This window comes from Rhinoderma darwinii, chromosome 10 (genome assembly GCF_050947455.1).
Source record: "Rhinoderma darwinii isolate aRhiDar2 chromosome 10, aRhiDar2.hap1, whole genome shotgun sequence".
Taxonomy (NCBI): Eukaryota; Metazoa; Chordata; class Amphibia; order Anura; family Rhinodermatidae; genus Rhinoderma; species Rhinoderma darwinii.
The window spans coordinates 30,563,484-30,707,662 of NC_134696.1; the positions used below are offsets into that span (position 1 = coordinate 30,563,484).

The 144,179-nt window shown below is 43.8% G+C and overlaps 4 protein-coding genes across 8 annotated transcripts in view; 2 read left to right on the plus strand and 2 right to left on the minus strand.

Moving 5' to 3' along the window:
* The window catches only part of PANK4 (pantothenate kinase 4 (inactive)), a 37,433-nt gene extending 25,346 nt beyond the window's left edge, over positions 1-12,087 (minus strand). Inside the window, exons 1-6 of one of the 2 annotated variants that reach the window (XM_075839663.1) lie at positions 11,955-12,087; positions 4,625-4,707; positions 3,378-3,586; positions 2,154-2,337; positions 1,261-1,353; positions 310-463 (exon numbers count right to left, since the gene is read on the minus strand). In XM_075839663.1, the coding sequence (XP_075695778.1) occupies positions 310-463; positions 1,261-1,353; positions 2,154-2,337; positions 3,378-3,586; positions 4,625-4,707; positions 11,955-12,072 (841 nt within the window). In that variant the 5' untranslated portion in view covers positions 12,073-12,087. Of the gene's footprint in view, positions 1-309; positions 464-1,260; positions 1,354-2,153; positions 2,338-3,377; positions 3,587-4,624; positions 4,708-11,622; positions 11,676-11,954 lie in introns of those variants that run through there. The other variant, XM_075839664.1, reaches the window with a different exon arrangement.
* Positions 12,088-15,259: 3,172 nt separating this feature from the next.
* Positions 15,260-16,989, minus strand: HES5 (hes family bHLH transcription factor 5). Its single transcript, XM_075840960.1, has 3 exons — positions 16,911-16,989; positions 16,625-16,790; positions 15,260-16,515 (listed from the first exon to the last, which is right to left on the minus strand). Exons 1-3 carry the CDS (start codon positions 16,962-16,964, stop codon positions 16,280-16,282), a joined length of 456 nt encoding a protein of 151 aa, XP_075697075.1. The 5' UTR covers positions 16,965-16,989; the 3' UTR covers positions 15,260-16,279.
* Positions 16,990-60,460: 43,471 nt separating this feature from the next.
* Positions 60,461-62,301, plus strand: LOC142662736 (transcription factor HES-5-like). Its single transcript, XM_075840961.1, has 3 exons — positions 60,461-60,552; positions 60,663-60,843; positions 61,207-62,301. The coding sequence occupies exons 1-3, from the start codon at positions 60,493-60,495 to the stop codon at positions 61,440-61,442; spliced, it is 477 nt and encodes a 158-aa protein (XP_075697076.1). The 5' UTR covers positions 60,461-60,492; the 3' UTR covers positions 61,443-62,301.
* A 17,895-nt stretch (positions 62,302-80,196) lies between these two features.
* On the plus strand, positions 80,197-119,496 carry TNFRSF14 (TNF receptor superfamily member 14). 4 transcript variants are annotated; one of them, XM_075839667.1, is made up of 8 exons: positions 80,211-80,374; positions 85,811-85,895; positions 89,028-89,156; positions 92,924-93,070; positions 103,829-103,919; positions 105,431-105,591; positions 113,685-113,772; positions 119,308-119,496. In XM_075839667.1, exons 1-7 carry the CDS (start codon positions 80,330-80,332, stop codon positions 113,738-113,740), a joined length of 714 nt encoding a protein of 237 aa, XP_075695782.1. In that variant the 5' UTR covers positions 80,211-80,329; the 3' UTR covers positions 113,741-113,772; positions 119,308-119,496. The 4 variants fall into 4 exon arrangements, with proteins under 4 accessions (XP_075695783.1, XP_075695780.1, XP_075695782.1 ...); XM_075839665.1 differs by lacking the exon at positions 119,308-119,496 and having other exon boundaries at positions 80,210-80,374; positions 113,451-113,794; XM_075839666.1 differs by lacking the exon at positions 119,308-119,496 and having other exon boundaries at positions 113,685-113,794.
* The last annotated feature ends 24,683 nt before the right edge of the window (positions 119,497-144,179 follow it).

The window sequence follows — 144,179 nt, forward strand, 5'->3', positions numbered from 1 at the left end:
AAAACTTGATATGGGGGGGGGGGGGTTTAAAACCACCGGTACCTACACAACGTCTTGAAATAAGGGACTATAACGCTCAGATAGCGCATGGAGCGGAGTTGCAACGCACAGAGTTGGGTCGCGGGTCAAAGATGGCAGAGTCTCTTAGTCATCAGTGGGAATCCCACTGGTAGGAAACCAAGCTAGAATTGATGACACATCTAATGGATATGCGATCAATGTTTACAGGGGATCCCCAGAAGTGATGTTATTGCCCAGAGAACGTGTTTTCTAGACATGCCATCACTGGGCTATATTGAGGGTTATTACCTTTATCTACTGTGGCAGACTTGCCGAAGCTGCTGGCAATCAGATTCCCCGTTAATCCTAGGATTTGGAAAGCGCCTCCATATATATCTTTCACCAGCATGTCTACATTTGTGTGTTGTCCTTTGGCAGCCAGCTGTAACAACTCATCAAACTTCTGTAAAAGACAAACATATTTAGACCTAGAAATAAAAAGAGTAAAAATTCAAGAAAGTCCTGTAGATAATGAAGGCCTTGTTCACAGCTACGTTGAAAGCTCCGTTAGGGGCCTCCATTGAAGATCTAGGCGAGAATACCGGAAACAATAGCGCAGTTTCCAGTAATACCAGAGACACCCCGACAGAACACTTTAAAGTCAATGGGTTCTGTCGGCCGCCGGTTTTTCCCTTGTTCTGCTGCTCAGACAGAGCAGGACGGCGGAATGCTGAACGCTGGTGTGAACAGAGCCTTAGCGTTGCCATCCATTCATTTTTCCTGCTGAAGACTACAGGGGAGGATACTACAAAATTTCATTTTTGTAATTTGCACAAGTAACATTTTCCTGTATGATCCCGTATCTCACACTAGGGTCTCCTCAGTCTGAACGGACTGCTTAAAGGGAAAAGCAGATTGTAATTAACAGCACAGCAGATATTATAGGGTCAATTTGTCAGCACTGATTGGACAATGACCGAGTTTTTAAGGTCACTCCTCATCGACAAGGAGAATTTCAAAACACCCAGTTGTCAATTTATTCATACATTTCCAGGAGGAACAACTGAGGGACAGTCCAACACTAAGAAAAGTTGCACCAGAATAGTTATTTTATGGGGAATGCAAATGTTTACTAAAAACAGGAAAGTCCAGCCAGCTGACGGGTCCTTTTTAAATACAAGGCTCTTATCCAAATTACACTTCCATTTAAGAAACAGCTTTGTATTGCTTAACGGACTAAAGAGAAGCTCGGATTCTGACCTTTGTCTTTGTAAGCAACGCTCCGAGCCCCCAGAATGTGCCCCCTCCTATAGAGCTTCCTCCAATGCGCTCAAACTTGTCTTCAGTCTCTACCTGCCAAAGAATACAAGGATTGCACAGAATGGATTTGTTTGTAGCGTTGGTTAAATATTAAGCAGGTCATGTCATGTATTAAGATATTGATCAATCACAAGGAAAGAGTATAAATTAATCTAAGAAAAAAACAACACATCTACAAAACAAAAATGGACATCACGCGTAACCAGTGACCTAGAAAAAAGCAGATTTTCTTTATAATTCCGTCTACTACATTAACGGGGGATTACGGAGGCGAATTCATCAGTCACATTAAATGCCTTTTTTTTTCCAATAAAAGCTTTTCACAGGCAGAAATAAACACGGTATATACAGACGTGTAATTCTATTAGCACTGAGCATCGCTGAAGTGGTCTCCAACCTGTGGCCTCCCGCTGTTACACAACTACAACTTCTAGCCCTCCGTGACCGCCTGCCGCTGGAGAACTACTGGATGACACCGCTAGTTAAGAGATTTTAATGGGATGTTTCAGTACATACATTAAAGGCATATCGCTAGGAAATGCCATCAATGTCCAATAGGTGGGGGTCCAATTTCTGTCGCAAGAACAAAGTGGCAGTGGTGATAGTAAAGCGCGTAGCTACTTTGCGTCCTGTCGGCACCGCACGGCCGGTTCACTCAGTCAATGGCAAACCAGAAGAAAAAAAAAAAGCGAGCTGACCGGAAACAGACACTGGCAATATACTATTAAGTTCTTTAGGGGGGGTCAAACCCTTTGACTGGTGCTTCTTTTTATTATTATTTTAGAGGAATTCTTAGATTATTGCACAAAAATATATATTATATTAAAACTTACCTTAACTATAGATACTCCAGAGCCTATGTTTACTAGTAAATATGGGAAAATATTAGGATGAGTGGTTTGAAATCGATACTCGGGATCTGAATGCTTCACGTAAACAAACGCCTCATGAGGAATATTCTTCAGAACAAAATTACAGCCCTTTATCAGACAGGTCATTTCATCCTCCTTGTCAACTCTAGAAAAAAAAAAACAAAAAAAAAAAACACAGAAAAATTTATTAGAACAAGTGAAACACTGTGCAGAACACTACTGGTGCGTGGCAAAAACATTGTAAAAGATAAGTAGTTACATTGGCACAGCATAAAAAAATAAAAATGTTAAAAGGGGTTGTCAGGCCACAGAGAACACCATTCATGTGGAAGGCAGTTCCCGACAGCCCTGGTAAATAGCTGGCTTATAGGAGGGGGTCCTGAGCAGCGCGGGGGAAGCCTCCCGCCATGATGCCCATATAGGACCCCTACCAACGGCGAAACGCGTGGGGTGTCAGCCCCACTCCTGCCCTCACAGGATTCGGCCTTTAATTTCACCAGCATGGTGTGGTACCTGCATCTTTTCCTATCTTGCATACGGTCTTTATTTATTTGCATTCTATATTTGACATTGGATTTTCAGCCATTCAAATGCAGGTTTTTCCAGGTGTCCTTTCTTTTAAGACCTCATGCACACGGCCATGCCCGGAATCACGGTCCGCGATTATGGGCATGGCCGGCGACAGCCATCCGCATTTGTGGCCCGTGCTCGGTCCATAAAAAGCAAAAGATAAGACATGTCCCATCTTTTGCGGAGGCTTTCGACGGCCCGCAATTATGGACAAATTCTACGGTCGTGTGCATGAGGCCTAAGGGACATTTCTCCTGTTTAAATTCTAATAGGGTAATAGTGGGGGGTCCATTTGGCATCTATTCAGGCCAGTGACATGTGCGCTCTTTTTTTTTTTCTTCGATTTTAATTGTTTTTAGAGGTTTTTTCCCTTTTGAGTACGGCTGTGCTCATGGTTTGTACTTTTTCATGTATATTGGAATAAAGTAACAAATTGTTGTGGATGTGCGACTCTAGTAGCATTGGTCTTTCCTCTTCTTTTTGTACGATGCCCACATAGAGGGTATCGAGAAATGATGTCTTCATTAGACAACACCTTTAATTGTTTCACCCGGATACAGGCCGCGGTCAAGCTTAAAACTCCTATAATGTTGCTCATCCCGCAGGACGACTTACTTTAATCCCAATTTTTTTTCGATTAGGTCTTTAAATTTGTAGGCTCCCCCTCCAGTTGCCTTGATAACCTTCGTCTCGGTATTGACCAGGTGATCTTTGATGAAGTCCAGACAAGTTTCTATATACGTGTTTTCAAATTTGATGAAATGCAGTCGTGCCGTGATCTCTTCTTGTTCTGATATTTCATATAACAATGCTCGGGCGGCATCCTGAACAAAGAAAGAAAAACAACATTAATATGACAGGGGAATATCTCTGGAATACAGAAGGTGATGGAGAATGCTACCATTTTTTTTCTCAAGGCTTCTCATGGGACAAAAATACTTTTGTGTCCCTCCATATAACATTGGAGCGACTCCGATGCATGGACCAATAGCAGCTTATGGGCACAGTATAACAGATTAGTATAACAAGCGCCTTGTGTATGAGCCTTAAAGGAGAATTCCCATCTAATAAAGTTATGGCAGATCACAAGGATTATCCATCACTTTATGCTCGGTGGTGGTCCAACCTCTGGACCGTCACCGATCCTGAGAACGAAGGGCTCGCAGAGCTGGTTTAGCGCCGCGTCCCCTTCTAAGTTTTCCCTGCACATCGACACGCCAACAGCTGGCCTAACGTGGTATTGTGGTCTAGTTTCTTTTGTGTTTTCATTTTTGCATTGTGGTGTTCCCCAAGTTGCCATAATAATCATCATTGAAAACACAATTTTTTTAGAGACATAATAATATGTCAATGGAAATTCCTAATTTCCCATTCATTTTCCTGGAAAATCTGGCTGTTGTGGGCTTTGTTATTGAGGAAGAAAAAAAAAAACCACAAAAAAGCCGCACAAAAATGTAGCCAAGTCTCCAATGCAATGTTTCCCAACAGCGGACCCCTGGAAATCATAGGAAATTGGTCAGGGGTCCACAAAGAGACAGCAGCAGCAAGAGCGGTCACTTTTACAGCAGAGATGGCAAAATGGTTTCAGGATGCTCCGAGATGTTTAGCTCGGGCGCAGGCAAAGCGGTCAACAAATCTGGGACAGAATAATAAGGAATAATGCAAACTTGAGTTAATTGGTCCAGTAGGAAGGAGAGAATGTAAAATAAAAAAAACCTTTTTAGGACCTTTTTTTTATATGTAAGCTTTGGTTGCTAAGGGATCCCCGTAAGCACCAACAAAGGTCATTTTTGGGGGTTTCGGGTGGAGTAATAAAATCAATTGAACATCTATTTGGTTTCGGTTCGTTGCAGTATAGTTACCTTTCCGGTGTGATCGAATGACCGGACTTTGGCTACCTTATGCTGCACAGTAGAGTAATAGGCCAACTTTGTTAGGGAGCCACCTGGGGAGGAAAAGCGGAGATAAATGAAAATAAACCACACCAGCAGTTCGCACAATTATACGTAACAAACAAAACCTTTCCACTTCCACATGAACGTAAAAAGGCCCCAAAAGTAAGTGACCCGGCAGGAAAGTGACTGACGTAGGAATTGGGAGAGTCCCGTTTCCCATGCTCAATGGAGAGGTGGCGGCACATGGGTGCTCTCTCTCTCCATTGTAACCACGTAGTGCACTCCCGGCTGCTAAACCCTATTGATAATAGGACAAATTGGAAAAACAGAAAACATCACAAACAAAGCTGCTTTTTTTTCCACATAAACAGCATCGCATCTGTCCTTGTATTGCATCACAGCTCCATTGAAGTGAATGGGGATGAGATGCAATACCACACACAGCCTGTGCACTACTGTGGCCCTCTTTTAGCAAGAAAGTAGCCAGGTTTTTGTAATAATCTACAACCCATTTAAAGGAAGCAAGGCTGCAGAGTTTGCTTGAGTAGACGAAACTGGGATAACGGCCTGAAGAAGGGGGACGATCTCTCCTGAAGAGCATCTTCGCTTATCTGCGCCAGGAAGGAAGGCGATAACCATTTTGGGGACTTTGGGTTTTGTCCTAGTTGTCCTAAAACTCAAGCCACAGGTCATCACAGCTAGGCAGATCTTCAGGGGTCAAAAACCGTCATGTAAATGAAACATTACTAGTTCTGCCAGCTGCTGTTAGCGGGGGAGGTATAACTCCCCTAGACTTGGGACTGTAGGCTCTATAAGCGAAGTATTATAGGGCACGGTTTGGGGCTATGTGATCACTATATAACTATATGGCTACCACTTTGCATTGTCTCATATGAAAGTTTTAACACTGGTGTGAACAGAACCTAAATTATTCATATGTACTGACTTATTTAGGGAGAAATTATTTTTAGATAAAATCTTTGCATCTTGTAAAAAAAAAACAAAATCCAAAAAATGCACATATAGGAACTAGAGCAAACATACAACCAGATTAGAAGCTTGAGCTGTTTGCAGTTTCATTCACCCCTAACCTAAAATCCTGGAGCAGAGCCTTTCCACACTAGAAATATTTCCCTTCTAACCCAGCAAACAAAGTTTACCACATCAGTGCCAAAGAAAAGTTGCGTCCCAGATTCTGCGGACTGGTATAGACGCGGTACAGCCAGCAGGAAGAAACCGGTCATTGATGACTATTATAGAATAAAGTGGTGGCGCATCACCTAGTGAGAAGGTCAAGACCACCGTCACCGATCTAGATTTGTTTAGGGTTCGGACATGCGTAGCAGCCGCTTTGCTGACAGTAAGGCTGGGTTCACACGAGCATGTTCGGTCCGTAAAGGACGGAACATATTTCGGCCGCAAGTCCCGGACCGAACACACTGCAGGGAGCCGGGCTCCTAACATCATATTTATGTACGATGCTAGGAGTCCCTGCCTCTCCGTGGAACTACTGTCCTGTACTGAAAACATGATTACAGTACGGGACAGTTGTCCTGCAGCGAGGCAGGGACTCCTAGCGTCGTAAATAACTATGATGCTAGGAGCCCGGCTCCCTGCAGTGTGTTCGGTCCGGGACTTGCGGCCGAAACACGTTCCGTCCTTTAGGGACCGAACATGCTCGTGTGAACCCAGCCTTATGTTCAATATATTCACTTCCAAATGAAGTCTCACATCGCTTCATATTCAAACCCTAGTATCCAATATATGTGCATTTTTTTTTCTCAAAATGTGTTACATTTGATAGAAAATCGTTTACTCTGGATACCCTCATTGTACGTGAAGCATCCCTGAGGATTTTTTTCTTTATTCCCCTTTAGGCCTTATTTACACGAGCGTAAAAATCCCGCACGTCCCAATGCAAGTCAAAGGGGCCATTCAGATATGCAGCGTGTGTCCACTGCGTGTAACCGCATGTCCTATACTTGAGCGCTTTTTGCGCATCACGCACCCATTGAAGTCAATGGGTGCGTGAAAATCACGGACAGCACAGGGAAGCACATCCGTGTGCGGTGCGTGATTCGCGCAACAGTTGCTCAAGAAATGATGGGAAAAAGTCAAAACCGTGTGACATAAGGATGGCATACGCGTGAAAATAACGCAGACACGCACCAAACACTGATGACACACGGAACGGCAACACGCGCAAAACGCACACGTTCGTGTAAATAAGGCCTTAGGATAAATTCCATAGTAATCAATCTGAGAACACGGAGCTGCACCCTCCAACCTTCACACCCGGGAGGATGGAGCTCAGCGTGATCAGATTGATAAAGGGGAATAAAGAAAAAATTCTATGGGATGTTTCACGCTGGTGTCGGGGGTAAATGATTTCCATTCAAAAAAATATGTTGCACACGTTTGAATATCTTGGATCCTAGTACGTAGAACAATGCAGGAGCCGCACACAGTGACGTCACTATGACAGCTGCTGCCAGGAGAGATGGAGATTGATACGGTCATTGACAGCACTTAGTTCAATGCATCCAGCACTGGGTGACAGCACTGTGCTGCCGAATGCATAAAGCATAACCTGGTTACCAGTTGCCATAGTAACTGCTTCATCCAGCTCTGTAATCAGCCTATTGTCAGGGACCCGTCTGACAAAATGTGGGATTGTCAAAGCGGACAACTTCTTAAGGCCGGGTTTACACGAGCGTGTGCGTTTTGCGCACGCAAAAAATGCGGCGTTTTGCGTGCGCAAAAGGCACTTAACAGCTCCGTGTGTCATGATCATATGGTGGGCAGCTGCGTGCTTTTCGTGCAGCCGCCATCATTATGACACTCCGTTTGGATGTTTGTAAACAGAAAAGCACGTTGTGGTTTTCCGTTTTCAATCATAGTTTTTACTGCTGTTGCGCGAATCACGCGCGTCCCACGGAAGTGCTTCCGTGTGCTGCGCATGATTTTCACGCACCCAATGACTTCAATGGGTGTGTGATGCGCGAACAACCCAGAAATATAGGACATGTCGTGAGTTTTTCGCAGCGGACAACTCGACGGACTGTCTGCACGGCCCCATAGACTAACATAGGTCCGTGCGACGTGCGTGAAAATCACACGCGTTGCACGGACGTATATCACGCTCGTGTAAACGAGCCCTAACAGTCGGGTTGTTTTTGTTTGTTTTTTTACATTTTGCGCCTCTGGTAGCCGGGACAGGTTTCACTCTTTTGACCTGTACAAATAAAACCTGAATTATAAAATGAAAAATGTAAACTAACCCCACATACACACGTATCATTTCTGAAATAGACACCAGACATTGTCAAAACACCATACAGCACTTTATACACACTGGCGCCTTCATGCAAAATGCATTAAAAATATATATATATATCATGTTTCTGACCAAAGAAGAAAATGATGAACAGCCACTTATGTCCAAATCAACATGAAAGTGTCTTCATACAATCACCAGATCTGAAGAGACCAAACTCTGGTTTTAAACTGGTAAAATAACGGACAAGCTATGAGGATTACGATCAGATTATTGCAGTTGTCTTAGGCTGGGTTCACACGACCTATTTTCAGACGTATACGAGGTGTATTATGCCTCGTTTTACTCTGAAAATAGGGCTACAATACGTCGGCAAACATCTGCCCATTCATTTGAATGGGTTTGCCGACGTACTGTGCAGACGACCTGTCATTTACGCGTCGTCGTTTGACAGCTGTCAAAACGACAACGCGTCAAATGACTGCCTTGTCAAAGAAGTGCAGGACACTTATATACATTATATGCGGGACACTTGTATACATTATATGCGGGACACTTGTATACATTATATGCGGGGCACTTATATACATTATATGCGGGACACTTGTATACATTATATGCGGGACACTTGTATACATTATATGCGGGACACTTGTATACATTATATGCGGGACACTTATATACATTATATGCGAGACACTTATATACATTATATGCGAGACACTTATATACATTATATGCGGGACACTTATATACATTATATGCAGGACACTTATATACATTATATGCAGGACACTTATATACATTATATGCGGGACACTTATATACATTATATGCGGGACACTTATATACATTATATGCGAGACACTTATATACATTATATGCGGGACACTTATATACATTATATGCGGGACACTTATATACATTATATGCGGGACACTTATATACATTATATGCGAGACACTTATATACATTATATGCGAGACACTTATATACATTATATGCAGGACACTTATATACATTATATGCAGGACACTTATATACATTATATGCAGGACACTTATATACATTATATGCAGGACACTTATATACATTATATGCAGGACACTTATATACATTATATGCAGGACACTTATATACATTATATGCAGGACACTTATATACATTATATGCAGGACACTTATATACATTATATGCAGGACACTTATATACATTATATGCAGGACACTTATATACATTATATGCAGGACACTTATATACATTATATGCAGGACACTTATATACATTATATGCAGGACACTTATATACATTATATGCAGGACACTTATATACATTATATGCAGGACACTTATATACATTATATGCAGGACACTTATATACATTATATGCAGGACACTTATATACATTATATGCGGGACACTTATATACATTATATGCGGGACACTTATATACATTATATGCGGGACACTTATATACATTATATGCGGGACACTTATATACATTATATGCGGGACACTTATATACATTATATGCGGGACACTTATATACATTATATGCAGGACACTTATATACATTATATGCGGGACACTTATATACATTATATGCGGGACACTTATATACATTATATGCGGGACACTTATATACATTATATGCGGGACACTTATATACATTATATGCGGGACACTTATATACATTATATGCGGGACACTTATATACATTATATGCGGGACACTTATATACATTATATGCGGGACACTTATATACATTATATGCAGGACACTTATATACATTATATGCGGGACACTTATATACATTATATGCGGGACACTTATATACATTATATGCAGGACACTTATATACATTATATGCAGGACACTTCTTTGGACATAATTTGAGCAGTTTTTCATTGAATTCAATGAAAAACAGCTCTAAATTACGGCCGTCAATGACGCCTCGATTAAATGCGAGGACGAGCAATTACGTCTGAAATTACGGAGCTGTTTTCTCCTGAAAACAGCTCCGTAATTTCAGACGTAAATGCAGTTTACGTATGCTGTCAATTGTATCCACGTCCAAAGGAGACAGATACAATTCAGTTATATTGTGACTTTATTCTTTGGGTGGCCATGGGCCCCCCTGTATACTCGGGTGGGCAGCCACCCTAGACGGACCCATGGAGATCCACTATTGCTAACAGGGCGTGAACCACCCTCAAGTTGTCCTGTGCTGATTGGTCAGCATCAGAGGCAGGGAGGCTAGCTCCACCCCGTTGGCTAACTACAGAAAATTTGCTTATAAGGAGCCGACACAACAGCAGTGGGCCATAAGGGTATGTGCACACGGTGAGAGGCTTTTACGTCTGAAAAGACAGACTGTTTTCAGGAGAAAACAGCTGCCTCGTTTCAGACGTAAATGCTCCTCCTCGCATTTTGCGAGGCTTCTCTGACAGCCGTAAATTTTGAGCTGTGCTTCATTGAGTTCAATGAAGAACGGCTCAAATTACGTCTGAAAGAAGTGTCCTGCATATAATGTATATAAGTGTCCTGCATATAATGTATATAAGTGTCCTGCATATAATGTATATAAGTGTCCTGCATATAATGTATATAAGTGTCCCGCATATAATGTATATAAGTGTCCCGCATATAATGTATATAAGTGTCCCGCATATAATGTATATAAGTGTCCCGCATATAATGTATATAAGTGTCCCGCATATAATGTATAGAAGTGTCCCGCATATAATGTATAGAAGTGTCCCGCATATAATGTATAGAAGTGTCCTGCATATAATGTATATAAGTGTCCTGCGTATAATGTATATAAGTGTCCCGCATATAATGTATATAAGTGTCCTGCATATAATGTATATAAGTGTCCTGCATATAATGTATATAAGTGTCCCGCATATAATGTATATAAGTGTCCCGCATATAATGTATATAAGTGTCCTGCACTTCTTTTGACGAGGCTGTATTTTTACGCGTCGTCGTTTGACAGCTGTCAAACGACGACGCGTAAATGACAGGTCGTCTGCACAGTACGTCGGCAAACCCATTCAAATGAATGGGCAGATGTTTGCCGACTTATTGTAGCCCTATTTTCAGACGTAAAACGAGGCATAAAAAGCCTCGTTTACGTCTGAAAATAGGTCGTGTGAACCCAGCCTAACTCTGGAACAGGAGGGTTCAGGTAAAAAAATAAAAACAGCACTGGAATCAGGGTTATTCCGGTCAGTTAACCTTATATGACCCGGTGACAGGTTCTCTTTAAGGCATCTGATGTAGATATTTGTCAGGAATATTCCCGACGTATACGTCCAATTCGTGCAACTGTATGCTATACAGTTGCGTATGTTACTGATAGACCTCCATGGGGAGGGGGGGGGTATACCATGCTCTTAAGGGGTTTACATCTTAGTAGCAATCTGCTCTATACTGGACAGCATCCAAAATTATCTGGCAGCAGCGCACAGTCAATAAGTTCCATTAATATTTAATGTTCCATACATGACAACGATTGCACATCTATATAAATTACTTATTATATACTGGAGCATTAGATGCATATAACAAAGGGGGGGGGGGGGGATACATCATTGATTGCTGCAAACCTGTAACCCGCCCCTCTACTTCTATTATATAACCATAACACATAGACTGTGGAAACTGTACAGCAGGTTGTTTACTTTCTACTTCGCGTCCCTGAAGGAGCATCATGGGAAACGTAGTCCTTCCTGCGACGATACAGCCGTACTAACCATTCCCCATGTCTCAATTTAAACTACAACTTCCAGAAACCTCAGTAGCCGTGAAGACTTCAGGGAGATGTAGTTCGAAGTCTATGAAGGGGCTAGGTGATTATAAGCTGAAAGAAACTACACTTCCCAGAAGGCTATTCGGCGACTGGCAGCTTAGTGTAGCGGGGCTAAGTTGGCACAACTGGCAGGCTGATGGTATCTATTGGTGACTGCTGGGCAGCGCTGCGTGGTCGCTAGGGCACTGATGGTGCGGCACTTACCGATGTCAATGGCGAACCGCTTAGCGTTCTCCAGGTTGCGGAATATCTCGTCAGGTGGAAGGGTTATGCTCTTATCCATGCTGGCTCCACTCTTCCCTCTGCCTCCGCTTGCCGCCATATTGGATATCCCGCTAAGCTTTGCGCATACATTTGAATACGTTCTGCATAAATTATGATAATGAGGCGAGGACTGTATATAACAGTGCATTGTGTGAGGAGGCTCCGCAGTGGTCACTCAGGTCTGTTTATAGACTGTACATTAAATACATGCAGACAAGAGCCAAACTCCGCACACATTATTAACCCTTTTATGACATTACTCAATTTGGTATTAACTTTTTCAGTCTAAAAGTTTACAGGACAAGTATTTTTTTTCCATTAATTTTTTTCAATAAATTTGAAAAAGCAACATCATTATGTATTACCTAGGACAGACCTGTTCTCCCTCTTGGTGCTGGATACAGGAAGTAGTTAATTTACAGCATCCTTTTTTATACAACTATGGATTTATAATTTAGTCACAGAGTCGCTCAAGCTTCTTAGAAATGCATAGCACCTGCTCTTCTCTCTGTGGCTTCTACTATTTGCCTTTACACTAAATTCAATGCAATATCTGATCTACGGGTGTGATGAAAAATCAGGTAATGCTAGGGCTACACCACGACTTTGGCCGCGACACAGGTCGGACGGCCAGCGATCGCGGTCTTGTGCTGCCTGCAGGTAATGAAAGTAAATGTGGTCAATGTGACCCACAGGTTGTCGCGACACCACAGTCGCAACTGCCCCCTTGTTTATAGGCGGCGGAATCTTCAGGAAGCGGAACTGAAAACCCTGCCGCTGAAAAAATAGAAGTGACTTGACACTTCTGGACAACCCTATTTTTAAAAAGAGGCAGGCACAGCAGTCAGCGGGGCAGTCTTCTCTACCCCTGACCATTAGCTGTTATTGCCAGGGGAAGCCATGGACAGCCACACATTATTCAAATAAATGGCCATCCATGTAATGCATGGACATGCTGGGTCCGCCAGACAAGGCGCATAAAGGGGGGGTCTCCTGTTATTATGGCATAACATCAGGGGTTCTTGTGAGACAGTCCCTATAATTTATAATAACCCGGATAACCCCTTTATGAAAACTATCACTTCATATTCCCTAGTCCAGTGGTTCCCAAACTTTCTGAAGCCGGGATCCACTTTTGGCCGAGACTTTTGTTTCAGACCCCCCCATCGTACTGACGTATGTCAGCATTATTCGAAGTTTGATGCCGGTACATTGCGCCGTTAAAAAATAAGTCCCTGCAACATTGAAAACAACGATAATTGTGGGGGCCGGGTAGGGGACAGGCTCAAGGTATCCTGCTGATGTGCGTCGCTGAGGGCCGACTATGGCCACTGATGGTGGGTCCCGCCCGTCCATGAGTGGCCATCAGAGACGTAGCTAGGGGTTTAGCAAAGGAGGGTGAAAAACATCTGAGTGGGACCCCCACACAGTATAATGACCCCTTAGTGGCCCCCACACAGTAGAATGCCCCCATAGCTGCCCACACATTACAATGCCCTCATAATTGCCCCCATAGCTGCCCCCACACAGTATAATGCTCTCCTAGTTGTCCCCACACCGTATAATGCCCCTACAGCTGCCCCCATTCAGTATATTGGCCCATATATTTCCTCCTCCCCATACCCAGTATAATGCCCCCATAGTGCCTAATAGAAAAATAATAAAATAAATACCTATCCCAGTTCCCACGACGAGTGGAGGAGATCCTTCTCTGGCCTGTGCTATGGGTGACTCGGCGCAGACAGGCGTGATGACGTCACTACATCGCTCCTGTCTGCGATGAGCCGTTCACGGCTTATCTCATAGTGAATGATGGAGAACGGAGCAGTCAACTCCTTGCTTCAGCGTTGAATTCAACTGTATCTGCGTCCTGAGGACGCAGATACAGTGGGAACCGGGACATCGGGAGTTGTGACTCACAGTTTGGGAGACCCTACCCTACTCTAAGGACAACCTATTTTTATGCAGCAGGTCCCCTAAAGGTGAGCTAATTGCCGGGGTATCACTTGGCTGTTGTCGACAGAGGAAGCTGCAGGCATGTCACAACATGAAGGAACAATGTGATTATATGTCACCCATTGGAGTCAAGGGGTGATTATGTAATACATGGTCACATCGTCCTCCAGAGCTGTCTACACTGACTAATGGAGGGGATTCCAAACAGGGGACCCCCTTTTTGATATCTGGGGATCGTTGTGGGTCCAGACATTTTGTGGATATGCCATAGACTTCTAAGGCGGGTGTACCTCTTTGGCTCTGAAGTGGAACTTCGCTTTACTTTATTGGGTATATTGGAAAGTTTCACAACTAGCAATTCCATAAAGCTAATTCACTATCTGTAGGGCTTCCTTTACACGTGGAAAATTTACAATAATTATCCTGCAGAACTATAGGAAATTCCGCACTGCGGGAGTATCAGCAGAATTCATGTGCTGTTCTCACCCAGGTTATTAATGGAGTTATTCTAATATTAACATTGTGGAAATGTTAGCGAAGAAATTCTCTAACTATTAGAGTATGTTCACACATAGCAAAAACATTGCTGAATTTCTGATTGGATTTTCTGTGCGGAAATTCAGCAGCGTTTTCTCAAGAGAAATGGACATGCTGCAGATTGAGAGTCCGCACCGCAGATCAGTTCCCACGCTTCTTTTCTGCAGATTTTTTACCCAGCGTGTGAATGGGATTTGTTCAAATCTCATCCACTTTGCTGCAGAAATTCTGTACAGAAAATCTGGCCGGAAATTCTGAAGTGTTTACTCTACATGTGAACTGTTCCTGATGTTGCTACAAATGTGGAGCTTTAGGGCCTGTCTACACGTTGTGGAATTGCTGCATATTTTTAATCTGGAATTGCGGACGGAAAATACGCAGTAGAATAAAGTAGCAGCAAAGTGGGTGAGATTTAACAAATCTCATCCACACGCTGCAGAACAATTCCCGACCAGAAAATGACCTGCGGTGCGTATTTTTTGTACCGCAGCATGTCAATTCCTGCTGAGTTTTTTAGAGGAGAGGTCACCATCTCCCAACATTGTGAAAAATCCGCACCATTTTCTGCAGTAAAATACGCAGGAAATGGTGCAGATTTTTCCCCAGCGGAAATCCTGCTAGTTTCTGTGGAATTGCGGCAGAAATTTTCTGCCGCAATTCCGTTCCGTGTGGACAAGCCCTTACAGCTCAAGTTTATGTGCAAAAGAATACATATTAATGTAAAAAATAAGTTCACACCAGACGTGATAGAATACAGTTTAGGGAACATTTTATTTTTCCGTTTTTTTGCAATATTCCTTTAGTCTTTTGAGACCATTAATTCACAGTTTCTGTGTACGCTTAATACATAAACATCCCAAAGGATGGAAAAAACAATTCAATACAAGTAACTACATTTTGCAGTTACCATACAAAAATATTTTGTACGGTGTCTTTTTTAAAACAAAAAGTATATTTTTCTATGTAAACAGCGGAGTATTCCTTATAATCTCTGAGAAATACTTCATTACTGCCTACAACGTCATCCTTATAAAAGATACAACATTCTCAGGATGCCCTGGAGACCTCTCCATGTCACATGCTGATTATACAACCCATTTGGGTACACAATATCACCTCAATAGCTTTCGTCTTGGAGAATACAACATGGATATTTAAACACTTAAAACAAAGTTACGGACAGAATAATAAGGCAATCTGTGACTTCAGACGTCTTGAGGAACTAGAAGTACCAGCGTTTCATAGTAGCAAAATGCTAGAAAGCCGCAATTTGCCTGGTAAACAAAATCTTTTGTTAAACAAATACATTCAGAACTTCATAGAAGTAGTAAATTACAGAACATTTTTTGATTGTCCTATTAGGAATACTAAGGCCACATTTCTAGAAATCTTACAGAACCCTTCATGGCAAAAAGACCTAAGAATGTAAATCACTCTCAATATCCTTCTTTCTAACACAATAACTTCTTAGAAGATACATATTGTAGGTTGAGCAATTCTAGTAACTCCGTAACCCGGCGTCTGCTGCTCTGTATGGTTATGTAATAACCCCTTACACGTTGCAAGGCAACATAATGTCCTCAATGCATAAAAATTTTAGGACTTTTTGAAGGTATCCTTGGGATAATACGACCTTCTTCAGGATTAGTCTCTTTTGGATGCTGAAGACCTTTTCTGTTGTATCCAAACATACTTGTGTAGAACACCGTTCCTTACCGGCAGGTCCATTACTTATCTCATATGTTCCTTTCTCATTTATAAAGTCCTCTGGTTTACCAAGGCCTCCAGATCTTAACTGGACCACTTGCTAAGGTGGCTTTTTTCGAGTCGCAAGGATAGGGAAAGGCAGGAATATTCTGAGGAACCTTCAAGTGGTTGAGCAATTGGTTTTGGGTCTCCCTACTGTTTGGATAATGACATAGGAACTGGAGAGCTTCTTTAACGCACCAGGAGTAGCCTTGGTTGTAATCCTGCTGTAGACGTTCAACAGGGATGTTCTCTGGTTGATCTGGAAGGAAACCATAATACAAGAAATCAGTTGTCTGCACGAATTTGGACTTTAGAGCAATATCATAGTCTTAGACCTCACATTACATAATAACTATGGACCAACTTACTTTTTTGCTGTTGCAAGTAGCTGACGGCCATCTCCAATATATCCGCCTTCTCCAGCTTGACATTGGGCTGTTGCTTGTGGAACTCTTTTTCGAGTAGACCTTTGAGTTGCTCGATGCTGCTATTAATCCGGTCTCGGCGCATCTTCTCCACAACGGGTTTTCTTAGCTAAAAATAAAAAGAATACAAAATATGAGTCAACCAATTCATACATTGGACTATCAAAAATTAAATATTAGGAAAAAATGGGCGTAAGACTAGGCAAATGTGGACAGGTATTAAACTTACTTTGTTTTTTTCCTTTGTGGAGAGGATATCCATAGCCACGTTGGTGGGTGCCATGCTTAGAAGTGTGTAAGGAGCTGTTGAGCTAGAAGTGATCTGAGATGTGGAGTCAGGTCTCCTCTATTTATACCCCTGAGCTTGCATACAAAAGCATGAGTCCCATACTTGTCAGACTTTCCCACACTCACATAGCCAATACATGCATTCAGCAGGACAATAGAGGAGGCATCTATTACAGCATGGTAAATTGACTGTGAATTGCCTGAGGATAATACCCTGCTCCCAGCAGAGCAGGTGGAGAGGGGGTTATACAATAGGGACAAGCTTTAGAATGAGGTGGGAGAACGTGGGAAAGGGTTTCCCATCGCTGTAATCATACTGGTTCCCGATGAGAACACGGACACAGCAGTATGCTGCTCTTTTTGAAGTGTGCCAGTCACACATGTGAGAACAGATGTTGTAGAGCTGGGCACACATCCTGGATAAAGTGCCCATATTGCAAAAACACCAAGATAAACCTCATCACTAACAAAATATTCAGTGTAAAGGTAGAGAGCGTTTAATGTATTTGATCTGTTCTCTTGCGTGAAGTTTCTTTTTATAATCTATTCAGTCGTTTCAGAATTATATCTGTCTGGGAGACAATCTATATGGTCACCATTATAGATATTACTATTATAGTTATTATTTATTTCATTATTATTAGTTTTTTCTTTTATAGCGCTATTAATTCCAGGGCACTGTACATAGGAAATACAGAAAGTATAAATATATAACATAAGGCCCTGTTCACACAGAGTTTTTTTGAGGCGGAAAATGCGACAAAAAATGTCCGAAAACACCTCCCATTGAGTTCAATAGGCGGCGGACGCATTTTTTTCCTGCGAGCGGTAAAACCGTCTCGTGGGAAAAAGAAGCGACATGCCCTGTTTTCGGGCGTTTTTGCCCGCTGCGCTCAATCGTCACGGCAAACGGGGTGCAGGCAGATCAAGATCTGCCTCAAAATTCCGAATTTTCTGCCTGCAAAAAAAACTCTGTGTGAACAGGGCCTAAAACTAACAAGTACAATTAACAAGAGCTTGATGAGTGACAAACTGGTACAGAAGTAGTGAAGGGTTTACAATCTACGACGAGTGAATTGTAAGGAGTTGTCACCCAACGTTCCCAAACTCCGGAATGACAGATCGGCCTAGTGATGCTTCTCCAGCTCTATATAATTGTATAACTAGGTAGACTACACTTCTACTGATGGACAATATTTTAGCAATGAATTTCACTTTCCTGCTGTCGTCCTGCTCTGTTGAAGGGTCACTCGATTTGCAAGACTTCTAGCATGTCAGGGACACGTCACAAGGCTGAGACTAAAGGCGGCTGCACTCTGCTGAGTACTGTGCCACTACGGGAAGCTGAATATATGACAGTACGCCGATCTCAGTATCTGGACCACCACAGATTACATCTCATGACCTCTACGATCTGTCAGAAGTTGCACAAAATGAATTTGAGAATCAGGTCAGGAGATAGAAGTGACCCATAGAAATGAATACGAAAACTACAGTCGTGTGCATGGGGCCTAACTAGAGTGTGAGTATCCACTGGTCCATCAGATCTAATAATCCGGCATGAGTCCAATCCTACTGACTGTACTTGAATGGATCATACATTCTTGGTAATGGAGGTAACAGAGTTTAAGGCATCTAGAAAAATTGCTAGAAACTAATAACCCGACCAAGCAAGATCAGAGTCCATCCGAATCAAACATTTATAACTCCTAATAATTTTGTCAACTCAGCATTATTATTAGCAATCTACAATATCTGGTGAATACGTAGAATTTAGCAGATAGAATGAGGTTCGAACTACCACCGTAAACACCTATGGATCATGTAAATTGAAAGAATAGCTTCAGACCAATATGCAGAAATGACAAATATATGACAATACGTGAGGACGATGATGACGGTGGATCTTATTCCAAAAATAATGACATAATAAAGAAATTAGATCACAGTACAGAGCAATGAAGAATCGCTTTGAACAGCGAGATAGCACCATGTAGCCTAAATATCTTGAATATAACATAGGCGTTGTTAAGCAGGATAGATATAGATATATATATGTATATATACACCGTGTTCCAAATTATTATGCACATTGGATTTAAGTCTCATAAACATTTAATTATTAGTTTTTCAATTAAACTCATGGATGGTATTGTGTCTTAGGGCTCTTTGGATCATTGTAATCAATCTCAGACACCTGTGATAATTAGTTTTCCAGGTGTGCCCAATCAAAGGAAAACTACTTAAGGCTGGGTTCACACGACCACATTAATGTCCGTAATGGACGGACGTATTTCGGCCGGAAGTCCCGGACCGAACTCCGTGCAGGGAGCCTGGCTCCTAGCATCATACTTATGTACGATGCTTGGAGTCCCTGCCTCGCTGCAGGACAACTGTCCCGTACTGTAATCATGTTTTCAGTACGGGACAGTTGTCCGGCAGCGAGGCAGGGACTCCTAGCATCGTACATCAGTATGATGCTAGGAGCCCGGCTCCCTGCACTGTGTTCGGTCCGGTACTTGCGGCCGAAATACGTCCGTCAATTACGGACGTAATTAGTGTGTGTGCACATACCCTAAGAAGGACGTTCCACATTATTAAGCAGGCCACAGGGTTCAAGCAATATGGGAAAGAAAAAGGATCTCTCTGCTGCCGAAAAGCGTGAAATAGTGCATCACCTTGGACAAGGTAGGAAAACATTGGATATTTCAAGAAAACTTAAGCGTGATCATCGTACTATGAAAAGATTTGTGGCTGATTCAGAGCACAGACGGGTTCGTTCAGATAAAGGCATAATGAGGAAGGTTGCTACCAGACAAATTAATAGGATTAGGAGAGCAGCTGCTAAAATGCCATTGCAAAGCAGCAAACAGGTATTTGAAGCCGCTGGTGCCTCTGGAGTCCTGCGAACCTCAGGTGTAGGATCCTCCAGAGGTTTGCAAGTGTGCATAAAGCTATTATTCGGCCACAACAAAACAATGCTCACAAGCAGAAACAGTTGCAGTGGGCTCAGAAATACATGAAGACTAATTTTCAAACCGTGTTGTTTACTGATGAGTGCTGTGCAACCCTGGATGGTCCAGATGGATGGAGTAGTGGATGGTTGGTGAATGGCCACCATGTCCCAACAAGGCTGCGACGTCAGCAAGTTGGTGGCGGTGTCATGTTTTGGGCTGGAATCATGGGGAGAGAGCTGGTAGGCCCCTTTAGGGTCCCTGACGGTGTGAAAATAACCTCTGCAAAGTACGTAGAGTTTATGACCGACCACTTTCTTCCGTGGTACAAAAAGAAGAACCGTGCCTTCCGTAGCAAAATTATCTTCAGGCATGTCAATGCACCATCTCATGCTGCAAAGAATAACTCTGTGTCATTGGCTGCTATGGGCATAAAAGGAGAAAAACTCATGGTGTGGCCCCCATGTTCCCCTGACCTCAACCCTATTGAGAACCTTTGGAGCATCCTCAAGCAAAATATCTATGAGGGTGGGAGGCAGTTCACATCAAAACAGAAGCTCTGGGAGGCTATTCTGACATCCTGCAAAGATATTCAAGCAGAAACTGTCCAAATACTCACAAATTCAATGGATGCAAGAATTGTGAAGGTGATATCAGGGAAGGGGTCCTATGTTAACATGTAACTTGGCCTGCTAAGTTTTTTTTGATTGAAAGAGCTTTTGATTTCTGTAAATATGACCTCCTGATGCTGCAAATTCAACAAATTACCCTTTTAGTTCTCTTTACAACCTTTACAATGTTTTGATCTCTGTTGTGCATAATAATTTGAAACAGTGCATTTGTTATCATTAGGGGATTTGTTCAATAAAATTCACATTATACTCCAACGGTTGATGGCTTGAAGATTATACTGACTGTCATTTGCATCGACTATTTAGGAAAATCAGCGAAAAATAACATTTGCATAATAATTTGGAATGCGCCGTGTATATACATATATATATATATATATATATATATATATATTAGATTATTATCCGCAGATCCCACAGATATGAGGAGATCAGTCAACAATCTAATTGTATAGGAGTCGCCTGATGACCGCTGTGGTGGGGAACCAGAATCATACATGTCAGACACTTTGATTCCCCAGGACATAATCGCCACCAGAGGTGTCTGGCAGCCACTTATCCCACTCAACCGATAGCAGTAAACAGGCACGGATAATCCAAGCATACATGATAATCCTGATAAGGGAGAGAGCTGTTAGGCAGTTTTTCACATCCGAGTTGCATCCGTGCGGGTCCTGTTTTCACGGGTCCCTCATAGACTGGAGTCTATCGAGGGATCCGTGAAAACGGAAGAAAATAGGACATGTTCTATTTTGCAACGGACCCTTCACACAGTCTAATGAAACAACGGCCGTGTGAACAGCCCCATTGAAATACATGCGTCCGTATGACGGTTCTTGTATTAACGGACAGATACCTGGGTCCTCTTTTTTGTTTTAACGGTCATCACACGGACGTGTACCATGGTCGTGTGAATTCGGCCTTAGGCTGAATGATCTGAAGTGTACAGCTAGCTAAAGACATAGTGGGAGATGTATCATGACTGCGCCGGTCCTCCATAAAAAACAACGTCTCTTAATAACTTTGTCGCATCTTTGGCTGTCCATGCAAAACTAAATTAAATCTTTGCCAGCCAGGAGCTGGCATAGATTTCCGCTATAATTTATGCCCGTTTCTTGCATAAAGTGTAGTAAATGCATCGGGCCGTGAGTAGCCTTGCCCCTTTTTGCGGAGTTCCGCCAAGTGGTGAGAGCAGGGGAGACAGGCCAAAACTCAAAATTTTTGTGACTGTTGGGCCATTTGCAACATTTCTATGCCAGAAAACTGGCAGAGGAACATTGTTAACTTTCGTCCATAGTTTGTAAGGCTGAAAAATAAAAAAAAATACAGGTCCATCCAGTTGAACCTAGTATTCTGAAACGTTGATCCAACGGAAGACAAAAACCCCATGGGGCAAAAGCCAATTTTCCTTACTTCAGGCAAAAACTTCCTTCCCGACTTACTCATTATACTCGAAAAAGACATCCAGGCCGCTTTTGAACACTTTTGAGGCCCTTTCTCATGGGCCAATAAACGGGTGAACACTCGTTTATCGGCTGATCGCATCTTTTATGTGGACAGAAAATCAGTCGCTTGTCGGTAGCGCATTTTCCCATGTAAACAGAAATGTATGGGGACAAACAATCGTAGTAATGATTGTTCGCTTCCATACTTGCGATAATTGCGCCATGTTAGGGTATGTTCACACGCAGTGACCAGAAACCTCTGAAAATACGGAGCTGTTCCTGATTTTCAGATGTTTTTTTTAACAACTCGCGTTTTTCGCAGCGTTTTTTTATGGCCGTTTTTGGAGCTGTTTTTCAATGGAGTCAATGAAAAACGCATCCAAAAACGTCCCAAGAAGTGTCCTGCACTTCTTTTGACGAGCCGTCCTTTTACGCCCTGTATTTTGACAGCGACGCGTAAAATAAAGGTTTGTGGGAACAGAACATCGTAATTCCCATTGAAAGCAATGGGCAGATGTTTGTAGGCGTATTAGGGGCGTTTTTTCAGGCGTAATTCGAGGCATAAAACGCCCGAATTACGTCTGAAACCACTGCATGTGAACATACCCTAAGGGTATGTTCACACGAGGGCGTCCGTTACGGCTGAAATTACGGGGATGTTTCAGCCTGAAAACATCCCCGTAATTTCAGCCGTACCGGCATGTGCAGGCGCTTGAACGCCGCGTCAATTACGGCCGTAATTAGCGCTGCTATTCATTGGAGTCAATGAATAACGGCTCCAATTACGGCCAAAGAAGTGACAGGTCACTTCTTTGACGCGGGCGTCTATTTACGCGCCGTCATTTGACAGCGGCGCGTAAATTTACGCCTCGTGTGAACAGACAAACGTCTGCCCATTGCTTTCAATGGGCAGATGTTTGTCAGCGCTATTGAGGCGCTATTTTCAGACGTAATTCGGGGCAAAAACGCCCGAATTACGTCCGTAAATAGGCCGTGTGAACATACCCTTAGTGTACCAAACGAGCGCCGGTCAACATGCTACATTACTACAATACTACATTACTATAATAACACTAACAATACTACATTACTCTAATATTACATTACTTTAAGAATACTACATTACTATAACAAAACTACATTACTATAATAATAGTGCTAGGTTTAAACTTAACGGAAATTTGCGAGTTTACTCCACATGCTTATTTCAACAATCCAGTTTAACAGTTTAATTATTGCTAAATGGAGGCCGGCAGCTCAGTTGGCAGCGTTTGGCAGACACACAAATGTCAAGATTAGGCAGCCACTTTTTAGATTGTGCCACAGAGCCCTCTATAGATATGACGACAGTGCCCTCTGTAGATAATGCGATAGTGCCCTCTGTTGATACTGCCACAGTGTCCTCTGTAGATAATGCCACACACCCACCCGTAGATAATTCTACAGTGGCCTCTGTATATAATTGCACAGTGGCCTCTGTAGATAATTGCAGTGCCCTCTGTAGATGCTGCCACCGTGCCCTCTGTAGATGCTGCCACAGTGCCCTCTGTAGAGGCCACACACACACACACACACACACCTCTTGTAGATCGTGCCACACACACACCCAGTAGATAGCTCCATTGGGGCTCCCTCTAGAAGTGGAATCCCCAGCCAGAGCGTTGCCGACGCTTTGGCCGGGGATTCCTCTGCTGGAGCAGCCCCTGACATCACTGTCCATACATATATTGCCAGAGATGTCAGGGGCAACCCCAGAGCTGGAGTCCCGGGCAGAGTGCTATTAGCGCTCCTACTGGGATTCCAGCTGTGTTCCCGACAATCACTGTCCAGCTCTGGGGAAGCCCTAGACATCGCTGTCCGTATGTGGACAGCAATGGATTCCACAGAGTGCCGGAGCAGAGCCTATACTAGCGCTCTGCCCGGGACTCCGGCTCTGGGGAAGCCCCTGACAGCGCGTGTCCATATATGGACATCGATGTCAGGGGGATTCCAGAGAGTCCCGGAGCAAAGCCTATACTAGCGGCTCTGTGTCCCGCGGGCCGCAGATGACCACCTCAGGGGCCGCATGTGGCCCGCAGGCCGCGTGCTCGAGACCCCTGCTCTAGACGTAGAGGATGTCCCCTTGTTATAGTTACGGTCCTGGGTATAGATAGATTACAACCGAGATCTCTGTATTGACCTCTGATGTATTTATACATAGTTATTAGGTCACCCTTTAGCCGTCTTTTTCTAAAACTAAACAATCCTTATTTTGATTCTGTACCTTGTCCTGGACATCTGCCGCAATAAATGTATTGAATCACAGGGCTTATAGATGACTATATACCTTAGACAGCTGTCCGCTCGCTCCCTCACCTCACCTAGTAACAGGATGCTCGGAGCAGCAGTGTGGATGTTTACTTCCGCAGGGAGATATGATCAGCGGTTTTTAAGCACACATGCTGACACTTATCGTGAAGCTAAGAAAGGATTTGCGTGTTAAAATCCAACATGCCCAAACCTTGCTTCCCCTTACAGCATGACAATTCTGTTAAATCAGGCAGGACCGACCTAACAGAAGCCTCAAGGGATTATATTTACTGGAGTTTAGTTCGGGAGGGAAAGTGACCGAGCTGTGATATAAACTTATGGACAAACTATAGTCATTAGGGAGACGGAAACAAAGGGTGGAAGATTTCCGTTTCTCTGACTAATTTGCATACCACGGTACATCAAACGGGCCCTTGTGCGTTCCTCTTCACACAATGGCGTTACGAAGCTAATTAACACTCAAGGACTTTCCAACATCATAAGACATGCTAAGCACACGTCATTGTGGGAACCCTTCAAGAACACTTATACCTACTATTAGGCTCATAGACAGAAGAAGCCAACGTGGAGACCCAGGGAACAGTTTTCTGAAAATCTAAGAATGATGCTTCATATTTATTGTAAGTTTTTTTGTACAGTCCATTTCGCTACTGCATAAAACTATCCCGGAGGCCTATGAATGCTGTGGACTGAAATAACGGACATCGTCAAACACGGCGCAGTGATGTGACTTAAAGGGACGCTAAACTTTAAACCTATCACACGTTAATTTGCTGTGCAATCGAAAGCGCTCTGTTGTCCCCTGTAATCAGCCATCTGTAGTATTCTTCAATGGAATTATTGAAAGAAAATCCAGAAAAATGTCTGTCCCTACTATAATTTCACATATCTCCAGTTCTGAGAACCTTTAGGGCCGATTCAGACAAACGTTGTTCACGCCCGGACAGAACACGGACTGAACTCTGACACATTAAAGTCAATAGGCCAATTCACATGTCCAATTCTGTGCCGAGAAAATTGCAGCATGAACTAAATTGGTCCGATTCTCGCACTAGATTCAAAAAAATGTTTTTATTTTAAAAATCGGACAGCACGCTGACAACATCCCACTGTGGTTCATTTTTCACAGATGGGTTGCCTGGAAACCCTAAAAAAAAAAAAAAAGCTGCGCTGAGGCACTTGGTTTATGATCGCCTTTTCTCGGAAAGCCTATGTAACTGTGTACGGACTCAATAGAAAGTCTATGACTATGTCTTTTCTTTCCGAAAAAAGCTGATCAGAAAAGAAGCGGCTCAGCGCTCAACCGAGTGGTCCTGCCACTTCGTTCTAGCAATTGGTGGTGGTCTCAGTGCTCGGACCCCCACCGATCAAAACTTCTGACATGTCAGAGGTTTGTTGAACGTTTAGTTATCCTTTAAGTATGGTGCTTTTTATTTTGTGAAACCATTTGAAATTATCCCGACGAACATATGGCCAGATGTATGAAACGGTGAGCCTATACAGTTGCATAGCCTTCCATCCACTCACATTAAAACAAACCTCCACTTGTATTAAAAAGCACACTGAAGGATCCTCATATATGCGGGCCAAGCGTATGATAGGTCTTGTTTTGGCATAGGTTTGCCCACTTTAGTTTATGGGCACGAGCCTAAACCATACACCTTAGATTTGGTGCTCCTTTATTCTGATATACCCAGCCTTCTGACAGTTCATCAGGATTTGGGACAAAAACAGTGTTACTTGTTCTTTTTTTTTTTTTTTTTTCATTCGACTTGAGATCGTTAAAGCACATTAACAAGCTGCCTGTTATATACCGGTAGCTCATGCTACTCTTTTACATGCAGAACAATATAATTTGTTAAACGCAGCAACTTGGCTGAAAAGGAACCGAACATGTTCCTCCGGTTCGTAGATGTGTCCTGATAAAAAAAAAAAAAAGATATTTCCAGCACAGAGTACATAATGGGGCTGATGGGGCACAATGACGAGATGGAGAAAGGGACCTTTTCAGTTATTTTAGCCATTCTTACAAGTACTTAAAAACAACCCTTTTCACCTCTTCAGCAGCTCATTCTGATGTCAAGGGGCACTGCATTCCCAGGTCCTAGCTGAATGTGACAATACTGCCCGATCAATGTATTCCTTGGGAAAAGAGGTATCCAGATGGCCTATGGGCACAGGAATTGCTGGTGGACACAATAGCAAGTTAAACATCATCAGTAATTTGCTTCTTGTACGACACACTTCTTTTGTCCTCTATTCTGAAAGTTACAAATAGACGGAAAACTGTGGGAGACTCTGAGAAAATTCACATCCCATTGAAAGCTCCAGTTTCTCAGAGTACGGGCGGCCAATGACTGAACTATTCTCAGCAAATCTCATTTGTAATTGTGTGCAGCCCAATTAACAATGCACATGGAAGTTAATAGAACGGGGAAACTGCAGATCAAGAGAGAAGTGGATGTGGAGCGAGACCTCTCCGTGTTGTTTAACCCAGCAGTAAAAGTTGCCTTCATCAGGGGCGAAACTTACCAAAAAAAGGCAAACTCAGCACATGCCTAGAACAAAGAAATATAAGACAATACTTAGAGACTAAGGCCGAATTCACACGAGCGTTGCGCATCTCGGACGTGAAAAACATCCGGAGGTGCATCCGTGCTTTTCCCTGCGGGATGCGTTATCACTCGTCCCCCATAGACTAGAGTCTATGGAGGGATGGATGAAGCACACAAAAAATAGGCCATGTCCTATTTTCTCACAGACCATTCACACGGTTCGTTGAAACAACGGCCGTATGAACAGCCCCATTGAATTACATAGGTCCGTGTGATGGCCGTTGTTTTAACGGCCATCACACGGACGTATTGCACGTTTGTGTGAATAAGGCCTAAGGGTATGTTCACACACACTGTTTTTAAGCATTTTTCGGGGCGTAAACGGAAGCTGTACGCCTCCAAACATCTGCCCATTAATTTCAATGGTAAAGTCTTAAAAGGGGTTTTCCATCTTGGACAAAATGTTTGATAGATGCGGGTCCCACCTCTGGGATGCGCACCTATCTCTAGAACAGGGCCCCCTAGACCCCGTTCTACCTTGCTCGGCTCCTGCTACCTCTCGGCCACTTCCTTATTAGGTGGTCGAGAGTCACAAAAACAACCGAGCTCATAAGCTACGCTGTTTCTGTAACTTCCATAGTAGTGAATGGGCGTTATGGAAACAGCATAGCACGGCGAACTACACTGTTTTTGTAGCTCCCTAGTTCCGGATACAGTGTAGCTTGCTGTGCTACACTGTTTCCATAACTCCCATTCACTTCCATGGAAGTTACGGAAACAGCGTAGCTGAGCTGTTTCCATAACTACTGACCACCTAATCAGGAAGTGGAAGATAAACCGTTCTAGAGATAGGTGGGAGTCCCAGAACTGGGATTGGCATGTTGGATTTCAATATGTCAGATGCTTTGTGCTCCTGCAGGTGAAAAGCTGCTGCCAGAAGTTTCTCTCCTTTCCCTATTGAAATAGTTCTAATCTGATTGGTTGCTACTGGCAACATCACTGTTTTTATTTGCTCCCTAATAGGTTTTTCTTACCTCCAGTTACAAGTGCGGCCACCAATACCTATATATACGCCTCTCGCCAGAAGTATAAAAGTGAAGGAAGGTGACGCAGCCAAGAGAGTGGGCAGTCCAGTCACCTCCGCAACCATAGGACACCTGAAGTCTCTCGTGCCAACAAACTTTGCAGGAGAGGCTTCAGATGTCGTACGGTTCACTTGGGGAGCGTATCGCCAACTCTCTCAGCTGCATCGCCTGCCGTCACTTTTAGGCCAGATTCACACAGGCAGTTTTGGTGCTGTTTTTTTTAGCCAAAGCCAGAAGTGGATAGAAAAGGAAAGAAAGGTATAAAGAATAGACTGATCCATCTCCTTTTTTTTTTGTGTACACTCTGGTGTTTGGCTCAAAAAAACTGAGACAAAAACTGCACCTATATTGCCATATATATACACGTGGTCTACAACCTGTGGTTCTCCAGCTGTTGAGGAACTACAACTCCCAGCATGTCAGGGCATGCTGAGAGTTGTAGCTCCGCAAGAGCTAGAGAGCCAAACCAAAGCCTTATACTTTCTACTTCCTTTTTGTAGTTCTTTTGTCTTATTTTTGTTGTTCTTTTTGCCCTTTTTGTATTTTAGCCCAATATAAACAAACAGATGGCTTGTATCCTTCTCTAATCCTCCTACAACACAAATCCAAATGGGAATGTAAAATAACATTAAAATGATTTGATTAGGCAGTCATTGCTTACAGCAACAGGTAAGCTGAAAACACCCACGGGGGGCCGACCATCAATTTTCTAGTCCCTGGGAAAGAGAAGCTGAAGGTTTATTAGCGCATGAGAACAGATAGCCAGATGGTCTTTGTGGGATAAGATTTCCCCTCCATTCATTCAAATCAAACAGCAGCACTAATGCGAGTACTAGTAGCAAGACACACTTCTATTGTGTGAGGGGAAGATGTCATCAAATGCTGGGAGGGGGGACTGTGGGAAAGAAGAGGACGCTCAAACGTCCACAGTCTGGTGCTAATAACTTTGTTGTCAGGCTGCTATTATTTCTATGCACCATGAACTCCCAGGCTTTCTTTGAGGGTCCTTGTATTGTGAAGCACATGGGCATTGCGGGTTGGGGAGGACTTTCTCATGGCTTTTTATTTACCAGCAGAGGAGGAGAGAACGGTCAATGCTCCTCTCATCAGCTGCAAATAGCACATGAATGGCTCCGTCCTGGACCCTTATTACTGTCACATGGATGTATTTTTGGAAAAGGATCACATAGTTGTTAAGTGGTAGGGGAAACATTACAAAGAGTCTTTTTACAAATCTATAATATATATATATTCTTCCAAATTGTGGGGGGTCCATATATTTGTAATGTTGGTTATACAGCACCTTAGTTATTCCAATTACACTAAAATACCGCTGTACAAATGATTTACATGTACGTCATTTTTTGGAGCAAACTAAAGTAAAAGAGATGATACATATCTCGTATAGTAAACGCTTGCCATTCACAAAAATAAATCTGTTGGGGGAGGGGGGCAAGTTGATAATTATGGGCCTTTTGTTAAATTCCATATTTACAAGAAATTGTCTTTGCAATTATTATTTTTCATTGGTACAATGCATCTACAAATAACAAGAACACCTTTGCAAATAGTCTTAAAGGGAACCTGTCATCTATATCATGCTGCACTCGCTGCATTATGTAGTGACGGACTTGCGGATTTCAGCCGGCTGCCACTTATTTGCTTATGTGAATCCTTTTCTGAGAACTTACATTCAGAGCCCTGGCAGCGCCGCCAGAGAGGAGTCCAGCGCATTCATGAGCTGCCACTAGATCCGCCCACTCTCCCCTGATTGACAGATGTCTCCCTATGCACAATAAAAGGCCGGGTTTCCACGTAGCGTAAACGATGCAGAAATTTGTGCAATGGAATACTGTGCAGAAATTCTGCAGCATTTACATGAGATTCAGAAGATCTCATGCCCACTCTTCATTACAGCACTGCCTATAACATGACACTATATTACTATTACATAGTTAGTACGGTTGAAAAAAGACACATGTCCATGTTCAACCAAGGGATGGGAAAAGGAAAGGGAAAAATTTCTACACATTGAGGCCTCATGCGCACGGCCGTGCCCGTAATCATAGCCGCATTTTCGTGCCGTGTTCTCATACAAAACAAACAGTAGGACATGCTCCATAATTCCCGGCATGGACACCTATCCGTAGCGGTACGGAAAGGTGTCTGCGGCCAATAGAACCGGGCGAGTCCGTAATTGCGAACCGTATTACGGTCCGCAATTACGGAGATTTTTTACGGTTGTGTGCATGAGGCCTGACATAGGAGCTGGTATTTTTTTATTCTTGGAAATTATCTAAGCCTTTTTTAAAGCCATCTCCTGTCCCTGCTGTGACGGCTCCTGCTGCAGACTATTCCATAGATTCACAGTTCTCACGGTAAAGAAGGCTTGTCTCCCGTGCAGATTGAACCTTTTTTTCTCCAGACGGAGGGAGTGCCCCCTTGTTTTTAGAGGGGGTTTTACATGGAACAGGATTTCACCATATTTTTTGTGCCATTAATATATTTATATAAGTTAAAGGCTAAATAGGTTTAATTCTTTTAATCTTTCCTCATAACTTAGATTCTCCATTCCCCTTATTAGCTTCGTTACTCTTCTTTGTATTTTTTCTAACTCCAGGGCATCCCTTCTATGAACTGGAGCCCAGAACTGAACTGCATATTCTAGATGAGGCCTCACTAATGCCTTGTAAAGTGGTAATTTTACATCCCTGTCCCGCGAGTCCATGTTTCTTAATACACGACAATATCTTGCTGGCCTTTGAAGCAGCTGATTGACATTGCATGCTGTTATTTAGTCTATGATCTACAAGTACACCCAGATCCTTCTCAACAAGTGACTCCCCCAGTATAGCTCCCGCTAGCACATATGATATGATATATGGTATCGGACCGCGGTATCTGGTATCCGCCCCGATGGCCTTAGGGAATTTCGGGCGAAAAAGCGCAAACTGTGGTGCAGTTTTTCGCCCGGAATGTCCGCTGCGAAAAACTGCTGAGCAGGCCTCCTGGGATGACATTTCATCCCAGGACACTGCTGCAGCCAATCACAGGGCGGTCACATGGGATGAAGAGTCATCCCAGAAAGCCGGCCCTCTAACGTCATCCAGCCGGCCTGGGATGATGTTTCATCCCATGTGACCACCTTTTGTCCCAGTTCCAACTGCATCTACATCCTTAGGATGCAGGTACAGTTGAATTGAAAGCTGGAGCAAGAGTGACGGCTCCTTGCCCCAGCATTCACTCTGCCGTGAGCGGCTCGGCGCAGGCAGGCACAATATTGTGACGTCATCGCTCCCGTCTGCGCCGAGTCACTCATTGCACAGACCGGAGGAGAATGATCCTTCACGCGTCATGAGAACGGGGATAGGTAAGTAATTATGTTATTATTTTTTATTAGGCACATATGGGGGCATTATACTGGGTATCGGAGGGGGGCTAATATGGTGGCAGCTATGGGAGCATTTTACTGTATGGGACAGCTAAGGGGGGCCTTATACTGTATGGGAGGCCTTATACTGTATGGGGGGCATTATACTGTTGGGGCAGCATTATACTATGGGGAGCATTATACTGTGTAGGGGTAGCTATGGGGAGCATTATACTATGGGGCAAAATAGTGTGTGGGGTCAACTATTGGCAGCATTATACTATGGGGGCATTATACTGTGAGGGGCAGCTATGGGGGCATTATACTGTGTGGGGGAAGCTATGGGGGCATTATACTGTGGGGGCATCCGTGGGCATAGGCGCGGGCAGGGGTCTGGTGGTGTTGGGGAGGGGTAGGGGAGCCCAAGCTGAATTCTTGCACCAGGGCCCATGAGTCTCTAGCTACGTCCCTGCTGCTATTTGTTGTGGATTTTACCTCCCATTGCATTCAATGGGGAAAACCCACAACAAATAAGCAGCATTTACGCAAATACAATTGACTTGCTGCGGAATAAAATTCTGCACCGCAGGTCAATCTCTGAACATTTTTTCCGCTCAGTATTTACGCAGAATGTGGATGAGACTTGTTTTATCTCATCCACTTTGCTGCTAGAGTATTATAATACAGGTATACCGCGTATTTATGCAATGTGTGAACTGACTCTAACCACCGCCCCCCTCCCCACCCCGCCGTTCCCTGGAAAAAAAAATTCTTATATCAAACTGGTCCTCGGTGCAAAAAACGTTGGGGACCACTGCTCTACACCATGTTCCAAATTATTATGCACATTGGATTTAAGTGTCATAAACATTTAATTACTAGTTTTTCAATTAAACTCATGGATGGTATTGTGTCTTAGGGCTCTTTGGATCATTGTAATCCATCTCAGAAACCTGTGATAATTAGTTTGCCAGGTGTGCCCAATCAAAGGAAAACTACTTAAGAAGGACGTTCCACATTATTAAGCAGGCCACAGGTTTCAAGCAATATGGGAAAGAAAAAGGATCTCTCTGCTGCCGAAAAGCGTGAAATAGTGCAATACCTTGGACAAGGTATGAAAACATTGGATATTTCAAGAAAACTTAGGCGTGATCATCGTACTGTGAAAAGATTTGTGGCTGATTCAGAGCACAGACGGGTTCGTTCAGATAAAGGCATAATGAGGAAGGTTTCTGCCAGACAAATTAATAGGATTAGGAGAGCAGCTGCTAAAATGCCATTGCAAAGCAGCAAACAGGTATTTGAAGCCGCTGGTGCCTCTGGAGTCCCGCGAACCTCAAGGTGTAGGATCCTCCAGAGGTTTGCAAGTGTGCATAAAGCTATTATTCGGCCACCCCTAAACAATGCTCACAAGCAGAAACGGTTGCAGTGGGCTCAGAAATACATGAAGACTAATTTTCAAACCGTGTTGTTTACTGATGAGTGCCGTGCAACCCTGGATGATCCAGATGGATGGAGTAGTGGATGGTTGGTGAATGGCCACCATGTCCCAACAAGGCTGCGACGTCAGCAAGTAGGAGGCGGAGTCATGTTTTGGGCTGAAATCATGGGGAGAGAGCTGGTAGGCCCCTTTAGGGTCCCTGACGGTGTGAAAATGACCTCTGCAAAGTACGTAGAGTTTCTGACTGACCACTTTCTTCCGTGGTACAAAAAGAAGAACCGTGCCTTCCGTAGCAAAATTATCTTCATGCATGACAATGCACCATGTCATGCTGCAAAAAATACCTCTGTGTCATTGGCTGCTATGGGCATAAAAGGAGAGAAACTCATGGTGTGGCCCCCATGTTCCCCTGACCTCAACCCTATTGAGAACCTTTGGAGCATCCTCAAGCAAACTATCTATGAGGGTGGGAGGCAGTTCACATCAAAACAGAAGCTCTGGGAGGCTATTCTGACATCCTGCAAAGATATTCAAGCAGAAACTGTCCAAATACTCACAAATTCAATGGATGCAAGAATTGTGAAGGTGATATCAAAGAAGGGGTCCTATGTCAACATGTAACTTGACCTGCTAAATTTTTTTTTTGATTGAAAGAGCTTTTGATTTCTGTAAATATGTCCTCCTGATGCTGCAAATTCAACAAATTACCATTTTAGTTCTCTTTACAACCTTTAAAATGTTTTGATCTCTGTTGTGCATAATAATTTGAAACAGTGCATTTTGAGTTTTTTACTTCTAAAAAAAAACTATCATCATTAGGAGATTTGTTCAATAAAATTTGAATTATACTCCAACGGTGGATGGCTTGAAGATTATACTGACTGTCATTTGCATCGGCTATTTAGGAAAATCAGCGAAAAATAACATTTGCATAATAATTTGGAACGCGGTGTATATCATTAGTAAATAAGTTGAATAATAGTGGTCCCAGCACGGAACCCTGGGGTACACCACTTATTACCGGGGACCATCCAGAGTAGGAATCATTGACCACAACTCTCTGGATACGGTTCTTGAGCCAATTCTCAATTCAATTACAAACTCTACTTTCTAAACCTATAGTCCTTAATTTACCCATTAGACGTCTATGAGGGACAGTGTCAAATGCCTTTGCAAAGTCCAAAAACACTATATCCACAGCGGCCCCTCTGTCTAGGCTTCTGCTCACCTCTTCATAAAAACAAAATCAGGTTGGTTTGACAACTTCTGTCCTTAGTAAAACCGTGCTGGCTGTCACTTATAATACTATTTATTATCACATAATCCTGTATATAGTCCCTCAATAGCCACTCAAACATATTTCCCACAATGGATGTTAAGCTTACTTGTCTATAATTACCCAGGGAAGACCTAGAGCCCTTTTTAAAATAGGCACATTTGCCCTGCGCCAGTCCCTACAGAATCTCTAAATATTATGAAGAGGGGGACAGAAATAACTGAACTAAGCTCCTTAAGAACTCTAGGGTGTAACCCATCTGTTCCTGGTCCCTGTGTACATTTATATTTATTTAACTTAGCTTGGACCATATCTACATTCAGCCAATTCAGTATATCAACTGATATATTAACAGCACTTGCACCGGCTACATCAGCTGCTCTTTCTTCTGTTGTATATACAGAGCTAAAGAACCCATTTAGTAACTCTGCCTTCTCTTGATCCCCTGTGACCAACACTTCATTACCACTATTTAGGGGTCCTACATGTTCAGACCATGGCTTTTTTTGCATTTACATACTTGAAAGATTTTATTAAGCTCTTTATAATTTACAAAGGCTACAGCTGTACCCTCGGATTTGTATATTTTAAATGCCCTTTTTTTTGTCATATATTGCCCTATTACCAAATATATATATATATATATATATATATATATATATATATATATATACACACATACACACACACTAATCCAGTAGTATGACAACTCTCCAAATACATTGAAAAGTCAACACAGTTTGACAAACCAACGATGGGAAAAAGTTTAACGAAGTAAGGCTGGATTCACACGAGCGTGTGCTTTTCGGTTTACATTCATCCTTTTGACAGCTGTTGCGCGAATCACGCTGTTAGCACGGAAGTGCTTCCGTGTCATGACATGCGTGATTTTCACGCACCCATTGACTTGAATGGGTGCGTGATGCGCGAAAAACGCTCCAAGAACGGACATGTCGTGACTTTTTTTCAGCGGACTCACTCGGAGTAAAAATCACGCACATGTCTGCACGGCCCCATAGACTAATATAGGTCCATGCGACACGCGTGCAAATCACGCGCGTTGCACGGACGTATATCCCGTTCGTCTGAATAAGCCCTAAAGTGGTTGCCTTTCACAGCCAAACAGATTGCTTATTTTACTTTCAAAAGGGCCTCTGAGAAATGAGAGCTTGAATTTAATTGGTTGCTATGCCCAAGTTTTCTGCTTTTCCTTTGCACCACAATGTCTAGGAGCGTTATTCTAGTTTATTATGGCTCCTGAGCACAAAAACACACACATATATATATATATATATATATATATACATATACACACACACACACACACACTATAGGCCTCATGCACACCTTCGTTGCCCGTCATACGGCCGCTAATGACGGATCCGTGAAACACGGACCGCACACATATGACTCCCATGTACAGTCCGTTATTTGAACTGACCAAATGAATGGAAAGGCTGAGACCGCTCCGTCAAAAACGCACAGGAGTAGGACCTGTTCTATTTTTGTTGGAACGGCCACACGGTTCCGTTAAAACAACAGAAGTGTGCATGGCCCCATAGAAATTAATGTGTCAGTGTGTTATCCGTTAAAAAAAAATAAAATAAAAAGATAGCACCATTAAGAAAATAACTAAAATGGGCATGAGGCCTAAAAGGTACATAACTGGACTAAAAGATGAATAGTAGCTGAGATATAAAACAATGAAAAATTGTAGAAATTAAATAAAAAATAAAATCAGCAAAAAATATGCTACTCTGAGATATCCTCTTCTGATAAGTTAGTAAAAATTAGTCATCTATTTCATAGGCCCTATTCACATGACAGGGAAACTCGGCCTTGTGGTGGCCGTTTATTTATCAGCACACAGAAGCAGTAAGAACAATAGACCCCAAATGGTAAACCGGGCTGTCAAAAAATAAAACATGCCCTATTTTGGGCCATTCTCCCGGCCGCATGGCTCCCATAGAAGTCTATGGGGCTGTGTAATGCACGGCTGTCACTTAGATGTGATCCGAGTGACGGCCGTGCTTTCTGCCGCTCTCTTCTCCTCCTCACAGTGTGAAGTGCAAGATTTTTTTTGCTCCCTGTAGCAGCGGAATCCCTAATCCCCAGCCACAGCGTTGCCGAAGATGTGGCCGGGGATTCTGCTCCAGGATAAGTCCCTGACTTCACTGTCCATATATCGACAGATGTCAGGGACTTCTCTTGGCGCGGTCTCTACAGTGGCGCTATCTACAGGAAGGGGGGGGTGCCATCTACAGGGGTGCTATGTACAAGGGGACACTGTGGCACTATCTACAGAGGGCAGTGTGTGGCATTAATCTACAGAGGAAAGTGTGTGGCAAAAATTGACAAATTAAATTCATCCGTTTTTAAAACAGACAGGGAAAAAAAACGTATGCAAAACGGGTCAAAATCGTCCGTTAAAAACGGAAACAAAACAGATGCAAAGAAGCTGAGAGAAACGGTTGTCTTTATCGGCCAACACTCGGACCCTGTCATGTGAATAGAGCCTTAGGTTCTATTCACATGACAGGGTCCGAGTCTCGGCCGATAAAAATGTCAGTTTTGGTCAGTTCCTCCTTGGCCGTTTTGCAATACAGGTGCATTTACATTTCTGATATTTTTACACTTCCCTAATATTTTATGTGAAGAACCTAAACCAGCGGTATTTTAACAAATGTTATTCACCTTGGAAATCCAGCTCCTATACAGCAGGCAATACTTTCCATAAAAGGGTTAAACTGGAGTGCAACTAAAGCTAGTGGCGCATGAATAGCTGACGTGTGCCGGACAAAAGGCAGACGTCTTCAATAATGTGTGACGATCTGGGAAAGATGTGACCCCCAGCTAGAACAACCTGGTGCCGGATGTAAAGAATGAATTAATGTGCGGTTTGAAGTGACATATTTATGAAGTTTGTCTTTGTATGTTGCGGCAGCTTAGTGAACAAAAAGATCAATAATATTAGTAGTGAATAAATCCGTTTTATGTCGGCAGATCCCAACATGGTAAGGGCTCATTCACACGCTGCGGAATTGCCACGTTTTTTTCTGTCCGGAATTTTGGATGGAAAAAAAGCGCAGCAGAATACAGTAGCAGGGTAATGGATGAGATTTAACAAATGCAAAAAAATTCCAAGCAGAAATTTTTCGGACTGCAGCATGTCAAATCCTGCTACGGAAAGTGTCCAGAATTGCTGCGTTTTGCAGAGGAGATTTCTCCATCTCCTAACATTGTGGAAGACGCAGCAAAATACGCACCATTTTCTACTGCAAAAAAACGCAGGAAATTGTGCGTTTTTTACGCAGCTGAAAGAATGCATTTTTCAACGGAATTGCTGCAGAAATTTTCTGCAGCAATTCCGTTGTGTGTGGGCAAACGCTAAGGGCTAATGCACACAGCGAAGCCATGTGCTCGGAGCATGTACGGCGGCATGTGGAATTCCTGCGACTCTATGGTGCCTCCATACCGCCACATATGATGGATATGTTCTCCACAAAGCAGAGCTGCCAGGGAAATATATCTCCATTAGTGTGTTAGGCTGGATTCCCACGTACTATAAATTCTGCAGCATTCACAGTAGCAGCAAAGTCAATGAGATTTAGAAAATTTTTGCTGCGTGTTCTGTGTGGAGATGCTGCGTGTTTGGCCCATTGACTGCAATGGGGAGCAGAAATTCTGCAACAGATTTACGTTGTTGCAGTTTTTACAGCGTTTAAGCAGTAAAAAACGCTGGAAATATGCGCCAAGCGGAGAAACCCAATGGATTGTTAGAACCCGCCGCAAAAAAAGCAACAACTGCTATTTGTTGCGGGATTTACCTCGCCATTGAATTCAACAAAGAGGTAGCGTTTACGTAAATACAACGAACAAGGTGCGGAATAAAACGCTGCACCACAGGTCAATTTCTGAGTGTTTTTTCCACTCTGTATTTATGCAGCGTGTGGATGGGATTTGTTTTACCTCATCCACTTTGCTGCTACTGTATTTGCTGTGGATTTTCCGCAATTAATTCCTTTGTGGAAAATGCGCAGGATTTATGCTACGTGTCAACTGGCCCTTATGGTGCAGTCACACGCGGCAGATTTTGTTGCTGAAATTTCTGCGACTGAAAATCATTTCCATTCATCTGAAGGGAATTTGCAGAAATCGATGCACCTGCTGCAGAAACAGCCACAGTCACATGAATGGATGGAACTGATTTTTAGTGGCAGAATTTTTGGCAACAAAATTTGGCACGTGAGACTGGCCCCTGAGGCCATGTTCACACATTGCAATTTGTTGCAGATTTTGATTCATATTTTTGAGCCAAAGCCAGAAGTGCTTCCAAAAGGAATGGGAAATATAAAGGAAGAAGTTAAACTTCTCTTTCCTCCTGGATCCACTTCTGGCTTTGACTCAGAAATCTGCATCAAAATTGTCACCAAATCGCAATGTGTGAACATAACCTAAAGGCACTTTTACACTGGGCAATTATCAGGTAGACAAGTGTTCATAGAACGCTCATTGCCGGTAAGTGCCCTGTGTAAAGAGGGAAACGTTATCAGTAGATGAACGAGCAAAGCAGATGAACAAGCAAACGCTCGATCATCTGCTGATCGTATGGTTTTAAAAAACGGAAATATTATCGTGGTCGGCAGCCGTTCTCCCTGTGTAAACCCACATGATCATAATGTATGGAGACGGAGTAGCGACCGCTCGGCCCCATGCATAGCTCCTTGTGACACTGGCATCGGCCAGTGTAATAGGGCCTTTAGGCTCTTTTCTAACTGCTGCCAGTCTCCACTCAGATTTCATTGGTTCCTGATGGTAATAGTGTAGTCTGCAGCAGTGTTCTTGGCATACAAAAAACAACAACAAAAGAACAGAAACCCAATGAATTGTTACGATTGGTTTCAAAATGGATCTGTTAAAAGCGGTCACAGGTCCATGAATAACAGAAGCCATGATGCTAATGTAAACAGAGCCGAATACGGCATCCGATGGGCGTTCTACACCCATCTGACATTCCATGAGGAGCAATTGCAATTACTGTAGATGGTATCCTACTCTACCGGCTAGAAGAGCATGATACCACCGTTGCTTTTTGGTGCTGACCGCAGCACCATGGACCAAGCATATTCACTCATCAATTAGGATCCCGATATGTAACGGGAAACTTGAAAGGGACCTGTCATGTATTTTTTTATTTTTTTAAAACCACAGGTCTCCCCTTATTCCTGGCGTCCACTCTATTCCAGCACTGTAAAAAAAAATGTTGGCCCTCTTGTTGTCCCGCTAAGGCCCTTGCTCCACTTGGGGCCTAATATGCTAATTATGAGTAAAGGTACAGAGAGGAGGAGACCTCCTGCCTCGCTAGGACGCTATCCAATCAAAGCGAACAGCTTCACTTCATAGCAATGCATAAAACGGTCTTCTTCATCACGGTGTTGGCTGGTTATTGCCATAGATGCCATTCTGCAATAGGCAGGACAGACACATTATGCATTATAAGGGTAAGTTCACACGCAGTGACCAGAAATGTCTGAAAATACGGCGCCGTTTTCAGGCGAAAACAGCTCCTGATTTTCAGACGTTTTTTTAACAACTCGCGTTTTTTACGGCCGTTTTTGGAGCGGTTTTTCAATGGAGTCAATGAAAAACACCTCCAAAAACGTCCCAAGAAGTGACATGCACTTTTTTTGACGAGCCGTCATTTTACGCGCCGTATATTGACAGCGACACGTAAAATAAAGGCTTGTGGGAACAGAACATCGTAATTCCCAATGGGCAGATGTTTGTAGGCGTATTAGGGGCGTTTTTTCAGGCGTAATTCCAGGCCTAAAACGCCCGAATTACGTGTGAAACCACTGCGTGTGAACATACTCTCACTGTTCGTAGTTCCACGGGCTGATCAGGATGCCATCATAGACCTATTTACATTACACATATCTGCCCTAATATAATATTACAATCGATTAAAACATGTATTTCAAATTCCCTGCAAAACCATCAGGTGAAATTCTGCATGTTATTATCAGCGCTCCTAACAGATAAAAGTAGATTTTCCAACATAATTCTAACGTCTATGGCCACGGTCCGTCGTTCGGTCGTTAACCTCGACGGCCGTGGCCATGGACATCTTACCTCGCTGCAGCATCGTCCTCCTGTGAGGTGCCGGAACTCACTTCCGGACCTTGAGTGTCTCCGGCGGGCGCGCGCTTGCGTGTGCACGGCCTTAAAGGGCCAGTGCGCGCATTTGTGCAGGAAGTCTGCAATATAGCCCAGGAAGCCCTAGGCTATAAAAAGGGCTCTGTCCTCTTGCGCTTTGCCAGAGCGTTGTTTGTTACCCATCGTTTGTTGTGCTTATGGTCTCCCAGTGTCTTCCAGTTTCCCAGTGTACCTTGCCCCAGTATCGCGTATCCTGTTTCCGTGCTACCTAGTTCTAGTGCCGTGCTGTGCTATTGCCGTGCTGTGCTACAGTCTACGCTTGATCTGCTACGCCTCACCTGACTACTTCCCGCCGCCTGGTCCTGGACGTGCCTGCCTCGCAACTGCCTACGATTGCCTCAGGTACCCTCGCTGAACTATTTGAATTCTGTACTTACCTGTTTGGCCAGCTGCCATCCCACTACGCGGTACGGCCCAGTGGGTCCACACCCCGCATCGTGACAATAATGCCATTAATGGTATAATTAGATTATTAGTAGCAGCAGTAATAACATAATAATAGAATTATTTGGAGTCTCATTAAAAAATGATATAATCTGGAATTTATTAACCTGTAAAAGGATAAAGCCAATCACAGCCCAAAGGACCAGAGGACTTTTCTTGGCCTTCCTGCTCTCCTCTTTATTTAAACCTTAAATAGAACCGGTCACCTGCCCAAAAAACCGCAGCCGACATCTCAGTTAGGGCTTGTCCACACTTGACGGAATTACTGCGTATTGCGGATGTAAAATACGAAGCGGAATACAGTAGCAGCATAGTGGGTGACATTTTGTTCTATTGTAAGTGGGTGAGGTTCTGTTGTAAGGCAAATACCATCGTGCTCCCGACGAAAACCATTCACTTTAATGGGTCGGGTTTCCATCAGGGTGTCCGTTGTTTTACCGGAAACAATACCGCAGCATGCTGCGCTATGGTTTCCGGTATTTTCCCCCGGCTTTGTGACGGAGGCCCATAACAGATCCTCCAATGCAGATGTGAACCAGGCATTCAAATGTTAGACTTGGTTTACCCCTCCATTCGTTTTATCCATCAGGCTTTGGCTCTATTCACATCTGCGTCAGAGGCCTCCGTCGCAGATTCGTCCGAGATTACCAGAAATAATAGCGCAGCATGCTGCACTATCCTCTCTGGTAAAACCACGGACACCCCAATGGAAAGCCGATGGAACATTAAAGTCAATGGGTTCCGTTGGCTGGTAGTGTTGTCCGTGGTGCAACGGAACCGTTGCTTCAGATATTCACTTGTTCTTCTCCTCTGACGGAGCAGAACAACGGGGTGACCAGACGCAAGTGTGAACCCAGCATTCCGTTGCTTTTTGATGGTCCGAATAGCGTAGCATGCTGCAGTATTGTAGCCACAAAAACAAAAAACAACGGATATCTAAAGAAAACATAACTGACCCACTATAAGGCCCCATGCACACGGCCGTGCCCGTAATCACGATTATGGGAGCACAGACCGTAAAAAGCAAAAGATAGGATATGTCCTATCTTTTGCCGTACACCTCTACGGACCGGACACCTTCCCGTAAAACGGGAAGGTGTCCATGAACAATAGAAGTGAATGTGTCCGTAAATTGCGGTCCGCAATTACGGACGATTTTTACCGTCGTGTGCATGGGGCCTAAGCCAATAGAGAAAAAACAGATTGCCATAACTGATGATGACAGATCAGTCATGTCATTCATGGCTCCTGTACAAACGGATATTATGACCCGAATGTGAACAAAGCCAGAATCTTAGCGTATGTTGTTTTTTTGGAGGGGTTTAATGCTTTTTTTTACCCCCTTTTAATTACTGTAAGCAAAATCTAAATAAAAACTATAACTCTTGCCAAGTATTAGAAGCAGGGGGTGACAGGCCTTGATCAATGCCGCAGTCAGCGCACAGTTGCCTCCAGATGGCCTGCCTGTGTTCTGTGATATCCAGAGGATACAAAACAAAGTTAAATACCATTGCTAATTCAGCATGTAGCCCGGCACACTTCTTTTGTTCTCTGGATGAATGAATTGAATAGAGCAAAAGTGTGGGAAACTCTGAGCAACTTGGAACTCACAGAATCAGAGGCTTGTAACCAAATCCTGTCACGGGTTTAACATCTGCCTCAGAGCGAGCGGGAAAGTGTCCGGCAATAAAAAGGAGGGAAAGTGACATCTGTCAGGACGGAAGGTGCTTCTGTCCAGGCCAGAGGTTTCATTATCTCCGTGTAAAAGAAACCGTATATAGTAAAACCTTTTATAATGTATCTGCTACAAGACATGCAAATCTATGGCACTTTATTATATATTAACTGTAGATACTCAAAGCTACTAATTCCACACAATATTTAAAGAGCTCTAGTTACGGACGCTTTATTAGGCCTCATGCACACGGCCGTGCCCGTAATCACGGCCCGCGATTGCGAGCACGGCCGCCAACTGCCGCAGACTACATTTTCGTGCCGTCCCGTAAAAATCAAAAGTAGGACATGCTCCATAATTCCCAGCATGGTTTTACAGCACGGATACCCTTCTGTGGCGATACGGAAAGGTGTCCGCAGGCAATAGGGCGGGTCCGTAATTGTGGACCGTATTGCGGTCCGCAATTACGGAGTTTTTTTTTACGGTCGTGTGCATGGGGCCTCAGAGTTTTAAAGATACAAAGAAAAAGAATTTTGCCTTATACAGTCACAAACTACGTAAATGGTATATAAAAACACACTAATGAAGGGTATGTTAGGCCTTGAAAAAACGCCTGAAAAAACGGAAGCAGAACGCCTCCAAACATCTGCCAATTGATTTCAATGGGAAATACGGCGTTCTGTTCTGTTTTTTTATGCCTCGTTTTCAAAATAGGGCACGTAAAAAGACGCCCGCGAATAAAAAGTGCATGTCACTTCTTGGGACGTTTTTGGAGCCATTTTTCATTGACTCTATTGAAAAACAGCGAGTGGCTTAAAAAAGTCTGAAAATCAGGAGCTGTTTTCCCTTGAAAACCGCTCCGTATTTTCAGACGTTTTTGATTGTGTGTGCGCATACCTTAATAGTAACTGCGGTACCAACAAGTTGTTTCATAACAGAGCCATGACGCCTATGCAGAATACATTTTCAAACAGATAACGGCGAATCCCAACGAATCTCGATGACTTTAATGGGGTTCGCCAACAGGGTTCCAGTTTATTTAAAGGAATGAATAGCGCTGCAGACTGTACTATTCTTAGGCTGGTCATACACTTTAGATAGCTGTCGGCAAAACGATTGATCGGCCAAGAGCTAATCCTAACTAACAACTTCCCCGTAAACACTCGGCTCAGCTAAGTATGCATGTGTTTTCAATAGAAAGAAGAACGCTAATCTTCTTAAGGACAAAACGATCAGGCATGTTGAAATTAAACAGCCCGATCCTTCTCTCCCCCGACAGCTGACATCGGGGAAGAGTCGGGACACCAGGTTCGGCCTGACATACATCAAATATGTAAGGCAAAAGTGAACAGAGCATTATAAAACTACTAGATGTATAGTTGTAATGAGGTTTAACCCCTTTCCCAACATTTGACATATGCCTACATCATAGTCGGGTAGGGGAAGTATGGAGCGGGCTCACGGGGCTGTGCCTGCTCCATACAATGTGGGTGTTGGCTGTATATTACCCTATCTTTGTGCTCCTATTAAGCCCTGCCTCCAGGCTCAATATAAGCCTGTCAGATAGATGATCTACTGCAATACATTAGTATTGTAGTCTGTAGTACAAGCAATCCAACGATCGCTGGTTCAGGTCCCATAGGGGGACTAATAAAAAAGAAAACTTAAAAATCGGTTAAATAAAGTTGATTTTTCTGTACAAAAAGATAAAAAAAATATGCGCCGTAAAAAAAAAAAAAGGAAAAACACCAGAATCTCTTTTTTGGTCACCTCATCTCCCACAAAAAACTGAATAAAAAGTGATCAAAACCTCGCATGTGGGTACCAAAATTGTACCATTAAAAACTACAGCTTATCCCTAAAAAAAAAGATCTCATACCGCTTAAATCTACGGAAAAATTATTTCTTTTTCACAGTTTTTTACTTGTAAAAATAGTAAAATACAGAGAAAAAAAAATAAAAACCTAAAATTTGGTATTGCCATAATCTTATTGACCTGCAGAATAAAATTAACATGTTGTTTTAATTGCACAGTGAATTCCGTAAAAGCGAAGTGCAAAAAACAATGAAGGAATCAGTTTTTTTCATTTTCTACCCCACAAATATTTTTTCCCCCGTTTCCTAGTAAATTATATGGTACAATAAATGGTTCCATAAAAACTACAGCTTTTCCCACAAAAATTAAGCCCTCATAGGACTATATCGACAGAAAAATAAAAAAAGTTATGGCTTTTAGAAGGTGGGGAGAAAAAAAATGAAATTGAAAATCTGAAAAATGGCTGCGGCGGGAAGGGGTTAAATAGAAGATCACAGGTCTTCCCTAATTTATTATCCTTAAGTCTCCTTCTTCTTGTCTTCTAAAATTCCACATTATGCGGGTGCTACTATATAGACACTACTAAGCAGATATTGCCATATAGGCACAAAAGAAACAAACAAAAGAAAATGCATGCAATTTTTTCCCATTAAATGGGTCCAAAGGGAGAAAGTGCCACAAAAATGCCATTGATGTAGCAATACCATAGAGCAGCGGACTTCAACCTGTGGCTGTACTACTTCCAGAATGCCGACTGCCAAAGGCTGATGTGGGTCTCACACTACTTGACCTCTAATATTATGGGGGCACTGGAAGCCAATCAGCTGATCACCCTGAGCCTGACTTCTCAAGCTGGTTATGAAAAATGTAGCATTACATGGCAGCCAGTCAAATTAATGGTCGTTCATGATGGTCTGAGTCCACCAGAGCCGCTCTCCTCAAGCGCTGGACCCCATGCCATGAAGTTCAAATGCTCTAGCAGGGCATATAGACTGGGGAGTTATTATTGTATATAGATGATAATTACTACCTTGCCTTCACATTAGGAGGGGTTGTCTCATGACTGGCATTTATGGCATAATCACAGAATAAGCCATACATTTCTAGGACCCGCAACTATCTCGAGAACGGAGGTCTCCGACCCCATCCCTGCCTAGTGAGGCAGCAGCCGGCCACCGCATCCAGGCAGTGAATCATTACAGAGGTTATCAGGATTCCGGAAATAATCGCTGAGCTACGCTGTTTATGTAACTCCTATAGAAGTGAATGGGAGTTACGGAAACACCGAAGGACAGCAAGCTTGGCTGTTTCCCTAATCCCGATCACCTCTTCACTGATTGCCCGTGTGGATGCAGAGGCCAGCGGGGACGGGGGAACCCCCCTTCTCGAAATCGGAACGGGTCCCAGATGGGAGTATGCCATAAATGTCGGTCGTGAGACAACCCCTTTAATAGTTCATATCTACTAGTCATATGAGACCAACATACTTATTGTCTACTAATTATATTGTACTACTGTACCTGAAACCTTTAACAGATTGTAACCTTTTGTATCCTAGCACAAGCCATTATTCTTACCATCCTCGGAGCCCAACCAACCGGCCTGTAAGCGGAGTTCATGACCCATCTCATGTTTGTCGTATCAATATCAAACTTAGCTTTCAGCCTGTCACTCCTGATGTCTGTTTATCCATTTTCCCATTGAACCATTCTGCCCATTGATATGTCCTATTTGGCTAATAAGGTGAAATATTTCCCCTTTTTTTTGCTTTCCCACACTATTCCACTATGATCTATCCCCTCCCTGCTATAATAGAAGTGTGCCGACCAACAAAACCCATTAGCAATGGTGCTTGACTTTGTCTTTGTGTTTGGTGGGAATGCTGGGCGTCAATAAGCCATCTGGGATGCCGAGATCACAGCCAATGCTCTAAAATTCTGACCGTTGTTTAGCCTTTGAAGGTTTAGGACTTTCCACAATTCTTTCTTTGCCACAATTTTACCTTAACAATAAAACATCTGCCCAAAATCTAACCAGTATGAGATTTGTCATTTTCCTTTGAGTAGAAAGCTTAGAATTTGTGATTTTGTTCCGTCTTTTATCTAAAAAGTGGATTCTATTTCATTTTGACTTTTATGGCAAAATTGAAAAGATGCTTTTTGGACTCTTCTTACGTGTAATACGTCAGTGCGAGGCGCGTGATTATCACGCGCCTCGCATGGACCTATGTTAGTCTATGGGGCCGTTCAGACAGTCCGTGATTTTCACGCAGCGTGAGTCCGCTGCGTAAAACTCACGACATGTCCTATATTTGTGCGTTGTTCGTGCATCACGCACCCATTGAAGTCAATGGGTGCGTGAAAGTCACGCGCAGCACTTCCGTGGGACGCGCGTAATTCGTGCAACAGCAGTAAAAATTATGATTGAAAACAGAAAAGCACCACGTACTTTTCTGTTTACAAACATACAGAGTGTCATAATGATGGCGGCTGCGCGAAAATCACGCAACCACGCATCATACGCTGCTGACACACGGAGCTGTTGTGGCCCTTTTGCGCGTGCAAAACGCCGCATTTTTTGCGAGCGCAAAAAGCACGCGCTCGTGGAAATCCAGCCTAAAGGTTTTGGTTTGTATTTTATGCTTTTTTTTTTTTTTTTTGTAGATTTCAGTTGTGTAATTATATATGCAGTTAATTAGGCATTTATAACCTATCTGAAAATTGCGCTGTGTTCATGAGGGCACAGCAGTCGTGCCGCCGTGTGATAACCCGCGGGTGGGCAGCTGTGATTAACAGCCGCCACCCTGTACCAATGGCCGGGATCAGAGAAAACTCTGATCCTTGCAGTTTAACCCTTGTGATGTCGCGATCAATAGCAAAGGCAGAATCACTGGTTGGGTGTTTCCTACCTTGCTGGTTTTAGGGTAGGGCCACAAGGAGCGGCCACAACGCGGCTAACAACCGCGCCGGCACCATGTTCAGTGCGGCTGTCAGCCTGTTAGTGGCCGCATGTTAACGCGGGTAAACCGTTCCTTTATCTGCAAAATCGTGCATCCGTGAATTAATACACTCTTTATGGCTGCACAATTTTGCAAATTACAACAACTTACCCCCTATTCATTCTCTATGGCAGCGCCGGAAAAAGCCGAACACTGAACTCGGCTATCTCCAGCACTCCCATAGAGAATGGAGCGGCAGTGCGCATGCGCATGTAACCGGAATACCTCTTAACGAGGTATTTGTCAGCGCTCCTACATAGTGCCAGCACGGTTGTTAGCCGCGTTGCGACAGTGTCAGGGCCGCTCCGTGTGCCGTACCCTTAAGGGACAGCTCTAAACCTAACAAGGCCCCCTGAGATTATCCCGGTTTGGGTACAGTCTCAAGTAGAAGCATCCGCAAATCACGGAGGCATGTGGTGGGAAGTGCTTTCAAACAGATTGTTATTGACCACACAATTTTGCAGGTAAAACAATAGCTTTACCCACAAAACTGTGAGGCCACTAACATTCAATCTTAATGGCTGCGCATTAAAAATGATGTTAAAACCGGTATGTGTCTTTAATGACTTCTTTTTTTACATGCTTTTACGTTAGCGTTTTTTGAAATCCTGTGTAAGATAAATGAAATAAAGCTGGTGCTACCTACAAGTGTAACTGAACTTTTAAAAAAAACTTTTGACACGTTAGTGACAGGTCATAAGTTTTGATCGGTTGGGGTCCGAGCACTGAGACCCCACCGATCGCTAAAACTAAGTGGCAGAAGCACTCGGGTGACCACTGTGCCGCTTAATTTCCAATAGTCTTTTCTCGGATCGTTGTACGGGCTCAATTGACGTACACATAGACTTTCTGAGGCGTAGCTAGGTTCTCCTGCTCCTGGGGCAAACATACAGTTTGATGCCCCCCCCCCCCCCCTCAAACACTTTCCCGACATCTCCTTCCCCCTCACCAGGTTTGCTTTCTCTACCAATCAATGCGGTGTAACTTTTTTTTCACTTTTTTTTTTTTATGTAACTGAAGCATAAAGCCATTTGTACATTTTAGAAGCAGTATAGTTCTATGTGCGGTCCTTGTTTCACGGATCCGTGATATGCAGCCGTATAAATGGCAACGGATGCGTGCTTGAGGCCTTAGGCCTCATGCCCATTTCAGTTTTTTTGTAAGGGTGCTAACCGTTGTTTGAACTGATAGCACCCTGACACATCCATTTCAATGGGGCCATGCACACTTCCGTTGTTTTAACGGAACCGTGCGGCCGTTCTCAAAAATAGGGCAGGTCCTACTCCTGCCCGTTTTTTGACGGACCAGTCTCGGCCTTTGCATTGATTTGGTCCGTGAAGCAACGGACTGCACACGGAGGCCATCCGTGTGCGGTCGATGATTCACGGAACGTCATTAGCATCCATTCAGCGGCCGACGGAAGTGTGCATGAGGCCATACAGTCAAATACTTCCTCCCCACTAAAACAATTTATATAGAGTCCCCTCACCCCGCACATAATATTTACAGTCAAGTCCCCCCTCCCACTCAAAAAAAACTATTTATAAAGAATCCCCCCCACATACATAACACTGACAGCTCCCCTTACTTGCGCACACATACAGCTGTACTTATCAGTCCAGAGCTCCGTGGTGGGATCTTCATGTTGTCAGCGGTCACACGTTGCAGGCAGGCGGAGAGCTGTGTGGAAGAGGCTACCGCCATCCTCCCTGCTGGTCTGCTAGGTAAATAGCTGGGGCCGAACACTCCAATGGTGTTCTCCCCACAGGCAGAGTGTATGGCCGGCTGCGTTATAGAACGCCACTTGTGATGTATAAAGCAGTCGCCCGGAGCATACACGCTCTGCCTGTGCCGGAAAACATAGTGCGTTACATTACACAGCTCCCGCTCCTGTCCCCTGCGCTGCCCCAGCTTTTAAATAAATTTAAGAGCAATGGGTGGCCATGGCCCTAAATGTCTATGGGGGTACCGGCATGGAGGGCACATGCCTCCACTCCCCTGGTTGGCGACCCCCCCTTCCTTCCATTGTAGTTGCGTCTGGGGCCATGCGTCCACTCCCCTGGTCGGCGCCCCCCTTCCTTCCCTTGTAGTTGCGCCCGGGGCACATGCCCCGCCTGCCCCCCTAGCTACGCCCCTGAGGAACGCCGAACAGAAATGAAGCGGCGCAGCGCTCACCTTTGCGCTTCTGCAGTTTCCTTTTAGCGATCGTTGGGTTAGCCAGTGCTCGGACCAACAATCAAAACTTCTGACAGGTCACTATGACAGGTCAACAGTTTTAAAGTTTAACTACCCTTCAACATTATTTTAATGCATAGTTTCCAGAAATTTGGATTGGGAATACTTCCCCCAAAGAGTCTTACCAGTGGCCTTGAGGCATATTTCTACAAGAAACTGTAAAGGATCTGCCAGGCACTACGTCTGTGGATACTCCCAGGATTAATCAATCGACACCTGAGGCCGGACCTCTTAGACTGACTCCGGCTCCCACCAATCAGGGTGGCAGGCTCAGGAGTGGGAGAGCCTATCGCGGCCTGGTCAGTCAGAGTTAGCTCCGCCCCCTGTCCATTTATACCTGCCGTTTTCTCTCCCTCATTGCTTGTGATTCTTCCTGGTTTCCTGGCCCCGCTACAGCCTTGCTCCAGCCTGCTACTGCCGTGCTTCAGCCTTGCTACAGCTTCCTCTTATCCTGCTTCGCTCTGACCCCGGCTTGCTTCCTGCTCCTTGCTCTGCGTTCGTAGTCTTCGTGTCATCCTGGTTCTGACTGGCTCGTTGACCACTCTGGTTTCCTCACAGTGTTCCGTGGGCTGCTGCCCCTTCCCTTGCTTGTTCCCTGTTTGTATTCCCTTGCACTTAGTCAGCGTAGGGACCGCCGCCCAGTTGTACCCCGTCGCCTTGGGCGGGTCGTTGCAAGTAGGCAGGGACAGGGCGGTGGGTAGATTAGGGCTCACTTTCCCCTTCCCCTTCTTCCTGCCATAACATAATCACAAGCCTTTACCTAGTCTACCCTTTCTCCTACTCTATCATGGACCCCCTTGAGACCCTGACCCAGCAGATGCAGGGCCTCTCCCTACAGGTCCAGGCCCTGGCTCAGAGGGTCAACCAGCCTGACGCTGCCATAGTAGTGCCCCTCGCCTCACCTCTAGAACCTGACCTCAAGTTACCTGACCGGTTCTCAGGGGACCGTAAGACCTTTCTCTCCTTTCGGGAGAGTTGCAGACTTTACTTCCTTCTAAAACCTCACTCCTCAGGTTCCGAGAACCAGCGGGTGGGAATCATTATATCCCGACTCCAGGAAGGGCCCAAGAGTGGGCCTTCTCCTTGGCTCCTGACGCCCCTGAACTTTCCTCCGTAGATCGTTTTTTCTCTGCCCTCGGACTCATTTACGACGAGACTGACAGGACTGCCTTGGCCGAGAGTCAGCTGGTGACCTTACGTCAGGGTAGGAGACCGGTTGAGGAATACTGTTCTGACTTTAGAAAGTGGTGCGTAGTATCTCGGTGGAATGACCCTGCCCTAAGGTGCCAGTTTAGGTTAGGCTTATCCAACGCCCTGAAGGATCTGCTTGTTAGCTACCCCTCTTCTGACTCCCTAGACCAGGTTATGGCCTTAGCAGTACGACTTGACCGACGTCTCAGGGAACGACAGCTTGAACGTTTCAGTGTTTTCCCCTCTGACCTCCCTGCGATTCCCCCCGAGGTCCTGTCTCCTCGCTCTTCCACGGAAGACTCGGAGGTACCTATGCAACTCGGGGCCTCCGTGTCCACCCGACAACGTAGAGAGTTCCGCAGGAAGAATGGTCTCTGCTTCTATTGTGGGGATGACAAGCATCAACTGAACACCTGTCCCAGGCGCAAGAATAAGCAGCCGGAAAACTTCCGCGCCTAAGTGATCATCGGGGAGGTCACTTGGGCGCACAGGTATTTCCCGTTAATATGAAATGCAATAAAATTTTGCTTCCCTTTCAGGCCTCGTTTGGTGGTCGGTCTGCCACCGGCAGTGCCTTCGTGGATTCAGGCTCATCTGCTAATATCATGTCTGTGGAATTTGCTATGTCTCTAAAGATGCCTTTTATTGATTTGCCTAATCCTGTCCCGGTAGTGGGTATCGACTCCACTCCTCTTGCTAATGGTTACTTTACTCAGCATACTCCTGTTTTTGAACTCCTTGTTGGCTCCATGCATTTGGAGCAGTGCTCTGTACTGTTGATGCAGGGATTATCGTCCGATCTGGTATTAGGTCTTCCCTGGTTGCAGTTGCATAATCCCACGTTTGATTGGAATACTGGGGATCTCACCAAATGGGGTAGTGAATGCCTGACGTCATGTCTTTCGGTTGACTCTATTTCTCCCCGTGAGGAGGTAAACACGCTACCTGAGTTTGTTCAGGACTTCGCTGATGTTTTCTCTAAGGAGGCCTCCGAGGTGTTGCCCCCTCATAGAGATTACGACTGCGCTATCGAATTGGTACCAGGTGCTAAGCTTCCTAAGGGTAGGATATTTAATCTTTCATGTCCTGAACGTGAAGCCATGAGGGAATATATCCAAGAATGCCTGGCCAAGGGTTACATTCGCCCCTCTACTTCTCCTGTAGGTGCTGGCTTCTTCTTCGTGGGGAAGAAGGATGGTGGTCTTAGGCCGTGCATTGACTATCGTAACTTGAATAAGGTCACTACAAGAAAAATTCCCAGGTAATCTCTCAGAATTTCATTAATAAAATTCTGGAAGACAGCAGGGGCCCAATGGTTCTCTAAGTTTGATCTACGGGGGGCGTATAACCTTATCCGCATCAAAGAGGGGGATGAGTGGAAGACTGCGTTCAACACGCCCGAAGGTCATTTCGAAAACCTGGTCATGCCCTTTGGGTTGTGTAATGCCCCTGCTGTCTTCCAGAATTTTATTAATGAAATTCTGAGAGATTACCTGGGAATTTTTCTTGTAGTGTACCTTAATGACATACTGGTGTTTTCCAAGGACTGGTCCTCCCACGTGGAGCATGTCAGGAAGGTGCTCCAGGTCCTCCGGGAAAATAATCTGTTTGCAAAAAACGAAAAATGTGTGTTTGGGGTACAGGAGATACCCTTTTTGGGTCAAATCCTCACTCCTCATGAATTCCGCATGGACCCTGCCAAGGTTCAGGCTGTGGCGGAATGGGTCCAACCTGCCTCCCTGAAGGCGCTACAGTGTTTTTTGGGGTTCGCTAACTATTACAGGAGATTTATTGCCAACTTCTCGGTCGTCGCTAAGCCTCTTACGGACCTCACTCGCAAGGGTGCTGATGTCCTCCACTGGCCTCCTGAGGCCGTCCAGGCTTTTGAGACCCTCAAGAAGTTTTTTATCTCGGCCCCAGTGCTGGTTCAGCCCAACCAAAGGGAGCCATTTATCGTGGAGGTTGACGCGTCCGAGGTGGGAGTGGGGGCTGTCTTGTGCCAGGGTACCAGGTCCCTCACCCATCTCCGCCCCTGTGCTTACTTCTCCAGGAAGTTTTCGCCCACGGAGAGTAACTATGATATTGGCAACCGCGAACTTTTAGCCATTAAATGGGCTTTTGAAGAGTGGCGTCACTTCCTGGAGGGGGCCAGACACCAGGTAACGGTCCTTACCGACCACAAGAATCTGGTTTTCCTAGAATCTGCCCGGAGGCTTAATCCTAGACAAGCTCGATGGGCGCTATTTTTTACCAGATTTAACTTTTTGGTTACCTATAGGGCTGGGTCCAAAAATATTAAGGCTGATGCACTGTCACATAGTTTCATGGCCAATCCTCCTTCGGAGAAGGATCCTGCTTGTATTTTACCCCCCGGTATAATCGTTTCTGCCACTGATTCTGATTTAGTCTCTGATATTGCGGCTGATCAAGGTTCAGCTCCCGGGAACCTCCCTGTGGACAAGCTGTTTGTCCCCCTGCAATACCGGCTAAGGGTACTTAAGGAAAACCATGACTCCGCACTATCTGGTCATCCTGGCATCTTGGGTACCAAACACCTCATTACCAGAAACTATTGGTGGCCTGGGTTGCCTAAAGACGTTAGGGCTTACGTCGCCGCTTGTGAGGTTTGTGCTAGGTCTAAGACCCCTAGGTCCCGACCTGCGGGCTTACTACGTTCTTTGCCCATTCTCCAGAGACCTTGGACCCATATCTCCATGGATTTTATCACCGATTTGCCTCCATCTCAAGGCAAGTCGGTGGTGTGGGTGGTAGTAGACCGCTTCAGCAAGATGTGCCACTTTGTGCCCCTTAAGAAACTACCTAACGCCAAGACGTTAGCTTCTTTGTTTGTTAAACACATTCTGCGTCTCCATGGGGTCCCAGTCAATATCGTTTCTGACAGAGGGGTACAATTTGTTTCTTTATTTTGGAGAGCCTTTTGTAAAAAGTTGGAGATTGATCTGTCCTTCTCCTCCGCCTTCCATCCCGAAACCAATGGCCAAACGGAGAGGACTAATCAATCCCTGGAACAATATTTAAGGTGTTTCATCTCTGACTGTCAATTTAATTGGGTCTCATTCATTCCCCTCGCCGAATTTTCCCTGAATAACCGGGTCAGTAACTCGTCAGGGGTCTCCCCGTTTTTCTGTAATTTCGGGTTTAATCCACGGTTCTCCTCCGTTTCTCCTGGTAGTTCCAATAATCCCGAGGTAGAGGTCGTTCATCGGGAACTGTGCACAGTCTGGGCCCAGGTTCAGAAGAACCTAGAGGCGTCCCAGAGCGTACAAAAAATTCAGGCTGATAGAAGACGTTCTGCTAACCCCCGGTTTGTCGTCGGGGATCTGGTGTGGTTGTCGTCTAGGAACTTGCGCCTTAAGGTCCCGTCCAGGAAGTTTGCTCCCCGATTTATTGGGCCTTATAAGGTCATTGAAGTCCTCAACCCTGTATCCTTCCGTCTGGAGTTGCCCCCATCCTTTCGCATACACGACGTCTTTCATGCCTCCCTCCTTAAACGCTGCTCCCCATCCTGGTCCCCCTCGAGGAAACCTCCTGTCCCCATTCTCACCCCTGAGGGGGTGGAATTCGAGGTGGCCAAGATTGTGGACAGTAGGATGATCCAGGGCTCCCTCTAGTACCTGGTCCATTGGAGAGGATACGGGCCGGAGGAGAGGACTTGGGTACCTGCTCGAGATGTTCACGCTGGGGTATTGGTCAGGAGGTTCCACCTTCTCTTCCCCACTAAACCAGGTCCTCTTAGTAAGGGTCCGGTGGCCCCTCATAAAAGGGGGGGTACTGTAAAGGATCTGCCAGGCACTACGTCTGTGGATACTCCCAGGATTAATCAATCGACACCTGAGGCCGGACCTCTTAGACTGACTCCGGCTCCCACCAATCAGGGTGGCAGGCTCAGGAGTGGGAGAGCCTATCGCGGCCTGGTCAGTCAGAGTTAGCTCCGCCCCCTGTCCATTTATACCTGCCGTTTTCTCTTCCTCATTGCTTGTGATTCTTCCTGGTTTCCTGGCCCCGCTACAGCCTTGCTCCAGCCTGCTACTGCCGTGCTTCAGCCTTGCTACAGCTTCCGCTTATCCTGCTTCGCTCTGACCCCGGCTTGCTTCCTGCTCCTTGCTCTGCGTTCGTAGTCTTCGTGTCATCCTGGTTCTGACTGGCTCGTTGACCACTCTGGTTTCCTCACGGTGTTCCGTGGGCTGCTGCCTCTTCCCTTGCTTGTTCCCTGTTTGTATTCCCTTGCACTTAGTCAGGGTAGGGACCGCCGCCCAGTTGTACCCCGTCGCCTAGGGCGGGTCGTTGCAACTAGGCAGGGACAGGGCGGTGGGTAGATTAGGGCTCACTTTCCCCTTCCCCTTCTTCCTGCCATAACAGAAACATTGAACAAATAACTGAAAATACACTTTAAAGTGGTGTTCTCATCTCGAACATTTATGGCTTATCCACTGGATCATACCTCACCTCTAGGACCCGCACCTATCTCTAGAACAGGGTCCCCGTCCTACGTTCTCCCACTGTTGCTGCTCTCCAGCCATTGAGTTACGAGGTGGCCAGGGGTACGGGAACGGACGAGCTTGCTGAGCTACACAGTTTCCGTAACTGCAATAGAAGTGAATGGTAGTTACGGAAACAGTGGAGCACAGCGAGCTACTGTTCCTGGAACTCGGAAGCTATAAAAAAAGAATGGTAGCTCGCTGTGCTACGCTATTTTTGTAAATCCCATTCACTTTTATGGCAGTTACAGAAACAGCGTAGCTCAGCTGCTTCCGTACGCTTAGCCATCTGGTAAGGCCCCATGCACACGAACGTAAAAAAGGCCGTAATTACGGCACGTTTTTACGGGCCCATGGACTTCTATTGGCCACGGGTACCTCCCCGTATGCTTACGGGAAGGTGCACGTGCCGTTGAAAAATATAGAACATGTCCTATTTCAGGCCGTAATAACGGCACGGGCAGGCCCATAGAAGTCTATGGGGCTCCCGTAATTACAGGTGAAAAAGACGTTCATACTTATCCAGAACTCCCTGCTTCGTCCTCCAGTCTAGCCTCCTGGGATAACGTTTCAGCCCATGTGACCGCTGCAGCCAATCGCAGGCCAATCACAGGCTGCAGCGGTCTCATGGCCTGCCGCGATATCCACGGAGGTCGGGCTGGATGTCGAAAGAGGGACGCGTCACCAAGAAAACGGCCGGGTAAGTATGAATTTCTTTTACTTTTACTGCGGAAAGGGCTGTCCCTTCTCTCTATCCTGCACTGATAGAGAGAAGGGCTGCCGATTTAGTGCAGTGCAATTTTGCAGCGAAAACGTGCCCGTAAATACGGGTGGAATACTGGTGACACCGGACCCATATTTACGGGCACGGGTCCGTGAATACTGGTGCAATAAGGACCCGTATTTACGGGAGGAAAAAAAATACGTTCGTGTGCATGAGGCCTAACTCCGTGACTATAGGGAGGCGACAGTGGGAGAAGTTAGAACGGGGGTCAGGGGGCCCTGTTCTAGCAATAGGTGTGGGTCCCAGAGGTGGGACCCACATCTATTGGGCATTTATAGCATATCCAGTGAAGATGCCATAAATATTAGAGATGGGAAAACCCCTTTAAGAGTCCTTTTACACAGAAAGACAGATTGCTAAAAAGAGCTATATTAGCAAGTCACTAACATTCCCAAGACTTGCATACATATTATATATGATGATAATAATAGGGTGTTTTTTCGTAACTGCAAACGTTCGTACAATAGCTGCTTATATACATGATCGGATGTACTGCTGACAAATGGGACACTTTGCCGACAAACCATTTTTAAGCGAGCATAAAAAGGGCGATCAACGCCAAACGAGCATTGATCGCTGATCATTCGCTCGATGCACATGTTTACATTGGACAATGATCGGGAATGATCGTTTGATCAAATAATTAAAGGCTCTTTAATCTCATTAATACTGTTCAGACTCTCATGTATCAGAAGTCATAGATTTTGCCCGATCGTGAACAGGAATTTTAGACATATAATTACATATACATGACTGTAGTCAAACAAAGGGAACAAAGACTTGACAGACTGGAATGATTGTGAATAGAGATTATCAATATAGATTTTGAATGAGCGTTGTCTACAACCTCCAGGCATTCGGAGAATCAATGACCACCATCTGAGGTGCACAAGATCTGCTCCCCAGAAGAAAAAAAGGGATAGTTGTTCTGTGGACCATATTGCCGTTACACACAGAATGAGCTAATCTTTGGTTTCTAAGAGGCCGTCTGAGAAGTAGTGACAGACACTTTCCCACAAGTTTACAAAAAGAGCTGAAAACCCACAGCTGCTTCACCGCACAAAAGACCTGATCTTATAACAAAAGTGAGGAGAGGAGAATAGACTTGTGTGCTTAAGTCCTACCTGGGTTTAGTTACATGTAAGTAAAAGACAATAAGTGTGTTTAGTGTGCTGCTCTGGTAGACAAAAGGGTTATGTTCATATGACATTTTACTACAGTGACAGCCCTGCATCACCCAAAACCTGTATCCTAGTATTTCAAGAGGATCGGTCACCAGACGGACCTCTTCATAGGAGGCCATTCCCTAATACAGTGGTCTTCAACCTTTTGCAGGTCACGAGCCACTTTCAAATATGACAGATGGTGTTGAGGCACACTGAATAAGGAAAATAAAGAATCCTATTAATCATTTGGCCTAGTGATATGACTTTTACCCTAGTCTTAAAGAGAACCTGTCACTAGATAATGTAAGTAGAACTGGTCTACTGACGTAAATAGCACTGTCTCCCTGATTCCAGTGTGGTTTTTCTTTTTATCCTGGTCGTCCCCCCCCCCCCCCCCCCCCCATATTTCAGAGATTTGGCCCACTGGCTTGTTGGCTCCCTCTTTTCTGATTTACTGTAGTTAGCCAACAGGGCGTGAACCACCCTCAAGCTGCCTTGCGCGGATTGGTCGTCAGAGCTGTGAAGCTAGTTCCACCCCTTTGGCTAACTAGTAAATTAGCATATAGGGAGCCTATACAACAGTGGGCTGTATCTCTGAAACAAGGGGTTCCAGAAAAAAACAAACCACAAAAATCAAGCAAACCACAAAACAGCACTGAAATCAGGGAGGCAGCGTTATTCAATTCAGTTAACTAGTTCAACTTATGTGACCTGGTGACAGAGGCTCTTCAACTGGCAGTTATATGGTTTTGACCCGAATAGCAAGTTTTAGTAATGCTATGTTATCCCTGGTGCCACTAGTGCACAATAAAGTGGGAGAGCCACATGCAGGCGGCCAAAAAAATCACATGTGGCTACCAAGCCACTTGGTGGGGAATACTGCCCTAATAGTAGTAAGATAGTGGATACAATAGCAAATGCCGAATTGTAACTCAAATTGGCAATTATGGGGCAGACGGGAAACATGCCCCATATGTAAAACAATTGAAGTCGACAGGCCCACATGTCCAGCTCATGTACAGCCAAGGTGTTGGTAAGCTGGTCACATGATCTCTCTCTGCGAACCAATAAGATGGACACACTGTTTTACATAAAAATTGCACTTCTCGAAAGTTGCTCGATTGGGAGTTTAGGAGGTCACTCGCTGGGGTGTTAGTACACCAACTAGCTTAGTGCTAATAGGGTATCTAACAGTCCGTAATACAGTCCGCATTTACGGACCCGTACGGTTCTACTAGGCGCGGACACCTTTCCGTAACGCTACGGATAGGTGTCCGTGCCGTAGAACCGTGCCAGGAATTATGGGGCATGTCCTACTTTTCGTATTTTACGGGCCGTGCTCCCATACTTTGTATGGGAGCACGGCCTGGAAAAGCAGCCCGCGGCAGTCGGTCGTGCCCGCAATCGCGGGCAGTGATTACGGGCACGGCCGTGTGCATGGGGCCTAACAATGCAGACAGAAATATACAAATGTTTGTATGTGAAGAGATATCCAATAACAGTCTGCACCAACCAGATAACTATCAAAAATATAGCCATACTGACCCATAGAGTACTGGAGCAAAATAAAGGCGTCCACCCCATCGCCTATCTTTTGCTCCAGTACTCTATGGGTCAGTATGGCTATATTTTTGATAGTTGTTATCTGGTTGGTGCAGACTGTTATTGGATATCTCTTCACATACAAACATTTGTACATTTCAGTCTGCATTGTTATGACACTTTATTTTCTGATCCATGTATATGCTTTTTTCATCACTTCATATGTATAAGCTTGTGATGTAGGGTGTCTGTGGACCTTTTTATAGATTAGGTCAGATTTATTAATAAAGATTACGTTTTAATCTTGATACCTTCTAATTGCTTATTGCATCTTTTTTCGTCTTTGGTTCGTTCACATAGTCTGGATGCAGGCTATACAATAATTATCTTTCATGATCAACCCCCTAACAAAACTATTTGGTGGGTGATCACTACTATATTTGTCTTTTTGGTTACATATCTGATCAGTCTATCCATTTCATATATATGTATCTTACATACATATCTATAGCTCTCTCATATCTATCCATCTTTTTAATATCTATCTCTTTGTTTCCATCTAATATCTTCCTATCTATCCATCTATTTCATATGCATCTATTCCAGATCTATCAATCCATCCATTTCATCTTAATCAATCTACTTCCTATAGATAGATTACCTCTCTCTCTCTCTCTCTCTCTCGTGTCGGACTGAAGTCCCTTGGGCCCCACAGAGTTGTTTATTCTGAGGGCCCACACTTCATCAATATAAAACATGTATAGGTCCACTTTTTATTTCATCATAGGCCACATCATCAATAAGGTCTAATAGGTCATTTGTAAATCCCAGAAAAAAATTACCCCATTTGGAGTCAATAACTTGCCACAAGGGTCTATCTCCTGCTAGACCTTTTAAGGCCCATTATTGTGTTAGAGCCTGGGCCCATCGGAGGATCCTCTGATTCTCTGGTGGGCAAGTCCGACCCTATCAATCCATCTATTTCATATCTATCAGTCTCTCTAATATCTATCCAACTATTTCATATCTATCAATCTCTCTCATATCTCTCTCTCGCTCTCTCTCTCTCTCTCTATCTATCCATCCATTACATATCTATCTATCCATCTATTTAATCTTATCAATGTCATATATATGTATTACATACGTATATCGCTCTCTCTCATATCGATCTATCCATCTATTTAATGTTATTATCAATTTCATATATATATTACATACGTATCTATCTCATATCTATCCATCTATTTTATATCTATTGATTTATCCATCTCTTATCTATTGCTTTGTTTCCATCTAATATCTTCCTATCCATCCATCCAGCGTACATAATTCTAATTGTCTCTCTCCTACCTATCTATCTGTTCGGTTTACATGGTAGCTCTCAACGAGTGTGTCTGCACGTGTGTCACCAGAGATTAGAGTATTACTCCACTCATAGCTGTCTGTTGTGATTAGCAACTTCCCGCCAAAAAAACAAGATGCAGAGAAATTCATGAATTGTTACGAATTGCTAAGTGTGTGTTGGCAGAATGCTATTGATCTGGGGCATTAGTCAGTAGGCCAGCACTCGTAAAGGAAGCTTTTTCCCCAGCACAGGTCACGTCATTCCCAGCACACTATATCCCCTCTCACACACTCCCCACCTGCTCCTCTGAGACTAGCTTATTATGCCCAAGCCATTCACTGTCAATGCAGCATGACATAATGGATGCCTCCTCTATTGTCCCTCCACCTCCCATGATTGGCTGCAGAGTGTGGGAAACTATAACAAACCTCAGACTCACGTCTCTTTATCCAGGCCGAGGAGTATAAATAGGAGGCAAAGCCGCACTTAGCCAGCACACTTCATCCAAGGATCTACACAAGTCCCTGATCATCTCTGAAAGATGGCACCTAGCACTGGATTTCTGGAGCAGCATAAGGTCCCCCAAAAGGAAAAAAATAAGGTATGAACCATGATGATGTTACTTCATCTGTCAATAAATGTCCCATAACTATAAAATGCAGATGATATAAGGTGACATATGTAGTAATGAGCTGTATCCTTCTTCAACAGCTGAGAAAACCCGTTGTGGAGAAGATGCGCAGAGACCGGATTAATAGCAGCATCGAGCAACTCAAAGGTCTACTCGAAAAAGAGTTCCACAAGCAACAGCCCAATGTCAAGCTGGAGAAGGCGGATATATTGGAGATGGCCGTCACCTATCTCAAGCAACAGACTTCGCCTCCAACCAATAGTGAGTATCTCTTTTTTTGCATTAGGTTTATCCTTTTATTACATGTCATGGATGTACAAATAGTTTGACTTCTCCAAAAAATAGCTATGTGACCTTTGGTGAAGGACTATATGTTCCACCCTGTTGAAAAAAAAGTTATATGTTGTGGTTTGTAGAGAAATAGACGTGGCCTCAGCCTACTTTGATGTTACACAAAATGAGCTAATCTTTGGTCTCGGAGGTAATCTGAGAACTGGGCGTTTAGGACACACTGGGTATTGTAGTTCCACAACTGGGCAGATCTTAAAAGTTACAATGCAAAAAGATGAGTTTTTTGGGAGTTCCAGTCAAATATCTAAAATTTTTTCTTCTTTCTTTCTCCAGTACATCAAAATAATGGTCCACAAATGGAGTTCAGTGATGGCTACAACAGATGCTTCAATGAAGTCTTCAGCTTCCTCTCCCTAAACCAAAAGACAACTGAACTCAGGCTTTTGAACCATTTCAAGTTGAATGAAGATGCCACTATGTCCTCCTCGTCTTCTTCTCCTGCCAGATACTGTCACATCAAGCAATCAGATCTGAGTACCAACAGCAACGCACTCTGGAGACCATGGTAGATGGACTCTTTACTCTTGGACCCAGAGGACTTAGAAGCATATTCAGTCATTGTCCTCTTGCTCTGTAGGAAACATTTTCCTCAATCTCAATTACTAGGAGGTTGATAGATCTTCTCTTTAAGAATGGAGTGGGACTTTAAAAACTCGAAATTTGAGTCGGCAATCTAAACTCTGTTCATCTGTATTGTATATTGCAATATTTGTAGTGCATCGTATGTTAAGATCTTGTCCACAAACTGTGGTAGAGTGGAATTTCAGCATGAAATCTATGTATTCATTATTACAATTTTTAGTATATTGGCAAATGGCTTTTATCATTCCAGCTGTTGCCATACTACATGTCCCATCATGCTACTTGCAGTCTAGTGACAACTGGAATGGTCATAGTTGCCCTCTCCTGGCATAAATGCAAAGATTTTTGTATGTAAATGTTTAGTTCTATCTATTTCTAGATTAAGTTTGTATGAGAAAATTCTCAAGATTTTGATGTAAAAGCTTATAGCTTTAAATGTAAAAACACATAACCGCCAACTAGGGGACGCAAAGCTCCATGTGCAACTGACCCGTCTAATCTGACGCAGTCCGTTCTAGGACATTATAGTAAAGGACGGTCAGTTTGCTATGTTTACTGGGCGGTGTCCGGACATGGGTTATGTATTATGTATGTGGAATATTTCTACTGCTTGTTATTTTGATAAAATAGTTTATGCTTTATGATAAAGGTGAAGTGATGACAATGTATTTCATTTTGAAAGCCATAATTGTCTCTTGTAATTGCAAAGTGTTTTGCTTCTAAAGTAGACTTTGGAATTATGTTCTTGTATGCATATTATATATGCGCTTTATGTGTCTTTATTTGTTGAGAATTAAATATATTTTTACATAGAAGAATGTTTTTCATTTTTTTTTTCATAATTTTATTAACCATCTGCAAGTGGTTTTATACATGTAAAGTACTATGTAATAAGTGCTTTATAATAGTTTATTATAAATAAAAACCTGAATATAGAAAGTATACTTCAGGACAACTATACACTTAGGGATTGTCCACATGTAACGGAATTGCTGTGTATTTTCAGTCCGGAATTGCGGATGGAAAATACGCAGCAGAATACAGTAGCAGCAAAATGGGTGAAAATTAAGAAATCTCATCCACACGCTGCGTAAAATCTCCAACCAGGAATTGACCTGCGGTGCATATTTTTTATACCGCAGTAGGTCAATTCCTGCTGAGGAAAGTGGACTGAATTGTCACCATCTCCCAACATTGAGAAAAATGCCGCAAATTCCGCACCATTTTCTGCAGTTAAAACCGCAGGAAATGGTGCGGGTTTTCCGCAGCGGAATTTCTGCTATTTTCTGCGGAATTTCTGCAGAAAGTAAGAACTAGTCTTACCGGAAATCCTGTTTCCTCGAGTCCCCCATGACGGTACACTAAGAGGATGATCCCTTGACCTCTGCAGGGACAGGAACTAAGAAAGGTCAAGAGGGCCCCACCCTCAGCCTCCCACCAGTGTGTACCATATCACTACACCGGAAGGAACTAGCTAATCCTAAGGCTGGATTCACACGAGCACATTACGTCCGTAATGGACGGAACTTATTTCGGCCGCAAGTCCCGGACCGAACACACTGCAGGGAGCCGGGCTCCTAGCATCATAGTTATGTACGACCCTAGGAGTCCCTGCCTCTCCGTGGAACTGCTGACCTGTACTGAAAACCGGATTACAGTACGGGACAGTTGTCCGGCAGCGAGTCCTAGCATCGTAAACATACATGAATCAGCTGAAAACCACAACAAATCCGCACATAAAACTTCAATAAAAATGGGTTATGATTAACATACATGTTCTTAGCTAGACAAAATAGTTATGTTTGGACAAGATTAATTTAATGTGTATGTCCTGCTTTCTGGGTGCTTTGGTGTCCCCAGACAGCTTCTGGCCCGCAATTTAGTGACAGACCCCTGTACAATGTTAGGCCTCATTCACATCACATTTATTCCCTACTTTTCGCGGAAAGCTCCTGGCAGACACTCTAAATGTGTACATAGGGCTCGATTAGCCCGACAGAAGCCAAAAGAGTGTCTAAAGTATAAACACGCCCACTTGGGCATTAAGAAACTAATTAGCATAAAGCTAAAAATCGCTCATAAAGTGGTAAAAATAGATCGTTATTCTAAATAAAAAGCATTACTGTCACCTACATTACAGCGCCCATCTCCTTATGTAAGAGATAGGGCACTTATAATGTGGTGACAGAGTCTCTTTAAAGGAGGTCGCCGTGAAGTGGCAAGTGGGCTTATACAATTTGATCAAAATATTAACAAAGACCCTCCTGTTCATGTTTACTGATTAATATTGCGGATGTGCGGTCCTTTGTTGCTCCTCTTGCACTTTCAGTAATAGATTTTTACTAATATAATAGCCATAAAAGATGATCCCATACAACTCAATGAGTAGGAGGCGTCATCGCTAACTCATACTGCCACCTGCTGGCTGCATTAATAATGTCTCTTCCAAGATAGATGAAAACGTGATGAAGTGAAATGTGGTGGTGTCTTAGCTAACCGACTGCTTTATTTTATGGGTAGCCGCTCGGTTCAGGCCCCTCGTTGGGTCATTCTGACCACTTAAATCCTCCAGAGTCTGCTGTAGGCACCAGTCAATGCAAGTCCATCTAACTCACATCGAGGTGCTCATAGACTTGCATTGAAAGACTGACTTCTCATCCCTACAGCAGACACTAGATTCAGGGACTCAAAATGGATATCACATGATCACACAGAGGCCCGGAATGGAGCGGCTATCCCTAACATAAAGCACCTGGTAATGGGGAAGGAAATCACCAGAGCGCTTCTTTAAGATTAGTGGTAATCAGACCACTAGGGATCTATTAGATAAATGGCCAAATGAATTCCCACTTTAAATCCTCAGGCACACGACAGTGTGTGCCGGCCGAGTCCCGTCAGTGATCCGAGGAAAGATAGGACATGTTCTATCTTTACTCGGATCGGAGACTCGGACCATTTTTTACGGACCCGATTCACCCGCTAAAGTGAATGGGTCCGTGAAGACTATCGGGTGCCACCATCAATCACGGCCCGAGTGGCAAACGGTCGTGTGCATGAGGCATTACGGCCGTGCCTTGTATACTAATTAAAGGGGTTGTCCGAGATTTATTTTTTCAGTAAATTTATGCACATATTTACAGTTGAATAATATACTTACCCGTGCAATCTTGCTTCTGTTCTCCGCTCTGGCTGCTCTTTTCTTCGGATCACATGACTTCCGACGTCACTTTTTCAGACTCCTCCACTGTCGTGTCGTACCCCGATCACATGGTCTCCCCCCAGAGAGACCTCGGATGAGATACGACACGTCACTGGTGACGTGTCGTTTCTGCGGGTGCTGGTTGCTTAGTGCCCGCCCAGCCTATGTAGCTTTTCACTGTGAGCGCGCCTGTGCGTGTTCACAGTGAAAAAGGACGGCACCTGCGTAGGACTAGCCCAGTCTACGAGGTACAGCGGCAGCATCGGCACTTTTAGTTCTTACGCTGCCAAAGCCTACACATAGTAGGCTTTGATAAGGGATTATCTAACACGCAGCACACGGGCCGCATGCAGCCCTTGAGGCTGTTATCTGCGGCGCGCGGGACACTGTTGCTCCCTAGGACCGAGCAGGCCCAAGGAGGAGCCGCACTACGCTAGTATAGGCTCTGCTCCGATGTCAGGCGATTCCACAGAGTCCCGGAGCAGAGCCTATAATAGTATACTGTATAAGATCTTCTGGGGTCCTGTATCTAAGCCTACATTGTTAGGCTTAGATACAGGGTCTAACAAACAGTGTCACACATGCAGCCTGTATGTAAGCCTAACACAATGTAGGCTTAGATACAGGACCCCAGATGACATTCTTTTTATTCCTGTATAAGATTAGGGTTTTGGGGCCCTGTATCTAAACCTAACATGTGGTATTCTTAGATACATGGTCCATGTGTGACACAGTCTGCTTGGGTAATGTATCTAAGGCTAGCTTGTGGTAGGCTTAGATACGTGGTCTAACAGACAGTATCACACATTTATTTATTTTTTTAGTTTTTATTATGTGTTTTATTACAGGTTGGGTCCTCGGTACTACATCAGGTTCAAGGACTACTTCAATGACACCTTTTTTATTTTGAATAAAATCGTGGTGTGTGTTATTTTATTTCATTACAATATTTTTTCTATGTCCTTCTCATTTATTTCAAAATGTATTACTAGTGCATTATTAATGGCCACTGTCTAACAGCGTCCATTAGTAAGGCTTCATGCACACGAGCGTGTGTAATTTCCACGCGTGAAAAACTTGCGTCAATCCCGTCCGTGTGTGTGCGTTATGCATCAGTGTGCTTTTCGATTGTCATGCGTTATTCACGCACTCACAAAGCCAGCCTGTTTTTTTCCACTGAATTGATGCGTAAATCACGCACCAAACATGCGTGTGTGGTGCGTGGTTTTCACGCACGCATTGACTTCAATGTGAGTGTAGGTGCATGATAACGCACCAATAGAGGACAAGCAACATGGGTCGCGACATGGGTCGCGTGTGTTGTGCGTTTTTTCTACGCACAGAACATGGACGTGATTCACGCTTGTGTAAATCGTGCCTAAGGCCCCATTCACACGAGGGTGAATCTCGTCCGTGTGCGCCTCGCACGGACCTATGTTAGTCTATGGGGCCGCGCAGACTGTCCGTGAGTTTCACGCAGCGTGTCCGCTGCGTAAAACTCACGACATATCCGTTATTTGTGCGTTGTTCGCGCATCACGCACCCATTGAAGTCAATGGGTGCGTGCAAATCACGCGCAGCACACGGAAGCACTTCCGTGTGACGCGCGTGATTCGCGCAACAGCAGTGAAAAGTATGAATGAAAACCATAAAAAAAGTGTCATAATGATAGCGGCTGCACGAAAATCTCGCAGCCGCGCACCATATGCTGATGACACACGGAGCTGTTATGTACCTTTTGCGCACAAAACGCCGCGTGTTTTGCCCTCGCAAAAGGCACACGCTGGTGTAAATCCGGCCTCAGACAGTGTGCAGTAATCTGTAATTGGAGCAGGGAAGGACCATGTGACCATAGAGGGGCGTGGCAGTATGCAAATAGCTGAGGTGCTTTGGAGGAAGGGGGGAGATGCAACTGTCTCCTCAGATGCAGCAGGGGATCATGGGTATAGTGGGTTACAAGACAGGAAACAGCCAGCAAGGGATGTAAACAAACAGAAAAAACAGCAGTGACGATGGAAATCAAACAGAAACTGGTTAGAAGTTTAATAGGGGGTATTAGGGAAGGCAAATCAAGGCTGGGGGACACTTTTTAGAAAAAAAAAAATTCCTGGACAACTCCTTTAATGTGCCCCCCTTAGATGCTGCTGTCAATAGTGTCCGCAGCATCTACAGTGTTTCATCGGGGGTCGATGTTTACCATGGTCTAAGGCCCAGTTCACACAGTGTTTTTTTTAACGTGGATTTTGATGTGAAAACCGTATCGGAATCAGCAGCAAAAAATTTCCGAAACTGCCTCCCAATGATTTCAATGGGAGGCGGAGGCATTGTTTTTCCGCTGCATTTTTTGGCCGCTCGCGGTAAAAAAAAAGCATTATGCTCTTTCTTGCCACGGTTCCGCCTCTGACCTCCCATTGAAATCAATGGGAGGCAGAGAAATGGTTTTTCACAGCCAAAATCGTGGCAAGAATTTGCAGGCAGGTCAAAAGATTTTTCTGCCTGAAAAAAAAGTGTGTGTGAACAGGGCCTTACAAAGGCCCCCAGGTCTGCCATCGATAATTGCCTGCGGTACCAATGAAAAATCTCCTCCTGCAGAAACGTGTTGCCATTTGGCTATATCGGCAGAAAAAAACCCGTTATGGCACGTTAGCACTTAAAATGTAAATAAACTATAAATACTTTTTTTTTTTCATTCCCCTGAAAAGATAAAAGCTATTTAATAATGTCAATGTACCCCAAATGGTGCCCCTGAAAAATACAACTCATCCTGCAAAACACAATCCCTCATAAAGCTAAAGCGACAGAAAGAAAAAAAAGTTATAGCTCTTGGATTGTGAAGACGAAACAAAATGATCTGTTCATTAAGAGGTTAAATAAAGAAGTACAAAATATAACAGTACAAAAAAAATACTGCAAGTGCAAAATATAATAAGACTTTAATTTTTACTATTCTTGTTTCAGTTTGAAGAAAAATGGTGCTAGACATAAAAGTCTCTGAGCTGCAGAATAGTCTGCGGATGCAGAGCACCACACCTGTTATACGTTTCCTGTTGTTACTATCTGCAGACTTGTTTACCGTTTAAAGAGGCTCTGTCACCACATTATAAGTGGCCTATCTTGTACATGATGTGATCAGCGCTGTAATGTAGGTGACAGCAGTGCTTTTTTATTTAGAAAAACGATAATTTTTGACGGAGTTATGACCTATTTTCGTTTTATGCTGAGTTTCTTAATGGACAACTGGGCGTGTTTTACTATATGAACAAGTGGGCGTTGCACAGAGGAGTGTATGACGCTGACCAATCAGTGACCATTCAGCGTCATACACTTCTCTCCATTCATTTACACTGCAGATAGCGATAATGCTATATCGCTATGTGCAGACACATAAACGCACTATAACGTTACTGCAGTGTCCTGACAATGAATATACATTACCTCCAGCCAGGACGTGATGTGTATTCAGACTCCTGACACTTCGCTAACACAATTCCGACACTACAGCACAGGAAGAGTAATCTCGCGAGAGCCAGTGTTCGTACCCCCACCAATCAAAACTTCTGACACGTCACTATGACATGTTAGAAGTTTGTTGAACGTTTAGTCCCCCTTTAAACTTCTAAAGACGAGAATACCAGTAACACTGGAAGTACTCTCTAAACATCTGAAATGCCAGAACATAAACAGGTGTAAGCTGCTGGTCTTGCATATGGCACACAGATCATTCATTGGATCATATCCTTCACAACATGCAAAGCCCATGTACACTTTAGGATTATCATATATTAGGGAGTTCAGATTTCAAGCTGCTTGGAACATTCTAAAATACTGAATTTCACAACAATTTTCTTAACGAAGCATATAATGTGTGTGCTCTGTTTTATGCTGCTTGGCTTCCTAGGACAGGTCACGTGTTAAGCCTCTCAGATTTAAAACTGACTAAGGGTACGTTCACACGCAGTGTTTTCAGACGTAATTCGGGCGTTTTACGCCTGAAAAAACGCCCCTAATACGCCTACAAACATCTGTCTATTGCTTTCAATGGGTTTTACAGTGTTCTGTTCCCACGAGCCTTCATTTTACGCGTCGCTGTCAAAATACGGCGTGTAAAAAGACGCCCGCGAAAAAGGAGTGCATGTTACTTCTTGGGACGTTTTTGGAGGCGTTTTTCATTGACTCCATTGAAAAACAGCTCCAAAAACGGCCTTAAAATACGCCGCGAAAAAGGCGAGTTGCTACAAAAACGTCTGAAAATCAGGAGCTGTTTTCGCCTGAAAACAGCTCTGTATTTTCAGATGTTTTTGGTCACTGCGTGTGAACATACCCTTATACTCAGGATTAAGGCTCATGACAGTTTTCTGATTAATATCTGACAAGTGTAAGTTCACGAATACGATATTAAACCTTGGTGTATTTGGTGAGCTGTATTACCTGAAAGTCCTCTTTGTCAAGTCACAGTTTTGTGCACGTAACACAATAGACGTAATAAAACTTAGGCTCCCCAAGTTTAAAGATATTCACCTTGACATGATCGAGGTCACATCTGGTTACAACTTTGCCATTTCAGATTCCTGCCGGGAGCCTCATTACTGGCTGATGACATCACTATCTAGTCTCTACCATCCCTTGGACACAGGGAAATTATACCTTATCCCCTTCCTAACCACAAATTAATATTACCTAACATCCCACTAATCACCAGGGAAAGTTACCTACTTTACCCCTCGACTACTGGGCACCAGGGTATAGAACTACTTCTCATTAGACACCAGGGCATACAGATGTAGCCATCTTTATCTTGACTCAACGCATTAAATACAGTGGTAAGAAACTTTAAAGGGTAACTAAATGTTTGACAAAGTTCTGACATGTCAGAAGTTTGGATTGGTGGGGGTCTGAGCACTGAGACCTCCACCAATCACTAAAACGAAGCGGCAGAAGCGCTCGTGTGAGCGCTCAGCCGCTTTGTGTCCGTTTGGCTTCTTCCAGAAATCAATGTATCGGAGTACGGACTCCATAGAAAGGTCTTTGAGCCCGTACGCCGGAGAAAGCCGAACAGCAACTAAGCGCTCACACGAGCGCTTCTGCCGCTTCGTTTTAGTGATTGGTGGGGGTCTCAGTGGTCGGACCCCCACCAATCAAAACTTCTGATATGTCACTATGACATGTCAGAAGTTTGTCAAACGTTTAGCTACCCTTTAACTCTACTTTTTCAATGGCTTTGTTGTGTGATATCACGCTGCAGCACATTATCAGAACCAAGATAAACTTGGCTACATCTGTATAATCTCCCCACCCATTGGAAACCAAGGCATATAAGGCTATATGTCACTACTGATGTTTTAATTCTAGACATAGCTATATTACTACACATGTGGCTGTGACGGTGGTTGGGGCATATAACTTTTACGGTCAGTTCATAAATACTGTGGATTCTCTGCAACGGATTTCATTGCGGAAAATCCGCAGCATAACACCGAAGCAGCAGAGTGGATGAGATTTGAACAATTCTCATCCACACGCTGCGTAAATGAGAAGCGGAAAAAACGCTCAGAAATTGACCTGCGGTTGGGTTTTTTTAATTCAGCATGTCAATTTTATTTGTGTAATCACTGCTTTTTGTTGCAGGTTTTCCCCATTGAATTCAATGGGGAGGTAAGACCCACAACAAATAGCAGATGTTACAATTTTTGCGGCGATAAAGCTGCGATTCCTTCGTACAAAATCACGGATATGCTGTTTGCTTTTACGCAGCGTATCCACCCAATGTGAATATAGTCTTATTATCCAAGGGTATTGGCGCTCATTCATAACCCTAAATCATCAATACCCATACTCGAAAACCTAAAAAGGGGTTGTCCAGGCACAAACAACTGATGACCTGTCCACAGGATAAGTCAACAGTATATGATTGGTGGGGGTCCGATACCCGGACCGATCAGCTGCCGGATGTTATGCAGTATTCTGAGCCAGAAGCAGATGGCTCCGACCACTGCATAGCGGCCATGCTGCAGAACACCAACTCTGCTCCTATTCACTTGAATAGGAGAAGAGATCAAGTACTGCAGCTCGGCTGCTATTCCGTGACAGTAGCCATCTGCTTTCAGCATAGACATACGGTGCCGAGGTGACAGGCCCCACCACATAGGTCATCAGTTGCCGGTGCTTGGACAACCCCTTTAAGATTATCTTGCTACAGTGGCACGTATCAAGGCATAGGATATATTAGGCAGCAAGTGAACAGTACTTATAAACATATGTCTCAACAGGAAAATGGTTATAAGGGCTAGGTCACCAGCATGTGCGGATTTAGACCTCCCTTTGTCAGAATAGAAACTCCAAAAATAATTATGAAAAACACTAGGAACAGAAGGAGTCATGCACTATTGTAATAAAGTTTGCCAATGGCATAGAAAAATAAGTTTTATTTGGACAATGCAGAATACATAGAGTTAAAAAAAGACTACAAATCTGAAGACTGTACACCTCCCAAGTGGTGAAGATGAACCTAAAGGAACCACTCCTTATGTTGGCAGTTACAGGAAGAAAAAGCTTATCTGACAGATGATGAAATACCAGCTAGGACTAGGGCAGAAAATACAGTGAAGTAGCACTAGGCATAAGAGCCAAGGTATGTAAATTTAAGTAAATTACATCGTACATACAGCCAGAGTCACAGAGCTATTGAAGGTAAACATTGTGAGTGGATTTCAAACAGAGCAAAAGGTGCTCACAGAGAATCCCCACAGAGCAGACAGATCTTCACAGAGTTTTATCGCCACAGGAAAGTTGAGGGCTGGGGGCGTCCCTGCTCTGCCGTGTGAGATCGATATTAGTATCGATCTCACACGTTTAACCCCTCAGATGCGGTGCTCAATAGCGAGCACCGCATCTGAGTTGTTTTGGAGAGAGGGAGGGAGCTCCCTCTCTCCCCCACCGACACCCGGCGATACGATTGCCGAGTGTCTGTGTCTCTAATAGCAGCCGGGGGTCTAATAAAGGCCCCCAGGCTGCCTAGAGTGAATGCCTGCTAGATCATGCCTCTGGCATGACCTAGCAGATGCCTGTCCGTGTTAAACGGCCAGGCAGTAATACACTGCAATACAAAAGTATTGCAGTGTATTATAAATGCGATCGCAGAATCACATATTATAGTCCCCTAATGGGACTAGTAAAAAAGTGAAAAAAAAGTTTAATAAAGTTAATTTTAAAAAAAATGTGAAAAAAAATGAAAAACCCAGCTTTTCCCCTTACAAACTGCTTTACTTTTTAAAAGTTACACATATTTGGTAAAAAAAGTAGATTTTCACCTTCACAAACTAATTCAAATAAATTTAGAAAAAAAACTGTGGGTTCAAAATGCTAATTATACCCCTAGATAAATTCCCTGAGGGGTGTAGTTTCCAAAATGAGGTCACTTTTGGGGGTCTTTATTGTTTTGGCCCCACAAGACCTCTTCAAACCTGACATGGTACCTAAAATATATGCTAAAAAAAAGGAGGCCCCAAAATCCACTAGGTGCTCCTTTGCTTCTGAGGCCGGTGTTTCAGTTCATGACCGCACTAGGGCCACATGTGGGGTATTTCTAAAAACTGCAGAAACTGGGCAATAAATAATAAGTTACATTTCTCGGGTAAAACCTCCTGTGGTATAGAAAAAAATGTATTACAAATGAATTTTGTAAAAAAAAAATGAAATTTGTAACTTTCACCTCTACTTTGCTTTAATTCCTGTGAAACGCCTAAAGGGTTAATACACTTTCTGAATGCTGTTTTGAATACTTTGAGGGGTGCAGTTTTCAAAATGGGGTGATTTATGGGGACTTTCTAATATATAAGGCCCTCAATGCCACTTCAGAACTGAATTGGTCCTTGTAAAAATCGCCTTTTGAAATTTTCTTGAAAATATGAGAAATCGCTGCTAAAGATCTAAGCCTTGTAACGTCCTAAAAAAATAAAAGAATGTTCAAAAAACGACGCCAACATAAAGTAGACACATGGGGGATGTTAACTAGTAACTATTTTGTGTGGTATTACTATCTGTTTTACAAGCAGATACATTTAAATTGAGAAAAATGCTAATTTTTGCAAATTTTCTCCAAATCTTGGTGTTTTTTACAAATAAATATTGAATTTATCAACCAAATTTTTCACTAACATAAAGTACAATATGTCACGAGAAAACAATCTCAGAATCGCTTGGATAGGTAAAAGCATTCCGGAGTTATTACCACATAAAGTGACACATGTCAGATTTGAAAAATCGGCTTCGTCCTGAAGGCCAAAACAGGCTCAGTCCTGAAGGGGTTAAGGTCCAAAATAGGCTGGTCATTAAGGGGTTAAAGGGGTTGTCCAGGAAAACTTCTAACCAGTTTCTGTTTGATTTCCATAGTCACTGCTGCTTTTTCTGTTTGTTTACATCCCTTGCTGTTTGTTTACATCCCTTGCTGTTTGTTTACATCCCTTGCTGTTTGTTTACATCCCTTGCTGTTTGTTTACATCCCTTGAAATACCAGCTAGGACTAGGGCAGAAAATACAGTGAAGTAGCACTAGGCATAAGAGCCATACAAAATCTGACAGAAAAAAAACTCCATATGCCTCTATATCAAATCAGAGAAATACAGTGGCCATATGGGACCTTTTTGTTGCCCTGTTGTATTGCTGTTAGGGTATGTTCACACGCTTAGCAAAATACGTCTGAAATTACGGAGCTGTTTTCGCCTAAAAACAGCTCCTGATTTTCAGACGTTTAACAACTTGCGTTTTTCGCGGCGTACTTTACGGATGTTATTGGAGCGTTTTTTTCCAATGGAGTCAATGAAAAACGCCTCCAAAAACGTCCCAAGGAGTGACATGCACTTCTTTGATGCGGGCGTCTTTTTACACGCCGTCTTTTGATAACAACACGTAAAATTACACCTCGTGGGCGGCATTTTCGACCGTTTTTCAACGCAGTTTCCGCGTAAAACAACTCAGTGTGAACTGGCCCTAAGCCGGACGTCACACACTTTGAGGTTGATTTGTGCGATTTTTATGTAAGAAATACGGGGCTTGCCGTGGATATGCTTTTACTGTACATGCACAGACGCTTCTGTACTCAATATGTGTAGAATTTGCGTGGCGGGTCTCACCGCAAAATCTGCCGTGGAACAATTTGTGCCGTCGGCAGGAACATTCCTCCTCCCATTGACCTCAATGGGAGGTTTAGAGCAGAACGCTTCTTTTTCCCGCTACCTGAAGTAAATCAGCTAGTGGGAAAAAGAAGCGTCCGACACCCATTGAAATTAATGGGAGGCAATTTTCCTCCGTGTGCACATACCCTATGGGTATGTTCACACGCAAACGTAAAATACGTCTGAAATTACGGAGCTGTTTTCAGGCGAAAACAGCTCCTGAATTTCAGACGTTTTTGTAAGTGCAGGCGTTTTTCGCGGCGTCCATTACGGACGTAATTGGAGCTGTTTTTCAATGGAGTCAATGAAAAACGGCTCCAATTACGTCCCAAGAAGTGACATGCACTTCTTTGAGGCGGGCGTCTTTTTACAAAAGCCCGTCTGCACAGAACACCGTAAGGGGGGATTCAGACGAGCGCGATTTGCGCGCGTGCAGGCCGCGTATTTTCTGCGCATCACGCACAGCACTATAGAAGTCAATGAGGCAGTTCAAACAGTGCGTGATTCTTGCGCAGCGTTTGTTCGCTGCGTACTATACGCGACCGGTTCAAAAACTCTGCGTATTTCACGCATCACGCACCCATTGAAGTCAATGGGTGCGTGAAAATCACGCGCACCACACGGAAGCACTTCCATGGGACGAGCGTGATTCGCGCAACAGCAGTGAAAAGGATGAATGAAAACCGAAAAGCACCACGTGCTTTTCTGTTTCCGAACATCCAAACGGAGTGTCTTTGCGATGAGCGAAGCCGGACAAGCGTACCGAACTTCACCGGGTTCGGCCAAACTCGTTTTGGCCGATCCCGGCAAAAAAATTATCGGTACGCGACGTCAGGAGATAGTCACTGTCCATGGTGCTGAAAGAGTTAAACTGTTTCAGCACCATGGACAGTGACTTGCGATCCCAAAATACATTAACCTGTAAAAAAAAACCGAAGTTCTAACTTACCGATTACTCCTGTCTCCTTCCTGCAGTCCGACCTCCCGGGATGACACTTCAGTTCAAGTGACAGCTCCAGCCAATCACAGGCCAAGCACAGGCTGCAGCCAATCACAGGCTGCAGCGGTCACTTGGACTGCTGCGTCATCCAGGGAGGTGGGGCCCGATGTCAAGAGAGGCGCGTCACCAAGGACGCGTCACCAAGGACGCGTCACCAAGGACGCGTCACCAAGGCAACGGCCGGGAAGTTCTCGGTAAGTAGGAACTTTATCTTTTTTTTTTACAGGGTTTTCGCTGTTGTGTTCGGCATTCACTGTCGAGGGTGCTGAAAGATTTAGCTCTTTCAGCACCTTGGACAGTGACGGGCGTTGACAAGCCTCATCTCTATGATGCCGGCTGCGCGAAAATCACGCAGCCGCGCATCAGACACGCATGACACACGCAGCTGTCAAATGGTTTTTGCGCTCGCAAAACGCTGCGTTGTTTGCGCGCGCAAAAACGCAACGTTCGTGTGAATCTCCCCTAAGACCCATTTTCGGCCCTAATTCCAGGCGAAAAACGCCTTAACTACGTCTGTAAATAGGGCGTGTGAACATACCCTAATATTTGAACTTGGTTTTGACAGCTTTATTTGATCTTACTCCCTCCAGAGTCAGAATTTGGATATATATTATACAGAAGTTGTATCCAATTCTGATTCCACCCTATGTTGCACTATTTTGTAGGGGATCGCTTAAAAGGAATTTGGGGTGAAAAAAGTAAAGAGCAGCTGCAATTTGGATTTCACAAACAGCTTAGGCTGGGTTCACATTGTGCGTTATTGTTGCATTTTCAAACGCTGCCCAAAAAAAAAAAATCATCTTGAAAAACACATGTGTTTTCTTTACTTACGGTGTTTCAACTATAAGCCTATGACGATCAACTTTAAAATCAGATTACAGCTGAAACATTTACAAAAGGCATGCGTTTTGTCAGATGCGTCTCTTTCGGCAGCATTTGTAAATGCACAATGAAAGCGCAGCCTTAGGCCCTCTTCACATCATGTTAAAGAGTCTCTGTCACCACATTATAAGTGCCCTATCTCCTACATAAGGAGATCGGCGCTATAATGTAGGTGACAGTAATGCTTTTTATTTAGAAAAACGATCTATTTTTACCACTTTATGAGCGATTTTAGCTTTATGCTAATGAGTTTCTTAATGCCCAAGTGGGCGTGTTTTTACTTTAGACCAAGTCGGCGTTGTACAGAGGAGTGCATGACGCTGACCAATCAGCATCATACACTTCTCTCCATTCATTTACACTGCACTAGCGATATAGTTATATCGCTATGTGCAGCTTCCTACACAAACACTAACATTACTGCAGTGTCCTGATAATGAATACACATGAAATCCAGCCTGGACGTCATGTGTACTCAGAATCCTGACACTTCTGACTCTTTTTTGTGAGATTCCAGCAACGGATACGAAATCTCGCGAGATTACGATGTAACCTGTAATTTCAAACGAGATTACGCTTGCCTTGCTGGAATCTCACAGAAAAGATTCAGAAGTGTCAGGATTCTGAATACACATCACGTCCTGGCTGGTAGTGATGTATATTCATTATCAGGACACTGCAGTAATGTTAGTGTATGTGTATGTGGCTGCACATAACGATATAACTATATCGCTAGTGCTGTGTAAATGAATGGAGAGAAGTGTATGATGCTTATTGGTCACTGATTGGTCAGCGTCATACACTCCTCTGTACAATGCCCACTTGGTCTAAAGTAAAACACGCCCACTTGGGCATTAAGAAACTCATTAGCATAAAGCTAAAAATCGCTCATAAAGTGGTAAAAATAGATTGTTTTTCTAAATAAAAAGCATTACGGTCACCTACATTATTGCGCCGATCTCCTTATATAGGAGATGGGGCACTTATAATGTGGTGACAGAGCCACATTAACTGCCTCCCATCAGACTCCGACGTGTACCTCTGATGGAAGGCTACAACATATTGCCTGAACAGATGAGACCCCCTCACAGAGGCTCCTGACGTCACTGTCCATACAGGCTTTCTGAGGACGGCGGTACTTCCTGCGGCACTGTGAAGGAAGCACCAGTGACATAACTGTCCATATATGGACAGCTATGTCACCGGAGCCTCCAGACGTACACGGCTTAACGTATACCTGTGACCAGGGGCGTAACTAGGAAAGACTGGGCCCCATAGAAAACTTTTGACTGGGGCCCCCCCTACGCTGGGTATCACACAACACCCCCCTGTAGATAGTGCCTCCGTATAGATTCAACCACACAGCGCCCCCCTATAGATAGCACCATACACAGCCCCCTGTAGATAACGCCATACAGCCCCCCTGTAGATAACGCCATACAGCCCCCCTGTAGATAACGCCATACAGCCCCCCTGTAGATAACGCCATACAGCCCCCCTGTAGATAACGCCATACAGCCCCTCTGTAGATAACACCATACAGAACCCCCCTGTAGATAACGCCATACAGAACCCCCTGTAGATAACGGCATACAGAAACCCCCCCCCATAGATAATGCCATACAGACCCCCCCTGTAGATAACACCATACAGAAAACCCCCCAAAGATAACGCCATACAGCCCCCCCTGTAGATAACGCCATACAGACCCCCCTGTAGATAACGCCATATAGACCCCCCCTGTAGATAACGCCATACAGACCCCCCCAAAAAAAACGGCCTATAGTTTGTCCTACAAAAGAGATGTATCCCCACAGGATAGGGGATACATGTGTGATCGCTGGCAGCGATAAGGAGAACGGGGGACCGAAAGTCCCCCCAAGTTCTCCATGACTAACCTCGGACCAGTGCACAATTAATTTCTATGGAGCTGCAGACAGACCCCGGAAGTATGAGGTTTGTCATGGAGAACTTCGGGGGACTTTTGGTCCCCCGTTCTCCTTATCGCTGGGCGTCCCAGCGATCACACATGTATCCCCTATCCTGTGGATAGTCTTTTGTAGGAACAACCCCTTCAGTGGTGTCGCGCTGTAGCAGCCATAGCGGCTGTTAGCGGTGCCTCCGGCCATGGGAGGGGGGGCCCGTGCCGGCGGGTGGCACTGGCCCCCTCATGCTGCGGGTCCCGTAGCAGCCGTTACGGCTGCTATAGCGAAAGTTACACCTCTGCCTGTGACGGATGCTATACAGTGGTATCTGTCCCCATAGGCCCTCATGCTAAAAAAAAAGTATGCAGCACAGTATAAATATTTTGCAGAATCCTTCAGAATAAAATAGCATGGTTTACTACACTATTCCATCCTTCAAAGAAAAGGTATACTAACGCAAACCAGCCCGATGAAGTCCGAAAGGACGCTCTATAGGCCTACGACAGGCTAATGGAGCACAGCGGACACGTTTATCATGTACGTCAGGGACTATGAAACGGTTATTAGTCATTTTGTGTTTTTTACAGGTGAAACACATTTTTAAACCAGGGCTGGCGTCAGCACCCAGCGAATCCCGGGCAAGTGCCGGGACCCACTACCCTTCGGGGGGCCCGCCCTGGCCACCGGGTGTTGATGCTGCTGTCATGACTCCTCCAGAAGTGGAATCCCCGGCCAGAGTGTGGCAGACAGGATTCTGCTTCTAGAGGGAGCCCCTGTCTAGCAGGCGGCCTAACTACCTGTGGGGCTGTGTGGCACTACCTGGGAGGAGGGGCTGTGTGGCACCACCTGGGAGGGGGGCTGTGTGGCACTACCTGGGAGGAGGGGGGCTGTGTGGCACTACCTGGGAGGAGGGGGGCTGTGTGGCACTACCTGGGAGGGGGAGGGCTGTGAGGCACTACCTGGGAGGGGGGGCTGTGTGGCACTACCTGGGAGGAGGGGGGCTGTGTGGCACTACCTGGGTGGGGGAGGGCTGTGTGGCACTACCTGGGAGGGGGAGGGCTGTGAGGCACTACCTGGGAGGGGGAGGGCTGTGAGGCACTACCTGGGAGGGGGAGGGCTGTGAGGCACTACCTTGGGAGGGGGAGGGCTGTGAGGCACTACCTGGGAGGGGGAGGGCTGTGAGGCACTACCTGGGAGGGGGAGGGCTGTGAGGCACTACCTGGGAGGGGGAGGGCTGTGAGGCACTACCTGGGAGGGGGGCTGTGTGGCACTACCTGGGAGGGGGGAGGGCTGTGTGGCACTACCTGGGAGGGGGAGGGCTGTGTGGCACTACCTGGGAGGGGGAGGGCTGTGTGGCACTACCTGGGAGGGGGGAGGGCTGTGTGGCACTACCTGGGAGGGGGGAGGGGGGAGGGCTGTGTGGCACTACCTGGGAGGGGGGAGGGCTGTGTGGCACTACCTGGGAGGGGGGAGGGCTGTGTGGCACTACCTGGGAGGGGGAGGGCTGTGTGGCACTACCTGGGAGGGGGAGGGCTGTGTGGCACTACCTGGGAGGGGGAGGGCTGTGTGGCACTACCTGGGAGGGGGAGGGCTGTGTGGCACTACCTGGGAGGGGGGAGGGCTGTGTGGCACTACCTGGGAGGGGGGAGGGCTGTGTGGCACTACCTGGGAGGGGGGAGGGCTGTGTGGCACTACCTGGGAGGGGGAGGGCTGTGTGGCACTACCTGGGAGGGGGAGGGCTGTGTGGCACTACCTGGGAGGGCTGTGTGGCACTACCTGGGAGGGGGAGGGCCGTGTGGCACTACCTGGGAGGGGGAGGGCTGTGTGGCACTACCTGGGAGGGGGGGGCGCGTTTTTTCCACAGATCTTGGCATAAGACGCATTTGAACCATCATGTGAGATCACAGACTAGGGCTATGTTCACACAGAGTTTTTTGCAGGAGGAAAATTCTGCCTCACAATTCCGTTTCCGCATCAAAAAACGTGTAAAAAAACCTCTGTGTGAACAGGGCCATCAATGGGAGGCAGAGAAAGTGTATTTCGCTGCTTTTTTTCCCGTGGCACTCAATGGGCCCAAGCAAAAAACAGCGTGCAGGCACAGGAAAATCTGCCTCAAAATTCCAAAAGGAATTTTGAGGCAGAATTTTCATCCTGCAAAAAAACTCAGTGTGAACATAGCCTAAAGAAAACGGCTGAAAATCATAAGCCGTTTTTAGTCTAGTGTGTGAACATAGCCTTATGATCACACCTAAAAAGTGGAAACTGAAAGTAGCAATCTGACTGGTTGTCATGGGCAACTACTCCACTTTTCCATTGCACCAGTTCTGCTAAATCTTCCCCAATATTTGTATAATACATGAGAGGTTTGGCGGCACGCATCTATTATATATAAGACCCTCATCTACATATATATCTAGAAGTAGGCTATTCATACACCTCACCAGGACTCCCAGCTACCGGCAGAGCACAAGCCACTATGGGACACCATTGCTGCAACAAAAGCGGTTACCCCCCGGCCCCGCCCAATGAAGTCGTCTAGTCACGTGACCACCTCGGGTAGTGAACTTTCGGTTTCCGCAAGCTATGGAGTCGCTGCTGATAGAGCGGGTGTAATGCGGATCATCCGGAGACCACGACAATGACAGGGACGAGGGGTGTCCACTTCCTGCTGGCAATATACCCGGTGAGCAGGACGCGTGAGCCTGGTGACGGGTGGAGCTCGGATGTTTGCATTGTGGCCGTGCTGTGCGCCCCAGGCTGTGTTGTGTTATGAATAGTTAGTATTGGCTTCTGGGAACTGCGGTCACTTTCAGTTTCAATATTCGTCTTTTGGGACTTTATTGCCGCAACTATATAGGGGCTAGAGCAAGTAAATGGGGACGAGCTGTAATAGCAGACGCTGCCCGTGGACAAGGGTGGCGCTGTTTCTTGAAACAAGAAAAAACCACCCCTATTGGACCACCCTGGACAACCCATTTCTTGCTTTTGTTTAGCAGGCTCAATGGGGACATGACATTTGTTAAGTTTTATTTTATTTTTTCCTGGAAACCGCAACCCTTTTGTCCATGGGCTGTGACTGCAGCTCATCCTCAGTCTGTATAGCGTCCATTTTTACAGGATCCATGAGCGGTTCCTTGTGATACATTTTATTTTTCTTACCATTGTCTTATAAAGGATCTGTCGGGTGTCCTGATAAAAACAACAACTAATTGAAGTGTGAGGCTGGGTTCCAAAGGGTCGGATCTGCTGCGTGAAAACTACACAGCGTATCCGGCCTCGAACCCGCTGCGGAAACCGGGCTGGAAAAAAAAGTTTCAAAAAAGTTAATAGTTACCACCCTGGGCGTTGTCATAGCGACATGTTCCCCTGGTTTATGTGCAGCCCGGGCCTCCTGGGATGACGCTGCAGCCTGTGATAGGCTGGATCAGTCACATGGGATGAAACGTCATCCCAGAAGGCCAGGCTGCACTCAAAACAGGAAAGCGTCACTATGACAACGCCCGGGGATAAGTATGGGGTTTTTTTTTTGTTTTTGTTTTTTTTAAAAATAGTTGTTTTTTTTTTCAGGTTGGTGCAAAAATCACAATATATGTTTGTTTTTTTTTGTAGGACAAGTTGTATTTTTTAATAGCGCTATTTTGGTGTACATGTCATTTATTGATCAACATTAATTAACTTTTTTTGGAGGGGGGGTTATGGAAAAAACTAATTTCAACACTTTTTTTGCGTCTTAAATTTACGCCATTTACTGTGGTATAAATAACAATAACTTTATTCGGAGGGTCGTTACGATTACGGCGATACCAAATTTATTCTTCGTTTACTTCTTTTACACAATAAAAATGTTTTTTGCGTCACCATGTTTTAAAAGCCATAACTTTTATTTTCCCCCGGCGTAGCTGTATGAGGGCTTATTCTTACAGGGACGACTTGTAGTTTTTATTGGTATTTTGGGCTATATATGACTTGTGGATTGCTGTTTATTAAATTTGTTTGTTTTTTTTGGAAGGCCGGATGAACAGAAAAGAGAAATTCTGACAATGTTCTTTATTTTTTCACGGCATTCACCTTGCGGGTTAAATAATGTAATATTTTTATAGTTTGGGTTGTTACAAACGCGACGATACCAGATATATATATATATATATATATATATATATACACATTTTGTAAGGGGGAAAAGTAGGTTCTTTATTTTTTTAAGAGGCTCTGTCACCAGATTATAAGTGGCCTATATTGTACATGATGTGATCGGCGCTGTAATGTAGATTGCAGCAGGGTTTTTATTTAGCAATACGATCATTTTTGACGGAGTTATGACCTATTTTAGCTTTATGCTAATGAGTTTCTCAACTGGGCGTGTTTTACTTTTTGACCAAGTGGGCGTTGTACAGAGGAGTGTATGACGCTGACCAATCGGTAACCAATCAGCGTCATACACTTCTCTCCATTCATTTACACAGCACATAGTGATCTTACTAGATCACTATGTACACACACACACACACACACACACACACACACACACACACACACACACACACACACACACACACACACACACACACACACACACGTTACTCAAGTGTCCTGACAGTGAATAGACATCACTACCAACCAAGACGGGATGTCTATTCAGAATCCTGACACTTCTGTAGCGTCTCTGATATTTACAGCAGATCAAGCGTAATCTCGTTTTAAATGACAGGTTACATCGTAATCTCGCGATTAAATATCACACAGACGCTACAGAAGTGTCAGGATTCTGAATAGACATTGCGTCCTGGCTGGAGGTAATGTATATTCACTGTCAGGACACTGCAGTAACGTTATACTGTGTTTATGTGGCTGCACATAGTGATCTAGCTATATCGCTATCTGCAGTGTAAATGAATGGTGAGAAGTGTATGACGCTGATTGGTCACTGATTGGTCAGCGTCATACACTCCTCTGTACAACGCCCACTTGGTCATATAGTAAAACACGCCCAGTTGACCATTAAGAAACTCATTAGCATAAAGCTAATATAGGTCATAACTGTCAAAAATGATCGTTTTTCTAAATAAAAAGCACTGCTGTAATCTACATTACAGCGCCGATCACATCATGTACAAGATAGGCCACTTATAATGTGGTGACAGAGCCTCTTTAACTTGAGATTTTAGTTATTTATTCTTAAACTATTTTGACAGCGATGAGTACTGACACTGTATACAATTGATGGCCCAGCGACAAGTACTGACATTGTATACCATGATGGCAGCCCAGTGACGACATCTGACGCTGTGTACAATAAGGCTAGGGTACAGGGTGACGTTGACGGCGACACAGGTTGCACGACCAAAGCTTGCTGTGTCACCCTGCCTGAAAGCAGCAGGTACGGCTTTCCTGCGGGTCGCGACACGGCCACATTGACTTTCATTATCTGCGATGCAGGCACGGTGACACGGTGATCTTTGGTTGTTGCATCCAGTTCACACTGAGTTTGCTGACACGGAAACCGCGTCGGAAAACACGCGAAAAAACGGCCAAAAATACCTCCCATTGATTTCAATGGGAGGTGGAGGCGTTTTTTTTTCTTCCCGCGAGCGGGAAAAAGAAGCGACATGCTCGGGTGTTTACGTCTCTGACCTCTCACTGACATCAATGGGAAGCAGAGAAAGCGTATTTTGTGACGTTTTTTGCCCGCGGCCATTAAAAACGCAGCGAAAAACTCCGCAAACAGCGTGCAGACGGAATTTTGAGGCAGAATTTTCTGCCTGCAAAAAATTCTTTGTGAACATACCCTTAATTGGAATTTGTGGCACGGAATTTCACAGCAACATAGGTCAGGAGGTATTTTTTTTTTTTTTTCAGCGAGCTTTAAAAAAGTGCCGTGTGAACAAAGGCGCTGATTCCCACTGAAAGCAATGGGTGGCAAAAATGCGAGGAGTTTTCAGTGCTTATTAGAAGGCTGAATCGGAGTGCAAAATACCCTGTGTGAACATGGCCATATATATCCTTTTTTGTGCATGGATATATAAACTGTCTGTAGAGCTAGATTATATTTAGGATTGTCTGAAGTAACTTTTCCTATTGCGGCTGACCAGAACAGCATGATCTAGAGGTCAGTGGTGACAGTGTCACAGAAAATCAGCTGCTCCAGCTGGAGGAAGGGTTATAATGTATTTCCGTTCAGCAACATAAACAGGGGTGCATATGACTGACGGGTAGACAGACCTTTTTATGGGGCTGCCCCCTGATGTCTGTCTTGGACCTTTTATCTTCTGCTATTATTAGTTTGGGAAGACATATAAAACAATGCCGGCTGTTCTCCAAGCACAAGGCCATGCGCTGTAATCCAATCCACATGGAAGTGTCCGGCCTTCAGTATTAACTCTTTTCTGCCGGTTTCATAATTCTGGTTTACAATTCATTTGGAACAAAAAAGGTGTGACTCTCTGGAAGCTCGTATGGGTAGACTTGATAGGGCATGTCGAAGCGCGTCAGGTGCCCGTGCATGTCTTAGATGTTTTTGCCAGTTCTGTCTTTAGTTTTTATTTGTTGGATTTTCCATTTGCTGTCTCTGTTTTCTCCTGTTCCAAAACCTGAATAAGGCCTCGTTCACATCTGCGTCCCGTATTTCTGTTGTTGTGCTCCGTCACCGGATCCGTTGCATGATGACACCGTCGGCCCCTGACGGAAACTATTGACACATAGTTGTGTGTATGAAAGAAACCATAGCGGACAAGGGTCACCATACATCCCCATATAGGGTAACAGTAGGTTCTGTTGCATTCTCCCCGCAATAGAGACCGCGACATCTGTGGCTATAGGAAGTACTAAAACTTTATTTTTTTAAACTATTAAAATGTTACACCTGTAATCGTAACAACATTAACATCTAATTTTTATCACACGGTGAATACTGTAAAATCGAAACCCAGAAAACAATGACGAAATTATTTTTTTTTTCCATTCCCCCACAAAAATGTTAATAAAAGTTTTTTAATATATTATATATGTACCCAACAATGGCAACAAAAAATACAACTCCGCAAAAAACAGGCCCTGGTACGGCTATGTCGACAAAGTTTAAAAAGTTATGGCCCTCGGAATACAGTGATGTAAAAGCCAAAAGAAATCGCTGTGTCCTGAAGGGGGTAAACAGAAGGGGTCGTACTATTTGGTCACTGGACAATAAGCCGATCACAGAATATCCTGTAGCTTGGACTGAGAGGAAACTAAGTGTAAATTTGAGATGATCGTGAGCCTTTCAAAGGCCATGTACACGTTTTTCTTAAACATATATATATATATATATATATATATATATTATTAATGTGTTTTTAAGAAATTTTCCAATTGACTTTTATTAAAGAATGTTTCTACTCTTTTAAGATCCAGTTTCTATGTAGCCTGTGTAGATAGAAGCTGTATCGTTCTCTCAGCCGATTCCATTATGTCAGCTGAACTGACGGCTCGGCTGAGAGCGGGTTCTCTGTGTTTACAGGATCCACCTAATGTCGATCATATCTAAGTTACGAACTTAGATATGATCGATAGAAGCTGGCAATTGGAAAATTGCTCAAAAACACAAAACACGTTGACTTTTAATAAAAAATTAATAATCCAATCAAAGGAGTACATAGCCTTTAACAGGTCCTCTGCTTAGGACTCTGTAGGACTCGGTGCACCATGTATTACATGGTCGGCCAATCATTTAAATGGGTAACATTTTATTCTACATTGCTGCCAGCGGGGACATGTGTGGCCACCCACGGTTTTCCTCCGGCGATAACAGATTACCGGCTACATTTAAAAAGGTGGGATGTACCGTGAGCCAATCCCTTTAAAAGTGTCCTAGAAACGGTGTCAGAGACTGAAGTCCGGATAAGCGGCAACTGTTTAACGGCCCGAACCTGCCCTGTGCGCTGATGCTGCGACTTTCAGGGGGGCTAGAGAGCAGCGTAACCTCCAGATACCTCCAAGTCAGATCATATGTTGGAAGGTGCTGCCACGCAGCTGGGATGTCTTCTCTTCAGTATGTGGCTGTTACCTGAGTTTATAGAATACTTTATTTGATTATATAGCGCTTTACATTTTCTCCTTCAGTGTCTTTTATTTATTTTTATTTTAGCTTTTTCTTTTGGTGAATTTGACGTTGTCTTGTCTTCCGGGAGAATACCAAATGAATAACTTTTGCTGTCCAAAGTGCGATAAAGGTGCGTGAAATAAGTTGTTCTTTGCACTGCAATTGTTTATTATGTTTTTTTTACTCTAGCGTTAGTATACGTTTACCTCTATTCCGTCAGAGGAAGAGGGGATCGAAAGATTAAACAGAAAGCAAGTGTTCAGTTAGAATTACCAAAAGTTCTGCAGACTGCACTTTTGCTTCCATCAAAAAAAACGGAAACCTAGCGAACAGAAACAAACGGAAAGCAACAAACACAAATTACCATTGAAATCAATGGTAATTCTAACGGAACCGTTGCTTTCCGCTTAATCTTTCGATCCTCCCTTCCTCTGACGGAAGAGACGTAAACGTATACTAGCGCTAGAGTGAACTTAGCCTGACCTGTATTTTTATCCAATGTGCAGTTTACAGTGTGTAAAAATTCCAAGGATTAAGAGGGTTGTCCTTGGACACAAAAAAACAAGACATTTCTCTTATAATATAAAAATAAATCCGTAACTAAATAGTTTTATTACCACAGACGTCCTGATTGCCCGAATGGAGGAGCGGTCACATGATCCTAGAAGTTTTGTGGGTTTTCAAAAAGCTGTGACACATCGTCATACGGAGCGGCCTGCCCCACCTGCCTGCCGGCGTTGCTCTGTATCCCCCCCACCACTTCTGTAATTTGCTACCCTGCTCCTTTTACCCACTTGACCATACGCCGAATCGCCAGGTTCCTTTCCCCAGTGGCGTACTGACACATTTACAAGGGGAGGGGACAAGTCACAGCTTTCTGAAAACCCACTAAACTTCCAGGATCATGTGACGCTCTTCCGTTTAGACGATCCTTGCATCTTCGGTAATATAAACTATTTAGTAAGTGTTTTGTTTTAATATTAAAAGAGCAATGTCTTGTTTTTGTGGGTTTTCCAGTTAGTAGAAATTTATGGCCAATCCTCAGGGTCTAATCGTTTGGGTTCCGACTCTCGGCACCCCCGTCGATCAGCTATTTTAAAGGGGCCAGCGGGCGCTGCTTCCACACAATTTTTTACCTGCTCTGTACTGTGAATCGCTGGCACACTTGTAGTGGCTGTTCCTGGTATCACAGCCTTCTATATACCGTACTTGAATGGGAGGAGGTTGTAATACTGTTAATCCGCCACTACAAGTGTGTCAGTGATTCACAGTACGAGTAGTGACCGGAAAGGAGAAGAGGCATCGCTCGCATTATGCTTTATCTTCTATGGGGCTGCCGAATGTAGCACAGGAGCAGCCAGGTAAGAAAATTTGGAGGGGCTCCCAGCGGTCAGATCCCCAGCGATCAGATATTTATCAGCTAGGCTGTGGATAGGTGAAAAATATTCATTATGGGAAAAGCCCTCCAAAGGAAGGCTATGCAAACATTTTTTTGTTTTTGTTTTTTACTTTTTCAGGTAAAGCTGCTCTGTATTCTGTAGACAGAGCAGCAGTATCGTGCGCTTAAACCTTAATTCAGTCAGGTTACTGGGAAGGGTGTATACCGAGCAGGTATATCTTACGCTGCATCCTGTACCCGTCAGGTTCGCGGGACTGAGGCGTTCATTGTCAGTGGGTCCTGCCTATCTGTGACACGCAGGATCCACCTGTAATCAATCGCATCTAAGTTATGAACTTAGATGTCATGGAGAACCGCTCGATCGTGAAAAGGCTAATCAGCGGTCATTAAGGGGTTAATATACATGGAATTACATGCACCAGATATGTAACTAATGTTCCATTACAAAATATTGCATTACTAGCTATTGTATCTTATCCTGCAATTTTTCTTTCTATGTTCTATTCGTTGTTATGTACCTAACAGTATTTTAAATTGCGTGTGTTTTTTTTTCCTTGTCCACGTTCCGTCAGTGATAGGCTCTATAATTAATACATATTCCACCGATAGATAAACTTTTTCAATATATTTGTTTATCAAATATTAGTTCATTTTATTATAGTCCGAGGTCCAAAGGTTGTCATTCGAAACTCCCTCCTTTTCCTTTGATACAATTGTGTGGAATTTTTTCTAATACATTTTACTTACCTATATTTAACCCGGCATCGAGAGGGTTATATCGTGCTCACCATTTCCTGCCGGTCACAGGTGTACCTGCCCGGCCCAATCACTGGTAGAGGATATGGACGAGGCAGGCACACACGATCATTGTATTTCTGCCATGAATAAGAACACTGTCAGTGTTCGAAACGCGTAGGCTTGGGCAACAGCCGCACTTCAAACCACCCCAATTTTTAAAGAATTTTTGAATCAATAAAAGTGGGAACAAAGCATCCCTTTTATCCTTATACAGCGCTGGATCATTTCTCTTTTTTCTTCTACAGAATACAAAGCAGCTATATCTCAAAAAGTAAATTTTTTTAAAAATAAAAACGAATTATAAACTTGCACCAAAACACAGTGATTGACCTTTTTTATTAAAAAAAAAAAAAATTGCTTTCAAAGATTTACATAGCCTTTAAGCATGTAGGACATGTCAGCTGTCATTTGTATGTAATTCAAACTGCAGTTTTCAGTCCGTGATATACGGACCGTGTGTTGGCAGTTTTTCCTGGACCGACCACAGTTCAGGGAGTACGTTTTCAGTACGGGACATTATTCCCGCAAGGAGGCAAGGACTACGATCATCAAATATAACTATGATACCAGAAGCCCAGCTCCCTGAACTTTGGTCCGTTCAGAAAACACTGCCGACATATAGTCTGTATATTACGGACCAAACACGGCGTCTGAATAAGGCCTAAAGCACATGTTTACCTCTAAACACCACTTTCATCTTATATACAGATATAATCTACATAAAAAGTTCGGTAATTTTGTAAATACATTGCTTAACATCTTGTATTCACCTTGAGTTACCTCCTGTATTCTAGTCCAGAGCTGCATTCACAATTCTGCCAGCTTTAGAGCTAAAAATCTTCCAGGAGAGGAGGTGATGTCTGGTATCAAGCTTGTCGACTGTTTCCAGTAGCAACCAGCAGTGTAAATGCAGTTCTGGACTAGAATACAGGCTGTCACCATGTATCAGTGCAAATTAAAGAACACAAAGCATTCACAAAGTTACTCAACTTATGTAGTTAAAATGTATTCATTAACTATACAATGATGTTCAAAGGTTTTTCGTTTGCGTGTTTTTCTTTCTAGGTAGCTTTGTAAAAGCCCATTGTACTTCAGAGTCTAGCAGCAGTGTCTGTGTCATTTGTGCGGATAACCTGTATATAGATCTTCCAAATGGCCTCACTGAATGTTTCAGATGTAAAGAATGTGATCCCGGTAAGTGCAAGGCAGTGCAGTGATAATGTTCCTCTGTTATTCATACAAATTATTGTTACCACTGTGAGGAGGCCCATACAACCAGCAGTAGTGGCCGCGTGGCAAAATAAAACCTCAAAAAACTTTGGCAATTCATAGGGCAACCGCTGGGAGTACGGGCACCCTGACAAAACAAATATTATAATTAATTTTATAACCTAACGTTCGTGTTTTTTGTTCTTTTGTTTTGTTTTTTAAACCAATGATTTCCACAGAACAGGTCATCATATGATCGGTGGGGGTCCAACACTCGGAACCCGCACCGATCAGCTGCTCCGTTAATGTGGGGGATCTTTGAACCCAAATCTTTTTTGTTTAAAGTGCAGCTAAACGTTTGACAAACTTCTGACGTCATAGAGACATGTCAGAAGTTTGATTTGTTGGGGTTCGAGCACTGAGACCCCCACCAATCGCTAGCACGAAGCAGCTGAAGTGCTCGTGTGAGCGCTCAGCCGCTTCGTGTCTGTTCGGCTTTTTCACTATGACACGTCAGAAGTTCGTCAAACATTTAGCTACACTTTAATAAATCAAAGATTTTAGTGATTTCAAACAAGTTTTGAATTGACTTGAATTTGATAGAGCTTCTATGTATCCAGTATACATAAAAGCTGTATCCTGACATCAAAGCCAGTTCAGTCAGCTCAGCTGCACTGACGGCTTGGCTGAAAGTCTGTCCTGCGTGTCTCTGACACTCAGGATCCAGCTAATAACGATCACATCTAAGTTGATCCTGGATCAACTTTCACTGGAGCTGTCAGTGCAGCTGACCTGACTGAATCGGCTTTTACAAAAGGTGTACATAGCCTTTGATAGCTTTCAGTGTGATCCTCCTGAATTCCCTGTTGCTGTAAACGCCTTCTCATGAATATTTATTACCATTACCGTTTTAGAATATATTTGTTAAAGGGTAAATAAAATTTCAAAACTTCTGACATGTCAGAAGTTTTGATCAGTGGGGAGACACTCAAGGATGCTAAAACAAAGCGGCAGAAGCGCTCGGGTGAGCGCTGAGCCGCTTAATTTCTGAACGGCTTTTCTCGGACAGCCGAGCAAAAGTCTATGAGCCCATACACCGACTGCTCGGCTTTCCAGCCTGGAGGAGTTGTCTGGTCATACTCCCGTCTCTTAAGTGAAGGAACTACGAGAGTAAGTGACAGCACAGCGTGATCTCACGAGATCACGCTGTGCTATGGATTAAGCTGGACATGAATGAAGAGAAGTGCATGAGGCCGGTTGGTCAGCGTCATACACTTCCCTTTACTACGCCCACTTGGTTGAGTAAAAAAAGCGCCCACTTGGGCATTAAGAACAAATTTGCATAACACTTAAAATGCTCATAACCTTGTCAAAAGTAATAAAAAAAAAACAAAACACATTACTTATCTACATTAAAGTGCCTATTAGATTAGGTAGGAGATAGGGCAGTTATAAACTGGTGACAGAGGCAGAGTAAAGGCAGCCCTGTGGGCCTTCATTAGGTCCCTGGGCTGCCAACTGTCGTCATCCATTGATCTCACTGTGGGGGGGGGGGGGGATGAGCTGTCGGAGGTGGCCGCCCCCCTCTTTTCAACAGCTCAGATGCTGCGGTTGCGATTGACCGCAGCATTTGAGGGGTTAAACAGCCAGGAACAGCGCGATCGCTGCTCCCGGCTGCTAGTCCCGGGTGTCCGCTGTAAAATACAGCCAACACCCACAGCAAGCGTACTCCATACATCACGTCTGGGTGCGCAAAGAGGTTAAAGATAAATGCCTTTATAACAATATTGTGGTGGTAAAAAGTCTTCCAAAATGATGTACTCCTCCTTGGTTACATAGTTACATAGTTAGTACGGCTGAAAAAAGACACACGTCCATCAAGTTCAACCAAGGGACGGGAAAAGGGAAGTAAAACATTTCTACACATCGGAGCTAATATTTTTTTGTTCTAGGAAATTATCTAAGCCTTTTTTGCAGCATCTCCTGTCCCTGCTGTGACGGCTCCTGCGGTGGCTATTCCATAGATTCACAGTTCTCACAGTAAGGCCTCATGCACACGACCGTATTTTTTCCCACCCGTAAATACTGGCGTAAATACGGGTCCGGTGTCACACGTATTCCACCCGTTTTGCACCAGTATTTACGAACCCGTGCTCGTAAATATGGGTCCGGTGTCACACGTATTCCACCCGTATTTACGAGCACGTTTTTGGCGGCAAAATAGCACTGCACTAATCGGCAGCCCCTTCTCTCTATCAGTGCAGGATAGAGAGAAGGGACAGCCTTTTCTGTAATAAAAGTTAAAGAAATTCATACTTACCCGGCCGTTGTCTTGGTGACGCGTCCCTCTCTTCACATCCAGCCCGACATCCCTGGATGACGCGGCAGTCCATGTGACCGCTGCAGCCTGTGATTGACCTGTGATTGGCTGCAGCGGTCACATGGCCTGAAACGTCATCCAGGACGTCGGGCCGGATGTCGAGAGAGACGCGTCACCAAGGCAACGGGCGGGAGACCGGACTGGAGGAAGCAGGAAGTTGTCGGTAAGTATGAACGTCTTTTATTTTTATTTTTTACAGGTTTATACTGATCGGTAGTCACTGTCCAGGGTGCTGAAAGAGTTACTGCCGATCAGTTAACTCTTTCAGCTCCCTGGACAGTGACTATTTACTGACGTCGCTTAGCAACGCTGCCGTAATGACGGGTGCACACATGTAGCCACCCGTTATTACGAGAGCTCCATAGACTTCTATGGACTGTCCGTGCCGTTATTACGGCCAGAAATAGGACATGTTCTATCTTTTTTAACGGAACGGGCACCTTCCCGTGAGAAAACGGGAAGGCACCCGTCGCCAATAGAAGTCTATGAGCCCGTTATTACGGGTCGTGATTACGACCCGTAATAACGGGAGTTTTTACGGTCGTGTGCATGAGGCCTAAAGAAGGCTTGTCGCCTCTGCAGGTTGAACCTTTTTTTCTCCAGATGGAGGGAGTGCCCCCTTGTTTTTTGAGGGGGTTTCACATGGAACAGGATTTCACCATATTTTTTGTATGTGCCATTAATATATTTATATAAGTTAATCATGTCCCCCCTTAGTCGTCTTTTTTTAAGGCTAAATAGGTTTAGTTCTTTCAATCTTTCCTCATAAATTAGATTCCCCACGCCCCTTATTAGCTTCGTTGCTCTTCTTTGTATATTTCATCCTTTCTATGAACTGGAGCCCAGAACTGAACTGCATAGTCTAGATGAGGCCTCACTAATGCTTTGTAAAGTGGTAATATTACATCCCTGTCCCGTGAGTCCATGCCTCTTTTGATGCACGACAATATCTTGCTGGCCTTAGAAGCAGCTGATTGACACTGCATGCTGTTATTTAGTTTATGATTTACAAGTACACCCAGATCCTTCTCAACAAGTGACTCCCCCATCTTCCATAGACTGAACATTACTACATAGCTTGGTGTCATCTGCAAAAATAGAAATAGTGTTATTAATCCCATCCTCTATATCATTAATAAAAGTACTCCTAAGAAATATTCAGATGAGTATTTTTACTGTGCTGGAAAATAGTTAGCGTGACATCGGAGAGCGTCGCTGTTTCTCCAGTATTCAGTACCTGGCATCTTTTCTATTTAACCAGGTGTCGGATTACCTGCTTTATATGATTCTTTATAATAGTTGTAGAACAGAGATCATATTATTTTTGAAGTGCTCGGTGGCAGAAACCATCAAATGTTGTTTTATTCTTCAGGAGCCAACCTGGCCGTAAAGGAGAAGTGCACGTCTTCTAAAAATACAGTCTGTGAATGCAAAGCCGGTCACTTTTGTCCGCACCAAGACTGTGATATATGTCAGGATCACACGCAGTGCCCACCTGGTCAATTTGTAAGGAAATCTGGTAAGAGTGTTTGTATATGTGACACAAATTCATGTGTGGCAGCTTTCTTAAAGAGGCTCTGTCACCAGATTTTGCAACCCCTATCTGCTATTGCAGCAGATAGGCGCTGCAATGTAGATTACAGTAACGTTTTTATTTTTAAAAAACGAGCATTTTTGGCCAAGTTATGACCATTTTTGTAATTATGCAAATGAGGCTTGCAAAAGTCCAAGTGGGTGTGTTTAAAAGTAAAAGTCCAAGTGGGCGTGTATTAGGTGCGTACATCGGGGCGTTTTTAATACTTTTACTAGCTGGGCGCTGTGAAGAGAAGTAACATCCTCTTCTCTTCAGAATGCCCAGCTTGTGACAGTGCAGATCTGTGACGTCACTCACAGGTCCTGCATCGTGACGGCCACATCGGCAGCAGAGGCTACAGTTGATTCTGCAGCAGCATCAGCGTTTGCAGGTAAGATCGACTTACCTGCAAACGCTGATGCTGCTGCAGAATCAACTGTAGCCTCTGGTGCCGATGTGGCCGTCACGATGCAGGACCTGTGAGTGACGTCACAGATCTGCACTGTCACAAGCTGGGCGTTCTGAAGAGAAGAGGATGTTACTTCTCATCAGAGCGCCCAGCTAGTGAAAGTATTAAAAACGCCCCGATGTACGCACATAATACACGCCCACTTGGACTTTTGCAAGCCTCATTTGCATAACTACAAAAATGGTCATAACTTGGCCAAAAATGCTCGTTTTTTAAAAATAAAAACGTTACTGTAATCTACATTGCAGCGCCTATCTGCTGCAATAGCAGATAGGGGTTGCAAAATCTGGTGACAGAGCCTCTTTAACCTCTTGCCGCGCTTCTCCGCAATAGTACGTCCTGGTGAGGGGTTAGTTCCCGCATCAGGACGTACAGTTGTGGAGTAGTTCCCGGCGCACACTGTCCTAACGGACAGTGTCCGGGAACCGGGAGGTCAGCTGTCCCCGACAGCTGACACTCCAGCCTTCCCGGTCAGCGAACCATCGCCGCTGATTTCGGCAATTAATCCCATAAATGCGGCGACAGATTGCCGTCGCCGCATTTAAGTGGTTTGAAGCACATCGGCAGCCCTCACAAAGTGATCGTGGGGGCTGCCGATGCTTGTCGTGGCAATCGGAGGTCAGAGAATGACCTCCGGGTTGCCATGTACGGAAGCCTCGGAGGAGCAGCCTCCGGCCGGTCCTCCTCGGCTTCCTGTCAGTGTGACAGTCACGTCACCACGTCACAATGACAGTTAGAGTACATTACACTACGTGTGTAGTGTAATGTACTCCAGCAGCGATCAGAGCTGCAAGTCTAAGTGTCCCCTAGTGGGACAAGTTAAAAAGGTAAAAAAAATAATAAAAATGTTTTAAAAAAGTGTAAAAATATAAGTTATATAAACAAACACTTCATTTTTTTCCTATAATAAGTCTTTCATTATAGGAAAAAAATGAACACGTTAAAAAAAAAGTACACATATCTGGTATCACCGCGTTCGTAACGACCCCAACTATAAAACTGTTATGTTATTTTTCCCGCACGATGAACACCCCAAAAAAAATCAATAAAAACGACACCAGAATCGCTATTTTTTGGTCACCACCCCTCCCAAAATAGAGAATAAAAAGTGATCAAAAAGTCGCATGTACCCGAAAATAGTACCAATAAAAACTACAACCCGTCCCGCAAAAAACAAGCCCTTACACCGCTTTTTTGACTGTAAAATAAAAAAATTACGGCTCTCAGAATATGGTGACACAGAAAATAAATTATTTTATAAAAAAGTGATTTTATCGCGCAAACGCTGCAAAACATAAAAAACCCTATATACATCTGGTATCGTCGTAATCGTACCGACCCGCAGAATAAAGTAAAATCGTCATTTATAGTGCACGGTGAACGCCGCAAAAAATAAACTAAAAAACATTGTCAGAATTGATGGTTTTTGGTCACCCGACCTGCAAAAAAATTTTATAAAAAGTGATCAAAAAAAATCACATGTACCCCAAAATGGTACCAATGAAAAGTAAAGATTGTCCTGCAACAAATAAGCCCTCACACGGCTCCGGTGGTGAAAAAATAAAGAAGTTCTGGCTCTCAGGAATATGGTGATGCAAAATGTGCAGTGTTTTCTAAAAGCGGATAACATCGGGCGCCATTTATCAGTGCGACACCGGCCACACATCTATGAATTATTATTTATTTACCGCATTTTTATACCCTCTTATTATGCCCTGATGTTCTCCGCACAGATTACATATGCCCCCACATTATAAACTGAAATACCAGCAAAACAGAAAAACGACCAAGCAAAATCTGCGCACCAAAAGCAAAATGGCGTCCCTCCCTTCTGAGCCCTGCAGCGTGCCCAAACAGCAGTTTGCGCCCACATATATGGCATCGCCATACCCGGGAGAACACGCTTAACGTTTTATGAGGTATTTGTCTTCAGTGGCACAAACTGGGCACAACATATTATGCACTAAACTGGCATATCAGTGGAAAATGGCAATATTCACACCATCCGCTGTGCATTAACCCCTTTGAGCACTATGACTTAATAGCACGTCATGGTGCGGGGGTTGATGTATGGAGCGGGCTGACGTGCTGAGCCCGCTCCATACGCTGCGGGTGTCGGCTGTGTATTACAGCTGACACCCGGGACTAACGGACAGGTACAGCGATCGCTCTGTTACAGGAGTCTGTAAAAATAACAATATACTGCAATACAGTAGTATTGCAGCATATTGTACCCGCGGATCCAATGATTGCTGGTACAAGTCCCCTAAGGGGACTAATAAAATGTGTAGAAGAATTAAAGTTATTAGTAGTGAGAGAGAAAAAAGTTTCAAGTTAAAAAAAAACAACCCTTTTCCCATTTTTCTTCTAAAGTAATGTAAAAAAATAAACAGAATTGATATCGCTACGTCCGTAAAAGGCGAAACTATTACAATATACCATTATTTAACTCGCACGGTGAACACCGTAAAAAACTTAAATAATTGAAACCGCCAAAATCGCTGTAGTTTTCATTTTTTACCGCACGGCGAAAGCTGTAAAAATGAAAACCCCAAAAAATAGAATCAGATTTTTTTCCTATATTACTATATTTTCCTAGTTTTTTTTCAGTTTCCCAATACTTTTTATGGCACTTTAAATGGTGTCAATAGAAACTACAATTTCTCCCGCAAGAAATAAGCTCTCACATCACTCTACTGACGGAAAAAGAAAAAAGTTATGGCTCTTGGAAGGCGGGGAGTGAAAAACGAAAATAAGAAAGCAAAAAATGGATCAGTCCTGAAAGGGTTTAATTCATTTCTAATGAAAAAAATGTATGACCCCATGTGGGGTATTTCCGTACCCGGGAGAATTTGCTTTACAAAAATTGGTTGTTTGTTTCTCCTTTATCTCTTGTGAAAATTAGAAAATTAAACATTTTAGTGGAAAAAAAATTGTGATATTAATTTTCTCCGCCTAATTCTAATAAATTCTGCAAAAGACCCGTGGAGTCTAAATGCTCACTATACCCCTAGAAAAATTAATTGAAGGGGTGTTTCCAAAATGGGGTAACTTGGGGGGTTTTCACTGTTTTGGTCTCTCCAGGGCGTTGCAAACGCGGCACCGAAAAACAATCCAGCAAAATCCGTTCTCCAAAATCCAAATGGCGCTACTTCCCTTCTGAGCGCTGCCATGGGTCCAATCAGCAGTTTATTACCACATATGGGGTATTGCCGTAATCAGGAGAAAATGCTTTACAAATGTTGTGGTTCTTTTTTTTTCTTTATTCCTTGTAAAAATTAAAAATTTCTATGCTTTTTCAGAAAAAAAGTTGATTTTCATTTTCACTGCCTAATTCCACTAAATTCTGCAAAAAAACTGTGTGGTCAAAATGCGAACTAAACCCCTAGATAAATTCCTTGAGAGGTGTAGTTTCCAAAATGCGGTCACTTTTGGGGGGTTTCCCCTGTTTTGGTCTCTCCAGGGCGTTGCAAACGCGACATGGCACCGAAAACCAATCCAGCAAAATCCGTGCTCCAAAATCCAAATGGCGCTCCTTCCCTTCTGAGCCCTGCTGTGGGTCCAATCAGCAGTTTATTACCACATATCGGATATTGCTGTAATCAGGAGACATTGCTTTACAAATGTTGGGGTGCATTTTCTTTATTATTTCTTGTAAATATTAAAAATGTCTATGGTTTTTTCAGAAAAAAAGTAGATTTTCATTTTTACAGACTAATTATAATAAATGAGGCGAAAAACCTGTGTGGTCAAAATGCTAACTGTACCCCTAGATAAATTCCTTGAGGGGTGTAGTTTCCAAAATGGGATACCTTTTGGGGTGTTTCCACTGTTTTGGCACCACAAGACCTCTTCAAACCTGACAAGGTGCCTAAAATATATTCTAAAAAAGAGGCCCAAAATCCACTGGGTGCTCCTTTGCTTCTGAGGCCGGTGCTTCAGTCCATTATCGCACTAATTCCACAAGTGGGATATTTCTAAAAACTGCAGAATCTGGGCAATAAATATTGAGTTGCGTTTCTCTGGTAATACCTTCTGTGTTACAAATTTTTTTTTATTAGAAATGAATTTCGGCAAAAAAAATAAAATTTGTAAATTTTACCTCTACTTTGCTTTAATTCCGGTGAAACGCCTAAAGGGTTAAAACACTTTGTGAATGCTGATTCGAATACCTTGAGGGGTGCAGTTTTCAAAATGGGGTGACTTAGGGATTTTCTAATATATAAGGCCCTCAAAGCCACCTCAGAACTGAACTTGTCCCTGAAAAAATGGCCTTTTGAAATTTTTTGGAAAATATGAGAAATTGCTGCTTAAGTTCTAAGCCTTGTAACGTCCTAGAAAAATAAAAGGATGTTCAAAAAACGATGCAAACATAAAGTAGACATAGGGGGGATGTTAACTAGTAACTATTTTGTGTGGTATAACTATCTGTTTTACAAGCAAATACATTTAAATTTAGAAAAATGCTGATATTTGCAAATTTTTTCTAAATTGTGGTGTTTTTCAGAAATAAATACCAAAATCATCGACCAAATTTTTTCACTAACATAAAGTACAACATGTCACGAGAAAACAATCTGAGAATCGCTTGGATAGGTAAAAGCATTCCAATGTTATTACCACATAAAGTAACACGTCAGATTTGAAAAAATCGGCTGTGTCCTGAAGGCCAAAACAGGCTGGGTCCTGAAGGGGTTAAACAAAAATGATGCATTGTTTACTGTTCACTATATACAAAGAAAGAATTGTACAACGTCTCGCTATTGGACACGGATACGCAGACACATGACACCTCGTGGCTATTGTGATTGGCTGCGAGGACTCCTTAAAGGGTAACTAAACTTTCCAAAAACTGCTGACCTGTTATAGTGATATGCCAGAAGTTTTGATCGGTTGGGGTCTGAGCCCTAAAACGAAGCAGCAGAAGAGCTCGGTGAGCAGCTTAGTTTCTGATTGGCTTTCTGAAAAAAGCCGATCAGAAAAGAGGCGCCTTAGTTCCCACCTGAGTGCTTTTGTCGCTTCATTTTGGGGGTCTCCGTGTTCGGACCCTCACTGATCAAAACTTTTGACATGTCAGAAGTTTTTTGAGCATTACACTTCTGTGCAGATTTACTGTGGTCTGTCCTTTTAAACTGTTGTATATTTTCGACAACGCTAATTACGTGAGGAATTCCTTTTGTATACCTATTCGTAGTGATTTTGCAGCGGAACAAATTTTTTGGGTTTCACAACTGTTGGTTTACATTTTTTATATAGAATGACTGAGAAAGTAAAGATGTAAACGGGTGCCAGGATACACTATTGCATTTCATTACATCACACAACTCATCACTGCATAGCCTGGGATATAGGCAACTGATACGGCAATGAAGAAATACTAATAAAGAAATACTAAATTGGCAACCTTTTTAATAGACTACATGGAAAGTCCCTGGTTCTGTCTCACTTTCATCTAAATGTATGCCTTTCACTTTTATTTTTCCCTTTAGTTGAATAGTAAAGCAAAAAATTGTGGCTGTACTTTTACAACTTTAACAACAATTTTGCCATTTACAGCCACTTATTCATCTGTTAGTTCCAGCATCTCTTGTGATCATGGGGGCAGCCATTTTTCTGAACTTCCAGCCAGTAATCCAGATAAAGAACTCTGCAGTCCAGCTCTCCCCAACCTGAAATTTCTGATGGCAGAGAACAATAGATTGCTTTCTTCTATAGTAAAAGCATATAATAATAAAGTTTAGATTCCTTAAAAATAAATATAACCCTTGGGGTCCTCTTACATGGCCCGACGTGGGCTATGTAAACAAGCGCCAATCAATGAGACAGCTTGTTTTCTCCTTTCACGAGGAGCTAGTATGAGGACGAGCGCTCCTTACTACGATCGCTCTTCCCCATACACTTCTATCATGTCGGCAGCACATCTCCCTGCTTACCCAGGGAGATGTGCTGCCGACAACGATAATATTTTCGGCTGTATAAACGTTACGATCAGCGTCTGATCATTGCCCTGTTTATACAGGGCAATGATTGGGAACGAGCGTTATGTGCTCGATAATTGGCCCGTGCAATATCGCCTTAACACACACACTTGTATAACAAATCCTTTTATGTACAATATATCATATTTTGAACATGCTTATGTATTGAAAGGCCTGGATTAAGGCCCTTTTAGATAGGCAGATGATGTACCAAATGATCATTCGTACGTATGCTCATTTCTGATCATTTCTTCATGTTAACATGACCGCGATCAGCCGACAAATTAGCATGTTTGTCAGCTGATCTTATCGTGATCGTGTAAACGGGTTGAACTGCTGACCGGATGCAAACTGTATGAGGCGAACGATCAATGCTCCATGTAAATGGGGTAAACGAGCGCCGATCGACATGTTGTTATCGTTGATCGGTGCTAATTATTGGGTAAGAAATATGCAGTGTAAAAAGGCGTTTAGTGTCTTTGTATAAGAAGCTGTGCTCTTACTGTAATCCTATAGACGGATAGCCCATGGCTTAGGAAACAAGGGTTCGCCTGAACTGCAAGACCCCTGTACGCTATGCATTAATAATATAATAAATAATAATAATCTTTATATAGCGCCAACATTACGCAGCACTTTATAATTTAGAGGGAACATGAAACGAACAATATCAGACATTACATGGTGACAAAGTTAATTTACAATTCAAACCAGAGGCGTGAGTACCCTGCTCGCAAGAGCTTACAATCTATGAGGAAATAAAGAAGACACAAAGTGTAACAGTGTTTGTTCTGTACAATAGTCCGGCCATTTTTATACACATGGGGCGGTACACATAAAGCTGCATGAGCCGGTCACCAGCGAGTATCCGTGTATGACGGACATGAAGAGAAGGAGTGTGAGGGAATCTTATTCTGATGACTAATCTAAAAGGGGGGCCATGGAAAGGAGTCCGATTAGGGAATGTTCTAGAACGAGCGCTTGTTACTCCGATCGCTTGTCCCCATACATGATCATGTAGGCAGCAGAGAGATGTGCTGCCGACAACGATAATATTTTAGGCAGCTAAAACTATACGATCAACAGATGAACGAGCATTTGCTCGTTCATCTGCTGATCGCTGCCCTGCTCACATATGGCAATTATCCGCAACAAGCGTTCTATGAATGAGTGTTTACCAGATAATTGGCCCATGTAAAAGGGCCTTAGAGGACCTTTACTGCTGTCAGGTCTTATAACTACATGACCAAATCTTATCTATGTATTATAATAAAATATTGACAGTCAAATAGTACTATAAACAATTTATCCTATAACCTCTAATTCAGATTTTTACTTAATGGAACAATATAAAACTAAAATAGATGAAAGTAGAAATGAACTCCTTAATGTTCCCAGATATCAACTGACGGGCTGGTTCCCGTTAGTTACTTCCAATTTCAATTATAGTATAATATTGAGGAAGTATTCATTATAAAACTTAGCTTTTATTAAGCTTGAATAAAACATGGAACATCACATGTTCTTTAGTGAAACATGTACTGACATACAAACATATAAGTATCAAAGAGGCAGCGGTATATATCACTAGGCTTGGTGGACAGTATTCCTATCTAGCATGCTTAGTCTTGTAGTACTACTGTGCACTATATCTGTCCTATCTATTATCAGGTCTGCATTCAGATCTGATAGACTATCTCAAAGCCGGATAACCTAATCTGCCTATATTAAATTCTGAGTGTAGTGGGCAACTCCACCACCTACGCGTTTCACCTCATTCTGTGTTCGTCATTGAGACGTCCGGAGTATATGTGATCTGACTCATTGGTGTTTGGCAGTGGCAGCGAACGCTTCATTTCTGCATCTTTTTGTGCATCAGTAAGACCATCCCCTTCCGGAGGTTCGGCCGTCCGATAGCCAATCACTGATTGGTTCACTTGCTTCATCACCCTTCGTGATTCCCATCATCTCATTGGGCCGATTTCTATTTCCGTCATCTATGGGATGTTTATGCATTCTTCCTATTTGTCTAGAGCTTTGTGCCGGTTCTGAGTATTCGTTCCCATGCAATATATTATCGCAGTTAGTTCAATCGTCAAATATGAGACAAATATCTAGGAGCTTCATTAATATCTCATATGTCCACGTGTGTTATCTCCTCAGTGAAACCTGTTGTAATAGACACCTCACGATTTTCGGTAGCACCGTTAATGGTGATATCTAGCTGTAATCTTGGCTCAATACATTCTGATGTAGATTAAGATAAATACAAGAAGACTCATTGTAGACGGGGATATAATATCATACTATAGATTCTCTTCGAATAGACATTAGTCATGAGGATACAAAAGATCTGAAAGACTTGTCGTGACAATACAGCTCTGAAATTTTTTTATTGGTCACAGCCCATAAGATCTTCTCTAGGTAATATTCTACCTTCACTAGTATTCTTTTACATTGCCATTGAGTAGCTCTACAGGAAACATGCAAAGTTTACATTATAATTGATGCCCTCTGGGGTGACTGATCTCATTTTATATATCCGAACCTCCAGAATGGGAGGGTCTAACTGATACACAAAAAGATGCTGAAATGAAGCGTTCATCGCCAAACACCAATGAGTCAGATCATATATACTCCTGACGTCTCACTGACGAACCCAGAATAGGGTGAAACGCGTAGGAGGTGGAGTTTCTCACTGCACTCAGAATTTAATATAAACTAGGAGAGAGTAAAAGAGACACTGCGCCACATAGTGCAAATAAAAGTGGGATAGAAGTGGAGCTACTAATATGATAAAAGTGCTCACCTTGGGTTGTAGACACTGGCAGGTGTCACAACGGGGAGAGATGTAAAAAAGCTGCTGCCGGGTCCGTAAAACACAACGAAACAAAGTTTGCTGTCGAGTATTAGTAAAAAGGAGAGCAGAAGAAAATGGACCAAAAGGCGCTGCTATTAGCGGCAAGGCTAGGTAGTTCAAAGCATTTAAATAATATTTATTAAAAGTAGACAGGCTACGCGTTTCAAAGCCGGACTGGCGTCTTCATCAGGTCTCAATAGCAATCTCCCTCTAGCAGGGCTGGGAGCGTTCACAAGGCTCACAGTTGCTATAGCAGTACACCGGCTACCGAGATCTCATCACGCGGGAGCCGGTGACTGGTCCCGAAGGTAAAGGGGCTGTAAAAACACCCTCAAATGCCAGTGGTCACATCTGACACCGGCATCTGAGGGGTTAAATGCTTGTCACTGGGTCCCTGCTGTGCAACACAGCAGAAACCCGGCATCTATTGCTCCCGATCTGCCTGTGAGCGGGCGCCATGTTTAAATACCCTTTCCCAATGTAGATTTACATATCTGCGGTCGTGAAAGGGTCAAAACAAAAATTTAGTGTTTGAGGAAATCAATATTCATAATTCTGTATTTGTTTAGTTACATTTCCCCTTATAAGACTGAGAAACTTTGAAATTACTGTTTTTCCATTCATTTTGCTAAGGCTGTGATTTGCTAGGAAACTACCATAAAGTGAACACCTTTTAGCCAAAGTAATATAAAGGAATTGCAATGTCATAAATCCCCTAATATGAGATTGAAATCGCTCTTCTTACAGACAGAACAGATGGCAATAATAAACTTGCAGGGAATTCAAACTCCATTCTGATTGAATTATGGAGTCCTCTTGTGATCGCCCCTCTGATTGTGATCGATTAGAGAGTCGATCACAGTGACTGTCAGTAATTTTCATTTACATCTTCGTCTTTGGTCATTTAGATTTGTAACTGTTGCCACCAAGCCACAATATTTCTCTTTATTTTCATTATAATACGGCTTCATGCAAACGTCAGAGAGCCTGTACAGCGGCGGCACACAGTCCTGTATGGGTCCCAACTATAGGACTCTGTGCGCTGCCATACAATATTCTATTGGGTGCCGAAAATACGGAGCAGAGAAATGCAATGCCTTTAGGGAGAATGAATATGTCATTCAATGAATCGGTTCACTTTTATTTTTTAAATAATATATTTGGGGGATTCATATGGAATCGGACAGAAAAGCACGTCATTTGGAACCGGAGGTATATTAAGGGCACATTAAAGCCCCCTTGACCTCTATGGGTGTTCTATTACAGCTCCATATAAAACAACACTACTTTGGCCATATGTTTGAGTTCTAAAAAAAATAATGTGTAGGTTTTCAGTGCAAAATGCAGATTAGCAGCTGAAGTCATTAATGATGTCAATTTCCCTTTGTTTGCAACAGGAACTCCACAAACAGACGCAGTGTGCGAGGAATGTCCACCGCGTCATTTCAGCAATGGAAGTAACTCCGATGAATGTTTGCCGTGGAAGAAGTATGTTGTTTCTTGTTATGGTCGAGAATAGCAAAGGGAAGCTTCTCAATGCAAACTGCTATCACGATGTGTAGCGATGAGCACTATGCGCCCTTTGTGCATGAAGGACATGCTCTCCTTAGTCCACTATTCTTTTTGTGCCCTACCGTGATTAAATCCTAATGAACATTCGTCTCTTACTTAAAGGTCAGCTCCACGCCATTAAAGGCGTTGTCCGGTTTCAGCAAATTATTGTCGTTTTTTGGATAATGAAAAGTTAAACAATTTTCCAATAAACTTTCTTTATTAATTCCTCACTGTTTTCAAGATCTCTGCTTGTTGTTATTCAGTAGGAGCATTCTTTGTTAGAAGAGACGGCTGTGATGCACATACTGTAACGAGAAGTACACCTGTGTGTCCATCACATGACCACGGACAGAATTTTATCCACGGGAAGTAAGCCATGAATATTCCTACTGAGTAACAAGCAGAGATCTTTAAAACCGTGAGGAATTATTACAAAAAGCATATTGTAAAATTGCATAACTCTTAATTTCTTCAAAAAAACAACAACATTTAAGGGGGTTGCCCGGTTTCTGTAAATTAGTATTTAGTAATTGCTTTCTGCCAATCTGCTTAATGTTCTGTTTATCTGAGCTTTTTGGCTGCGTTTCTTCTGGCTGATTTTGCACTGTAGTCGGCAGAGGATGGGGCGTTTCAGTCTTCATTTGAAGGGTAATCACATAACTTTAACCCCCTTACCGTCCTATGACGAAAATATGTTTCTCAGTACATTTTATGGTACTTTAAATGGTGCCAATAGAAACTACAACTTCTCCCGCAAAAAATAAGCCCTCACACCGCTCTATTGATGGAAAAATAACAACGTTATGGCTCTTGGAAGGCAGGGAGTGAAAAACTAAAACATAAAAATGAAAAAAGTTTGGGTCGTAAAGGGGTTAAAGAAGTTGTCTCATGAGGACAACTGATGTCCATACGCTGTAGTGCCCCCTGCTGGAGATGAATGCAGTGACTTGTTGCTATTGACCGTTTGATAGAATAGTTTATATGTATTTGGCCCGTACTGCCAGTCCATGCATTGCCTTCCTAATAGCACGCATCATGTTATATAGAAGACCATATTCTTATCACATGATTCCTTCTCCATTCTTATTACATGACTCGATCGTCCGATCATGCTGTATAATGTATGACTGACATTCTCCTTCATTAATGACACTGGGCAGATTTCTACACCAGCGGCTCTCACCATCTCCGCCTTCCTGGGCTCTTCTTTATTGTAAGCAGCTTTCTTATCTCATTCATATATACTGTATGATAGCTTTCCCAAATACATTGTGAGCTCCGTGGCTCGCCAACTCTGTGCTGCTCTGCTACTGTCCTGCTTTCTTCTGGTTTTACAGTCTGCATGTTGCGGAATCCGGCTTTGGCTCAAATCTTTTGAAAATTAAACAGTGATCTATGCCTACATTCTGTGTAAAATACTCATAGATTTTGTGTGTTTTCTGTAGGTGCTCTGAAATGGGTATGGTTTTATATAAAGAAGGAACGTCGATCACTGATTCAATATGTAAAGAGAAGAGGAGTCGTATTTTGATTGGAGTTGCATTTTTACCTCCTGTTGTAGTTGTAATACTTGCATTAAAAACAATTAATTCTTCTTTAAAGGAGGGTAAGTAAAATATCTCAACTTACATAGTTATATATAGTTTGTACTGTTGAAAAAAGACACATGTTCAACCAAGGGATGGGAAAGGGGAAGTACAAAATTTCTACACATAGGAGCTAATATTTTTTTGTTCTAGGAAATTATCTAAGCCTTTTTTAACCCCTTAATGACCAGCCTATTTTAAACCTTAATGACCAAGCCATTTTTTACGTTTTTCCATAGTCGCATTCAAAGAGCTATAACCTTTTCATTTTTGCGTCGACATAGCTGTATAAGGTCTTGTTTTTTGCGGGACAAGTTGTAATTTTTAATAGCACCATTTTGGGGTACATAGAATTTATTGATTTAACTTTTATTAACTTTTTTTGGGGGGGAATAGAAAAATAACAGCAATTTTGCCACACTTTTTTGCGTCTTAAATTTACGCCGTTTACCGTGTGGTATAAATAACACAATAACTTTATTCAGTGGGTTGTTGCGATTGCAACGATACCAAGTTTGTATAGTTGTTGTATGTTTTACTACTTTTACACAGTGAAAACTTTTTTTTTTTTTTTTCAAAATTATTTGTTTTTGTGTCTACATATTTGAAGAGCCGTAACGTTTTTATTTTTTCGCCGATGCAATTGTAGGACGGCTTTTTCTTGCGGGACGACTTGACGTTTTTAATCGGTACCATTTTGGAGTAGATGCGACTTTTTTATCACTTTTTATTACATTTTTTTTTAAGGCTGGATTCAAACAAAACAGCCGATTTTGCATGGTTTTTTTTATTTTATTTTTTACGACGTTCACCGTGCAGGTTAAATGATGTAATAAGTTTATAGTCGGGGTCGTTACGGACGCGGTGATACCAAATATGTGTAACTTTTTTACTTTATTTTGTTTGTTAATAATAAAGCATTTTGTAAGGGGGAAAAGTGGGGTTTTAATGTTTGTTGTTTTTTTTCACTTTTTTACTAGTCCCACTAGGGGACTTCACTATGCGATGGTCCGATCGCATTTATAATACACTGCAATACTTCTGTATTGCAGTGTATTATGCCAAAGGCATGATCTAGCAGGCATTCACTACAGGCAGACCTGGGGGCCTTTATTCGGCCCCAGGCTGCCATCGGAGACACAGACACTCGGCGATCTTATCAACGGGTGTCGGTGGGATGAGAGGGAGCTCCCTCCCTCTCTCCAAAACAACTCAAATGCGGCGCACGCTATTGAGCACCGCATCTGAGGGGTTAAACGGGTGAGATCGATACTAATATTGATCTCTCCCGGCAGAGCAGGGACGCCCCCAGCCCTCAGCTACCTCTGGCAGCTGAGAGCAGGGAGATTTGACAGCTCCCTGCTCTGTTTACTTATTCCGATGCAGCGACGTAAAAAGTCTATGGCATCAGAATAAGGCCCGTTAGTGACCGACGTAAAAACACTATGGGCCGGTCACTAACTAAAGCCATCTCCTGTCCCTGCTGTGACGGCTCCTGCGGTGACTATTCCATAGATTCACTGTTCTCACAGTAAAGAAGATTTGTCGCCTCTGCAGGTTGACCTTTCTTTTTCCAGACGGAGGGAGTGCCTCCTTTTTTTATGAGATGGTTTTACATGGAACAGGATTTCACCATATTTTTTGTATGTGCCATTCATATATTTATATAAGTTAATCATGTCCCCCCTTAGTCGTCTTTTTTCAAGGCTAAATAGGTTTAATTCTTTTAATGTTTCCTCATAACTTAGATTCTCCATGCCCCTTATTAGCTTCGTTGCTCTTCTTTGTATATTTCATCCTTTCTATGAACTGGAGCCCAGAACTGAACTGCATATTCTAGATGAGGCCTCACTAATGCTTTGTAAAGTGGTAATATTACATCTCTGTCCCGCGAGTCCATGCCTCTTTTAATACACAACAATATCCTGCTGGCCTTTGAAGCGGCTGATTGACATTGCATGATGTTATTTAGATTATGATTTACAAGTACACCCAGATCCTTCTCAACAAGTGACTCCCCCAGTGTAGCTCCCACTAGGACATATGATGCATGCAGGTTGTTGGTATCCAGATGCATAACTTTACATTTATCTACATTAAACCTCATTTGCCAAGTGGACACCCAAACACTTAGTGCATCCAAATCCGCTTGCAATTCACGAACATCTTCCATAGACTGAACTATATTACATAGCTTGGTGTCATCTGCAAAAATAGAAATAGTGCTATTAATCCCATCCTCTATATCAGGGGTCTCAAACTCGGCCGGTTAAGTGGGCCGCATATAGAAAAAATGTGAAGTGGTCGGGCCGCATTACTTTCAAATTTGATACAATACAAAATTATTGTTAATCAATTAGTTATTTGAACTACTATAACACTATATTACTATAATAATACCGCTAGGTTTAAAATTTGAGAGATTTCTCCACGTGCTTATTTCAACAATCCAGCTTTCCAGTTTAAGTGTCGCTAAATGCAGTCCGGCGGCTCAGTTAGCACACATGTCAAGATTGGGCAGCCCCTTTTTAGATAGTGGCACAGTTCCCTCGGTGGATGCTGCCACAGCAGTGCCCCGTGTAGATGCTGCCACAGCAGTGCCCCGTGTAGATGCTGCCACAGCAGTGCCCCGTGTAGATGCTGCCACAGCAGTGCCCCCTGTAGATGCTGCCACAGCAGTGCCCCCTGTAGATACTGCCACAGCAGTGCCCCCTGTAGATGCTGCCACAGCAGTGTCCCCTGTAGATGCTGCCACAGCAGTGCCCCCTGTAGATGCTGCCACAGCAGTGCCCCCTGTAGATGCCGCCACAGCAGTGCCCCCTGTAGATGCCGCCACAGCAGTGCCCCCTGTAGATGCCGCCACAGCAGTGCCCCCTGTAGACTGGGACTCCAGCTGTGCTCCTGACATCACTGGGACTCCTGCTCTGGGGACATCATTGTCGATGTATGGGCAGTGATGTCAGGGAATTCCACAGAGTCCTGGAGCAGAGCATGTACTAGCGCTCTGCCCGGGACTCCTCTCTGGGGAAGACCCTGACACACTGTCCATATATGGGCAGCGATGTCAGGGAATTCCACAGCGTCCTGGAGCAGATCGTAGCGCTCTGCCCGGGACTCCGCTCTGGGGAAGACCCTGACACACTGTCCATATATGGGCAGCGATGTCAGGGAATTTCGCAGGGTCCCGGAGCACAGCCGATACTAGCGCTCTGCCCGGGACTCCGCTCTGGGGAAGACCCTGACACACTGTCCATATACAGTGAAGGAAATAAGTATTTGATCCCTTGCTGATTTTGTAAGTTTGCCCACTGTCAAAGACATGAACAGTCTAGAATTTTTAGGCTAGGTTAATTTTACCAGTGAGAGAAAGATTATATTTAAAAAAAAACAGAAAATGACAGTCAAAATGTATATATATTTATTTGCATTGTGCACAGAGAAATAAGTATTTGATCCCCTACCAACCATTAAGAGTTCAGCCTCCTCCAGACCAGTTACACGCTCCAAATCAACTTGGTGCCTGCATTAAAGACAGCTGTATTAAATGGTCACCTGTATAAAAGACTCCTGTCCACAGACTCAATTAATCAGTCTGACTCTAACCTCTACAACATGGGCAAGACCAAAGAGCTTTCTAAGGATGTCAGGGACAAGATCATAGACCTGCACAAGGCTGGAATGGGCTACAAAACCATAAGTAAGACGCTGGGTGAGAAGGAGACAACTGTTGGTGCAATAGTAAGAAAATGGAAGACATACAAAATGACTGTCAATCGACATCGATCTGGGGCTCCATGCAAAATCTCACCTCGTGGGGTATCCTTGATCCTGAGGAAGGTGAGAGCTCAGCCGAAAACTACACGGGGGGAACTTGTTAATGATCTCAAGGCAGCTGGGACCACAGTCCCCAAGAAAACCATTGGTAACACGTTACGCCGTAATGGATTAAAATCCTGCAAAGCCCGCAAGGTCCCCCTGCTCAAGAAGGCACATGTACAGGCCCGTCTGAAGTTTGCAAATGAACATCTGGATGATTCTGAGAGTGATTGGGAGAAGGTGCTGTGGTCAGATGAGACTAAAATTTAGCTCTTTAGCATTAACTCAACTCGCCGTGTTTGGAGGAAGAGAAATGCTGCCTATGACCCAAAGAACACCATCCCCACTGTCAAGCATGGAGGTGGAAACATTATGTTTTGGGGGTGTTTCTCTGCTATGGGCACAGGACTACTTCACCGCATCAATGGGAGAATGGATGGAGCCATGTACCGTCAAATCCTGAGTGACAACCTCCTTCCCTCCACCAGGACATTAAAAATGGCTCGTGGCTGGGTCTTCCAGCATGACAATGACCCAAAACATACAGCCAAGGCAACAAAGGAGTGGCTCAAAAAGAAGCACATTAAGGTCATGGAGTGGCCTAGCCAGTCTCCAGACCTTAATCTCATCGAAAACTTATGGAGGGAGCTGAAGATCCGAGTTGCCAAGCGACAGCCTCGAAATCTTAATGATTTACAGATGATCTGCAAAGAGGAGTGGGCCAAAATTCTATCTAACATGTGTGCAAACCTCATCGTCAACTACAAAAAACTTCTTAATGCTGTGCTTGCCAACAAGGGTTTTGCCACCAAGTATTAAGTCTTGTTTGCCAAAGGGATCAAATACTTATTTCTCTGTGCACAATGCAAATAAATATATATAATTTTGACAATGTGATTTTCTTTCTTTTTTTTAAATATAATCTATCTCTCACTGGTAAAATTAACCTAGCCTAAAAATTCTAGACTGTTCATGTCTTTGACAGTGGGCAAACTTACAAAATCAGCAAGGGATCAAATACTTATTTCCTTGACTGTATGGGCAGCGTTGTCAGGGAATTCCACAGAGACCTGGAGCAGAGCCGATACTAGCGCTCTGCCCGGGACTCCGCTCTGGGGAAGACCCTGACACACTGTGGAATTCCCTGACATCGCTGCCCATATATGGACAGTGTGTCAGGGTCTTCCCCAGAGCGGAGTCCCGGGCAGAGCGCTAGTATCGGCTCTGCTCCAGGACTCTGTGGAATTCCCTGACATCGCTGCCCATATATGGACAGAGTCCTGGAGCAGAGCCTGTACTAGCGCTTTGCCCGGGACTCGGCTCTGGGGAAGACCCTGACACACTGTCCATATATGGGCAGCGATGTCAGGGAATTTCGCAGCGTCCCGGAGCAGAGCCGATACTAGCGCTCTGCCTGGGACTCCGCTCTGGGGAAGACCCTGACAAACTGTCCATATGTTGCCCCCTGTAGATGCTGCCACAGCAGTGCCCCCTGTAGACTGGGACTCCAGCTGTGCTCCTGACATCACTGGGACTCCTGCTCTGGGGAAGCCCCTGACATCATTGTCGATGTATGGGCAGTGATGTCAGAGAATTCCACAGAGTCCCGGAGCAGAGCCTGTACTAGCGCTCTGCCCGGGACTCCGGCTCTGGGCAAGCCCCAGACATCGCTGTTCATATGTGGACAGCGATGTCAGGGAATTCCAGAGTCTCGGAGCATAGCCGATACTAGCGGCTCTGTGTCCCGTGGGCCGCAGATGACAGCCCCATGGGCCGCATGCGTCCCGCGGGCCGCGTGCTTGAGACCCCTGCTCTATATCATTAATAAATAAGTTGAATAATAGTGGTCCCAGCACTGAACCCTGGGGTACACCACTTAGAACCGGGGACCATTCAGAGTATGAATCATTGACCACAGCTCTCTGGATACGGTCCTTGAGCCAATTCCCAATCCAATTACAAACTACTGTATACTTTCTAAACCTATAGTCCTTAATTTACCCATTAGATGTCTATGAGGGACAGAGTCAAATGCCTTTGCAAAGTCCAAAAACACTATATCCACAGCGGCCCCTCTGTCTGGGCTTCTGCTCACCTCTTCATAAAAACAAATCAGGTTGATTTGACAACTTCTGTCCTTAGTAAAACTGTGCTGGCTGTCACTTATAATACTATTTATTGTCACATAATCCTGTATATAGTCCCTCAATAGCCACTCAAACATTTTCCCCACGATGGATGTTAAGCTTACTGGTCTATAATTACCCGGGGAAGACCTTGAGCACTTTTTGAAAAATCGGCACCACATTTGCCCTGCACCAGTCCCTTGGCACTATACCAGTCACTAGAGAATCTCTGAATATTATGAAGAGGGGGACAGAAATAACTAAACTTAAGCTCTTCAAGAACTTGAAGGGCACATTAAGGCAAGGTTCACACATGACTGATATGTCGTGTGGACTCTGCAACAACATACAGTATAATGCATTAGAATGGGATTAGAAAGCACCATTCACCCACAACGGAAAAAAGCCAAGCGCATTTGGGAGAATTCTGCTGATAATAAAATCTGTAGCATTTTCTATTCTGCTGTGGATGTTATCGAGTCTGTGAAATGTGCGTGTGAATATATGTGGAGTAACTGAGGACTTGTGTGATCCCAGCCTCATACTATAGATGTTAGACTTTACCTCAATTTCTTAATCCATAGCCGGTTGGGTAAGTGGACAAGAAATACCAGCAAATTCACTCATATACTGTAATAGCAGGAGCTGCTCCGCTTAGTAATGAGTGGAATTCACAATGCCAATTTATAAAGTATAGTGATATGTGGGGAATAATTTTTTAGCGTGATTGTAACCTAATATATGTTAGTTGCTATTTTGGGGTTATCCGAGCAATTCGAATTTCAGTTTCCTTCATTTTACATAGTAAGGTTTTGCTCACGCTAAAAGTCTGTTGTTTTTTTTTTTTTACACAGCTGTGAAATGTTTCTATGGTCTTTTTACACTGTGCCTATGATATGAGAACGCTCTAGATCTGCCCTTGTTTGCTACTTTCACAAGAAGCAATGATCGGTAATGTATAGGAATGAACGATAGTTACTACGACCGATCTCCCCCATACAGTTCCATAATATCGGCAGCACATCTACCTATTTACACAAGGAGATGTTCTACTTAGTAGCAACCAATTTATTGGCCGTATAAACTAGCAGATCAGCCGATAATCGAGCATTTGCTCATTTACACAGGGCAAAGATCATGAACGAGCGTTAATGGCCCATGTAAAAGGCCCGATCATTGGCCCGTGTAAAAGGGCCTTAATCTGTTGCAGTATGTATTCTTAATATATGTCTCAACTTCTTACTCAACAATAGTGTGAATGAGTTGTTGGTTTTTTTTGGCTCATTAGCACCATAAAGGGGTTTTCCGTGGCTTTCCTATTGACGGCCTATCTTTAGGATAGGCCGTCAATATTTAACTTGTCAGGGTCCGATTCCTGGCACCCCCACTGATCAACACCGTACAAATGGTTGTAGTTGCGTCTGGTACTGCAGATCAGTCCCATTCAGGGGCCAGACACCGCCACAACCGTATGCTGTTTGACTGAAAGGAATACAAATGAAACCCAAAGGCCAGATAATAAAGAAGAAAAAAAATATTTTACTCTTGTTTATTCTAGCAGCTTTTTTTTTTTTTTGTTCTTTTCCTCAGTGCATACGGACAGGGGGTGTCACAATGGTCCTATTAGGGCATATAGAAATCCTACGTTGCTTTCACTCCGCGGGATTTATTATGTGGTCGCCCATTGACTTAAGTGGGTGCCATGTAATACTATATTACTCTTGCAGTGGGGAGCCGGCAGCAGGACACCCACCCTGGCCTCCTAGCAATCGTTTCACTGTTGAGGGAGATGCAAATCAAATTTTATGTTTATTTTGATTTTTATTTTATACTTTTTTATTTTGAAACATATTTAGCAAATGCTTAAATTTGTATTTTACCATTGTTTTTATGCATCGATGGTCCCAGTAAACTTAGGTTTTGTTCGATCTGTTAAGAGCCTCCGTCACAGATCCGGTCAAAAATACCAGGCAAGGAAGCACAGCATCAGCAAACAATTTACACCATGGATGAAACCCGATGGAACCCATTAAAGTCAAAGGGTTCTGCCGGGCGCCGATGCCGTCAGTCATGCAACGGATCTGGGGAACACAGATGAGAAGCCTTATATTTATTTGATCTAAGTTCTGTCTGTAATATACATAACAAATATGTCCTTTGTTTTTATTTAGAGGAAAATACAGATGTCTATAATTGCAAATTTTCAGAACAAGAAGTAGGAACATAAGGAAGAGAATGCAACAGCGGAAATATTCAAATGTAAATAAACTGACTTTTTTTTTGTATCAAGTTTTCTTGTGTTTTTTTTTTTTTTTTTAGTTTTAAATTTTCTAAGTCCCTCTCTATATTAAAATAAACCCTGTTTCTAGAGAACAAGGAGCCCCACGTGCTCGGCCCAGTCGGGCAGGAAAGATAAGAAGCTCCTATATTTACAGTTATAGGAGAGCCCTGCCATATTGGAAAAAATTCTGAGTACCCTGGGCAGACTGGATAGGGGCATCACAGAGCTAAAGGTGCAAATGGGTAGAATCGGTTCAGATGTTACGTTGATTAAATAAAGACAACCTGTCCAAAATGGGGGATGGGGTATGTATCCTTTGCCGAGGATAGGATTTCTGGACTAGGGGATATGATTGAAAAACTAAAGAAAGAAATCGCTAAGCTGACACCGTCTAATGACCAGATCATAAATAAATTAATTGATCCCGAAGATCGCTCAAGGAGAGGGAACATATTCTGTGTGGGTTTCCCTGAGAAAGTGGAGGGCATTAATTGTGTCGAATTTATTAAAGGATGGCTGTTGAAGAGGTTTGGGGAGGATTCTCTGTCCTCCACCAGGTGGAGAGGGCTCACCATGTGGCACTTTGACCTAGCTCTCCGAGAGCACCTCCCAGACACATTCTTATTAAATTATTGAATCAACAATCAGCTGGGGGCTACCACCATGATGAGTGGCCAAACACAGGCCCCCACCAAACCACCGATCCCCTAGACACAATATGCTAGTACACAAATGACCACATAGTCTAAAAGTATAAGTATATATGGATAAACAAAATGTTGCATCAATACAACAGATGTGTGTGTGTAGCAATGTTACCAGTCTGGGAAAAAGGGGACAGAATGCCCACGCGTATCGCCACAATGTGGCTTTTTCCAGTGTCTAGGGAATCGGTGGTTTGGTGGGGCCTGTGTTTGGCCACTTATCATGGTGGTAGCCCCCAGGATTTTTGTGTAGGGCATGTTTATGCTATTTTAAATGTTTTTAGACTTTGAACATGTGGTTCAATTTGTTTAAAAAAAAATGATTTCTTTAATTCACGACCGTATCTTCATTATGCCAATATACATACCCAATTGTCGTCGCTGATTGTTGATTGAAGTTTTCTAGGGTATGTGGCAATACTTGTGCAGTGCCCGCCGGAGGTGGTCGTCTTATTAAATTATTGAGCGAGCTGGATAGGAATAGTCTGTTGCATAAAGCAAGATCCACCACAGAGCTGGTGTACAGTGGCTCTACGACATCTCTTTACCCAGACTTCTCATATGCCACGGTGAAGAAGAGGGTGAGATTTGGAGAGGTTAAATCCAGACTGCGGAAAAAGGGCAGGCAGTTTTTCTGCTTCTCCCAGCCAAATCGCATGTGGTATTTGAGGGACAGTCTTTGTTCTTTACTGCAACAGAAGAAGCGGTGCAATGTGCCAGACAAGACAAATATTTGATCTGTCTGAAAAAAATGATTGCTCTTGTCATTGTCAAATCATTGCTCTTCTGGGAGGGACCTAGGGGCGCTACTAGGAGGTTTGGACAGCTACGTTAGCAAGGCATTTATAGAACCGTTCTTATGTCTACTATCTGATTTTTTTTTACATTTGGGGCCTTGGTCATTTCTTCTAGTTGTAACTGCTACATTGGTTTAACTCTAGGTTTGGTGTACAATGTTGGGGACACTGCTTACTGGGTGTAGGCATGGATGATAATTATTTTTTTTTTTAGCATTATTAAAATCATTGGCGTGGTTGCTCTGTAGGCGTGTGTGGGGTGCTTGGCAATGTAAGGTTAATGGAGCTTGTTGGGATGGTTCCTGAGGAGCTATATAGAGTGGGGGGGGGGGGGGGGGATACAGCACAAGGCAGGGGTCTGCCTTTTTTCTTTTTTTCTCTTCTGACCCTTGTAGATGAGAATGAGGGTACCTCTCGTGGAATGTTAGAGGGATGGGTCACAATTTAAAAAGACAAAAGTCCACAACTTGCTTAAAAATTACTTACTATCAATTGTCTTCCAGAAATTCACTTTACTTTGAAGTTGTCTAAAAAATTATATAGGGCCTCGATGGGTCATGCATTCCATTATGTATTTTCTTCCAATTATATTCCTATATAGTTTCAATATTGATTTTATAAAAAGCTTAATATACAGGTTAAATATTTTATGTGTGATAAGGAAGGTACCTTTTGGGCATTGGATGGGTTCTTTGAAGGGCTTCGGCTGGTCGTTCTCTCTGTTTTTATCCCTCCTCCCTTTTCTGTGAAGGCTATAAAAAAGATCTTACCATTTCTGGCAGATGGGGGGATAAGCAGTTTCTGGTCACTGGTGACTTCAGTGGGGTTCCCTACGAGAATCTAGATAAGCTTTGGGAAAAATGAGTGGGGGCCTGGTGGCACTTGATGTTGCCAAGGCCTTCAATACAGTGGAATGGGAATTCCTCCAGGGGTGGGGTGTTCGGTAGGGGGCGTCCCTTTTCATTGTCACTTTTTTGGCCATTCTAGTAGGGGCCTAGGCAATAAAGTCAGAACATGCCCCATCATTGGGGGACTAACATTTAGGGAATCAGAGGACAGAATTTCATTATACACCTGCTCCTATTCCGTAGGTGCCTATCGGTTGTGGCACCTGCTGTCGGCGTGTATGAGGAATTCAGCTCTTATTTAGGGCTGCAAATAAATTAGGTAAAGTCAGTAATATTGCCTATTGACCCAGGTATAACCTCGGAGCAAATTGCTGGACTTCAAATTGTAAGGAGCTTTTATTATTTGGGGATTATGGTCTCCAATGGATTGAACAAAATATCCACTTCTTAATCTGGTTCCCTTTTTCCAAAAGTTGAGATAAAAAAATTAAAGTTTGAACACGCCTGCCATTATGAGTGGCCTCACGTATAGCATTAGTTAAGATGGTTGTTCTGCCCGCTGCCTTGAATTTTCTTGCTAACTGCCCGACGTGGCTCCCTTGAGTTTATATGATGGGGCAAACGTGTACATCAAATACTCTAAAATGTGCCTGCCCCCGGAGGCTGGGGGTTTACCACTGCCTGATTTCTTTATGTATTTTTTGGCCTCCCAATTACAGCAGCTTATTGAATGGGATTACATTGCAGAAAATAAAACGATGTCAAGATTGGATTGCTGTAGTGGTTCTTCCTCTGTGGTGCATACTTGGGGAATTGGGAGTATTTCTAGTTCCAGGGTACTCCAGCCTGAAAGTTTTTGCCCTGTGCGATTTAAGTATGGCGCAGGACAACACCTATGGTGAATGTTCATTTCTTTTTGAACTGCACACCGCTCTGGAATAACTTTTTTTATACCACAATTCACCTCAAAAGTCTTTTCAATTATTGAAGAATGAATTCGGGATTACGTCACAATGGTGGTTAAGATATCCACACGATATAATGGAGGAAAATAAATTCATGAGTTCAACATATTATATTTCCAAGCTTGTATTGAATAAAAGGCTTTGGAAAGGGGCTATTTCTAACCTATATAGATAACATATATACATTTATAATGCCGCTGGTAAAGAAACAGGTATTTTTTCCTAAACAAGTATATTGGGAAAGAGACCAGGGGAGCAATACACCAGGTCACTGGATGAAAATATATAAAAATGTTGTGGGGATTACCCTTAACTTTTCCCCTATTTTTTCAAAACTATTTCTAAACCACAGGCTACACTAGACTCCTAAAAGTCTTTACAGAATGGGTATCCGTGGTTCATCTTCTTGCCCAATATATGGTGGTATGAATGCTGATCTAATTCATCTCACATGGAGATGCCTCAAACTGCATTTGTATTGGACCACTGTCATTCAGTACCAAAAAAAAATGTTTGAATTGGATTTTGAAAAAGGTTTCACTTATTTTGCTGGGAGGTTGTTTGCCTCTTGGGCATGAAAAGTACAGGGCGGAGGAAGCTCCTATTTACAGCTGTTGTTTTTGGCATGATTGGAGATCTTAAAGAAATGGATGGCAGCTAAGGACCCGTTCTTTATGTTGGAATTAACAGGTTTATAGGGTTCTACTGTTTGAGTGGGCACACTATACATCTGGTGGTCTTAATGCTTTCTTTTTATATGGAAATAGGAACCCTGGTTGGCACAACTGGAGGAAAGGGAGAGGAAGTACGTTGTTAATATTTAGGTCCCCCCCCCCCCCTTCCTTTCCTGTGGTGTTAGGGCTATATGTTCTGTTTTTTATTTTTGCTATTAGTGTAATGAAAATGATATTTAAAAAAAAAAAAAAAAGTCAAAGGGTTCCGTCGGGCGACGATGGTGTCCGTCTTGCAACAAATCAGGTATTTTTGTTGCTCTGCTCCTATGACTGAGCATAGCAACGGGAACACAAATGTGAACGAAGCCTTATGTTTATTAGATCTAAGTTCTATCTGTAAGGGCAGATTCACACGAACGTTGCGTTTTTGCGCGCGCAAACAACGCGGCGTTTTGCGAGCGCAAAAACCATTTGACAGCTGCGTGTGTCATGCGTGTCTGATGCGCGGCTGCGTGATTTTCGCGCAGCCGGCATCATAGAGATGAGGCTTGTCAACGCGCGTCACTGTCCAAGGTGCTGAAAGAGCTAAATCTTTCAGCACCCTCGACAGTGAATGCCGAACACAACAGCGAAAAACCTGTAAAAAAAAAAAGATAAAGTTCCTACTTACCGAGAACTTCCCGGCCGTTGCCTTGGTGACGCGTCCTTGGTGACGCGCCTCTCTTGACATCGGGCCCCACCTCCCTGGATGACGCGGCAGTCCAAGTGACCGCTGCAGCCTGTGATTGGCTGCAGCCTGTGCTTGGCCTGTGATTGGCTGCAGCCTGTGATTGGCTGCAGCCTGTGCTTGGCCTGTGATTGGCTGGAGCTGTCACTTGAACTGAAGTGTCATCCCAGGAGGTCGGACTGCAGGAAGGAGACAGGAGTAATCGGTAAGTTAGAACTTCGTTTTTTTTTACAGGTTCATGTATTTTGGGATCGCAAGTCACTGTCCATGGTGCTGAAACAGTTTAACTCTTTCAGCACCATGCACAGTGAATGTCTCCCGACGTCGCGGACCGGAAATTTTTTTGCCGGGTTCGGCCAAAACGAGTTTGGCCGAACCTGGTGAAGTTAGCTTCGGTTGTCGGGGTTCGCTCCTCGCAAAGACACTCCGTTTGGATGCTTGGAAACAGAAAAGCACGTGGTGCTTTTCTGTTTCCATTCATCCTTTTGACAGCTCGTGCGCTGTTTCAGTCTGTTCGCACGGAAGTGCTTCCGTGCGACCTGCCTGGTTTTCACGCACCCATTGACTTCAATGGGTGCGTGATGCGTGAAATACGCAGAGTTATTGAACCTGTCGCGTATTTTGCGCAGCGAACAAACGCTGCGCAAAACACACGGACTGTGTGTACTGCCCCATAGACTTCTATAGGGCATTGCGTGCCGCGCGAAAACCACGCGGCCTACACGCTGCCAAATCACGTTCGTGTGAATCCCCCCTAATACACATAACAAATATATATGTCCTTTTGTTTTTATTTAGGGAGAAATAAATAAGGATTTTCTGTAATCCCGTTATCAAAAGCCGAAAGAACAAAAGGCAAAAGTGAAAATGTTCAACTGTAAATAGTGACTTTTTGTATCAAGTTAATTTTTTTTACTGTCATGTTTTTTTTTTGTTTTTTTTAAATTTTCTAGGACAATCTCTATATTAAAGTGTAGCTCTACCCTACTGTTTGGGCTGCGCCCTATTTGTCATGTTCCTTTATTATGAGGACACAATTTTTCTGTATGTTTTTGTAACTGTTTGTATTAAAACCAATAAAAAACTTTGAATTGGAAAAAAAAAAGTGTAGCTAAACGTTTGACAAACTTCTGACGGTTCATAGTGACATGTCAGAAGTTTGTATTGGTGGGGGTCCAAGCACTGAGACCCCCACCAATCGCTAGAACGAATCTGCTAAAGCACTCGTGGTGTGAGCGCTCAGCCGCTTCGTGTCTGTTCTGCTTTTTTCGGAAATAAATGTATCGGTGTGCAGACTCAATAGAAAGTCTATGAGCCCGTACTCCGATACATTTATTTCTGGAAAAAGCCAAACCGACACGAAGCGGCTGAGACACTGGCCACTGAGCCCTCACAATAGTCTGTCGCTTATTATTTTTTGGGCTTAATTTTTACGTCTTCATCGTGCGGCAAAAACGTCATGTTCACTTTATTCTGCGGGTCAATATGATTATGGGGGTACCAAATATATATATTTCTTTATGTTTTACCACTTTGGCAAAGCAAAAACTATTTGTAAAAAAATACAATTTGTGTCGCCACATTCCGAGAGTTAGAACTTTTTTTTTTATATTTCCAGCAATTGAGAATTGTGAGCGCTTATTTTCTGCCCTAGACAGCCATTTCAATCATCGGCACCCACGATCACCTCGAGGGAGCGGTCGGAGGTTTAAACGGGCAGAATTAAAGTGACAAGCTGTAAAGGGGTTTTCCCATAATTATTATTTATCACATATCCACAGGCAGTCCCATAAAATTTAATGGAGTGGTTGTCAAGCATACATAGTTACGTAGTTGATAAGGTTGAAAAAAAGATGCAGGTCCATCAAGTCCAACCTATTATCCTACCATGTTAATCCAGAGGAAGGCAAAATCCCCATGAGGTTGATGCCAAATGCCTCATTATGCCCTAGCAGGCATAACTAGTGGCTGACCTGGGGGCTTTTATTAGGCCCCCCTGCTGCCATAGAAGATACTGGCACCCTGCGATCACACGCCGGGTACCGGTGGGGTGAGAGAGGGAGCTCCCTCCCTTTCGCCAAAACCACTCAGATGCGGCGCTCGCTATTGAGTGCCGCAAACTGAGGGGTTAAACAAGCGAGATCGATACTGATCTCGATCTCGCCCGTTAGAGTAGGGATGGTCCCAGCCCTCAACTATCTCTGGTAGCTGAGAACAGGGAGACTTAACAGCTCCCTGCTCTGTTTCTTTATTTCGATGGAACGCCGTAAAAAGGCTATAATCGGAATAAAGCCCATTAGTGGCCGCCCTAAAACCACCTATGGGCGGTCACTAATGAGTTAAGGGTTATTTCTTTCTCGTCTAGGGACGTGGAAAATTAATCTTTCAAAAACTCTAAGTCTAATATTATAATGTATGTGTGCATGTATCATCTTCTCTTCTGTATTGTGTATCAATTTTCAAGATCTCTGCTTGTAGTCATCGAATGAGAATCCTCATTGTTTACTCCCCAAGGCTTTATTGACACAAGCGTATTTGATTTGTGTTTGCAAAAAACGTGCCGTTTTTCATGCATATGACTGGCCGTGTTGCGTGAATGTGGTTTTCATGTGTCATCCATTTTTCTCGTCCATGTTTCTTCTCTTCAAGCTCTTCCTGATTTTACTTTTTTTTTTTTCCACTGCATTTATTTAGCAACTGATGTGTGAAACACGGACAGCACATGGATGTCGTCTGTGTGCTGTCCTTGTTTTAGACGAACCCATAGATTTCAATCAACAAGTCCGATCCGCAAATATGGACCAGAATACAATATGCGGTGAGATGTGTGAATACCCCTTTGCTCGGAAATCGCCCTGTGACCAGGGCCGGGAAGCCTTATATACTTTTAGACTCATTTGTATCTGCGTTCTTAGTATGCGGGTACAATTGGCAGCGCTGGCGAGGCAAGGGAACCATCGGTTACCCTCCACGCCATTCGGCGCTTTTGTTGTGATGCAGGCGCCGGCTGCGTTGTTCCGCTGGCGCAGGCCTGGTCAGAAGAAACCAGGAGGAAAGGACAACATGGGATCAGGGACAGATGAGTGTTCGTTTATATTCAAATTAAGAAAGAGATTGGCACTGCTTTGGCTATTGGGGCACTATATGTCTCAATCAGAATACCGCATAGGTATAATGATATATATATATATATGTATTCCTATATATCTTTTAATAAGAATAGGGACAGGTTAGGGAGAGTTTCAATGTAAAACAAACAAATCCCTTTCCCTTATCCCTCTATTTCACTTCTGTTTTCCGCTTTTTGTTTCATTACGATCCAATTGAATACTTTTACTGCATTTTGAATGACACCCCACACCATGCTTTATGCGATTTCGCGGTTACGTGATTCCGCCTCCCAGCCAGGACTGGATTGCGGGACACGTGTTCACGGTGTCTTCCGGTTCAGTTCCCCGGATGTGGACTCGCGGGACTGCGGCATTGTGGATGCTGGTTTATATATTCATTTTCTTTGGTTTTCAAACCACTCATTTGTGATTGGCTCCGGGCGATTTAAAGGGCTTGGTTTTTGTTCCTGACACCACCCCCAGACGAAGGCTTCCGGGCCGAAACGCGCGTCGGGGCTGACACCAGAGACGGTGACCTCCGTGATGGGTAAGAGCCCCTCCTCAGTATCTGTATAGACCTCTCATATATGGTATACACCCTTCTTTGCCAAATCTATATATGTATTTTTTATCTGCACAGGTAATTCCCTGTGTGCATTATGTAGAGCTTATACATGGTACATACGTTATTATTTATACTAGCCACTGAACTATCATTTGTTCACTAATATTTGGCCATTGGAATTAACTTACAACATAGCCCATATACGAAGTGCTGAGTAGGTTCTCTTACCTTTTCATGCTGTAATACAATCATGCGATACAAATGCAATGTGCTGTAGCTTTATTTTCTTCTCTGCTTTTAAAATGTTCTGTTATTTTAAATTGATCTAATACATTTACATTGTTTTAACTTATTTTTGGTGTGTCAGACTCCAATCTTTAGGTTTTGCAAGGACATACGCTGCCTGTTGCATATTATTGTACAAGGAAGGATACATGCATTACCTTGTGTGACAAGCCTTGTTCTTTTGGGATTTATTTTCATGAAAATCTGGAGTGTGTTTCTCATGAAGTCACTAGGGGGCAGTGTTGCATTAAAAGTAAAGTAAGACTGCAGAAATGTCATAAACCAGCTATAGAGGAAAAAGCAGGGGAAAAATAATTGGAGGATAGGGTCTTGTTTGTTAAGACTGCACTGAAGTGGTTACACGCTCAGCACCCCACTTATCAAATAAAACAGAAAACACCCAAAAAGTTTTAATTGAAATCACAAAAAAAGTGTACAGTTGAAATTTTTTGTCCCGGAACACGCGGACTAGACACTGGTCATGTGGGAGAGGGTCCCATGCCACAAGGAATCCCCGTCTTCATCAATTACCTTTTTTGTCACTTATTAGATCATGTGTTTACTGTAAAAAAATACGTTTTTTTAATTTTTTTATTATTTCATTCATTTAAACTTTTTCCCCCCATTATGGGACTTTAACTTTTCACTAAATCAACCAATCAGATCCCATCTTTTATTGTTCTAGAGCAGGTTTGATTGGTTGCTGTGGAAAATATTGAGATTTTATTTTTAAAACTTTAGAAATGTTTTTGTACAGGAAGCCCAATGTCCCTGTGACAACACTGAATTGAGGTAAATCAGAACAGGAAATACGATCATGAGATCACTACAGCGCAGCAGCCTCAGGCTTGGGCCTGTAACTTCAAGTAGTAATAATTGGGAATACCAGTAGGGCTCTGTTCACATCTGAGTTGGAGTCTCCGTTAGGGGATTCCGTCCCAGATTCTGCAGAGATTATCGGAAATAATATTGTTTCCGGTAAAACCACGTACACCCCGACAGAACCCATTAAACTCAATGGGTTCCATCGGCCGCCGGTGGCGTCCGTGGTGCAACGGAACAGTCGCTTCCTCTGATGGGACAAAACAACGGAAAGTCCGGACGCAGATGTGAACAGAGCCTGAGCCAGTTTGTTTTTCTTTATATTGTTTTTTTTGGGGGGGGGGGGATCCAGTGATCTCCGTTACAAACCGCAAAATGACAAATTCTAAGCATAAAAAAAAGGTATAGCGGAGGGTGACTACAATGGTAATCTGTATACTAGAGGAGAGTGAGAAGTAAGATTTATATTTCATGTTGTAGGTCTCCTATTAAGTGTATGTTCACCTTTCAATGACATTTTACTGTTCACATATAAAAATAATCTACATAAGAGTTTGAGTAAAGTAAATACATTACATTACTTTCTTGTACTCATCCTGAGTTACAAACTGTATTACACTTCGGAGCTGCAGTCCCATTTCTGCTGGTTGTCATTGGTAACCGTCAACAAGCTTGTCGACAGACACATTCCTAATGGCTTAGCCGGTGATGTCCGCTCGTATACATATTGCTCAAAATTGGGGAAAGCCGTCACTTACAATTACAGCAGTAAAAAAAAAAATCACATGAATAAAATTTTGGTTTACGAAAAACTTAATGCCGTTAGACAAGATACTGCAGCACAATTTGATAAGATTTGGTCCCCATGGCTGAGAACTATGGCAGTCCCAAACCTTTCTTATTATTTAGCAATGTGATGGGTTCTATGTGTGGTGGAGGAGCGCTCGGGCCCCTATCCTTATTCTTTGCCTTGCCTATTATTGGGAATTTATGGTTTGGTCTACCCCAAGGCTGTTTCTATACCCGCCCATGTGACTCGCTGAGTTTTCAGACGTATGTTTTTTTCTCCTGCATGCTTCAAACTCCGCAGATACCGTGTTCATAATGTTTAATTTTATCTCGTTCCTTTAAATAATATACCCTGCTGGATATCTTTTATTTGACTTCCTGCGTGAAGTCCCGACTTATTATTTGTAAACTGCCTATTGTATATCCCAATTGTGTTTGTAATTCAATAAATTAATTTGAAACTAATGGCTTAGCCCGGCTCCTATAACATAGTGGGACTGTTTGACTATTTCCCAGATTACTGGGCAGTGCCTGATGTAAAGATGTAAACTCCGGCCACTGAGCCAACAAGGAAAGTTGGGAGATTTTAGCTCTGAAGCCAGTAAAATTGTAAATGCAGCTCCAGGCTGTAATTTGGGCTGTATATTAAAATCATAAGTAATTCAATGGAGTTACAAACAATACTCAACTTTTTATGTAGATGAATTCTATACGTAAACCGTAGAATGATGTTCAAAGGTGAACATAGACCATGTCCGATTAGGTCTAATGTTCTGTTCTAAGTAATTTCGTTTTTTTCTGATACAGAGCTCCAAATCCCCTGCATAGACATAGTTTTTCTTTATTATAATGATATTAGTAAAAATACAAATCGGTAAGCATACATTGCAAGACATCATATAGTATATCCATTTACTTAAAGAGACTCTGTCACCACATTATAAGTGGCCTGTCTCCTACATAAGGAGATGGGCGCTGTAATGTAGGTGACAGTAATGCTTTTTATTTAAAAAACCGATCTTTTTTCACAACGTTAGGAGCGATTTTAGTTTATGCTAATGAGCTTTCCTAATGCCCAAGTGGGCGTACTTTTACTTTCGACCAAGTGGGCGTTGTACAGAGGAGTGCATGACGCTGACCAATCAGCATCATGCACTCCTCTCCATTCATTTACACTGCACTAGCAATATAGATATCGCTATGTGCAGCCTCATACACAAACACTAACATTACTGCAGTGTCCTGATAATGAATACACATGAAATCCAGCCTGGACGTCATGTGTACTCAGAATCCTGACACTTCTGACTCTTTTCTGTGAGATTCCAGCAACGGATACAAAATCTCGCGAGATCACGGAGGTAAACGAGATTTGGTTTCACTTGCCGGAATCTCACAAAAAAGAGTCAGAAGTGTCAGGATTCTGAGTACACATGACGTCCAGGCTGGATTTCATGTGTATTCATTATCAGGACACTAGTAATGTTAGGGCTTGTGTATGAGGCTGCACATAGTGATATATCTATATCGCTAGTGCAGTGTAAACGAACGGAGAGGAGTGCATGATGCCGATTGGTCAGCGTCCTACACTCCTCTGTACAACGCCCACTTGGTCGAAAGTAAAAGTACGCCCACTTGGCATTAAGAAAGCTCATTAGCATAAACTAAAATCGCTCCTAACGTTGTGAAAATAGATCAGTTTTTTAAATAAAAAGCATTACTGTCACCTACATTACAGCGCCCATCTCCTTATGTAGGAGACAGGGCACTTATAATGTGGTGACAGAGTCTCTTTAAGGAATCTTCAACACCAATTTCCTTCCTATACATTTTTAATCTATAAAGTGGATACGAGAATGGGACTCTTGTCACCGAACCAAACCAATGCTTTTTAAACTAAATACACCCTTTCCCCATAATAAGGATCCATTCAGACCTCTAAACCCACCCTTAAAAAATATTTATCTAGACTTTTTCTTTTCCCAATATATTATCATCATCATCCCCTTTATATTTTGATTCTAGTGAGTCCCATTATGATATCCCCCTCACAGTGAGATACAGCAGGAAACAAACATTAAATATACGTCCCCCTAATAAATGTCTCACTACAGGTACCCTCGTATGAAACGTCAGTGTCTATCTTACCATAGTGCAACCTTTTTTTTTTTATTATCCCATCCCCAAACAAAACAACAATAAAAAAGAACGACGACATATCCATCTCTTTCCTCCCCTCCCCCTCTACGAATGAATATATCTAACATCCTATTGCAACCAGCTTCACCACAACTCCTCAAACTCTACCTTCCTACTGTTTTCTAGGTAGTAGATTTTTTTCGTATTGTAGTATCCTCCTCCACATATTTCCTTCAATTTCCCGTAGGTGGATCCTGCTTGAACCATTTAAATATAATGATCTTACGCGTCAATAGCACTACTTTCTTAATATCCCTTGTTCCTTTAAGTCCATCAAGACCCGATACGCAAATAACTGGATCCCAGGGGATTTCAAACCCATATCTCTCTTCAATTTCTTTAAGGATATCCTCCCAGAATCTCTTTATTTGGGGACATGACCACAACATATAGACTAATTCTGCCTCTTCCCCTGCACACTTCGAACAGTTAAATGATAAAATTCCGGCTACATGCAGTCACCACTAGGTGGAGCTTAGGAGCCTACTGCATACTGTTTTATTATTGAGTTCAATTTATAAATTGTGACTTTGTTTACAAGTGGATGTCTGCATACAAGGATAAATTGCACTAGCACTGAAAGCAGGAACTTATACAGCTGGTCACGTGGGAAGGTCTAGAATCCTTCCCATAATCATGTGGCTGATATCCAATTAGTTTAATGCATGTTGCATACCGGCATCTAATACTACGAGGATGCACAGCGTATGTGACCTATTTTGCATTAAAGCCATATAACATGTGGGATTCATTTAAGCCTGGACTTGTGTGGCTAATCTGGTATCCGTTTCAGCCTGGACGTTGCTGCGGATACTATTGATATCCAGTCCGTTTCACAGGTTATCCATATCATAGCCTTGTTAACGTAGCTGTGGATCCTTTTCAGGCCCCTGTGCACAAGATTGATATCACTACATATAATGAGGACTGTGCGGTGCTTTGTGGAGATGTTTGATAAGCTTGGCTGTTAGGTGCGCATTAAATATCTCTGAAAGATGCCAGGAATTCCTTCTCCACTAAGCACTCCATAGATCCCACTCCATGAGCCATCTGTGGAGGAGCATTAACCACAGAAAAGCTGTCAGATCTACTTTGTCTGGGAATTCTCTGGGGTAATATCATATATCTGGCGAACTATCTTTGGAATTTCCCTCACAGCTGATACCTTTGCCTCCATTAAATCCTCCTTGTAAAAAATGACAAAAGACAATTAGTCTTTTTATCCCAGGCTCCGATGCATTCCCGTCCTATGGCCATCGCCAGTCTGCGTAATACACAATGCTCACAGAATGGTTGAGGCTTATGATTTCATGACTGGTCAGCGCATTCAATCCACAAATAGCTTCTAGTCAATACGCTATAAATCTGCCGTATCCAAAGACGTTCTGGATGAATAGGGCTGAGATTTTCCCAGGCCAGGAAAACGTTTCATTGCAAATATAAAAAGCGGAAAGATAATATTCAAAACTGATGCTTGTAAAAAAATAAAAAATAAAATTTGTTTTTTTTAAAAAAGCGCATGCAGGAGACATCCCATCCAAAGAATACATTATTGGTATAATAATATAAGTAGTTCTGCTTCCTCCACCTAAATCATCTGTTCTGATAGATTCCAAATAATATACCTTACGGGCACTGAAAAATGTTCTTCACTTAGCCTACACAGTGTTGTGCTTGTTAGAGCAGCAGTTTGTGCTCCAGAGCTGCTCTTCCTATTGCAACAGGAAGTTGCTACCTTGGTTAGGTTATGGAGAAGTGCCTTTAGTCACCAGGTCACCAAGCATCTAAACATGTCTATACAGACCCTTCCCTGCTCTCTCTACGATCCATGTCTTTGAATTTTGTATATTTTACTTTCTTAGTCTTCCCCTGTGCCTACAAGGGTTAGTAAGGAAAAGGACCTCCCACACTAAGGCATCATTTACACGAGCGTAATATACGCGCGTGCTTTTCACGCGTGTCGTACGCACCTATATTAGGCTATGGGGCAGTGCAGACAGTGCGTGAATTTTGCGCAGCGCAAGTGCGTTGCGTAAAACTCACGACGTCATCTTTGTGCGCTGTTCGCGCATCACGCACCCATTGAAGTCATTCCGTGCGAACTGCGTGATTCGCGCAACAGCTGTCAAACTCTGAATGTAAACCGAAAAGCACCACATGCTTTTGTGTTTACAAACATTCAAACGGAGTGTCATAATAATGGCAGCTGTGAGAAAATCTCGCAGCCGCGCATCATACACTGATGACACACGCACACGCTCGTGTAAATCAGGCCTAAGACAGGAACACCAGCCACAAGACAGCGCTCATGCACATTGGTAGCTAGAAATACAAACACATCCTCTGAGGGTATGTTCACACGGCTTATTTTCAGGCCGTAAACGGACGAAAAATCAGAAGCGGAACGCCTCCAAACATCTGCCCATTGATTTCAATAGAAAAAACTGTGTTCTGTTCCGACGGGCATTTTTTACGCGGCCGTTTTGAAAAACGGAAGTGCATGTCACTTCTTGGGCCGTTTTTGGAGCCGTTTTTCATAAACAGCTCAGAATTTTCAGAGTTTTTTTTATTTTGTGTGTGCACATACCCTTAGGGTTTCCATTCATTTCAATTCAGGTCACAGCCTGGAAGACAATATCAATCTGAGCAGGGTTGTTCAATGACTCGTTTCCATTCTAAATTTCATACAGCTGCACTTTTATTATGGGCTGACACCAGGGGCGTAGCTAAAGGCTCATGGGCCCCGATGCAAAGGTTATGCTTGCCCCCCCCCACCTCCCAACTTCTCATGGCCAACAGCCCACAGCTTTCAGTTGCATCGCTGGGTTTCCTAAGTGACCCAATGATGCAGCACCAGCAGCCGGGGGCGCCACTAAGGTCTTGAAAGGCCAGGGGAAAGGCCCAATACATATGCCCCCCCAAAAAATGTGTGTATATAGGAGACAGCATATCTATAGCACTGCGACACTATAGCTATGGATAGGATTAGATACAGTGGCCCAGCAGACAGTATCACACATGATAGGATTAGATACAGTGGCTCAGCAGTCAGTATTACATATGATAGGATTAGATATAAGGCCCTGCTCGCTGACATTGCGGCTCCAGCGCTGGACCCAGGAAAGGGAAGTATAAGAATTGTTTTGCTTTTTTACGTGTTACTATTTTTTTTCGTGTATTTGTGTTTTTTTACAGATTTGGTTGTTGGACTACTTCGGAATCGAGGACTACTGCGATGACGGCGTTTTTTTTATTTTCAATAAAATGGATGACGAGGATTGTGTGGGATTTTTATTTCAATAAAATATTTTTTCTATGTCCTTGTAGTTTTCTAACTTTATTACTACCTCCTTAGTAATGGCCTCTGGCTGATTGACAATGTCCATTACTAAGGCAGGGCTTAATGTTAGACATGAAGAGGCTAACACTAACCCCCATTATTACCCTGGTACCAAACGCCACCAGGAATAGCCGGGTATGATCCAGTACCCGACCATCTGTAATGATGGTTTGGCACTGGCGCTGCCGCAGGCTGGTATTATTAGGCTGGGAAAGCCCAAAAACAGTGGCCCTTCCCACCCTGGTAATGCTGCCTGCTGCTGCTATGTTGTATCTGGCTAGTTATAAAAATGGGGGAACCCCACATCGTTATATAGTTCGTACGGTTGATAAAAGACACATGTCCATCAAGTATGTATGTAACTATGTAACCTGTAAAAAAAAAAAAAACATTACTAAGGGCCTGTTCACATCACCGCTGCCATTCCGTCGGATGTTTCCGTCAGGTAACCCCTCAACAGAAAGGCAAACTGAAACCTCAGCTTTTTTTCCTTCACCATTGATTGGTTCCATTATTTTGATGGAGTCAATAGCGCAGTCGACGGCGCTATTGGTTGCATCAAGAACAACGGGACCCTGTCACAACGGTGACAAACGGGAAACTTTAGCAACGTTTCCGTCACCATGGAGATCAATGGAGAGGGAAACGGAAGCTGAGGTTTCAGTTTGCCGTTCCGTTGAGGGGTTACCTGACGGAAACCTCCAACGGAACCCCTCAACGGAAGGGCAACGGTGATGTGAACACAGTCAAAGGCCTTATTCACACGAAAGTGTGCGCTTTGCGCGCGCAAAAAAAATGCAGCGTTTTTTTGTGCGTTGCAGTTGCGTGTGTCATCGGTATGTGGTGCGTGGCTGCGTGATTTTCGCGCATATGGCATCATTATGACACAGTTTTTATGTTAATAAACAGAAATGAAGGAGGTGGTTTCATGTGTCCCTTCATTTCTTTAACAACTGTTGCGCGAATCACACGCAGCACACGGAAGCCTAAGGTAAGCTTAGCTACAGGATCCAGCAGACAGTAATCTTATACAGTATAAAATTACTGTCTGTTGGGGCCCTCTATCTAAGCCTAACACATGGTAGGCTCAAAAGGGGTTGTCCAGACCCTAAACATGGATGGCCTATCCCAATAGCTGATGGGTCGGAGTCCGACTCTCGGGACTCCCGCCAATCAGCTGTTTTGAAGTGGGTGCAGCCGCTCATACGAGCGCTGCTTACCCTTCATTTTCCTCACACTGTGAATCGCTGACATGTCCGTGTTGGCGATTCAGTGTGAGAAAGTGACCGTAATAAAGGGGGAAGTAAGAGCGGCTGCACCCCCTTCAAAACAGCTGATTGAAGGGGGCCCGAGAGTCGGTCCCCGACCCATCAGCTCCAGCAGAGTGGCATTGAACTTACCCTCCCCTTCGGCCGCAGCGGAGCACCTGACTTTATCCAGGGTCAGGATGTTGTGCGCAGCACATAGCGTTGTGACGTCATGCGCTGTGCACAGCGCTGTGACATCAGGACCTCCGCTGCACTCTAAAACAAGGAGTCAGTAACTATTCATTGATGTTGTGCGGGGGGCCCCCCTGGCTTCGGGGTCCGGTCGCAATTGCAACCGCTGCGACCCCTATAGTTACGCCACTGGGTGACATCGTTGATCGACGCTCGTTTGCTTCGGCCACACAGCTATGGATGGGGATGAGCGGCCATTACTCTGATCACACGTCCCCATAAATTATTATCGTGTTAGCAGCGCATCTCCCTGTTTACACAGGGAGATATGCTGTCGATAACGATAATATTTAACTTTTTTTAAAACTATACGACCAGCAGATGATTGAGCGTTTGCTCGTTCATCTGATGATCGATCGCCTGTTTGCACCGCGCAATTATCGGCACCGAGCGTTATACGAATGCTTCTCTGCCCGATAATCGCCCAGTGTAAAACCTGTCACGATATGTGGGTGTGGGGACCCACTGGGCCGGACTGCCGTAGCAGGATGGCAGCTGGCCAAACTACAGTGTACCAAAATAATCTATATAGTCCAAGTACACGGGTGCCTGTGATAGTTCAGACAGTAGCAACGGCTAGGCACATATGGGATCTTGATGGCAGGTGATGCAGACGAGACAGATGACACCAGACGTGGTGTAACACAGCAGACGTGGCAGATGGCAGAACTCGACTCCAACACTATAGCGGGCACAGGAACAACTACAACACGGGATACAGGTATCATGGCTCGGGAACAGGACAACACTAAGGGACCGTTTGCAAGACTAACAGAGGAATACAAACAACGCTCAGGCAATGAGCAAAAGGGCAGAGCCCTTCTTATAGGCCAGAGTGATCATGGGCTAATTGCTAATGTTAAACATGTGCGCACTGGCCCTTTAACGCCAGGCACGAGAGTGTGCGCGCACCCTACGGGACACAGCGGAGTGGAAGTGAGCGGACCAGTGCTCGCAAGTCTATGCGGCCATCGGGGTGAGTAGTCCCGATGGTCCGCGGCCGTGAATGTTACAAAACACCCTTAACCTTTTAAGCAATGGAGCTTTATTTGTTAAAAAAAATACTCCTCTATATGTCCTGTATCATAGTCCGATCAATGGATTTGCTTACAATCTGCTATAAACCCCATTGTGGCTTTCCTCTTCTCATTAGTCCCTAAACTAATGGTTAACAGAATAAAATATGGATGTTCAGGAGCAGACTGGGCAGGTTGGCGTGCAGCAGGTCCAGAGGTCCCCCTTTTGACCCAGGCAGATGATGTCACCCATCGGTGGTCCTCTGTCTAAAGTTCTGAATGGAGAAGAGTACTTTCAGCTCAAGCAGTGTGTAGGGGAAGCGATCAGGAACAGAGCGAAGCACCACAATGTATGTGCATTTCAGTATCTCTCCTCTTCTGTGAAATTCCCTTCCATATGTCATCTGTCAGTCTTAATCCTTGAAATACACCAAAAAAATGTTCCAGTCTCCTACTCTTAGAAAAGATTAAGCCTAAGCTTTGCAGGCAATTTTTAGTAATACAATCATTCAACTAAAATTGCCTGAGATCAGTCACCTAATTTGGAACATGTTACTATGTATGTATTACACAGTGGGTTGTGCTCATCATCGCATACAGCAATTTAATGCCACATTAGGCTGGGTTCACACGAGCATATTGGGTCCGTAAAGGACAGAACATATTTCGGCCGCAAGTCCCGGACCGAACACACTGCAGGGAGCCGGGCTCCTAGCATCATAGTTATGTACGATGCTAGGAGTCGCTGCCTCGCTGCGGGACAACTGTCCCGTAATGTAATCATGTTTTCAGTACGGGACAGTAGTTCCACGGAGAGGCAGGGACTCCTAGCGTCGTACATAACTATGATACTAGGAGCCTGGCTCCCTGCAGTGTGTTCGGTCCGGGACTTGCGGCCGAAATATGTTTCGTCCTTTACGGACCAAATATGCTCGTGTGAATCCAGCCTTAGGAGTATAAATCACTGGCGAATGCTACGAAAACCTTTATAGGAACGACAAACAAAATAAGCAATTAATTTTGTCAGCACTTCTCCCTTGCAGAATTACGGTTCTGGGTTCGATACTGATCCAAGACGACCTCTGCATGGAGTTTGTATGTTCTGAGCCGTGTTTGCAGGTGTTAATTTTTTTTGGGTACGCCGGTTTCTTCCCACACTCCAAAAACATACTGAAAGGGTTAACCGGTTTCCTATGAAACTGGCCCTAGTGTATGTGTCGGAGATAGGGAAATTAGATTGTGAGCCCCATTGGGACTGATGCGAATGATTACAGTCTCTGTATAGCACGGCAGAATATAGCGGTACTGTGTAAGAAACGGGAAATTAAAAAAATGATATGTGACATAACAAATGCAAAACAATCTCACATATTATTATAATGGTGAAACTAAAAATCACACATATGGACATAAATGGGCCCTATGCTCGGGATTCCCCCCTATTACCCATGGAAGAATCATTGCAAATGTGATGTGTAATAATACATGTTCAGGGGCCGGCAGCTCACCATGGCGGTATAATATGATCTCCAGGGGCTTCAGCAGTCAGACCACATCCCCCTGGGATCAGCTGATTCCTTATTAGAGTATATGGATATCATAGAGGGGAGGGGTTCATTTTTTTTCTCTTTTTTTTCTTACAATAGATGTGAATGGCAGATGCATCCAAACATGATGACGCTATATGAATCAATGGTAATAGATATTACTGAGCAGCAGGGCGGACTTTGCAAGCAAGTTAAAAGAAATCCAAAAAGAAATCCCAGTACATAAAGGGAATTCTCAGCACGGGAATGTGAACCAACATTTCTACTTTGTTCTAGAAAAGAGGTTCTTGGCAGTCGCAGTAACAGATATTATTTATGATATTGCCTTAGTGTGTCCAGAGCTGGAAAGGCCCTCGGTCTGTTGTGCGCTCGCTTGTTTTAGCAACTGCCTGGTTACAGTGAGACTCACAGCCTGGCTGGTGTTCTCTGCGTTCTCATGCCTATGTTATGTTCTGCTAATTTATACATTGCACATGCCAAGGCGATCCAGCCCCAGCCAGATGTATGTATGACATAAATTATTCCAAACTTCAGAGACTCGGAGCTGGCCTGTAACCTAAAAGGCAAACACCTAACACCTGCAGGATCTAGATACTAAACAATGAAGAAACATATAATATACATTGTACAGATACACTATGTGGTTGTGTGTCCTGTATAGTGTCAGGTATGTGGTTAAATGGGTTGTACAGGAATAGAATAACATAGCTGCTTTCTTCCAAAAGCAGTGCCACACCTGTCCTTGGGTTGTTTCTAGTATTGCAGCTCAGCTCCATTGAAGTGAATCTGGCTGAGCTGCAGTACCGCGCACACTCTGTGTTCAGGTGTGGTGCTGTTTTTGAAAGACAACAGGATTGTTGTTTTTTTCTAACAATGGACAACCCCTTTAAGGCTGGGTATAGATAATGATTTGCATAGGTGTCATGTACATGCAAATTTATTAGGATTTTAAAAAGTTGCACTATTTTGACATCACTTGTTGATCAGTGGGGGATCAACCTCACCAGGACGAAGAGGTGCAGTAAAGCATGGAGACTCACCATCCCCGATCCACTGCTGCGCAGGTACTGACACAAAATTATTTTTATTTGGGATTGTGGGGGTCGCTGAGGTCGAACTGCCAATGATCAGTAAATTAAGGCATATCCAAGTGATATTCAATCACTATTATTGAAAAAACTCTTCTTACTATGTGTAAACCAGAGTATTTAATCCTCTGCATAGAAAGCCTTGTGTACGTCAAAAAGTGTCAATGATATCATATCTATAAATTGACAGATATTAGACTACACCTCCGATGTACTGTTCTGTGAGGGGATTATATCACTAAACTATTTTGTATCTGCGGGATATTGCACCGTGACAGTGAGTATTTGTACTTCAGGGGATTATATAATCCAGATAGTGTACTCTGCAGGGATTATATCCTCATACTCGTATACTGTAAAGAGATTACATAATGAAGATAAGGGATTGCGAGGTATTTGTATCACCAATTATAGCACTGTGATCTAAGGGTCCTTTTACATGGCATGCAGTGGCGGATTAAGTAGACCATAGGCCCTGGGCTGTTCGCCAAGCTTGGGCCCCCCCTTACCACCACCGCCCTGCCACGCCGTGTCTATAGTGAACACTTTCTGTGTGAGCATTGACAAATGAGTGTTACGATTCCCCTTATCAAAGTGCGGTGTCCCTACATACTGAGGGTATGTGCACACGATAGCAGGCATTTACGTCTGAAACGACAGACTGTTTTCAGGAGAAAACAGCTGCCTCGTTTCAGACGTAAATGCTCCTCCTCACATTTTGCGAGGCTTGTCTGACAGCCGTAAATTTTGAGCTGTGCTTCATTGAGTTCAATGAAGAACGGCTCAAATTACGTCTGAAAGAAGTGTCCTGCATATAATGTATATAAGTGTCCTGCCAGGGGCGTAGCTAGAGGCTCATGGGCCCCGATGCAAAAATTCTTACTGGGCAACCCCCCCCCCCAACGCAAACTTCTCATGGCCGACGGTCCGCTTTCAGCTGCATCGCTGGGTCTCCTAAGTGACCCAACAATGCAGCACTAGCAGCCGGGGGCGTCACTAAGGCTGGGTTCACACACACTGTTTACGGACGTAATTCGGGCGTTTTAGCATTGAATTACGTCCGAAAATGCGGCTCAAAAGCGTCGGCAATCATCTGGCCATTCATTTGAATGGGTCTTACGATGTTCTGTGCCGACGGTCATTTTTTTTTACGCGTAAAAAAGTGCCTGTCACTTCTTCAGACGTAAATGGAGCCGTTTTCCATGGAAAACCAGCTTCAATTACTTCCGTAATGGACGCAGCGAAAGACGCCTGCACATGCCATTACGGCTGAAATTACGGTGCTGTTTTCTCCTGAAAACAGCACAGTAATTTCAGCCGTAACGGACGCTGCCGTGTGAACATACCCTCAGGGCTTAAAATGTCCGGGAAATAGCCCCAATACATATGTGTCCGCCCCAAAAAAAAGTGTGTATATGAGACAGCATAGCATATCTATAGCACTACGACCCTATAAACTATGGATAGGATTAGATACAGTGGCTGAGCAGACAGTATGACACATGATAGGATTAGATACAGTGGCCCAGCAGACAGTATCACACATGATAGGATTAGATACAGTGGCTCAGCAGACAGTACCACACATGATAGGATTAGATACAGTGGCTCAGCAGACAGTACCACACATGATAGGATTAGATACAGTGGCTCAGCAGACAGTATCACACATGATAGGATTAGATACAGTGGCTCAGCAGACAGTACCACACATGATAGGATTAGATACAGTGGCTCAGCAGACAGTATCACACATGATAGGATTAGATACAGTGGCTCAGCAGACAGTATCACACATGATCGGATTAGATATAGGGCCCAGCAGACAGTATCATACATGATTGGATTAGATACACAGCTCAGCAGACTGTATCACACATGATAGGATTAGATACAGGGCCCAGCTCGCTGACATTGCGGCTCCAGCGCTGGACCCAGGATAGGTAAGAATAATAATTTTGCTTCTTTATGTGTTACTGATTATTTTTGTGTTTGTGTTTTTTTTACAGGTTCGGTTGTTGGACTTCGGATACGAGGACTTCAATGACAGCGTTTTTTTTATTCTCAATAAAATGGTTAATGAGGGTTGTTTTTTTATTTCAATAAAAAAATAATTCTATGTGCTTGTATCTTTTTAAACTTTATTATCACCGCCTTAGTAATGGCCGCTGGCTGATTGACAACCTCCATTACTAAGGCGGGGCTTAATGTTAGCAGGTGCAGAGGCTACTCTAACCCCCATTATTACCCCGGTACCCACCGCCACCAGGGGTACTGGGAAGAGCCGGGTACAAACAAGTACCCGACCATCTGTAGTGACGGGCAGGCACCGGGGTGGCCGCAGGCTGGTAGTATTAGGCTGGGGAAGGCCAAAAACAGTGTCCCTTCCCACCCTTGTAATGCTGCCTGCTGCTGCTGTGTTGTATCTGGCTGGTTATGAAAATTGGGGGGGACCCGAAATCGTTCTTTCCAATTATTTTTTTTTAAATGACGTGGGGTCCCCCCCATTTTCATAACCAGCCAGATACAATAAAGCAGCAGCAGCATTACCAGGATGGGAAGGGCCACTGTTTTTGGCCTTTCCCCTCCTGATAATACCAGCCTGCGGCCACCCCAGTGGCCGACCATCACTACAGATGGTCAGGTACTGGATCGTACCCGGCTCTTCCCAGCACCCCTGGTGGCGGTGGGTACCGGGGTAATAAAGGGGGTTAGTGTTAGCCTCTGCACCGGCTAACACTAAGCCCCGCCTTAGCAATGGATGCTGTCAATCAGCCGGCGGCCATTACCAAGGCGGTACTAATACAGTTTAAAAAAAAAAACACAAAGACATAGAATTTTTTTTTTATTGAAATAAAAAAAAAACCCACACAGCCCTCATTAACCATTTTATTAATAAAAAAAAAGCTGTCATCGAAGTAGTCCTGGAATCCACCGTAGTCCAACGACTGAACCTGTAAGAAAACACACAAAATATGATTAGTAACACATGTGTTAGGGTATGTGCACACACACTAATTACGTCCGTAATTGACGGACGTATTTCGGCCGCAAGTACTGGACCGAACACAGTGCAGGGAGCCGGGCTCCTAGTACAGTTGTCCGGCAGCGAGGCAGGGACTCCTAGCGTCGTACATAAGTACGACGCTAGGAGTCCCTGCCTCGCTGCCGGACAACTGTCCCGTACTGAAAACATGTTTACAGTATGGGACAGTTGTCCCTGCAGCGAGCCAGGGACTCCTAGCATCGTACATAACTATAATGCTAGGAGCCCGGCTCCCTGCACTGTGTTCGGTCCTTTACTTGCGGCCGAAATACGTCCGTCAATTACGGACGTAATTAGTGTCTGTGCACATACCCTAAGGCTTAGATACAGGGCCCATGTGTGATACTGTCTGTGGGACCCTGTATCTAAGCCTACCACAAGGTAGGCTTAGATACAGGGTCCAGCAGACAGTAATCTTATACAGTATAAGATTACTGTGTGCTGGGGCCCTGTATCTAAACCTACAGTGTGGTAGGCTTAGATATAGGGCCCAGCAGACAGGATCACGCATGGGCCATGTATCTAAGCCTACCATGTGATTGGCTTAGATACAGGGCCCAGCAGACAGGATCACACAATCTGTGATCCTGTCTCATGGGCCCCCTAAGCCTGATACATCGTAGGCTTAGGGGTTGTGCAGTCCCTAAACATTGATGGCCTATCCACAGGATAGGCCATCAATAGCTGATGTGTCGCCCGGGACCCGCAAATCAGCTGTTTTGAAGGGGCCGCAGCACTCGTACGAGAGCTGCTTCCCCTTCATTTCACTACTCGCTCACACTGTGAATCGCCGACACGGATTCACAGTGTGACCGGAATGAAGTGACAGGAATGAAGGGGAGCAGCTCTCGTACGAGTGCTGCAGCCCCTTCAAAACAGCTAATTGGCGGGTCCCAGGAGTCAGACCCCGCCAGTCAGGGCTAACCTTACCTTCCTCTTCGGCCGCGGCGGGAGTTCTGTAGTCTCGATGCTGTGCGCGGCGGCATAGCGCTGTGACGTCATGCGCTGCGCACAGCGCTTGACGTCAGGACCTCCGCTGCGATCCGGAACCAGGAAGGTAAGTAAAGTATGTTACTATAGTAACAGGGGCCCCCGGCCCGAGTTACTATAGTAACTTTTTATTGATGTGGTGCGGGGGGCCGTGGGCCCCCCTGGCTTCTGGGCCCGGTCGCAATTGCGACCGCTGCGACCCCTATAGCTACGCCAGTGTGTCCTGCATATAATGTATATGTGTCCTGCATATAATGTATATAAGTGTCCTGCATATAATGTATATGTGTCCTGCATATAATGTATATAAGTGTCCTGCATATAATGTATATAAGTGTCCTGCATATAATGTGTATATAAGTGTCCTGCATATAATGTATATAAGTGTCCTGCATATAATGTATATAAGTGTTCTGCACTTCTTTGACGAGGCTGTATTTTTACGCGTCGTCGTTTGACAGCTGTCAAACGACGACGCGTAAATGACAGGTCGTCTGCACAGTACGTCGGCAAACCCATTCAAATGAATGGGCAGATGTTTGCCGACGTATTGTAGCCCTATTTTCAGACGTAAAACGAGGCATAATACGCCTCGTTTACGTCTGAAAATAGGTTGTGTGAACCCAGCCTGACAGTCTCCAAACATCGCTGACAGTATCACACTGTGTAGTAACACATCCTCCTGACAATGAGAATGGTAACACGTAACACGCATTTGTCTATTAGTCCTCGAAACACAAAGACTTTATGTGGAATACACGGATTTCCTATAACAGACATGTCAGGAAAGGGGACAGATCCTCTATAGATCCAGTAACTCACAAGTGATTTCTTCTTTGATGGGAGTCGTTCTCTTTTCTTCTCTTCTCCAATTTACACAGACCGTTATGGCGACTTCTCCTGATGAGAAATCTTTGCCCCTCGATTCTGCAGCCATTTTCAGCGTCTATAGCAACACAGAAGTTCAGAAACGAAACACCCTAAATTGTTTTATACCCCAGACCAAACCCTTAAACAAATTAAGACCCCAGGCCCATAAATTAACTCAGACCAATAAATTCAGTCCCCAAGGGGTAACTAAACTTTTAAAAAACGTTTGTCGTGTCATAGTGATATGTCAGGTATACACTATACACACCACACACTATATAGACTTACACTACAGTATATACACTATACACACGCTATATAGACTTACACTATATGCATTATACACACACACACTATATGAACTATACACACACTATATGCACTATACACAGACACACTATATGCACACAATATACACTATACACACACACACACAAACACAAACCACACTTACCAGAATCTCTTCCTCTGCGGTGCTTGTGCTCTGGCAGCCTACAGGACCTTGATCATGTGACTGTGATGTCACCACAGGTCCTTCACCCTCTAGTTGCAGTCTTGCCGTTATCAAGCAGCTGCTGGAGGTGTAGACAGGCGGGACAGTGCACAAAGGTTAGACTGTCAGGGAGAGAGACTCCACCACCTGCCCATCACTATGTCTGACAGTCTGCTCTGTACAGCCGATGTGCTGTGCTGTGCCGGCCCCCTGTTTCCTGGCCTAGCTCATCCCTGCAAATGACTTCCCTTTGCACCCCACCTCCACCTCTTCATCAGCAGGTGAGACCGATGACCGCTAGAATGTGGCCAGCTATTGAGGTTATGTGCAGTTCAGGCGGCCATGGGTCCCCTGGGAGCTTTGGGCCCCAGGCGACTGCCCGAACCGCCCAAATAAGGATCCACCACTGATGGCATGATGTGGGCCGTGTAAACGACAACTCGTAGATCGGCGCTCATTTGCTCCTTTTACAAGGGGCTATGATCAGTAATGTATAGGGATCAGTAATGTATGGGGATTGTTACTACGATCGCTCATCCCCATACATTTTTATCATGTTCATCCGCTGATCGTTACCCTGTTTACACAGGGCAATGATTGGTAACGAGCATTCTGTGCCCAATAATTGGTCTCTTTAAAATGGCCTTTACCGTCGTCCCTTAATAGTGACGTAGCGGATTGTTGTTACCCCACATTATATACCAGTGTTTTTTGTGTTAATATTACTGCTGAAGCAATATGTTATTATCTCCACTCTCCTCCACATCATTAGCGCAGTAACCCGAGAGGATTTGGTCACAAATCATGAAATGCTATTTTAAAAGGTTCCCGGCATTACTTGAGATAATTACACTTATACTACCAGTAAATATTGCAGTGGTTCTTAGCGGTTTGCACCCCGCTAATTTCCATATAATTTCTTCTTCAGTATGTATATGTAGAGCAGCCTCCATGGAGTATATGGGTACCACACTCCCCCTCTACTTTAAATTTGGAGAACATCAGTGGAATGATATTGTCAGAGATCAGGAATGGTACAAGCAGATGAGAACTGCTGCAACTTTAGGGTATGTTCACACAGAGTTTTTTGACGTGGAAACCGCACTGCAAAACTCGTCAAAAACGGGCCGAAAATGCCTCCCATTGATTTCAATGGGAGGCAGAGGCGTCTTTTTCCCGCGAGCGGTAAAACCGTCTCGCAGGAGAAAGAAGGGACATGCCCTAACTTCGGGCGTTTTTGCCTCTGACCTCCCATTGACATTAACGGGAGGCAGAAAAAGAGTATTTCGTGGCGCTTTATGCCCGCGGCGCTCAATGGCCGCGGGCGAAAAATGCAGCGAAAATCGGCGTGCAGGGAGAGCAAAATCTGTCTCAAACTTCCAAACGGAATTTTGAGGCAGAATTTCCGCCTGCAAAAAACTCTGTGTGAACCCAGCCTTATTGTAATGTTATAAATGTATCTCTATGTTTACACGCAGCAAATTTGTTGCAGAAATGCATCTGAATGGGGCTGTTTCTACAGCATGCGCATGAATTTCTAAAATTCCCATTTAGATGAATGCGTCAGGCGCTGAAATATCTCCAACAAATCTGCCGCTTGTGAACTATGTCTCTACAGGTAAATAGGTTATTGTGTTAGGAGATTCCTTTGTAAAAACGATCTATTCAGGTTGGTTCACCAAAGATAAGGAATAACAACTGCACATATTGGAGGCCGTTACAAGTGTGAGTTTCACCAAACTAAGGCCTCACGCACATGATTGGATTCGCGATCCATATCACAGGGCTCCCGAATACGGCACCCATAACCCATGAGCCTATACTGTACCTATGTGTTCCTCTGATGGCATGCTCCATTAAATGCCATAATATGGAGGTACTGTACCCTAGAAGCCAGGGGACTTCAAATGGCAGCACACGGAGTGCTTACAGCTCCTTAAAGAGGACCTGTCATACTTCTATTCCTCATGAAATAACAATTTTGAAACAAATTTTCTTAGAACTCTGCGTTGTTGTTCCTCTGTTATTTCTCTAAGAAATGTATGAATAATTTGCCAACTGGGTGTTACCATTCCCCTTGTCAAAGGGGTGTGTCCCTACTCAGTCTCACTATGTCAGCACTGATTGGACAGTGTCAGTCTGTGCAGGGACACACCCCCAGCTAGTAACACCCAGTTGTCAATCTATTCATACATTTCTTAGAGTAATAACAGAGGAACAGCACAAGGCAGAGTTCTAAGAAAAGACACTGTACAATTGTTTTTTCATGGGGAATACAAGTATTTACTAAAAACAGACGTGTCAGGAGAGGTGACAGGTCCTCTTTAATATGGACTCGTAGGCACTCCATCAGTCACCGTCCATAGTCGCATGCGCAAGGACATGAAATTGCTGTGTGTATGCGCCCCCAAGAATTAATAATAAAGTGACACTCAGGCTTGCCAGTAGAGGACTTGGGTCAGCCTGAGGTGAAGATAAACAGATGATCATTATATAGAATATTCTCGACATCACATGTTCTATACAGCGTAACAGTTACTTGTTTTGCAGATTTAATAGTTCCAGGGATTGCTGTACATAGCAAAATTCAACAGAAAACTCAACAGAGTCCATTCATCCACTACCCCCTGTGGAAGCCCCCACTAATTCGGGGTCTCTGGGTCCGAGCCCATCTTGTGACCATTTAAACTACAGTCCTGGGGACAAAGAGTCTTAGTTTATCAATAGGGAGAATCATCCAAAGTTCACGAAGCAGAAAATCAATATCAACTCTTTCATTGTAGAAGTGACCAATGTCTTGTAGTCATAAAGCTCTTCACAAACACAATGCCGTTAATACTCTCACCCTTTATCTCTATGGTGCTGACATATTTCTTGACACTAGGCAAAATGTGCATACACAGCTGTACAATAACATTATAGTGTAGGCTCAGCGAAGGTGAATACAACAATATATTAGGGAAAGGTATGAGCAGCAATCCCCTCGTAAATACTTATTACCAGAGTTAGGCCGAATTCACATGAGCATGTTCGGTCCATGATATACGGACTGTATGTCGGCAGTATTTCCCGGACCGAACACACTTCATGGAGCCGGGCTCCTAGCGTCATAGTTATGTACGACGCTAGGAGTCCCTGCCTCGCTGCGGGAAAACTGTCCCATATTGTAATCATGTTTTCAGTACGGGACAGTTTTCCCGCAGCGAGGCAGGGACTCCTAGCGTCATAGATAGGCGCTATGAGCCCGGTTCCCCTCAGGGTGTTCGGTCCGGGAAATACTGCCGACATACGGTCCGTATATCACGGACCGAACACGCTTGTGTAAATCCTATAAAAAACTGTCAGATCTGCGGGGGAACATATTTAATAAAACAGCATGTGTGTACTAACAAAGAGAACTGAATACCCGCATGTTACCGCATCTTACTGCTCTGAACCAAAAAACGACCCTTAGGCCAGGATCACACACAGTTTTGATGCAGTTTTTGGCTCAGATTTTTGAGCCAAAGCCAGAAGTGGTTTCAAAAGGAATGAGATATATAAAGGAAGACCTTACACTTCTCCTCCGTTTGGAATCCACTTCTGACTTTTCCCCAAAATCTGCAACAAATCTGGAACGTGTGAATCCAGCCTATCCGCACAGTGCAGATTTGCTGAAGATTTTGCATGCATTTTTTAAGCCAAGACCAGAATTGGATCCAGGAGAGCAAACCTATAAGCAGTGGCGGATTAAGAAGACCATGGGCCCTGGGCTGTTACCCAAACTTGGGCCCCCCTTCTCCACCACCACCCTGCCGCGCCGTAACTATTGCTAACACTACCTAAACACTAGTACACAAAGTAGGCACATTATGCACAAAGTACACACAGTACGCACATTATGCACAAAGTAGGCACATTATGCACAAAGTAGGCACATTATGCACAAAGTACGCACATTATGCACAAAGTACACACAGTACACAAAGTAGGCACATTATGCACAAAGTACGCACATTATGCACATTATGC

Excerpts from the sequence above, each read along its gene's own strand:
- HES5 (XM_075840960.1), bottom strand. The coding sequence starts at position 16,964 with ATGGCACCCACCAACGTGGCTATGGATATCCTCTCCACAAAGGAAAAA. Across the intron at positions 16,791-16,910 it reads CCACAAAGGAAAAAAACAAA|CTAAGAAAACCCGTTGTGGA; the intron begins GTAAGTTTAATA and ends TTTTATTTTTAG. Across the intron at positions 16,516-16,624 it reads CTACTTGCAACAGCAAAAAA|ATCAACCAGAGAACATCCCT; the intron begins GTAAGTTGGTCC and ends GTTTCCTTCCAG.
- TNFRSF14 (XM_075839665.1), top strand. The coding sequence starts at position 80,330 with ATGACAGGGACGAGGGGTGTCCACTTCCTGCTGGCAATATACCCG. Across the intron at positions 85,896-89,027 it reads CTGTCCAAAGTGCGATAAAG|GTAGCTTTGTAAAAGCCCAT; the intron begins GTGCGTGAAATA and ends TTTTCTTTCTAG. Across the intron at positions 93,071-103,828 it reads TCAATTTGTAAGGAAATCTG|GAACTCCACAAACAGACGCA; the intron begins GTAAGAGTGTTT and ends TGTTTGCAACAG.
- LOC142662736 (XM_075840961.1), top strand. The coding sequence starts at position 60,493 with ATGGCACCTAGCACTGGATTTCTGGAGCAGCATAAGGTCCCCCAAAAG. Across the intron at positions 60,553-60,662 it reads CCCAAAAGGAAAAAAATAAG|CTGAGAAAACCCGTTGTGGA; the intron begins GTATGAACCATG and ends CTTCTTCAACAG. Across the intron at positions 60,844-61,206 it reads GACTTCGCCTCCAACCAATA|TACATCAAAATAATGGTCCA; the intron begins GTGAGTATCTCT and ends TTCTTTCTCCAG.